Raw genomic sequence first — 144,179 nt, 5'->3', positions numbered from 1 at the left:
GATACTTTCTACAGCTCAGTTATGTAACAAAATATCTTCCTCTTACTATGCTGGATGTGATTGTGAGCAGTGCTGAGTTTCCAAAGAAGGCACCATTTCCTAGTGTCATGAACTTAAGTATAAACTTTATTTTTAATACACACATATGACTTTTCAATACACTGCTTATTGATGAAATGATTGGCAATACTATAAGTAGAAGCCAAAAAACTTTATACACTTTTTACTGGCTCTGCTGTAGAGCTGAATGCCATTTGCTCACAGAGGCATCATTTACTGTACTAGATGTGCTGGGCTGGTTCAAATATTTTACTCTCTCTCTGGGAACACTGAGATAGTATGAGTTAATACCATCTTACCTGACCTAATAACATTTCAACTAATTCTTAATAAGATACAAAGTTTGTTATAAAAGATATTTTCTTCAGCTCATTTATTTGAAAATCAGTTCTTTCCTCACAAAAAGTCTGCTGGATTGGATTATAAGCAGTTCAGCACAAAATTAATTTGCTGGAGAGAAGAAAAAGGTGTAATTTTATAGGTTTTGACCTGAACATAAACTTTGTTTGCACCTGTTGTTAATGGATAAATTGCAAGCAGATGAGTGAATTGTCGAGATTTTAACATGAAGGGTTTTGTGAAATCTGTACTGACAATATACTGTGCCAGGCGTAAATGTCTAAACTCAGTTCATCCTGAAACATCTGGTCTTTTAACATTGAATTGAATTTCATTCTTGAAGAACTACATTTCATTGCATTCAATTATCTGAACATCCTATTTATTGGTATCGATAATATGTTATCTCTCTTCTTGACAACGGATCCTGTGGTTTACTGGAGATAAATAAAGAAAAAACAGGAAACCCCCCCAAAAAAACATCCAGAACTGAATTAGCTTAAAGATGTGTCCCGCTTCACATTTCTCTACAAAGAGCAATAGCAAAACATATGAACGCAACAAAATAAAAAATTCAAGGTTGTCTGAGGTAGAGAATAATGCTGGTCTCTCTAAAGTCACACAACAAAAAACCTTGAATGAAAACTCTCTCATTGCAAGTGAAGTTGCTAAACTCATTAAACCAACTATTGAGATGACATTAGCATCTACACTAGACAACAACACTAATTGTTGGAAAATGTCAGGAAAGCATCAATAATTTATCAGAAAAACTTACCTCACAGGATAAACAGATGCACCTTCAAGAAGTTTTGCATCAAGGAAAAGCAACAGAAACACTTGCAAAAGCACTCTGCCAAAATGCATTTTAAGTCTATGGGAGTACATTGTGTTTAACATTAGCTGTAACTTTTGGGAAAGTTGTCAGGGCAGCAAATCCAATATGCCATTAGAATTAGCTTCCAACACTTCACCTTCAAAAAGTTTTGCATCAAGGAAAAGCAACAGAAACACTTGCAAAAGCACTCTGCCAAAATGCATTTTAAGTCTATGGGAGTGCATTGTGTTTAACATTAGCTGTAACTTTTGCGAAAGTTGTCAGGGCTGCAAATCCAATATGCCATTAGAATTAGCTTCCAACACTACACCTTCAACAAGTTTTGCATCAAGGAAAAGCAACAGAAACACTTGCAAAAGCACTCTGCCAAAATGCATTTTAAGTCTATGGGAGTGCATTGTGTTTAACATTAGCTGTAACTTTTGCGAAAGTTGTCAGGGCTGAAAATCCAATATGCCATTAGAATTAGCTTCCAACACTACACCTTCAGCAAGTTTTTCATCAATAAAAAACAACGGGAACACTTGCAAAAACACTGTGCCAAAATGCATTGAAAGTCTATGGAAGTGCCTTCTGGTTAACATTAACTGTAACTTTTTGAAAAGTTGTCAGGGCTGCAAATCCAATATGTCATTAGCATTAGCTTCCAACACTACACCTTTAACAAGTTTTGCATCAAGGAAAAGCAACAGAAACATTGCAAAAGCACTCTGCCAAAATGCATTTTAAGTGCATTGTGTTTAACATTAGCTGTAACTTTTGCGAAAGTTGTCAGGGCTGAAAATCCAATATGCCATTAGAATTAGCTTCCAACACTACACCTTCAGCAAGTTTTTCATCAATAAAAAACAATGGGAACACTTGCAAAAACACTGTGCAAAAATGCATTGAAAGTCTATGGAAGTGCCTTCTGGTTAACATTAGCTGTAACTTTTTGAAAAGTTGTCAGGGCTGCAAATCCAATATGTCATTAGCATTAGCTTCCAACACTACGCCTTCAACAAGTTTTGCATCAAGGAAAAGCAACAGAAACATTTGCAAAAGCACTCTGCCAAAATGCATTTTAAGTCTATGGGAGTACATTGTGTTTAACATTAGTTGTAACTTTTGGGAAAGTTGTCAGAGCAGCAAATCCAATATGCCATTAGAATTAGCTTCCAACACTTCACCTTCAAAAAGTTTTGCATCAAGAAAAAGCAACAGAAACACTTGCAAAAGCACTCTGCCAAAATGCATTTTAAGTCTATGGAAGTGCCTTCTGGTTAACATTAGCTGTAACTTTTTGAAAAGTTGTCAGGGCTGCAAATCCAATATGTCATTAGCATTAGCTTCCAACACTACACCTTCAACAAGTTTTGCATCAAGGAAAAGTAACAGAAACACTTGCAAAAGCACTCTGCCAAAATGCATTTTAAGTCTATGGGAGTACATTGTGTTTAACATTAGTTGTAACTTTTGGGAAAGTTGTCAGGGCAGCAAATCCAATATGCCATTAGAATTAGCTTCCAACACTTCACCTTCAAAAAGTTTTGCATCAAGGAAAAGCAACAGAAACACTTGCAAAAGCACTCTGCCAAAATGCATTTTAAGTCTATGGGAGTGCATTGTGTTTAACATTAGCTGTAACTTTTGCGAAAGTTGTCAGGGCTGAAAATCCAATATGCCATTAGAATTAGCTTCCAACACTACACCTTCAGCAAGTTTTTCATCAATAAAAAACAACGGGAACACTTGCAAAAACACTGTGCAAAAATGCATTGAAAGTCTATGGAAGTGCCTTCTGGTTAACATTAGCTGTAACTTTTTGAAAAGTTGTCAGGGCTGCAAATCCAATATGTCATTAGCATTAGCTTCCAACACTACACCTTCAACAAGTTTTGCATCAAGGAAAAGCAGCAGAAACACTTGCAAAAGCACTCTGCCAAAATGCATTTTAAGTCTATGGGAGTACATTGTGTTTAACATTATTTGTAACTTTTGGGAAAGTTGTCAGGGCAGCAAATCCAATATGCCATTAGAATTAGCTTCCAACACTTCACCTTCAAAAAGTTTTGCATCAAGGAAAAGCAACAGAAACACTTGCAAAAGCACTCTGCCAAAATGCATTTTAAGTCTATGGGAGTGCATTGTGTTTAACATTAGCTGTAACTTTTGCGAAAGTTGTCAGGGCTGAAAATCCAATATGCCATTAGAATTAGCTTCCAACACTACACCTTCAGCAAGTTTTTCATCAATAAAAAACAACGGGAACACTTGCAAAAACACTGTGCAAAAATGCATTGAAAGTCTATGGAAGTGCCTTCTGGTTAACATTAGCTGTAACTTTTTGAAAAGTTGTCAGGGCTGCAAATCCAATATGTCATTAGCATTAGCTTCCAACACTACACCTTCAACAAGTTTTGCATCAAGGAAAAGCAACAGAAACACTTGCAAAAGCACTCTGCCAAAATGCATTTTAAGTCTATGGGAGTACATTGTGTTTAACATTAGTTGTAACTTTTGGGAAAGTTGTCAGGGCAGCAAATCCAATATGCCATTAGAATTAGCTTCCAACACTTCACCTTCAAAAAGTTTTGCATCAAGGAAAAGCAACAGAAACACTTGCAAAAGCACTCTGCCATAATGCACTGTAAGTCTATGGGAGTACATTGTGTTTAACATTAGTTGTAACTTTTTGGAAAGTTGCCAGGGCTGCAAATCCAATATGCCATTAGAATTAGCTTCCAACACTTCACCTTCAAAAAGTTTTGCATCAAGGAAAAGCAACAGAAACACTTGCAAAAGCACTCTGCCAAAATGCATTTTAAGTCTATGGGAGTGCATTGTGTTTAACATTAGCTGTAACTATTGCAAAAGTTGTCAGGGCTGAAAATCCAATATGCCATTAGAATTAGCTTATAACACTACACCTTCAGCAAGTTTTTCATCAATAAAAAACAACGGGAACACTTGCAAAAACACTGTGCCAAAATGCATTGAAAGTCTATGGAAGTGCCTTCTGGTTAACATTAGCTGTAACTTTTTGAAAAGTTGTACAGGGCTGCAAATCCAATATGATCATTCATCATTAGCCTTCCAACACTTACACCTTATAACAAGTTTCATCAAGCGAAAAGCAACAGAAACACTGCAACAAGCACTCTGCAAATGCATTTTTAAGTCTACGGGAGTACATTCGTGATTTAAAATTAGTTGTAACTTTTGGGAAAGTTGTCACAGGTGAGAAATCCAAATACTGCACATTAGAATTAGCTTTCCAACACTTCACCTTCAAAAGTTTTGACATCAAGGAAAAGCAACAGAAACTTGAAAACGCATTCTTGCGCAAAATGGCATTTAATCTATGGAGTACATTGTGTTTAACATTAGCTGTAAGCTTTTGGGGAAGTGTCCAGGGCTGCAAAATCCAATATGCATTAGAATTATCTTATAAATTAAATCAAAAGTTTGCATCAAGGGAAAAGCACAGAAACACTTGAAAAAGCATCTGCCAAAATGTCATTTTTAAAGTCTATGGGAGTGATTGTGTTTAACATTTAGCTGTAACTTTTGCGAAAGTTGTCACTGCTGAAAATCCAATATAGCATTAATAGATTAGCTTCCAACACACACAATTCAGCGCAGCAAGTTCTTTTCATCAATAAAAACAACGGGAACATTGCAAAACACTGTGCAAAAATGCATTGAAAGTCTATGGAAAGGCCTTCTGGTTAAATTAGCTGTACTTTTCGAAAAGTTGTCAGAGCTGCTCAATACCATAATGTCATTTAGACATTAGCTTCCACACACACCTTCAACAAGTTTGCATCAAAGGAAAAGCACAGAAACACTTGGGAAAGCATCCTGCAAAATGCATTTTAAGTCTATGGGAGTAACATTGTGTTTAAACCTTCGTTTGTACACTTTGAGGAGAGTGTCCAGGCTGCAAATCCACATATGCATTCAGAATTAGCTTCACACTTCACCTTCAAACAGTTCTTGCATCAAGCGAAAAGCACAGAAACACTTGCAAAGCACTCTGGCCAAAATGCATTTTAAGTCTCATGGGAGTCATTGTGTTTTAACATTAGCTGTAACTCTTGCCGAAAGTCTTGTCAGGAACTGAAAATAATATGCATTAGAATTAGCTTCAAACTACGCCTTCGCAAGTTTTTTCAATATAAAAAACAACGGGAACACTCTGGCAAAAAACTGTGCAAACTGGCATTGACGTCTATGGAAGTGCCTTCTGGTTAACATTAGCTGTAACTTCTTTGAAAAGTCTGTCAGGGCTGCAAAATGCAATTGTATTCGCATTAGCTTTCCAACACTACACTTCAACAAGTTTTGCATCAAGGAAAGCAAAGCAAACACTTGCCAAAAGCACCTCTGCCAAACTGCATTTTAAGTGGCACTTGTGTTTTAACATTAGCTGTAACTTTTGGCGAAAGTTTGTAGAGCTGAAAATCCAATATGCATTAGAAATTAGCTTCCAACACTACACCTTAGCAATTTTTTCATCCATAAAAAACAACGGTGAACCTTATTAACACACTGTGCAAAAATGCATTCGAAGTTAGTGAAAGTGCCTTTGGTTAACATTAGCTAGTAACTTTTTGAAAGTAGCTAGGACGCTGCAAATCCAAATATGCATTAGAATTACTTATAAACTTCACTCAAAAGTTTTGCATCAAGAAAAGCAACGAAAACCTTGAAAAAGGCACTCTGCCAAAATGCATATTTAAGTCTCTATGCGTTGTGTTAACAATAGCTGTAACTTTTGGCGAAGTTTTTGTCACTGCTGAAACTCAATATGCCATTAGAATTAGCTTCCAACATACACATTCAGCAAGTTTTATCATCAAATAAAAAACCAACGGGAACACTTGAAAACACTAAGTGGTCAAAAATGCCATATGAAAACAGTCTATGGAAGTGCCTTCTGGTTAACACTATGCTGTAAACTTTTTGAAAGTTATGTCAGGGTGCAATCCAATATGTCATTACGAATTAAGTTCAACACTACACCTTCACAAGTTTTTGGCATGCAAGGAAGCAACAAAACACTTGGAAAAGCACTCTGCGCCAAATGATTTAAGTCTAATGGGAGTAACATTGTGTTTAACATTAGCTTGTAATATTTGGGAAAGTGTCAGAGGCTGGCAAATTCCAATATGCCCCCATTAGAATTAGCTTCCACACTTACCTTCAAAAAGTTTGGCATCAGGAAAAGCAAACAGAACATTGCCAAAAGCACTCTGCCAAAAGCATTTTAAAGTCTATGGGAGATGCCATTGTGTTGAACATTAAGCCTGTACTTTTGGCGAAGTTCGTCAGGACTGAAAATCCAATATGCCATTAAGAATTAGCTTCCAACACTACGCCTTTCAGCAAGTTTTTCATTTTTCAAATAAAAAACGGCGCAAAACTTGCAAAACACTGTGCAAAAATGAAAATTGAACGTCTATGGAAGTGCTTTCTGGTTAACATTAAAGCTGTACTTACCTTGAAAGTTGTACAGGCCGCTCGCAAATCCAATATGTCATTACGCATTCAGCTTCCAACACTAACACCTTCACAAAGTTTTGCACAACCAGGAAAGCAACAGAACACTTGCAAAGCACTTCTACGCCAAAATGGCATTTTAAGTCCTAAATGGGAGTATCATTGTGTTTACATTAAGTTGATAACTATTTGGGAAGTTTTGTCAGGGCAAGCAAATCAATATGCCATTAGAATTAGCTTCAACACTTTCCACCTTCAAAAAGGGTCTTTTTGCATCAAGCGAAAAGCAACAGAAACACATTGCAAAGCATTCTGACCAATAATGCTTTTAAGTCTCATGGGAGTACATTGGTGTTTGAACATTCAGCTGTCCTATTTGGGGAAAGTGTCCAGGGCTCAGCCAAATCCAATTCATTAGATATTATCTTATAAAACTTCAACTCAAAAAGTTTTGCATCAAGAAAAGCAACAGACAACACTCTGAAAAAAGCACTCTGCAAAATCATTTTAAGTTATGGGAGTGCAATCTGTGTTTAACAATTAGCTTAACTTTTGCGAACAGTTGATTCAGGACTGAAAATCCAATACTGCATTAAGAATAAGCTTCCAACACTACGCCTTCAGCAAGTTTTTTCATCAATAAAAAACAACGGGAACACTTGCAAAACACTGTGCAAAAATGCATTGAAAGTCTATGGAAGTGCCTTCTGGTTAACATTAGCTGCTAACTTTTTGAAAAGTTGTCAGGAGGTGCAACATCCAATATGTCATTAGAACTTAGCTTCCACATACAACTTCACAAGTTTTGCATCAAGGAACAGCGCAAGCAGAAACACTTAGGAAAAAGCATCTGCCAAAATGCATTTTAGGTCTATGGGAGTACATTGTGTTTACATTAGTTGTAACTTGGGAAAGTGTCAGGGCTGCAAACTCCAATATGCATTGAAATTAGCTTCAAATTCTACCTATCAAGCAAAAGTTTTGGCTATCAAGGAAAGCAACAGAAAACACTTTGCCAAAGCACTCTGCAAAATCGCATTTTTTTAATCTATGGGAGTCGCATTGTGTTAACATTAGCATGTAACTTTTGACGAAAGTTTCAGGACTGAAATCCAATATGCCATTGAGAATTGTTCCAAACTACGCCTTCAGCAAGTTTTTTCAATCAAATAGAAAAAAACGGGACACTTGCAAAAACACTGTGCAAAAATGTCATTGAAAGTTCATTTTGCTTATGAGAAGTGCCTAATCCCTCAGGTTAATTCATTAAGTCTGTAACATTTATTGATAACCTTGATCATGCAGGGTTGGGAACGCTACTTCTAGTCCAAATCGCCGATCATGTTCAATTAGACATTAGCTTCTGGACATTATTCAGCCTGCAGTACGAACAACTTTTCTGCAACCTTAGGCTTAACACGAAGTTATATTGGGTCTCAATACAACGCAAGAAAAAGCACAGAACACTTTGCCAACAAAGCACTCGATTGCCAACAACTTAATTGGCATTTTTTAAAAAAAGTGCACTTGTTGTTAACACCATATGGAGAATCATCACCTCGACAAACTCCTCACTCCTTTTGCAGCAAAGTTTGGTCACAGGCCCGCTGAACAAGGTTTTCAAACGCCCCAAAATATGCCCAAGGCTTATAAAATTCTTCAGATTGCGCCGCTACATCTGGATTGGCAAGCCTCTCCCCTCACAAGGAGCCCCCCCCCCAAAATCAAGGCCAAACTTTTTCCAAAAAAGTTACAGCGTATTGTATAACACCACGTAAACAGAAAAAAGGCCGCAGTGCACTCAGCTCTCCATAAGACTTCACATTGCAGATTCATGGAACCCCAAGTAGTTTATTTACAAAAGATGCTTCATTTTCCCCAAGTTCGTTTTTTAATTGAAAGCAAAACTGCTGGGAAAATGGCTGTAGTTGTTGGAAGCCTAATTCTAATAATTATACATTTGGATTTTCCAGGTCCCTGAAGACAACTTCAGCAACTAGAATCCAACATAAGTTTACAGCAAGTTCACTGCATCTTTAATGACATTTCTAGCAACAGAAGTGGACTTTATGCAGTTAAATACTACGTATGCCTTATTCCTTCTGTACTTTCCTTTGATGGCCTAACGCACCATACTTCGTTTTGCAAGGTGTAAAAAATGTATGCGCCACCCGAAAGGTCTATATTTCGATCTGAAATATTGGATTGCAGGACCCTTTGTATTTTTACTTTCAACACATCATAGACAATTTCATATTTTTTATTATACAAAAAAAGATATACGCTAAAATGTTTACTACTACAAAGCAAGGGGGCACTCATTGAACACAACATACTTCCAAGACCTTCAATGCAAAAATATTTTGCAATACAAAAAACAGTGGTATAGAAACATATAGGCAAAGTAGTTCATACGGTCCGTGCAGCAATCCCAATACCATTAGAATTAGCTTTCAACACATTCACCTTCAAAAAAGTTTTGCTATCAAGGAAAAGAAAACAGAACAACTTGCAAAGCACTCTGCCATAATGCACTGTAAGTCTATGGAGTGCATTCTGCTAATTAACATTAGCTGTAACTTTTTGAAAGTTTTTCAGGGCTGCAGAAACCAAATAATGTCATTAGAATTAGCTTCCAACCACTTCACCTTCAAAAAAGTTTTGCATCAAGGAAAAGCAACAGAAAAACACTGCCAAAAGCACTCGGCCCAAAATGCATTTTTAAGGCTATGGGAGTGCATTGTGTTTAACATTAGCTGAGACTTTTACGAAAGCTTGTCAGGGCTCAATAAATCCAATATTGCCTATTAGAATTAGCTTCCAAACATACACCTTCAGCAAGTTATTCAATAACAAACAACGGAACACTGCAAAACACTGTGGCAAAAAAATGCATGTAAGTCTATGGGAATGCATTTCTGTTTAAACATTAGCTGTAACTTTTTGAAAGTTGCCAGCGCTTGCAAATCCAATATGTCATTAGCAATTAGCTTCCAACACTACACCTTCAACAAGTTTGCAATCAAGGAAAACAACAGAAACAGTGCAAAAGCACTATGCCAAAATGCATTTTAAAGTCTATGGGAGTCAGTGTGTTTTAACATTAGCTGTTAAACTTTTGGGAAAGTTGTCCAGGGCAGCAAATCCCAATAGCCATTAGAATTAAGCTTCGAACACTTCACCTTCGAAAAGTTTTGCATCAAGGAAAAGAAACAGAAACACTTGCCAAAAAGCACTCTGCGCATAATGCCACTGTAAGTCTATGGGAGTTGCATTTGATTAACATTTAGCTGTAACTTTTTGGAAAAAGTGTCAGGGCTGCAAAACCAATATGTCATTAGAATTAGCTTCCAACAACTTCACCTTCAAAAAAAGTTTTGCATCAAGGAAAAGCAACAGAAAACACTTGCAAAAAGCACTCTGCCAAAATGCATTTTAAGGCTATAGGGAAGTGCATTGTGTTTAACATTAGCTGTAAACTTTTACGAAAGTTGTCAGGCTGCAAATCCAATATGCCATAGAATTAGCTTCCAACACTACACCTCAGCAAGTTTTTTCATCAATAGACAAACGGGAACACTTGCAAAAACACTGTGTGCAAAAATGCATTGTAAGTCTATGAGAATGCATTCTGGTTAACATTAGCTGTAACTTTTTTGGAAAGTTGCCAGGGCTGCAAATCCCAATATGCCATTAGAATTAGCTTCAACACTATCAACCTTCAAAAGTTTGCATCAAGGAAACCAACAGAAACATTGCAAAAAGCACTTTCTGCCATAATGCACTGTAAGGTCTATGGGAATGCATTCTGGTTAACATTAGCTGTAACTTTTGGAAAAGTTGCCAAGGGCTGCAAATCCAATATGCCATTAGAATTAGCTTCCAACACTTCACCTTCAAATGTTTTGCATCAAGGAAAAGCACAGAAACACTTTGCAAAAGCATCTCTGCCAAATGCAGTTTTAAAGTCTATGGTGTGCATCATGATGTTTTAACAATAGCTGTAACTTTTACGAAAGTTGTCAGGGCTGCAAATCCAATATGCCATTTAGAAATATAGCTTCCAACACTACACCTTCAGCAAGTTTTTCATAAATAACAAACAACGGAACACTTGCAAAAACACTGTGCAAAAATGCATTGTAAGTCTAAGGAAGCATTCTATGTAAATCTCTTTTTTAAGTTTCAATAACAAAAAAGAGTATCAGAAGATGAACAGGAACAAAGATGAAAAAAGAAAGAAAAGTTTCCAAGACCTTAGCAAGATAAATTTTTGCATCAACCAATCCAGTTTTAACAGGATATTACATAAGCCGTTGTGTTACATGACAGATATGTTAAATTGTAAGTTATGACTCATTAGTTGAACAAGATGTTTTTTAATATTATCCCTAGAAATAAATAACAATATTGCTATACCATTCATTTAATTTCTTTCCATATAAGAAATCCAGGAGTTCCAATTTTTCAGGTGTTTTGGCAAAACCATTATTTTTTATATGCTATAGCCTCTTCAGCATGTCTTATCTCTCAATTAGTTTTTACCCACTCTGTTAAGAGGGGAGGCTCTTTAGATTTCCATTGACGAGGAATTAATGACTTAGCAGAAACTAGAATATATTTGATAGTTGGTATGTGGATTAATCTTTTTAATATTTATTATCATATAAGAGTAAAACTGCGGAAGGATGTAACCTTAAAAATTTGGGTATATTTTGTCAATAATAGATTAATTGCCTGCCAATAAGGTTTTTAAATTTTGCATCCATACCAAATATGTTCATAGGTACCCTTTTCCTCTTTAACATCTCCAACAGAGATCTTCTGTCCATATATGCTTTTTAATTTTAACTGGGGTTAAGTACCATCTTGCCAAAAGTTTATAAGCTTGATTCATATGATGCTGTTAGAGGTAAATGTTTTGTATGTGATTAATGCAAATCTTTTCCCATTCATCCGTCGAAAGGTTAAAGTTTAATTCCTCTTCCCACTTATGGGCACAATGGAGGTTTTGGGTCTCCATTTGAGATCAGACTTCTATAGAAAAATGAAATTGGTCTTTTTATATGAATATTTTCAAAAAAATGCGTTCAAACCAAGATAGATTGTTGCTTATAGAATTAATATCAAATGTTCCGATATATTCCGTTATGGATTTGTATAAACCCTGCTTTTCCTTGTTATTGCTTTCCATAATGAGAAGTAAGAATTTTTCTAATGGTATAATCTTTTTATCTTTCTATAAAGTCATTAAGTCTGAATAATTTAGGTTGGCACTCCCCCTTCTGGGGAAATCCGGTATTACTTAAATTGATCTGAGCTGATAATTCTCTGGAATGGGTGTTAATATAGAGGGATAAACACAAAGTTCATATTCACTTTAATTCTATGAAACTTTTTTAATGTAGGGTGGGCTGTTACCTCTGCTTTGGTCATAAAAGGAAATTTCTTTTCATCTTTCCAGATCAAAGAATCTAATCTGAGAATCTCTTCTCCTTTTTCTGCATCAATAAAGGATTTGGAGGAGTCACTGTTTGCCATGTATTACTCTAGAAAGTTGCATAGCAAAATAATAAGTTTTCAAAACATGGTAAGCCAATTCCCCCCTTTCCTTTGGTTTAATTAATGTATTGTTAGGCTATTCTGGGTACCGAATCTTTCCAGATAAATTTGGACAATTTTGATTTTACGATATTGAAAAATCTCAAAGGGACTTCAATAGGCATATTCTGAAATATATGTATAATTTAGGAAGGAATATCATTTTTACTATGTTGACTCTTCCTAACCAAGAGACACATACATTGTTAAAACTCACAATGTCCTTATCTATTGTTTCTATAGCAGGAATGTAATTCAATTTATACAGCAATTTTTCGTTATGGGTGAGATGGATCCCCAGATATTTTATTGATACCTTAGCCCACTTAAAGGGAAAATTGTTTTTTAATTGAGTAATTGTTTGTTCTGAAAGGAGATGTTTAATATTCTGATTTGTTGTAATTTAATTTGAAGTTGGTATGGGAAATGCATTCTGGTTAACATTAGCTGTAACTTTTTGGAAAGTTCCAGGGCTGCAAATCCATATGCCATTAGATTAGCTTCCAACACTTCACCTTCAAAAAGTTTTGCATCAAGGAAAAGCAACAGAAACACTTGCAAAAGCACTCTGCCATAATGCACTGTAAGTCTATGGGAGTGCATTGTGTTTAACATTAGCTGTAACTTTACGAAAGTTGTCAGGGCTGCAAATCCAATATGCCATTAGAATTAGCTTCCAACACTACACTTCAGCAAGTTTTTCATTAATAACAAACAACAGGGAAACACTTGCAAAAACCACTGTGCAAAAATGCATTGTAAGTCTATGGGGAATGCATTCTGGTTAACATTAGCTGTAACTTTTTGGAAAGTTGCCAGGGCTGCAAATCCAATATGCCATTAGAATTAGCTTCCAACACTTCACCTCAACAAAGTTTGCATCAAGAAAAGCAACAGAAAACACTTGCAAACAACACTCTGGCCAAAATGCATTTTAAGGCTATGGGAGTGCATTGTGGTTTAACCATTAGCTGTAAACTTTTACGGAAAGTTGTCAGGGCTGCAAATCCAATATGCCATTAGAATTAGCTTCCAACACTACACCTCAGCAAGTTTTTCATCAATAACAAACAACGGGAACACTTGCAAAAACACTGTGCAAAAGAATGCATTGTAAGTCTATGGGGAATGCATTCTGGTTAACATTAGCTGTAACTTTTTGGAAAGTTGCCAGGGCCTGCAAATCCAATATGCCATTAGATTAGCTTCCAACACTTCACCTTCAAAAAGTTTTGCATCAAGGAAAAGCAACAGAAACACTTGCAAAAGCACTCTGCCAAAATGCATTTAAGTCTATGGAGTGCATTGTGTTTAACATTAGCTGTAACTTTTACGAAAGTTGTCAGGGCTGCAAATCCAATATGCCATTAGAATTAGCTTCCAACACTACACCTTCAGCAAGTTTTTCATCAATAACAAACAACGGGAACACTTGCAAAAACACTGTGCAAAAATGCATTGTAAGTCTATGGGAATGCATTCTGGTTAACATTAGCTGTAACTTTTTGGAAAGTTGCCAGGGCTGCAAATCCAATATGCCATTAGAATTAGCTTCCAACACTTCACCTTCAAAAAGTTTTGCATCAAGGAAAAGCAACAGAAACACTTGCAAAAGCACTCTGCCATAATGCACTGTAAGTCTATGGGAGTGCATTCTGGTTAACATTAGCTGTAACTTTTTGAAAAGTTGTCAGGGCTGCAAAACCAATATGTCATTAGAATTAGCTTCCAACACTTCACCTTCAAAAAGTTTTGCATCAAGGAAAAGCAACAGAAACACTTGCAAAAGCACTCTGCCAAAATGCATTTTAAGTCTATGGGAGTGCATTGTGTTTAACATTAGCTGTAACTTTTGCGAAAGTTGTCAGGGCTGCAAATCCAATATGCCATTAGAATTAGCTTCCAACACTACACCTTCAGCAAGTTTTTCATCAATAAAAAACAACGGGAACACTTGCAAAAACACTGTGCAAAAATGCATTGTAAGTCTATGGGAATGCATTCTGGTTAACATTAGCTGTAACTTTTTGGAAAGTTGCCAGGGCTGCAAATCCAATATGCATTAGAATTAGCTTCCAACACTTCACCTTCAACAAGTTTTGCATCAAGGAAAAGCAACAGAAACATTGCAAAAGCACTCTGCCAAAATGCATTTTAAGTCTATGGGAGTGCAGTGTGTGTTTAATATTAGCTGTAACTTTTGGGAAAGTTGTCAGGGCAGCAAATCCAATATGCCATTAGAATTAGCTTCGAACACTTCACCTTCAAAAAGTTTTGCATCAGGAAAAGAAACAGAAACACTTGCAAAAGCACTCTGCCATAATGCATTTTAAGTCTATTGGGAGTGCATTGTGTTTAACATTAGCTGTAACTTTTACGAAAGTTGTCAGGGCTGCAAATCCAATATGCCATTAGAATTAGCTTCCAACACTACACCTTCAGCAAGTTTTCATCAATAACAAACAACGGGAACACTTGCAAAAACACTGTGCAAAAATGCATTGTAAGTCTATGGGATGCATTCTGGTTAACATTAGCTGTAACTTTTTGGAAAGTTGCCAGACCTGCAAATCCAATATGCCATTAGAATTAGCTTCCAACAACTTCACCTTCAAAAAGTTTTGCATCAAGGAAAAGCACAGAAACACTTGCAAAAGCACTTCTGCCATAATGCACTGTAAGTCTATGGAGTGCATTCTGGTTAACATTAGCTGTAACTTTTTGAAAAGTTGTCAGGGCTGCAAAACCAATATGTCATTAGAATTAGCTTCCAACACTTCACCTTCAAAAGTTTTGCATCAAGGAAAAGCAACAGAAACACTTGCAAAAGCACTCTGCCAAAATGCATTTTAAGTCTATGGGAGTGCATTGTGTTTAACATTAGCTGTAACTTTTTGAAAAGTTGTCAGGGCTGCAAATCCAATATGCCATTAGAATAGCTTCCAACACTACACCTTCAGCAAGTTTTTCATCAATAACAAACAACGGGAACACTTGCAAAAACACTGTGCCAAAAATGCATTGTAAGTCTATGGGAATGCATTCTGGTTAACATTAGCTGTAACTTTTTGGAAAGTTGCCAGGGCTGCAAATCCAATATGCCATTAGAATTAGCTTCCAACACTTCACCTTCAAAAAGTTTTGCATCAAGGAAAAGCAACAGAAACACTTGCAAAAGCACTCTGCCATAATGCACTGTTAAGTCTATGGGAGTGCATTCTGGTTACATTAGCTGTAACTTTTTGAAAAGTTGTCAGGGGCTTGCAAATCCAATATGCCATTAGGAATTAGCTTCCAACACTACACCTTCAGCAAGTTTTTCATCAATAACAAACAACGGGATCCACTTGCAAAAACTACTGTGCAAAAAATGCATATGGTAAGTCTATGGAGTGCATTCTGGTTAACATTAGCTGTAACTTTTTGGAAGTTGGCCAGGGCTGCAAATCCACAGCTAATGGCATCTAGAGATTAGCTTCCAACACTTCACCTCAAAATGTTTTGATCAAGGAAAGCAACAGAAACCACTTGCCATAAAGCACTCTGGCCATAATGCACTGTAAGTCGTCATGGAAGTGCATTTTGTGTTAATCATTAGCTGTAACTTTTGGAAAGTGCCAGGGGCTGCAAATCCAGTATGTCATTAGAATAAGCTTCCCAACACTTCACCTTCCAAAAAGTTTTGGATCAAAGGATAAAAGGCATAGGAAACACTTGCCAAAAGCACTTCTGCCAAAATGCATTTTACAGGCTATTGGGAGTGCATTGTGTTTAACATTAGCTGTAACTTTTACGAAAGTTGTCAGGGCTGCAAATCCAATATGCCATTAGATTAGCTTCCAACACTACACCTTCAGCAAAGTTTTTCATCAATAACAAAACAACGGGCAACACTTGCAAAAACACTGTGCAAAAATGCATTGCTAAGTCTCATGGAATGCATTCTGGTTAACATTAGCTGTAACTTTGGGAAAGGTTTGCCAGGGCTGCAAATCCAATATGCCATTAGAATTAGCTTCCAACACTTCACCCTTCAAAAAGTTTTGCCATCAAGGAAAGCAACAGAAACACTTGCCAAAAGCACTCTGCCATAATGCACTGTAAGTCTATGGGAGCTGCATTGCTGGTTTACATTAGCTGTAACTTTTGCGAAAGTTGTCAGGGCTGCAAATCCAATATGCCATTAGAATTAGCTTCCAACACTACACCTTCAGCAAGTTTTTCATCAATAACAAAACAACGGAACACTTGCAAAAACACTGTGCAAAAATGCATTGTAAGTCTATGGGAATGCATTCTGGTTAACATTAGCTGTAACTTTTTGGAAAGTTGCCAGGGCTGCAAATCCAATATGCATTAGAATTAGCTTCCAACACTACACCTTCAAAAGTTTTGCATCAAGGAAAAGCAACAGAAACACTTGCAAAAGCACTCTGCCAAAATGCATTTTAAGTCTATGGGAGTGCATTGTGTTTAACATTAGCTGTAACTTTGGAAAGTTGTCAGGGCTGCAAATCCAATATGCCATTAGAATTAGCTTCAACACTTCACCTTCAAAAAGTTTTGCATCAAGGAAAAAACAGAAACACTTGCAAAAGCACTCTGCCAAATGCATGTAAGTCTATGGGAGTGCATTCTGGTTAACATTAGCTGTAACTTTTGAAAAGTTGTCAGGGCTGCAAATCCAATATGCATTAGAATTAGCTTCCAACACTTCACCTTCAAAAAGTTTTGCATCAAGGAAAAGCAACAGAAACACTTGCAAAAAGCACTCTGCCAAAATGCATTTTAAGTCTATGGGAGTGCATTGTGTTTAACATTAGCTGTAACTTTTCGAAAGTTGTCAGGGCTGCAAATCCAATATGCCATTAGAATTAGCTTCCAACACTACACCTTCAGCAAGTTTTTCATCAATAACAAACAACGGGAACACTTGCAAAAACACTGTGCAAAAATGCATTGTAAGTCTATGGGAATGCATTCTGGTTAACATTAGCTGTAACTTTTTGGAAAGTTGCCAGGGCTGCAAATCCAATATGCATTAGAATTAGCTTCCAACACTACACCTTCAAAAGTTTTGCATCAAGGAAAAGCAACAGAAACACTTTGCAAAAGCACTCTGCAAAAATGCATTTTAAGTCTATGGGAGTGCATTGTGTTTAACATTAGCTGTAACTTTTGGAAAGTTGTCAGGGCTGCAAATCCAATATGCCATTAGAATTAGCTTCCAACACTTCACCTTCAAAAAAGTTTTGCATCAAGGAAAAAAAACAGAAACACTTGCAAAAGCACTCTGCCAAAATGCACTGTAAGTCTATGGAGTGCATGTGTTTAACATTAGCTGTAACTTTTGGAAAGTTGTCAGGGCTGCAAATCCAATATGCCATTAGAATTAGCTTCCAACACTTCACCTTCAAAAAGTTTTGCATCAAGGAAAAGCAACAGAAACACTTGCAAAAGCACTCTGCCATAATGCATTTTAAGTCTATGGGAGTGCATTGTGTTTAACATTAGCTGTAACTTTTACGAAAGTTGTCAGGGCTGCAAATCCAATATGCCATTAGAATTAGCTTCCAACACTACACCTTCAGCAAGTTTTTCATCAATAACAAACAACGGGAACACTTGCAAAAACACTGTGCAAAAATGCATTGTAAGTCTATGGGAATGCATTCTGGTTAACATTAGCTGTAACTTTTTGGAAAGTTGCCAGGGCTGCAAATCCAATATGCCATTAGAATTAGCTTCCAACACTTCACCTTCAAAAAGTTTTGCATCAAGGAAAAGCAACAGAAACACTTGCAAAAGCACTCTGCCATAATGCACTGTAAGTCTATGGGAGTGCATTCTGGTTAACATTAGCTGTAACTTTTTGAAAAGTTGTCAGGGCTGCAAATCCAATATGTCATTAGAATTAGCTTCCAACACTTCACCTTCAAAAAGTTTTGCATCAAGGAAAAGCAACAGAAACACTTGCAAAGCACTCTGCCAAAATGCATTTTAAGTCTATGGAGTGCATTGTGTTTAACATTAGCTGTAACTTTTGGAAAGTTGTCAGGGCTGCAAATCCAATATGCCATTAGAATTAGCTTCCAACACTACACCTTCAGCAAGTTTTTCATCAATAACAAACAACGGGAACACTTGCAAAAACACTGTGCAAAAATGCATTGTAAGTCTATGGGAATGCATTCTGGTTAACATTAGCTGTAACTTTTTGGAAAGTTGCCAGGGCTGCAAATCCAATATGCCATTAGAATTAGCTTCCAACACTTCACCTTCAAAAGTTTTGCATCAAGGAAAAGCAACAGAAACACTTGCAAAAGCACTCTGCCAAAATGCATTTTAAGTCTATGGGAGTGCATGTGTTTAACATTAGCTGTAACTTTTGGGAAAGTTGTCAGGGCTGCAAATCCAATATGCCATTAGAATTAGCTTCCAACACTTCACCTTCAAAGTTTTTCATCAAGGAAAAAAACAGAAACACTTGCAAAAGCACTCTGCCATAATGCATGTAAGTCTATGGGAGTGCATTCTGTTAACATTAGCTGTAACTTTTGAAAAGTTGTCAGGGCTGCAAAATCCAATATGTCATTAGAATTAGCTTCCAACACTTCACCTTCAAAAAGTTTTGCATCAAGGAAAAGCAACAGAAACACTTGCAAAAGCACTCTGCCAAAATGCATTTTAAGTCTATGGGAGTGCATTGTGTTTAACATTAGCTGTAACTTTTTGAAAGTTGTCAGGGCTGCAAATCCAATATGCCATTAGAATTAGCTTCCAACACTACACCTTCAGCAAGTTTTTCATCAATAACAAACAACGGAACACTTGCAAAAACACTGTGCAAAAATGCATTGTAAGTCTATGGGAATGCATTCTGGTTAACATTAGCTGTAACTTTTTGAAAGTTGCCAGGGCTGCAAATCCAATATGCCATTAGAATTAGCTTCCAACACTTCACCTTCAAAAAGTTTTGCATCAAGGAAAAGCAACAGAAAACACTTGCAAAAGCACTCTGCCAAATGCACTGTAAGTCTATGGGAGTGCATTTGTTAACATTAGCTGTAACTTTTTGGAAAGTTGTCAGGGCTGCAAATCCAATATGCCATTAGAATTAGCTTCCAACACTTCACCTTCAGCAAGTTTTTCATCAAGGAAAAGCAACGAACACTTGCAAAAACTCTGCCAAAATGCATGTAAGTCTATGGGAGTGCATTCTGGTTAACATTAGCTGTAACTTTTTGAAAGTTGTCAGGGCTGCAAATCCAATATGCCATTAGAATTAGCTTCCAACACTACACCTTCAGCAAGTTTTTCATCAATAACAAACAACGGAACACTTGCAAAAACACTGTGCAAAAATGCATTGTAAGTCTATGGGAATGCATTCTGGTTAACATTAGCTGTAACTTTTGGAAAGTTGCCAGGGCTGCAAATCCAATATGCCATTAGAATTAGCTTCCAACACTTCACCTTCAAAAAGTTTTGCATCAAGGAAAAGCAACAGAAACACTTGCAAAAGCACTCTGCCAAAATGCATTTTAAGTCTATGGGAGTGCATTGTGTTTAACATTAGCTGTAACTTTTTGAAAAGTTGTCAGGGCTGCAAATCCAATATGCCATTAGAATTAGCTTCCAACACTACACCTTCAAAAAGTTTTGCATCAAGGAAAAAGCAACAGAAACACTTGCAAAAGCACTCTGCCAAAATGCATTGTAAGTCTATGGGAATGCATTCTGTTAACATTAGCTGTAACTTTTTGGAAAGTTGTCAGGGCTGCAAATCCAATATGCATTAGAATTAGCTTCCAACACTTCACCTTCAAAAAGTTTTGCATCAAGGAAAAGCAACAGAAACACTTGCAAAAGCACTCTGCCAAAATGCATTTTAAGTATGGGAGTGCATTGTGTTTAACATTAGCTGTAACTTTTTGAAAGTTGTCAGGGCTGCAAATCCAATATGCCATTAGAATTAGCTTCCAACACTACACTTCAGCAAGTTTTTCATCAATAAAAAACAACGGAACACTTGCAAAAACACTGTGCAAAAATGCATTGTAAGTCTATGGGATGCATTCTGGTTAACATTAGCTGTAACTTTTTGAAAAGTTGCCAGGGCTGCAAATCCAATATGCATTAGAATTAGCTTCCAACACTTCACCTTCAAAAGTTTTTGCATCAAGGAAAAGCAACAGAAACACTTGCAAAAGCACTCTGCCATAATGCACTGTAAGTCTATGGGAGTGCATTCTGGTTAACATTAGCTGTAACTTTTTGAAAAGTTGTCAGGGCTGCAAATCCAATATGCCATTAGAATTAGCTTCCAACACTCACCTTCAAAAGTTTTTCATCAAGGAAAAGCAACAGAAACACTTGCAAAAGCACTCTGCCAAAATGCATTGTAAGTCTATGGGAGTGCATTCTGGTTAACATTAGCTGTAACTTTTTGGAAAGTTTCCAGGGCTGCAAATCCAATATGCCATTAGAATTAGCTTCCAACACTCACCTTCAAAAGTTTTGCATCAAGGAAAAGCAACAGAAACACTTGCAAAAGCACTCTGCCAAAATGCATTTTAAGTCTATGGGAGTGCATTGTGTTTAACATTAGCTGTAACTTTTGGAAAAGTTGTCAGGGCTGCAAATCCAAATATGCCATTAGAATTAGCTTCCAACACTACACCTTCAGCAAGTTTTTCATCAATAACAAACAACGGAACACTTGCAAAAACACTGTGCAAAATGCATTGTAAGTCTATGGGAATGCATTCTGGTTACATTTAGCTGTAACTTTTTGGAAAGTTGTCAGGGCTGCAAATCCAATATGCCATTAGAATTAGCTTCCAACACTTCACCTTCAAAAAGTTTTGCATCAAGGAAAAGCAACAGAAACACTTGCAAAGCACTCTGCCATAATGCACTGTAAGTCTATGGAATGGGGGCGTGTCTGGACACAGAGCTGAATGGCTGCCTTGAGCCTGGTACTCTCTGGCCTAAAACAACTGATTATAGCAACCCAAAGCACTCTTGAGAAGCCCAGCTGAGCTGAAACTGTGTGCGAACATCAGAAGAACTGCATGGATGTACAGGAAAGTAGCTATGGGAAGAAAAAAACCTTACTAGCCCTAAGAAGCTGTCGGATTACTATGAGAAGAAGGACAAGATGGCGCCCGCAAAAAACAACGAGGAGGCCATGAAGGGCTCACCAATTTCATACCCCTCTACCACAGAAGAAACACGTACTCCCCTCTATTATTCCACCCATATCACCGTTCTGACCTGGGGAACAAGAGGAGGATAGTGACGAGGACCAAGCTGACACCTCGAGACCCCGCAGTCCTCTGAAGCCTAACCTCAATTAACCGGAGGGATTCTCCAGGAGCCAGGGTAAGGACCGGCTTCACAAGCCTCAATCCCAGCACCCCCACTAGCTGCCCTCCAGGACCCTCTGGTGGATTTCCAGCCACAGAGCAAGCTATGTCCCAGCAATTCTTTAAGCAGTTCATGATATCTTTTAAGACTGATCATGCAGAACAGCATGGGTGAGATCAGAGCGGACATGAAACTGCTTGCAGGACATATGTCGCAGTTTGCCCACAAGGAAACTAATCACAGAGTCTCTAAGTTAGAGAAAAAGGATTGCTGAGATGTCTGTAGCGCATAATGAACTGATTGATGCACATGGGGAACTGCTGGAGGAAGTAAAATGGATGATGGAGAAGATTTATAGATGGGGAAGACCGGAATAGAAGGAACAATGTAAAGATAAGAGGGGTTCCTGAGTCAGACTCAACAAATTCTCTGAAGGGGTATGTGGTAGACATGCTTAAAGCCACCTTGCCCAACATTCCAGAGAGTGAGCTCATAGTGGACAGGGCACATAGACTCCCAAAGCCTCCACACATACATGAAAACCTACCCAGAGATGTGATAGTGAGAATCCACTTTTTTCATGTGAAAGAGGTGTTCCTAGCCTCTACCAGGAACAGGGAAGAAGCTGCCAGATCCCTTGGAAAGCTGACCCTTTATTTCAGACTTATCACAGGCAACGCTGCAAGCCAGAAGGGAGTTCAGCAGGTTCTGCTATACTGCGTTACAAAGGGATCCAGTACTCGTGAGGATTCCCACAAAAATGATCATCAAAGACCAAGGGGTGACCCACATTGTGAAATCGGTGAAGGAGGGTTTGACTTGCTGAAAAAGTGGAAAATACCCCTGTTCCTACCTAAAGAAGGAAGACAGGTGAAACCATCACCCACCGGCACCATCATCTAAGCAGACACCAATGGATGTCACCCAGGATCAATCTGAAGATGGGAAGTCAGCAGAAGCTTCTTCAGGACCTTGAATCAGCATTGCAGTGTCTTGCCACAAATTTTTTTCTTTTTTTTCCCACACCAGACTTTTTCCCCTCAGGTATTCCATCTTCCATCCCCCCCTGAGGAGAACTGTCCTGGATTAAGTCCACACCGAGTGGACCTGACTGTTAGGTCATACTACATTAACTTGACTGGTTCTAATTTGTTTTTCTGTAATTTTTTTTTATTATTCTTTTTTTTTTTTCTCTTTTTCTTCCTTTTTTGTATCACAGTGACAGTGACACCATGAGTGGCCATTGCTGTCACTAATTTTTCTATTATCAACATAATAATGTTGAACTTTTTGAACTTCATAGGTTTAAGCGTTTTCCCAGCATTGTCCCAGGTGTTTTTCTCTTTTTCCTATGCAGGTACATGGAAAAAAGAACATTCAATCAAAGACTCCAAAAATTTGTAAGTTTAAAGTTTGATATCCACAAGGTCAATATAACTGTTCTAGAATTGATTGTTGAGCAACCGTTTAGTTGTTATGGCACAGGAGATTAAAGTGTTATCCCTAAATGTGAGAGGGCTGAATTCCCATAGGAAACGGACTCCTACAAAAAATAGCTAAAAGAGGAGTCAGTTGATATACTTTGTATACAAGAAACCCACTTAAATGAGTTGGGAGCAAAAAAAATTAAACTGTACCAATATTCACAAATATTTCATTCTCATCTTCAAAAAAAGAAAAAAATCTGGAGTATGTATTGCAGTAAAAGACTCATTAGGACTAAAATGAACAATTCATACTCTTTAAAGATGGTAGAATGGTGTCATCACAGGCAATGGTTAAATTCTCAGGACATTACTATTGCTAATATTTATGCACCTAACAACACATCAAGTAAGATTATCTAAACAAAAATACTAAAACAAAAAATCAGCAAAAATCACAAAAGGCCAACTTATTTATTAACAGGTGACCTTAATAGCGGTTGCTGATTCTCAGATTGATTGCACAACACAGTCGTAGGAGAGCATCAGCAATAATACAACCAACCTTTAATCAAATCAGATACTATTTGATGTGTGGAGGTTGCCTTCATCCTATGGAAAGACAATATACCTTTCATTCTTGCCATAACAACAAGTCCTTTACAAGGATTGATTACTGCTTGGTAGACAGGTTCTCTCTTCCTCTAATCTCAAACATTGAAATTGGCCCTAGAATATGGTCAGATCACTTCCTTATCATTCAAAATCCAACTCCAAAATTCTTTCCAACCTTATAGAAATTGGAAAATGAACAAATATATTCTCCATTCTGAACACTCCTCCCCCAAATATAAAATCAGAACTTAAAGAATACTTTAAATTCAATGATAATAAAGAGGTTTCTAGGGACGACCCTTTGAAATGCGCACAAGCCTTCATGACGAGGTATTTTAATCAAACATAGTGCATACAAAAGAAAAATATAGAGAAAAGACGGCATCTTTTATATAAACGCAAATTAAATCTCTAGAATCTATATTTTTAATAAGAAAAAATTCGAATTAGTTTTGCGCAACCTTAGAGGAAACTCCGTCCAAACAATTGGACAACATAGCGTATACCACCAGTATGATAGAGGTGGACAAACATATTTAAAAGAGAACTGTGGTATTGCCAATCCATCGAAAAAAAACATAAGCAGGGCAAAGCATAGGCCCGAAAAATTAAGGGGAAAAGGAATTAACCAACGAATCCTCCCTATATAAGATATTTAGTATCATCCCCATGCAGAAACCAAAACAATGGCTATGGGTAAACACTCAAAGGCACGACTTTTTGGTTATTTTCTGCCGTTTCTTGTTCTTTTTGCTTCAGGTACTGTTATTCGTGTCAGGGTCCTCAGGCATTGTTAATGAGGTGAGAGTGGCTCGTTAGGAGTGTGATTGGGCGCCACTTATCGGCTGTATGAATCCCTAATAATAACTTAGGTTATACTGACCCATACTAGGCAGCACATGGTCCCCTATTTCTGCCACCAATTGGTGAACCTTGGAGAAGATCCCGGTAGAGTTATTGCTCTGACACTGACCTGTAAGGAGAATTGAATGGATGTAGCCCCTCAGTCCAACAGTTGGTGTCTATATAGCAGTGTTAGTGCAGATATGCAAGCAGCATACAGAGAGTCGCCTTATCATAAGATCGGCAGGGAACTTTGCGGTGTACCAAGCAGGAGAAATCGAGAACCCGTGCATAGAATCCTTCGAAAAGAATCACGCATCCAGGGTTGAGTGGCTTTATAAATACTACTTACCGAGAATTTACTGATATCTTATCTATAACCTCTTGTTGACGCTCAACTGACGACTAAATTATGGGGTTTACAGCTGAAGTAGCACCGCTTGAGCTGTCGTATTCCCCAAATTAGTAATCTCTATGTCAAGTAAGCGGCTACATCCATATCCCCAATTCCCAAGAAGCGAAGGATCCTACAGACCTAGCAGTTACAGACGATATCTCTGTTAATGATACGGCAGACGGGCTGCAGACTATTGCTAGGGTCATTGCAAATAGATTTGCAACCCTGCGCTGATCTACGACAACTGATACATCATAACGTCTGATCAGGTGGGGTTTGTTAAAGGAAGAACAAACGAGTTGATGTACAAGGAGGTCTTGCTTTGTTGCACAGCTAAACTTAATGGTCAGACGGCCCACTCTCTCTCGTCTCCTTAGACGCAGAAAGGGTTTGATCAGAGTTCAATTGGTCATAACGCTGTCTAGTGTTGAAAAAATATTGGGTTAACAGATTAGCTTTCAAGTACGAAAGCCATTCTAGTTCATACATCAAAACAACCACTGCCCGCAAGGGAGTTATCCTCGCTCTGTGGGTCATATCTCTCCCCTTCTGAGCATCCCAAAAATGAACCCGCCAAGGTTGCTCTCTTTTCCCCGACTAATTTTTAATAAATACCTTGAACTCTATTGCCCACAAAATTAAGAACAACCCTTTTTCATGTGGTTTACCCCTTACATTCAAATACAAATTAGGTCTATATGCAGATGACATCTTGGTTATTCTGCAAAAAACCTTATATCACTCAAATATAATCAAGAACTTGACACAATTTTCCAAAGTGTCCTATTACAAATTATCATAGTAAAACAGTAAATTCTCCTTGCATATATCAAAAACTATATAAACAGTCTGAAAAACTCCTGCCATATTCCTCGGACATAATAAATCAATAAATAAATTAGTATCCTATCACCCCCACAATGTGCCCTCAAGTCTCTATAAGCGAAAGACTATGACCTACGTTGTAATTTCAAGATTAAACGTCCCATTTAGATGCCTTAGCTACAATTAATAATTTTCCGGTTAGGTAGATCCGCAGCTTTAAGATGATGATACTTCCACACTCTTATATTATTTAGAAAACGCACTGTCAAGTCTATGGGAGTGCATTCCTGTTAACATTCAGCTGTAACTTTTGAAAAGTTTGTCAGGGTGGGCTGCCCAATCCAATATTGTCATTAGAATTAGCTTCACCTACACCTTCAACAAGTTTTTGCCATCAGGAAAAGCAAACAGAAACATTTGCAAAAAGCACTCTGGCCAAAATCGCATTTAAGTACATATGGAGTGCAGTGTGTTTAAATTACTGTAAACTTTTGGGAAAGTTTCAGGGCAGCAAATCAATATGCCATTAGAAATTAGCTTCCAACACTGTTAACCTTCAAAAGAGTGCATCAAGGAAAAGCAACAGAAACACTTGCAAAAGTACTGCTGCCAAAATGCATTTTTAAGTCTATGGGAAGTTGCATTGTGTTTAACAAGTTAGCTTGTAACTTTTTGCGAAAAGTTGTCAGGGCGTGCAAATCAATATGACATCCATTAGATTCTCAACACTAGACACCTTCAGCAAGTTTTTCAAATCAATAACAAACAAGCGGAACACTTGCCAAACAAACTGTGCAAAATGCATTGTAAAAAGTTCCTATGGGAATGCATTCTGGTTACATATGAGCTGCTAACTTTTTGGAAAGTGCCAGGGCTGCAAATCCAATAGCCATTAGAATTAGCTTCCACACTTCACCTTCAAAAGTTTTGCATAGGAAAAGCAACAGAAACACTTGCAAAGCACTCTGCCATAATGCACTGTAAGTCCTATGGAGTGGGGGGGGCGTGTCTTACACTGAGCTGAATGGCTGCCTGAGCCTGCACTCTCTGCCTACGACAATGAATTATTACGCAACTCAAAGGCACCCTGAGAAGCCCAGTCTGGAGCTGAAACTGTGTGCGAACATCCAGATAACTGCATGGATTACAGGAAAGTAACACACTATGGGCAGAAAAAACCTACTAAGCCAGAAGCTGTCGATTACTCTGAGGAAGAAGGACAAGATGGCGCCCAGCTTAAACACAACAACGAGACGGCCATGAGGGCTTCACCAATTTTCATACCCCTCTACAGCAGAAGAACGGTACTCCCACTCTTTATTCGCACCCATATCACCATTCTGAACCTGTTGGAACAAGAGGAGATAGCGTGACGAGGACCAAGCTGACACTCGAGATTCCCGCAGTCCTCTGAAAGCCAACCTCAATCAACCGGAGGGATTCCCAGGAGAAACCAGGGTAAGGCTAGACCGGGCTTCACAAGCACTCATCCCAACACCCCACTAGCTGCCTCCAGGAATCCCCTGGTGGATTTCGCAGCCACAGCATGCAAGCTATGTCCCCAGCAATCCTTAGCAGTTCATGATATCTTTTAAGATGATCATGACAGAAAGCATGGGTGAGATTCAGAGCGAGAACAATGAAACTAGCTTGCAAAGACATTTAGATGGCAGTTTGCCCAAGAACTGGATCAAGACCAGCGTATCCTTCGGTATCGCAGAGTCTCTAAGTTAGAGAAAAAGGATTGCTGAGATGTCTGTAGCGATAATGAACTGATTGTTACACCTTGTGGAACTGCTGGAGGAAGTACAAATGGATGATGGGAAGATTTATAGATGGGGAAGACCGCAATAGAAGGAACAATGTAAAGATAAGAGGGGTTCCTGAGTCAGTCTCAACAAATTCTCTGAAGGGGTATGTGGTGGACTGCTTAAAGCCACCTTGCCCAATCATTCCAGATAGTGAGCTCATAGTGGAGCAGGGCACAGTAGACTCCCAAAGCCTCCACACATACATGAAAACCTACCCAGAGATGTGATAGTGAGAATCCACTTTTTTCATGGTGAAAAGAGGTGTTTTTCCTAGCCTCTACTCAGGAACGGGAAGAAGACTGCCAGATACCTTGGAAAGCTGACCCTTTATTCAGACTTATCACAGGCAACGCTGCCAAGCCAAAGGGAGTTCAGCAGGTTCTGCTACACTACGTTAAAAAGTGGATCCAGTACTCGTGGGGATTGTCCCACAAAAATGATCATCAAAGACCAAGGGGTGACCCACATTGTAAATCGGGTGAGGAGGGTTTGACTTTGCTGAAAAAGTGGAAATCCGCGCCTGTTCCTTACTAAAGAGGAAGACAAGGATGAAACCTATCACCCACCGCACATCTATTAAGCAACACCAATGGATGTCACCCATCAGGATCAATCTGAAGATGGGAAGTCAGCAGAAGCTTCTTCAGGACACTTGAAGTCAGCATTGCAGTGTCTTCGCCACTCAATTTTTTTTTTTTTTTCCCACCCACCAGACTTTCCTCACCAGGCTATTCATCTTCCATCCTCCCCCTGAGGAGAACTGTTCTGGATTAAGTCACACCGGTGGACCTGACTGTTTGGTCTAACTACATTAAACTTGACTGGTTCTAATTTGTTTTTCTGTAATTTTTTTTTATTATTCTTTTTTTTTTTTCTTCCTCTTTTTCTTCCTTTTTTGTATCACGAGTGACAGTGACACCAATGAGTGGCCATTGCTGTCACTAATTTTTTCTATATCAACATAATAATGTGAACTTTTTGAGACTTCATAGGTTTAAGCGTTTTCCCAGCATTGTCCCGGTGGTTTTTCCGTCTTTTTCCTATGCAGGTACATGGAAAAAAGAACATTCAATCAAAGACTCCTAAAAATTGTGGGTAACGTTTTAAAGTTTGATAGCCAACAAGGTCAATATAACTGTTGTAGAATTGATTGTTGAGTCACCGTTTAGTGGTTATGTGCACAGGAGATTAAAGTGTTATCCCTAAATGTGATGAGGGCTGAATTCCCAACGGAAACGGCTACTCCTACAAAAGGATCTAGCTAAAAGAGGAGTCATTTGATGATTATCTTTGTATACAAGACCTCACTTAAGATGAGTTGGGAAGCAAAAAATTTAAACTGACAATATCAGAAATATTCTCATTCTCTATACTTCAAAACAAAGAAAAAAATCTGGAGTATGTCTTGCAGTAAAAGACTCATTAGGACTAAATGGTGAACAACCTTCATTTACTCTTTGAAAAGAGTGGTAGAATGGTGTCGATCACAGGCAAGGTAAAATTCTCAGGACATATACTCATTGCTAATATTTATGCACCTAACAACACATCAGAGTAATATTATCTAAACAAAAAACTAAAACAAAAAATTAGCACAATCACAAAAGGCCAACTTATTTATTAACAGGATGACCTTAATGTGCGGTTGCTGATGTTCAAGATTGATTGCACAACCAGTCGTAGGAGAGCATCAGCCAATAATACAACCTAACCTTAATCGATCAGAATATTTGATGTGTGGAGGTTGGCCTTCATCCTATGAAAGACAATATATGAGCCTTCTTCATTCTGCCATAACACAAGTCCTTTACAAGGATTGATTACTGCTTGTAGACAGGTTCTCTCTTCACGGTCTAATGCTCAAACATTGAAAATGGCCCTAGAATATGGTCAACACTTTTCCTTATCATTCAAAATCGCCAACTGCAAAATTCTTCCAACCATAGAAATTGGATAAACTGAACCAAATATACTTCTCCATTCTGAACACTCCTCCCCCAAATATAAAATCAGAACATAAAGAATAACTTTAAAGTCGAATGATAATTAAAGATGGTTTGCTAGGGACGACCCTTTGAAATGCGGCACAAGCCTTCATGACGAGGGTATTTTATTATAAACATAGTGCATAACAAAAGAAAAATTAGAGAAAAGACGGCATCTTTTATATAAACGCAAATTAAATCTCTAGAATCTATATTTTTAATAAGAAAAAATTCGAATTAGTTTTGCGCAACCTTAGAGGAAACTCCGTCCAAACAATTGGACAACATAGCGTATACCACCAGTATGATAGAGGTGGACAAACATATTTAAAAGAGAACTGTGGTATTGCCAATCCATCGAAAAAAAACATAAGCAGGGCAAAGCATAGGCCCGAAAAATTAAGGGGAAAAGGAATTAACCAACGAATCCTCCCTATATAAGATATTTAGTATCATCCCCATGCAGAAACCAAAACAATGGCTATGGGTAAACACTCAAAGGCACGACTTTTTGGTTATTTTCTGCCGTTTCTTGTTCTTTTTGCTTCAGGTACTGTTATTCGTGTCAGGGTCCTCAGGCATTGTTAATGAGGTGAGAGTGGCTCGTTAGGAGTGTGATTGGGCGCCACTTATCGGCTGTATGAATCCCTAATAATAACTTAGGTTATACTGACCCATACTAGGCAGCACATGGTCCCCTATTTCTGCCACCAATTGGTGAACCTTGGAGAAGATCCCGGTAGAGTTATTGCTCTGACACTGACCTGTAAGGAGAATTGAATGGATGTAGCCCCTCAGTCCAACAGTTGGTGTCTATATAGCAGTGTTAGTGCAGATATGCAAGCAGCATACAGAGAGTCGCCTTATCATAAGATCGGCAGGGAACTTTGCGGTGTACCAAGCAGGAGAAATCGAGAACCCGTGCATAGAATCCTTCGAAAAGAATCACGCATCCAGGGTTGAGTGGCTTTATAAATACTACTTACCGAGAATTTACTGATATCTTATCTATAACCTCTTGTTGACGCTCAACTGACGACTAAATTATGGGGTTTACAGCTGAAGTAGCACCGCTTGAGCTGTCGTATTCCCCAAATTAGTAATCTCTATGTCAAGTAAGCGGCTACATCCATATCCCCAATTCCCAAGAAGCGAAGGATCCTACAGACCTAGCAGTTACAGACGATATCTCTGTTAATGATACGGCAGACGGGCTGCAGACTATTGCTAGGGTCATTGCAAATAGATTTGCAACCCTGCGCTGATCTACGACAACTGATACATCATAACGTCTGATCAGGTGGGGTTTGTTAAAGGAAGAACAAACGAGTTGATGTACAAGGAGGTCTTGCTTTGTTGCACAGCTAAACTTAATGGTCAGACGGCCCACTCTCTCTCGTCTCCTTAGACGCAGAAAGGGTTTGATCAGAGTTCAATTGGTCATAACGCTGTCTAGTGTTGAAAAAATATTGGGTTAACAGATTAGCTTTCAAGTACGAAAGCCATTCTAGTTCATACATCAAAACAACCACTGCCCGCAAGGGAGTTATCCTCGCTCTGTGGGTCATATCTCTCCCCTTCTGAGCATCCCAAAAATGAACCCGCCAAGGTTGCTCTCTTTTCCCCGACTAATTTTTAATAAATACCTTGAACTCTATTGCCCACAAAATTAAGAACAACCCTTTTTCATGTGGTTTACCCCTTACATTCAAATACAAATTAGGTCTATATGCAGATGACATCTTGGTTATTCTGCAAAAAACCTTATATCACTCAAATATAATCAAGAACTTGACACAATTTTCCAAAGTGTCCTATTACAAATTATCATAGTAAAACAGTAAATTCTCCTTGCATATATCAAAAACTATATAAACAGTCTGAAAAACTCCTGCCATATTCCTCGGACATAATAAATCAATAAATAAATTAGTATCCTATCACCCCCACAATGTGCCCTCAAGTCTCTATAAGCGAAAGACTATGACCTACGTTGTAATTTCAAGATTAAACGTCCCATTTAGATGCCTTAGCTACAATTAATAATTTTCCGGTTAGGTAGATCCGCAGCTTTAAGATGATGATACTTCCACACTCTTATATTATTTAGAAAACCCACTGTAAGTCTATGGAAGTGCCTTCTGGTTAACATTAGCTGTAACTTTTTGAAAGTTGTCAGGGCTGCAATCCAATATGTCATTAGATTAGCTTCCAACACTACACCTTCAACAAGTTTTTGCATCAAGGAAAAGCAACAGAAAAACTTGCAAAAAGCACTCTGCCAAAATGCATTTTAAGTCTATGGGAGTGCATTGTGTTTAACATTAGCTGTAACTTTTGGAAAGTTGTCAGGGCTGCAAATCCAATATGCCATTAGAATTAGCTTCCAACACTTCACCTTCAAAAAGTTTTTGCATCAAGGAAAAGCAACAGAAACACTTGCAAAAGCACTCTGCCATAAATGCATGTAAGTCTATGGAAGTGCCTTCTGGTTAACATTTGCTGTAACTTTTGAAAAGTTGTCAGGGCTGCAATTCCAATATGTCATTAGCATTAGCTTCCAACACTACACCTTCAACAAGTTTTGCATCAAGGAAAGCAACAGAAACAATTGCAAAAGCACTCTGCCAAAATGCATTTTTTAGTCTATGGGAGTGCATTGTGTTTAACATTAGCTGTAACTTTTGTGAAAGTTGTCAGGCTGAAATCCAATATGCATTGAATTAGCTTCCAACACTACACCTTCAGCAAGTTTTTCATCAATAAAAAACACAACGGGAACACTTGCAAAAAACACTGTGCCAAAATGCATTGAAAGTCTATGGAAGTGCCTTCTGGTTAACATTAGCTGTAACTTTTTGAAAAGTTGCAGGGCTGCAAATCCAATATGGCAGAAAGAATTCGGCTCCAACACCCACCTACAGTCAGGATAAAGGTGCTCAATGCTGGACCGGCACCCTCTCCCAAGGTCAAATTAGAATACACTGGCACAGCACGGGTTCAAACAGGGAAATCCCTTGTGTCTTTTATTTGCAGAAAAGTTTCGGGGTAGTACCCCTTAAGCATAAAAATTGTGAACAGTGAGCAAACATTTAACAAACCCACAGCAACGTGATTGGTTATACCAATAAAAAGAATTAACAAAGTCCAAACCTTCGCCACTACTGGTGCAATATAATAATAAATTAAAAAATTACATATTTAATTGGAAAATCATTCGTATACAAATTGTTATAAATATTAAATAGTGGCAGAAGTAGGTGAACTCATTAAAAGTTATTTTAAAAAATTTTTTAGATAAAAAGTGTTATCCCAAGCGAGCAATTTAAGTCAAAACCCACAATCAATGGTGATAAAAAACTATTTTCAAAATATTTATCATATCAACGGTTAAAAAGTTAACCCAATCAGAGGTGAAAAATGTCCAGCAGCCAAAGAGCCAAATATTGTAAGAAAGGAAACATTGTTACACACATTATTAACAATCTAGCCATTTACAAAAAACATTGTATTGTATCAAAATAAAATGCTTATCCAATGCAGTAAATGTATCAACTAAAGCTAGATGTCTTATCTTAACCCTACAGGAAAGGAAAGTGGATAAGAAAGTCTATCCCTGTACGGAAATCGAGAGGCTGGAAGGCTTGATTATCTAAGAAAAAGCGGGACAGGGAATTAATACAAAGATCACAAATAACATGTCATATTAAAATCCTTCGTTCAAAACCCTTAGGATGCCTAGATTGAAGCAGCCATATCCAATAGCATTCACGCTGCTAAAGAGCCGCTTTTTGATGCCACCTTTTTTTAATATTTGCCAACGGCAGGCTGTGAAACTCTATGTCCATGATAAAAAAATTGTTTTTGCCAACAGTGTCTCCTTTTATATTTCTCAACCTTACTCTAGGGTTTAGATCCGTGTTAGTGTCGGGACCAGAGGGTTTGTAGTTGCGTATAATAGACTTATGCTCGTTGATTACTTTTATAGCTCTAACCTGTCTGGCACGTACACTAGCCCACAAGGGCACTTAATGGAATATATTACCGTCTTTAAGTTCACGTAAAGAACCCTTTAGTTATGTGTTTTGTACCATGTTGTGGATGTAACACATTAGACCTGGAATTATTCCATTGCAAAAGTTTCTGCAGGGGAAAGTGCATTTTGTTTAGATAATTTCGCTAGTTGTTTCCATGTTGGTGCCTTTAGGTTTTAAACAACTCTTGTATAGATCTACCCCTTCTATAAAGCAAGACTGGGGGTTGTTTAAACAAGTGGTCCCATTTGGGGTCTGACTGTAAAAATGCCCCATGTTTTAAAATCGTTTTCGAATGGCCTTAATTGGGTATCAAAAGTTGTTACAAGGGATACGCTGGGTACTGGTAGTATTTTTTGTTTTTTCCTAAGGGTATCCTCCCTTGAGAGTACCCCAATCTCCTCACGAATGTTATTAATTCAGTTTCATTATATCCCCTTCTGCACAAATTTTTGAACCATTTTTTCAGATTCCTGAAATAAAGGGCCATCAGAAGAGGTAATGGTTTAACACGGAGCAAATTGACTCTTTGGGAGAGTAAGCCTTGGTGAAAACTTGTAGCTTTTAAACAGATGTTTGCGGTCAGTAGGTTTGTTATAGCACAGATGTCGTAAACGAAGACCCTGCACCTGTATAAAAACATCAAGGAAATGTAATGTGTTAGTGCAGTTTCAAGGGTAAATTTAATGGTGGGGTGGACATACTATTTTAGGTTCAAAAAATGCTCATGTCCATTGACCTGTCCAAAAAAAAAAGTGTCGGTCCACCTATAGCTCTGAAATAAGGACAAAAGGCAGGGTTTTGAGAATGTACTCTTGCTCAAAGTGATCCAATAAATTAAGCATACGCAGAGGGCCATGTTGGATTGGCAAACCCTGTAGTGAAAAAATTCACCAGAAAACGAAAAATAATTTTTGGTTAAAACCATGTAAGTTACAAAGAAAATTAACTTGAAGTCCGCAAGGTTACAACACTAAGTACCTATACACTCAATGCCTTCAAGTGGGTGGATGGATGTGACGTCTCATAAATAAAATTCACCTGTTGGTAGTGACAACTGTTCAAAAAATCCATTGTATCCAGGAGACTGGTTTCCATGGAATACATGTCAATGTAAATGGCCATGGTTGCCATATGGAACACACGTTCTATGGGTCACCAGGCGGGTTATCCCAAATTTTTTGTGAATCTTTGGGAGTAAAGTACATATAAGCTGTAACTTTTGCGAAAGTTGTCAGGGCTGAAAATCCAATATGCCATTAGAATTAGCTTCCAACACTACACCTTCAGCAAGTTTTTCATCAATAAAAAACAACGGGAACACTTGCAAAAACACTGTGCAAAAATGCATTGAAAGTCTATGGAAGTGCCTTCTGGTTAACATTAGCTGTAACTTTTTGAAAAGTTGCCAGGGCTGCAAATCCAATATGCCATTAGAATTAGCTTCCAACACTTCACCTTCAAAAAGTTTTGCATCAAGGAAAAGCAACAGAAACACTTGCAAAAGCACTCTGCCAAAATGCATTTTAAGTCTATGGGAGTGCATTGTGTTTAACATTAGCTGTAACTTTTGCGAAAGTTGTCAGGGCTGAAAATCCAATATGCCATTAGAATTAGCTTCCAACACTACACCTTCAGCAAGTTTTTCATCAATAAAAAACAACGGGAACACTTGCAAAAACACTGTGCAAAAATGCATTGAAAGTCTATGGAAGTGCCTTCTGGTTAACATTAGCTGTAACTTTTTGAAAAGTTGTCAGGGCTGCAAATCCAATATGTCATTAGCATTAGCTTCCAACACTACACCTTCAACAAGTTTTGCATCAAGGAAAAGCAACAGAAACACTTGCAAAAGCACTCTGCCAAAATGCATTTTAAGTCTATGGGAGTGCATTGTGTTTAACATTAGCTGTAACTTTTGGGAAAGTTGCCAGGGCTGCAAATCCAATATGCCATTAGAATTAGCTTCCAACACTACACCTTCAGCAAGTTTTTCATCAATAAAAACAACGGGAACACTTGCAAAAACACTGTGCAAAATGCATTGAAAGTCTATGGAAGTGCCTTCTGGTTAACATTAGCTGTAACTTTTTGAAAAGTTGCCAGGGCTGCAAATCCAATATGTCATTAGAATTAGCTTCCAACACTACACCTTCAACAAGTTTTGCATCAAGGAAAAGCAACAGAAACACTTGCAAAAGCACTCTGCCAAAATGCATTTTAAGTCTATGGGAGTGCATTGTGTTTAACATTAGCTGTAACTTTTGCGAAAGTTGTCAGGGCTGCAAATCCAATATGCCATTAGAATTAGCTTCCAACACTACACCTTCAGCAAGTTTTTCATCAATAAAAAACAACGGGAACACTTGCAAAAACACTGTGCAAAAATGCATTGAAAGTCTATGGAAGTGCCTTCTGGTTAACATTAGCTGTAACTTTTGAAAGTTGTCAGGGCTGCAATCCAATATGTCATTAGCATTAGCTTCCAACACTACACCTTCAACAAGTTTTGCATCAAGGAAAAGCAACAGAAACACTTGCAAAAGCACTCTGCCAAAATGCATTTTAAGTCTATGGGAGTGCATTGTGTTTAACATTAGCTGTAACTTTTGCGAAAGTTGTCAGGGCTGAAAATCCAATATGCCATTAGAATTAGCTTCCAACACTACACCTTCAGCAAGTTTTTCATCAATAAAAAACAACGGGAACACTTGCAAAAACACTGTGCAAAAATGCATTGAAAGTCTATGGAAGTGCCTTCTGGTTAACATTAGCTGTAACTTTTTGAAAAGTTGCCAGGGCTGCAAATCCAATATGCCATTAGAATTAGCTTCCAACACTTCACCTTCAAAAAGTTTTGCATCAAGGAAAAGCAACAGAAACACTTGCAAAAGCACTCTGCCAAAATGCATTTTAAGTCTATGGGAGTACATTGTGTTTAACATTAGCTGTAACTTTTGGGAAAGTTGTCAGGGCTGCAAATCCAATATGCCATTAGAATTAGCTTCCAACACTTCACCTTCAAAAAGTTTTGCATCAAGGAAAAGCAACAGAAACACTTGCAAAAGCACTCTGCCAAAATGCATTTTAAGTCTATGGGAGTGCATTGTGTTTAACATTAGCTGTAACTTTTGCGAAAGTTGTCAGGGCTGAAAATCCAATATGCCATTAGAATTAGCTTCCAACACTACACCTTCAGCAAGTTTTTCATCAATAAAAAACAACGGGAACACTTGCAAAAACACTGTGCAAAAATGCATTGAAAGTCTATGGGAATGCATTCTGGTTAACATTAGCTGTAACTTTTTGGAAAGTTGCCAGGGCTGCAAATCCAATATGCCATTAGAATTAGCTTCCAACACTTCACCTTCAAAAAGTTTTGCATCAAGGAAAAGCAACAGAAACACTTGCAAAAGCACTCTGCCATAATGCACTGTAAGTCTATGGAAGTGCCTTCTGGTTAACATTAGCTGTAACTTTTTGAAAAGTTGTCAGGGCTGCAAATCCAATATGTCATTAGCATTAGCTTCCAACACTACACCTTCAACAAGTTTTGCATCAAGGAAAAGCAACAGAAACACTTGCAAAAGCACTCTGCCAAAATGCATTTTAAGTCTATGGGAGTGCATTGTGTTTAACATTAGCTGTAACTTTTGCGAAAGTTGTCAGGGCTGAAAATCCAATATGCCATTAGAATTAGCTTCCAACACTACACCTTCAGCAAGTTTTTCATCAATAAAAAACAACGGGAACACTTGCAAAAACACTGTGCAAAAATGCATTGAAAGTCTATGGAAGTGCCTTCTGGTTAACATTAGCTGTAACTTTTTGAAAAGTTGCCAGGGCTGCAAATCCAATATGCCATTAGAATTAGCTTCCAACACTTCACCTTCAAAAAGTTTTGCATCAAGGAAAAGCAACAGAAACACTTGCAAAAGCACTCTGCCAAAATGCATTTTAAGTCTATGGGAGTGCATTGTGTTTAACATTAGCTGTAACTTTTGCGAAAGTTGTCAGGGCTGAAAATCCAATATGCCATTAGAATTAGCTTCCAACACTACACCTTCAGCAAGTTTTTCATCAATAAAAAACAACGGGAACACTTGCAAAAACACTGTGCAAAAATGCATTGAAAGTCTATGGAAGTGCCTTCTGGTTAACATTAGCTGTAACTTTTTGAAAAGTTGCCAGGGCTGCAAATCCAATATGCCATTAGAATTAGCTTCCAACACTTCACCTTCAAAAAGTTTTGCATCAAGGAAAAGCAACAGAAACACTTGCAAAAGCACTCTGCCAAAATGCATTTTAAGTCTATGGGAGTACATTGTGTTTAACATTAGTTGTAACTTTTGGGAAAGTTGTCAGGGCAGCAAATCCAATATGCCATTAGAATTAGCTTCCAACACTTCACCTTCAAAAAGTTTTGCATCAAGGAAAAGCAACAGAAACACTTGCAAAAGCACTCTGCCAAAATGCATTTTAAGTCTATGGGAGTGCATTGTGTTTAACATTAGCTGTAACTTTTGGGAAAGTTGTCAGGGCTGCAAATCCAATATGCCATTAGAATTAGCTTCCAACACTACACCTTCAGCAAGTTTTTCATCAATAAAAAACAACGGGAACACTTGCAAAAACACTGTGCAAAAATGCATTGAAAGTCTATGGAAGTGCCTTCTGGTTAACATTAGCTGTAACTTTTTGAAAAGTTGTCAGGGCTGCAAATCCAATATGTCATTAGCATTAGCTTCCAACACTACACCTTCAACAAGTTTTGCATCAAGGAAAAGCAACAGAAACACTTGCAAAAGCACTCTGCCAAAATGCATTTTAAGTCTATGGGAGTGCATTGTGTTTAACATTAGCTGTAACTTTTGCGAAAGTTGTCAGGGCTGAAAATCCAATATGCCATTAGAATTAGCTTCCAACACTACACCTTCAGCAAGTTTTCATCAATAAAAACAACGGGAACACTTGCAAAAACACTGTGCAAAAATGCATTGAAAGTCTATGGAAGTGCCTTCTGGTTAACATTAGCTGTAACTTTTTGAAAAGTTGCCAGGGCTGCAAATCCAATATGCCATTAGAATTAGCTTCCAACACTTCACCTTCAACAAGTTTTGCATCAAGGAAAAGCAACAGAAACACTTGCAAAAGCACTCTGCCAAAATGCATTTTAAGTCTATGGGAGTGCATTGTGTTTAACATTAGCTGTAACTTTTGCGAAAGTTGTCAGGGCTGCAAATCCAATATGCCATTAGAATTAGCTTCCAACACTACACCTTCAGCAAGTTTTTCATCAATAAAAAACAACGGGAACACTTGCAAAAACACTGTGCAAAAATGCATTGAAAGTCTATGGAAGTGCCTTCTGGTTAACATTAGCTGTAACTTTTTGAAAAGTTGTCAGGGCTGCAAATCCAATATGCCATTAGCATTAGCTTCCAACACTACACCTTCAACAAGTTTTGCATCAAGGAAAAGCAACAGAAACACTTGCAAAAGCACTCTGCCAAAATGCATTTTAAGTCTATGGGAGTGCATTGTGTTTAACATTAGCTGTAACTTTTGCGAAAGTTGTCAGGGCTGAAAATCCAATATGCCATTAGAATTAGCTTCCAACACTACACCTTCAGCAAGTTTTTCATCAATAAAAAACAACGGGAACACTTGCAAAAACACTGTGCAAAAATGCATTGAAAGTCTATGGAAGTGCCTTCTGGTTAACATTAGCTGTAACTTTTTGAAAAGTTGCCAGGGCTGCAAATCCAATATGCCATTAGAATTAGCTTCCAACACTTCACCTTCAAAAAGTTTTGCATCAAGGAAAAGCAACAGAAACACTTGCAAAAGCACTCTGCCAAAATGCATTTTAAGTCTATGGGAGTACATTGTGTTTAACATTAGTTGTAACTTTTGGGAAAGTTGTCAGGGCTGCAAATCCAATATGCCATTAGAATTAGCTTCCAACACTTCACCTTCAAAAAGTTTTGCATCAAGGAAAAGCAACAGAAACACTTGCAAAAGCACTCTGCCATAATGCACTGTAAGTCTATGGAAGTGCCTTCTGGTTAACATTAGCTGTAACTTTTTGAAAAGTTGTCAGGGCTGCAAATCCAATATGTCATTAGAATTAGCTTCCAACACTACACCTTCAACAAGTTTTGCATCAAGGAAAAGCAACAGAAACCCTTGCAAAAGCACTCTGCCAAAATGCATTTTAAGTCTATGGGAGTACATTGTGTTTAACATTAGCTGTAACTTTTGGGAAAGTGTCCAGGGCTGCAAATCCAATATGCCATTAGAATTAGCTTCCAACACTTCACCTTCAAAAAGTTTTGCATCAAGGAAAAGCAACAGAAACACTTGCAAAAGCACTCTGCCATAATGCACTGTAAGTCTATGGAAGTGCCTTCTGGTTAACATTAGCTGTAACTTTCTGAAAAGTTGTCAGGGCTGCAATTCCAATATGTCATTAGCATTAGCTTCCAACACTACACCTTCAACAAGTTTTGCATCAAGGAAAAGCAACAGAAACACTTGCAAAAGCACTCTGCCAAAATGCATTTTAGTCTATGGGAGTGCATTGTGTTTAACATTAGCTGTAACTTTTGCGAAAGTTGTCAGGGCTGAAAATCCAATATGCCATTAGAATTAGCTTCCAACACTACACCTTCAGCAAGTTTTTCATCAATAAAAAACAACGGGAACACTTGCAAAAACACTGTGCAAAAATGCATTGAAAGTCTATGGAAGTGCCTTCTGGTTAACATTAGCTGTAACTTTTTGAAAAGTTGCCAGGGCTGCAAATCCAATATGCCATTAGAATTAGCTTCCAACACTTCACCTTCAAAAAGTTTTGCATCAAGGAAAAGCAACAGAAACACTTGCAAAAGCACTCTGCCAAAATGCATTTTAAGTCTATGGGAGTGCATTGTGTTTAACATTAGCTGTAACTTTTGCGAAAGTTGTCAGGGCTGCAAATCCAATATGCCATTAGAATTAGCTTCCAACACTACACCTTCAGCAAGTTTTTCATCAATAAAAAACAACGGGAACACTTGCAAAAACACTGTGCAAAAATGCATTGAAAGTCTATGGAAGTGCCTTCTGGTTAACATTAGCTGTAACTTTTTGAAAAGTTGTCAGGGCTGCAAATCCAATATGTCATTAGCATTAGCTTCCAACACTACACCTTCAACAAGTTTTGCATCAAGGAAAAGCAACAGAAACACTTGCAAAAGCACTCTGCCAAAATGCATTTTAAGTCTATGGGAGTGCATTGTGTTTAACATTAGCTGTAACTTTTGCGAAAGTTGTCAGGGCTGAAAATCCAATATGCCATTAGAATTAGCTTCCAACACTACACCTTCAGCAAGTTTTTCATCAATAAAAAACAACGGGAACACTTGCAAAAACACTGTGCAAAAATGCATTGAAAGTCTATGGAAGTGCCTTCTGGTTAACATTAGCTGTAACTTTTTGAAAAGTTGTCAGGGCTGCAAATCCAATATGTCATTAGCATTAGCTTCCAACACTACACCTTCAACAAGTTTTGCATCAAGGAAAAGCAACAGAAACACTTGCAAAAGCACTCTGCCAAAATGCATTTTAAGTCTATGGGAGTGCATTGTGTTTAACATTAGCTGTAACTTTTGCGAAAGTTGTCAGGGCTGAAAATCCAATATGCCATTAGAATTAGCTTCCAACACTACACCTTCAGCAAGTTTTTCATCAATAAAAAACAACGGGAACACTTGCAAAAACACTGTGCAAAAATGCATTGAAAGTCTATGGAAGTGCCTTCTGGTTAACATTAGCTGTAACTTTTTGAAAAGTTGCCAGGGCTGCAAATCCAATATGCCATTAGAATTAGCTTCCAACACTTCACCTTCAAAAAGTTTTGCATCAAGGAAAAGCAACAGAAACACTTGCAAAAGCACTCTGCCAAAATGCATTTTAAGTCTATGGGAGTGCATTGTGTTTAACATTAGCTGTAACTTTTGGGAAAGTTGTCAGGGCTGCAAATCCAATATGCCATTAGAATTAGCTTCCAACACTTCACCTTCAAAAAGTTTTGCATCAAGGAAAAGCAACAGAAACACTTGCAAAAGCACTCTGCCAAAATGCATTTTAAGTCTATGGGAGTGCATTGTGTTTAACATTAGCTGTAACTTTTGCGAAAGTTGTCAGGGCTGCAAATCCAATATGCCATTAGAATTAGCTTCCAACACTACACCTTCAGCAAGTTTTTCATCAATAAAAAACAACGGGAACACTTGCAAAAACACTGTGCAAAAATGCATTGAAGTCTATGGGAATGCATTCTGGTTAACATTAGCTGTAACTTTTTGGAAAGTTGCCAGGGCTGCAAATCCAATATGCCATTAGAATTAGCTTCCAACACTTCACCTTCAAAAAGTTTTGCATCAAGGAAAAGCAACAGAAACACTTGCAAAAGCACTCTGCCATAATGCACTGTAAGTCTATGGAAGTGCATTCTGGTTAACATTAGCTGTAACTTTTGAAAAGTTGTCAGGGCTGCAAATCCAATATGTCATTAGAATTAGCTTCCAACACTACACCTTCAACAAGTTTTGCATCAAGGAAAAGCAACAGAAACACTTGCAAAAGCACTCTGCCAAAATGCATTTTAAGTCTATGGGAGTGCATTGTGTTTAACATTAGCTGTAACTTTTGCGAAAGTTGTCAGGGCTGAAAATCCAATATGCCATTAGAATTAGCTTCCAACACTACACCTTCAGCAAGTTTTTCATCAATAAAAAACAACGGGAACACTTGCAAAAACACTGTGCAAAAATGCATTGAAAGTCTATGGAAGTGCCTTCTGGTTAACATTAGCTGTAACTTTTTGAAAAGTTGCCAGGGCTGCAAATCCAATATGCCATTAGAATTAGCTTCCAACACTTCACCTTCAAAAAGTTTTGCATCAAGGAAAAGCAACAGAAACACTTGCAAAAGCACTCTGCCAAAATGCATTTAAGTCTATGGGAGTACATTGTGTTTAACATTAGTTGTAACTTTTGGAAAGTTGTCAGGGCAGCAAATCCAATATGCCATTAGAATTAGCTTCCAACACTTCACCTTCAAAAAGTTTTGCATCAAGGAAAAGCAACAGAAACACTTGCAAAAGCACTCTGCCAAAATGCATTTTAAGTCTATGGGAGTGCATTGTGTTTAACATTAGCTGTAACTTTTGGGAAAGTTGTCAGGGCTGCAAATCCAATATGCCATTAGAATTAGCTTCCAACACTACACCTTCAGCAAGTTTTTCATCAATAAAAAACAACGGGAACACTTGCAAAAACACTGTGCAAAAATGCATTGAAAGTCTATGGAAGTGCCTTCTGGTTAACATTAGCTGTAACTTTTTGGAAAGTTGCCAGGGCTGCAAATCCAATATGCCATTAGAATTAGCTTCCAACACTACACCTTCAACAAGTTTTGCATCAAGGAAAAGCAACAGAAACACTTGCAAAAGCACTCTGCCAAAATGCATTTTAAGTCTATGGGAGTGCATTGTGTTTAACATTAGCTGTAACTTTTGCGAAAGTTGTCAGGGCTGAAAATCCAATATGCCATTAGAATTAGCTTCCAACACTACACCTTCAGCAAGTTTTTCATCAATAAAAAACAACGGGAACACTTGCAAAAACACTGTGCAAAAATGCATTGAAAGTCTATGGAAGTGCCTTCTGGTTAACATTAGCTGTAACTTTTTGAAAAGTTGCCAGGGCTGCAAATCCAATATGCCATTAGAATTAGCTTCCAACACTTCACCTTCAAAAGTTTTGCATCAAGGAAAAGCAACAGAAACACTTGCAAAAGCACTCTGCCAAAATGCATTTTAAGTCTATGGGAGTACATTGTGTTTAACATTAGTTGTAACTTTTGGGAAAGTTGTCAGAGCAGCAAATCCAATATGCCATTAGAATTAGCTTCCAACACTTCACCTTCAAAAAGTTTTGCATCAAGGAAAAGCAACAGAAACACTTGCAAAAGCACTCTGCCAAAATGCATTTTAAGTCTATGGGAGTGCATTGTGTTTAACATTAGCTGTAACTTTTGCGAAAGTTGTCAGGGCTGCAAATCCAATATGCCATTAGAATTAGCTTCCAACACTACACCTTCAGCAAGTTTTTCATCAATAAAAACAACGGGAACACTTGCAAAAACACTGTGCAAAAATGCATTGAAAGTCTATGGAAGTGCCTTCTGGTTAACATTAGCTGTAACTTTTTGAAAAGTTGCCAGGGCTGCAAATCCAATATGCCATTAGAATTAGCTTCCAACACTTCACCTTCAAAAGTTTTGCATCAAGGAAAAGCAACAGAAACACTTGCAAAAGCACTCTGCCAAAATGCATTTTAAGTCTATGGGAGTGCATTGTGTTTAACATTAGCTGTAACTTTTGGAAAGTTGTCAGGGCTGCAAATCCAATATGCCATTAGAATTAGCTTCCAACACTACACCTTCAGCAAGTTTTTCATCAATAAAAAACAACGGGAACACTTGCAAAAACACTGTGCAAAATGCATTGAAAGTCTATGGAAGTGCCTTCTGGTTAACATTAGCTGTAACTTTTTGAAAAGTTGTCAGGGCTGCAAATCCAATATGTCATTAGCATTAGCTTCCAACACTACACCTTCAACAAGTTTTGCATCAAGGAAAAGCAACAGAAACACTTGCAAAAGCACTCTGCCAAAATGCATTTTAAGTCTATGGGAGTGCATTGTGTTTAACATTAGCTGTAACTTTTGCGAAAGTTGTCAGGGCTGAAAATCCAATATGCCATTAGAATTAGCTTCCAACACTACACCTTCAGCAAGTTTTTCATCAATAAAAAACAACGGGAACACTTGCAAAAACACTGTGCAAAAATGCATTGAAAGTCTATGGAAGTGCCTTCTGGTTAACATTAGCTGTAACTTTTTGGAAAGTTGCCAGGGCTGCAAATCCAATATGCCATTAGAATTAGCTTCCAACACTTCACCTTCAAAAAGTTTTGCATCAAGGAAAAGCAACAGAAACACTTGCAAAAGCACTCTGCCAAAATGCATTTTAAGTCTATGGGAGTGCATTGTGTTTAACATTAGCTGTAACTTTTGGGAAAGTTGTCAGGGCTGCAAATCCAATATGCCATTAGAATTAGCTTCCAACACTTCACCTTCAACAAGTTTTGCATCAAGGAAAAGCAACAGGAACACTTGCAAAAGCACTCTGCCAAAATGCATTGTAAGTCTATGGAAGTGCATTCTGGTTAACATTAGCTGTAACTTTTGGAAAGTTGTCAGGGCTGCAAATCCAATATGCCATTAGAATTAGCTTCCAACACTACACCTTCAACAAGTTTTGCATCAAGGAAAAGCAACAGAAACACTTGCAAAAGCACTCTGCCAAAATGCATTTTAAGTCTATGGGAGTGCATTGTGTTTAACATTAGCTGTAACTTTTGGAAAGTTGTCCAGGGCTGCAAATCCAATATGCCATTAGAATTAGCTTCCAACACTACACCTTCAACAAGTTTTGCATCAAGGAAAAGCAACAGGAACACTTGCAAAAGCACTCTGCCAAAATGCATTGTAAGTCTATGGAAGTGCCTTCTGGTTAACATTAGCTGTAACTTTTTGAAAAGTTGTCAGGGCTGCAAATCCAATATGTCATTAGCATTAGCTTCCAACACTACACCTTCAACAAGTTTTGCATCAAGGAAAAGCAACAGAAACACTTGCAAAAGCACTCTGCCAAAATGCATTTTAAGTCTATGGGAGTGCATTGTGTTTAACATTAGCTGTAACTTTTGCGAAAGTTGTCAGGGCTGAAAATCCAATATGCCATTAGAATTAGCTTCCAACACTACACCTTCAGCAAGTTTTTCATCAATAAAAAACAACGGGAACACTTGCAAAAACACTGTGCAAAAATGCATTGAAAGTCTATGGAAGTGCCTTCTGGTTAACATTAGCTGTAACTTTTTGAAAAGTTGCCAGGGCTGCAAATCCAATATGCCATTAGAATTAGCTTCCAACACTTCACCTTCAAAAAGTTTTGCATCAAGGAAAAGCAACAGAAACACTTGCAAAAGCACTCTGCCAAAATGCATTTTAAGTCTATGGGAGTACATTGTGTTTAACATTAGTTGTAACTTTTGGGAAAGTTGTCAGAGCAGCAAATCCAATATGCCATTAGAATTAGCTTCCAACACTTCACCTTCAAAAAGTTTTGCATCAAGGAAAAGCAACAGAAACACTTGCAAAAGCACTCTGCCAAAATGCATTTTAAGTCTATGGGAGTGCATTGTGTTTAACATTAGCTGTAACTTTTGCGAAAGTTGTCAGGGCTGAAATCCAATATGCCATTAGAATTAGCTTCCAACACTACACCTTCAGCAAGTTTTTCATCAATAAAAAACAACGGGAACACTTGCAAAAACACTGTGCAAAAATGCATTGAAAGTCTATGGGAATGCATTCTGGTTAACATTAGCTGTAACTTTTTGGAAAGTTGCCAGGGCTGCAAATCCAATATGCCATTAGAATTAGCTTCCAACACTTCACCTTCAAAAAGTTTTGCATCAAGGAAAAGCAACAGAAACACTTGCAAAAGCACTCTGCCATAATGCACTGTAAGTCTATGGAAGTGCCTTCTGGTTAACATTAGCTGTAACTTTTGGAAAAGTTGTCAGGGCTGCAAATCCAATATGTCATTAGAATTAGCTTCCAACACTACACCTTCAACAAGTTTTGCATCAAGGAAAAGCAACAGAAACACTTGCAAAAGCACTCTGCCAAAATGCATTTTAAGTCTATGGGAGTGCATTGTGTTTAACATTAGCTGTAACTTTTGCGAAAGTTGTCAGGGCTGAAAATCCAATATGCCATTAGAATTAGCTTCCAACACTACACCTTCAGCAAGTTTTTCATCAATAAAAAACAACGGGAACACTTGCAAAAACACTGTGCAAAAATGCATTGAAAGTCTATGGAAGTGCCTTCTGGTTAACATTAGCTGTAACTTTTTGAAAAGTTGCCAGGGCTGCAAATCCAATATGCCATTAGAATTAGCTTCCAACACTTCACCTTCAAAAAGTTTTGCATCAAGGAAAAGCAACAGAAACACTTGCAAAAGCACTCTGCCAAAATGCATTTTAAGTCTATGGGAGTACATTGTGTTTAACATTAGTTGTAACTTTTGGGAAAGTTGTCAGAGCAGCAAATCCAATATGCCATTAGAATTAGCTTCCAACACTTCACCTTCAAAAAGTTTTGCATCAAGGAAAAGCAACAGAAACACTTGCAAAAGCACTCTGCCAAAATGCATTTTAAGTCTATGGGAGTGCATTGTGTTTAACATTAGCTGTAACTTTTGGAAAGTTGTCAGGGCTGCAAATCCAATATGCCATTAGAATTAGCTTCCAACACTTCACCTTCAAAAGTTTTGCATCAAGGAAAAGCAACAGGAACACTTGCAAAAGCACTCTGCCAAAATGCATTGTAAGTCTATGGGAGTGCATTCTGGTTAACATTAGCTGTAACTTTTTGAAAAGTTGTCAGGGCTGCAAATCCAATATGCCATTAGAATTAGCTTCCAACACTACACCTTCAGCAAGTTTTCATCAAGAAAACAACGGAACACTTGCAAAAACACTGTGCAAAATGCATTGTAAGTCTATGGGAATGCATTCTGGTTAACATTAGCTGTAACTTTTGGGAAAGTTGCCAGGGCTGCAAATCCAATATGCCATTAGAATTAGCTTCCAACACTTCACCTTCAAAAAGTTTTGCATCAAGGAAAAGCAACAGAAACACTTGCAAAAGCACTCTGCCATAATGCACTGTAAGTCTATGGAAGTGCCTTCTGGTTAACATTAGCTGTAACTTTCTGAAAAGTTGTCAGGGCTGCAATTCCAATATGTCATTAGCATTAGCTTCCAACACTACACCTTCAACAAGTTTTGCATCAAGGAAAAGCAACAGAAACACTTGCAAAAGCACTCTGCCAAAATGCATTTTAAGTCTATGGGAGTGCATTGTGTTTAACATTAGCTGTAACTTTTGCGAAAGTTGTCAGGGCTGAAAATCCAATATGCCATTAGAATTAGCTTCCAACACTACACCTTCAGCAAGTTTTTCATCAATAAAAAACAACGGGAACACTTGCAAAAACACTGTGCAAAAATGCATTGAAAGTCTATGGAAGTGCCTTCTGGTTAACATTAGCTGTAACTTTTTGAAAAGTTGCCAGGGCTGCAAATCCAATATGCCATTAGAATTAGCTTCCAACACTTCACCTTCAAAAGTTTTGCATCAAGGAAAAGCAACAGAAACACTTGCAAAAGCACTCTGCCAAAATGCATTTTAAGTCTATGGGAGTGCATTGTGTTTAACATTAGCTGTAACTTTTGCGAAAGTTGTCAGGGCTGAAAATCCAATATGCCATTAGAATTAGCTTCCAACACTACACCTTCAGCAAGTTTTTCATCAATAAAAACAACGGGAACACTTGCAAAAACACTGTGCAAAAATGCATTGAAAGTCTATGGAAGTGCCTTCTGGTTAACATTAGCTGTAACTTTTTGAAAAGTTGTCAGGGCTGCAAATCCAATATGCCATTAGAATTAGCTTCCAACACTTCACCTTCAAAAAGTTTTGCATCAAGGAAAAGCAACAGAAACACTTGCAAAAGCACTCTGCCAAAATGCATTTTAAGTCTATGGGAGTGCATTGTGTTTAACATTAGCTGTAACTTTTGGGAAAGTTGTCAGGGCTGCAAATCCAATATGCCATTAGAATTAGCTTCCAACACTACACCTTCAGCAAGTTTTTCATCAATAAAAACAACGGGAACACTTGCAAAAACACTGTGCAAAATGCATTGAAGTCTATGGAAGTGCCTTCTGGTTAACATTAGCTGTAACTTTTTGGAAAGTTGTCAGGGCTGCAAATCCAATATGCCATTAGAATTAGCTTCCAACACTTCACCTTCAAAAAGTTTTGCATCAAGGAAAAGCAACAGAAACACTTGCAAAAGCACTCTGCCAAAATGCATTTTAAGTCTATGGGAGTGCATTGTGTTTAACATTAGTTGTAACTTTTTGGAAAGTTGTCAGGGCTGCAAATCCAATATGCCATTAGAATTAGCTTCCAACACTTCACCTTCAAAAAGTTTTGCATCAAGGAAAAGCAACAGAAACACTTGCAAAAGCACTCTGCCAAAATGCATTTTAAGTCTATGGGAGTGCATTGTGTTTAACATTAGCTGTAACTTTTGCGAAAGTTGTCAGGGCTGAAAATCCAATATGCCATTAGAATTAGCTTCCAACACTACACCTTCAGCAAGTTTTTCATCAATAAAAAACAACGGGAACACTTGCAAAAACACTGTGCAAAAATGCATTGAAAGTCTATGGAAGTGCCTTCTGGTTAACATTAGCTGTAACTTTTTGAAAAGTTGCCAGGGCTGCAAATCCAATATGCCATTAGAATTAGCTTCCAACACTTCACCTTCAAAAAGTTTTGCATCAAGGAAAAGCAACAGAAACACTTGCAAAAGCACTCTGCCAAAATGCATTTTAAGTCTATGGGAGTGCATTGTGTTTAACATTAGCTGTAACTTTTGCGAAAGTTGTCAGGGCTGAAAATCCAATATGCCATTAGAATTAGCTTCCAACACTACACCTTCAGCAAGTTTTTCATCAATAAAAAACAACGGGAACACTTGCAAAAACACTGTGCAAAAATGCATTGTAAGTCTATGGGAAGTGCATTCTGGTTAACATTAGCTGTAACTTTTTGGAAAAGTTGTCAGGGCTGCAAATCCAATATGCCATTAGAATTAGCTTCCAACACTTCACCTTCAACAAGTTTTGCATCAAGGAAAAGCAACAGAAACACTTGCAAAAGCACTCTGCCAAAATGCATTTTAAGTCTATGGGAGTGCATTGTGTTTAACATTAGCTGTAACTTTTGCGAAAGTTGTCAGGGCTGAAAATCCAATATGCCATTAGAATTAGCTTCCAACACTACACCTTCAGCAAGTTTTTCATCAATAAAAAACAACGGGAACACTTGCAAAAACACTGTGCAAAAATGCATTGAAAGTCTATGGAAGTGCCTTCTGGTTAACATTAGCTGTAACTTTTTGAAAAGTTGCCAGGGCTGCAAATCCAATATGCCATTAGAATTAGCTTCCAACACTTCACCTTCAAAAAGTTTTGCATCAAGGAAAAGCAACAGAAACACTTGCAAAAGCACTCTGCCAAAATGCATTTTAAGTCTATGGGAGTGCATTGTGTTTAACATTAGCTGTAACTTTTGGGAAAGTTGTCAGGGCTGCAAATCCAATATGCCATTAGAATTAGCTTCCAACACTTCACCTTCAACAAGTTTTGCATCAAGGAAAAGCAACAGAAACACTTGCAAAAGCACTCTGCCAAAATGCATTGTAAGTCTATGGGAAGTGCATTCTGGTTAACATTAGCTGTAACTTTTGGAAAGTTGTCAGGGCTGCAAATCCAATATGCCATTAGAATTAGCTTCCAACACTACACCTTCAACAAGTTTTGCATCAAGGAAAAGCAACAGAAACACTTGCAAAAGCACTCTGCCAAAATGCATTTTAAGTCTATGGGAGTGCATTGTGTTTAACATTAGCTGTAACTTTTGCGAAAGTTGTCAGGGCTGCAAATCCAATATGCCATTAGAATTAGCTTCCAACACTACACCTTCAGCAAGTTTTTCATCAATAAAAACAACGGGAACACTTGCAAAAACACTGTGCAAAATGCATTGTAAGTCTATGGGAAGTGCATTCTGGTTAACATTAGCTGTAACTTTTTGGAAAGTTGTCAGGGCTGCAAATCCAATATGCCATTAGAATTAGCTTCCAACACTTCACCTTCAAAAAGTTTTGCATCAAGGAAAAGCAACAGAAACACTTGCAAAAGCACTCTGCCAAAATGCATTTTAAGTCTATGGGAGTGCATTGTGTTTAACATTAGCTGTAACTTTTGCGAAAGTTGTCAGGGCTGCAAATCCAATATGCCATTAGAATTAGCTTCCAACACTACACCTTCAGCAAGTTTTTCATCAATAAAAAACAACGGGAACACTTGCAAAAACACTGTGCAAAAATGCATTGAAAGTCTATGGGAAGTGCATTCTGGTTAACATTAGCTGTAACTTTTTGGAAAGTTGCCAGGGCTGCAAATCCAATATGCCATTAGAATTAGCTTCCAACACTTCACCTTCAAAAAGTTTTGCATCAAGGAAAAGCAACAGAAACACTTGCAAAAGCACTCTGCCAAAATGCATTTTAAGTCTATGGGAGTGCATTGTGTTTAACATTAGCTGTAACTTTTGCGAAAGTTGTCAGGGCTGCAAATCCAATATGCCATTAGAATTAGCTTCCAACACTACACCTTCAGCAAGTTTTTCATCAATAAAAACAACGGGAACACTTGCAAAAACACTGTGCCAAAATGCATTGTAAGTCTATGGAAGTGCATTCTGGTTAACATTAGCTGTAACTTTTTGAAAAGTTGTCAGGGCTGCAAATCCAATATGCCATTAGAATTAGCTTCCAACACTACACCTTCAACAAGTTTTGCATCAAGGAAAAGCAACAGAAACACTTGCAAAAGCACTCTGCCAAAATGCATTTTAAGTCTATGGGAGTGCATTGTGTTTAACATTAGCTGTAACTTTTGGAAAGTTGTCAGGGCTGCAAATCCAATATGCCATTAGAATTAGCTTCCAACACTACACCTTCAACAAGTTTTTGCATCAAGGAAAAGCAACAGAAACACTTGCAAAAGCACTCTGCCAAAATGCATTTAAGTCTATGGGAGTGCATTCTGTTTAACATTAGCTGTAACTTTTTGGAAAGTTGTCAGGGCTGCAAATCCAATATGCCATTAGAATTAGCTTCCAACACTACACCTTCAGCAAGTTTTTCATCAATAAAAAACAACGGAACACTTGCAAAAACACTGTGCAAAATGCATTGTAAGTCTATGGGAAGTGCATTCTGGTTAACATTAGCTGTAACTTTTGAAAAGTTGTCAGGGCTGCAAATCCAATATGTCATTAGAATTAGCTTCCAACACTACACCTTCAACAAGTTTTGCATCAAGGAAAAGCAACAGAAACACTTGCAAAAGCACTCTGCCAAAATGCATTTTAAGTCTATGGGAGTGCATTGTGTTTAACATTAGCTGTAACTTTTGGAAAGTTGTCAGGGCTGCAAATCCAATATGCCATTAGAATTAGCTTCCAACACTACACCTTCAGCAAGTTTTTCATCAATAACAAACAACGGGAACACTTGCAAAACACTGTGCAAAAATGCATTGTAAGTCTATGGGAGTGCATTCTGGTTTAACATTAGCTGTAACTTTTGGAAAGTTGTCAGGGCTGCAAATCCAATATGCCATTAGAATTAGCTTCCAACACTACACCTTCAACAAGTTTTGCATCAAGGAAAAGCAACAGAAACACTTGCAAAAGCACTCTGCCATAATGCACTGTAAGTCTATGGGAGTGCATTCTGGTTAACATTAGCTGTAACTTTTTGAAAAGTTGTCAGGGCTGCAAATCCAATATGTCATTAGAATTAGCTTCCAACACTACACCTTCAACAAGTTTTGCATCAAGGAAAAGCAACAGAAACACTTGCAAAAGCACTCTGCCAAAATGCATTTTAAGTCTATGGGAGTGCATTGTGTTTAACATTAGCTGTAACTTTTGCGAAAGTTGTCAGGGCTGAAAATCCAATATGCCATTAGAATTAGCTTCCAACACTACACCTTCAGCAAGTTTTTCATCAATAAAAACAACGGGAACACTTGCAAAAACACTGTGCAAAAATGCATTGAAAGTCTATGGAAGTGCATTCTGGTTAACATTAGCTGTAACTTTTTGGAAAGTTGCCAGGGCTGCAAATCCAATATGCCATTAGAATTAGCTTCCAACACTACACCTTCAACAAGTTTTGCATCAAGGAAAAGCAACAGAAACACTTGCAAAAGCACTCTGCCAAAATGCATTTTAAGTCTATGGGAGTGCATTGTGTTTAACATTAGCTGTAACTTTTGGGAAAGTTGTCAGGGCTGCAAATCCAATATGCCATTAGAATTAGCTTCCAACACTTCACCTTCAAAAAGTTTTGCATCAAGGAAAAGCAACAGAAACACTTGCAAAAGCACTCTGCCAAAATGCATTTAAGTCTATGGGAGTGCATTGTGTTTAACATTAGCTGTAACTTTTGCGAAAGTTGTCAGGGCTGCAAATCCAATATGCCATTAGAATTAGCTTCCAACACTACACCTTCAGCAAGTTTTTCATCAATAACAAACAACGGGAACACTTGCAAAAACACTGTGCAAAAATGCATTGTAAGTCTATGGAAGTGCATTCTGGTTAACATTAGCTGTAACTTTTTGAAAAGTTGTCAGGGCTGCAAATCCAATATGTCATTAGAATTAGCTTCCAACACTACACCTTCAACAAGTTTTGCATCAAGGAAAAGCAACAGAAACACTTGCAAAAGCACTCTGCCAAAATGCATTTTAAGTCTATGGGAGTGCATTGTGTTTAACATTAGCTGTAACTTTTGGGAAAGTTGTCAGGGCTGAAAATCCAATATGCCATTAGAATTAGCTTCCAACACTACACCTTCAGCAAGTTTTTCATCAATAACAAACAACAGGAACACTTGCAAAAGCACTGTGCAAAAATGCACTGTAAGTCTATGGGAGTGCATTCTGGTTAACATTAGCTGTAACTTTTTGGAAAGTTGTCAGGGCTGCAAATCCAATATGCCATTAGAATTAGCTTCCAACACTTCACCTTTAAAAAGTTTTGCATCAAGGAAAAGCTACAGAAACACTTGCACAAGCACTCTGCCAAAATGCATTTAAGTCTATGGGAGTGCATTGTGTTTAACATTAGCTGTAACTTTTGGGAAAGTTGTCAGGGCTGCAAATCCAATATGCCATTAGAATTAGCTTCCAACACTACACCTTCAGCAAGTTTTTCATCAATAAAAAACAACGGGAACACTTGCAAAAACACTGTGCAAAATGCATTGTAAGTCTATGGAAGTGCATTCTGGTTAACATTAGCTGTAACTTTTTGAAAAGTTGTCAGGGCTGCAAATCCAATATGTCATTAGAATTAGCTTCCAACACTACACCTTCAACAAGTTTTGCATCAAGGAAAAGCAACAGAAACACTTGCAAAAGCACTCTGCCAAAATGCATTTTAAGTCTATGGGAGTGCATTGTGTTTAACATTAGCTGTAACTTTTGCGAAAGTTGTCAGGGCTGCAAATCCAATATGCCATTAGAATTAGCTTCCAACACTACACCTTCAGCAAGTTTTTCATCAATAACAAACAACGGGAACACTTGCAAAAACACTGTGCAAAAATGCATTGTAAGTCTATGGGAATGCATTCTGGTTAACATTAGCTGTAACTTTTTGGAAAGTTGCCAGGGCTGCAAATCCAATATGCCATTAGAATTAGCTTCCAACACTTCACCTTCAAAAAGTTTTGCATCAAGGAAAAGCAACAGAAACACTTGCAAAAGCACTCTGCCATAATGCACTGTAAGTCTATGGGAGTGCATTCTGGTTAACATTAGCTGTAACTTTTTGAAAAGTTGTCAGGGCTGCAAATCCAATATGTCATTAGAATTAGCTTCCAACACTACACCTTTAAAAAGTTTTGCATCAAGGAAAAGCTACAGAAACACCTGCACAAGCACTCTGCCATAATGCACTGTAAGTCTATGGGAGTGCATTGTGTTTAAAATTAGCTGTAACTTTTGGGAAAGTTGTCAGGGCTGCAAATCCAATATTTCATTAGAATTAGATTCCAACACTACACCTTCAACAAGTTTTGCATCAAGGAAAAGCAACAGAAACACTTGCAAAAGCACTCTGCCATAATGCACTGTAAGTATATGGGAGGGCATTCTGGTTAACATTAGCTGTAACTTTTTGAAAAGTTGTCAGGGCTGCAAATCCAATATGTCATTAGAATTAGCTTCCAACACTACACCTTCAACAAGTTTTGCATCAAGGAAAAGCAACAGAAACACTTGCAAAAGCACTCTGCCAAAATGCATTTTAAGTCTATGGGAGTACATTGTGTTTAACATTAGCTGTAACTTTTGGGAAAGTTGTCAGGGCTGCAAATCCAATATTGCATTAGAATTAGATTCCAACACTACACCCTCAAAAAGTTTTGCATCAAGGAAAAGCAACAGAAACACTTGCAAAAGCACTCTGCCATAATGCCCTGTAAGTCTATGGGAGTGCATTCTGGTTAACATTAGCTGTAACTTTTTGAAAAGTTGTCAGGGCTGCAAATCCAATATGCCATTAGAATTAGCTTCCAACACTACACCTTCAGCAAGTTTTTCATCAATAACAAACAACGGGAACACTTGCAAAAACACTGTGCAAAAATGCATTGTAAGTCTATGGGAATGCATTCTGGTTAACATTAGCTGTAACTTTTTGGAAAGTTGCCAGGGCTGCAAATCCAATATGCCATTAGAATTAGCTTCCAACACTTCACCTTCAAAAAGTTTTGCATCAAGGAAAAGCAACAGAAACACTTGCAAAAGCACTCTGCCATAATGCACTGTAAGTCTATGGGAGTGCATTCTGGTTAACATTAGCTGTAACTTTTTGAAAAGTTGTCAGGGCTGCAAATCCAATATGTCATTAGAATTAGCTTCCAACACTACACCTTCAACAAGTTTTGCATCAAGGAAAAGCAACAGAAACACTTGCAAAAGCACTCTGCCAAAATGCATTTTAAGTCTATGGGAGTACATTGTGTTTAACATTAGCTGTAACTTTTGGGAAAGTTGTCAGGGCAGCAAATCCAATATGCCATTAGAATTAGCTTCCAACACTTCACCTTCAAAAAGTTTTGCATCAAGGAAAAGCAACAGAAACACTTGCAAAAGCACTCTGCCAAAATGCATTTTAAGTCTATGGGAGTGCATTGTGTTTAACATTAGCTGTAACTTTTGCGAAAGTTGTCAGGGCTGCAAATCCAATATACCATTAGAATTAACTTACAACACTACACTTTCAGCAAGTTTTTCATCAATAAAAAACAACGGTAACACTTGCAAAAACACTGTGCAAAAATGCATTGTAAGTCTAAATGAGTGCATTGTGTTTAACATTAGCTGTAACTTTTGGGAAAGTTGTCAGGGCTGCAAATCCAATATGCCATTAGAATTAGCTTCCAACACTACACCTTCAGCAAGTTTTTCAACAATAACAAACAAGAGGAACACTTGCAAAAGCACTGTGCAAAAATGCATTGTAAGTCTAAGGGAATGCATTCTGGTTAACATTAGCTGTAACTTTTTGGAAAGTTGCCAGGGCTGCAAATCCAATATGCCATTAGAATTAGCTTCCAACACTTCACCTTCAAAAAGTTTTGCATCAAGGAAAAGCAACAGAAACACTTGCAAAAGCACTCTGCCATAATGCACTGTAAGTTTATGGGAGTGCATTCTGGTTAACATTAGATGTAACTTTTTGGAACATTGCCAGGGCTGCAAATCCAATATGCCATTAGAATTAGCTCAACAAGTTTTGCATCAAGGAAAAGCAACAGAAACACTTGCAAAAGCGCTCTGCCAAAATGCTTTTTAAGTCTATGGGAGTGCATTGTGTTTAACATTAGCTGTAACTTTTGGGAAAGTTGTCAGGGCTGCAAATCCAAAATGGCATTAGAATTAGCTTCCAACACTACACCTTCAGCAAGTTTTTTAACAATAACAAACAACAGGAACACTTGCAAAAGCACTGTGCAAAACTGCCTTTTAAATCTATGGGAATGCATTCTGGTTGACATTAGCTGTAACTTTTGGGAAAGTTGTCAGGGCTGCAAATCCAATATGCCATTAGAATTAGCTTCACACACTTCACCTTCAAAAAGTTTTGCATCAAGGAAAAGCAACAGAAACACTTGCAAAAGAACTCTGCCATAATGCACTGTAAGTCTATGGGAGTGCATTTTGGTTAACATTTGCTGTAACTTTTTGGAAAGTTGTCAGGGCTGCAAATCCAATATGGCATTAGAATTAGCTTCCAACACTACACCTTCAACAAGTTTTGCATCAAGGAAAAGCAACAGAAACACTTGCAAAAGCACTCTGCAAAATGCATTTTAAGTCTATGGGAGTGCATTGTGTTTAACATTAGCTGTAACTTTTGGGAAAGTTGTCAGGGCTGCAAATCCAATATGCCATTAGAATTAGCTTCCAACACTACACCTTCAGCAAGTTTTTCATCAATAACAAACAACAGGAACACTTGCAAAAGCACTGTGCAAAACTGCCTTTTAAATCTATGGGAATGCATTCTGGTTGACATTAGCTGTAACTTTTGGGAAAGTTGTCAGGGCTGCAAATCCAATATGCCATTAGAATTAGCTTCCAACACTACACCTTCAGCAAGTTTTTCATTAATAAAAACAGGAACACTTGGAAGAGCACTGTACAAAAAAGCATTGTAAGTCTATGGGAATGGGGGCGTGGTCTGGACACAGAGCTGAATGGCTGCCTGAGCCTGTAGCTCTCTGCCTAAAACACTGATTATAGCGACCCAAAGCACTCTGAGAAGCCCCAGTCTGAGCTGAAACTGTGTGCGAACATCCAGAGAACAGCATGGATTACAGGAAAGTAAGCTATGGGAAGAAAAAAACCCTTACTAGCCTAAGAAGCTGTCGGATTACTATGAGGAAGAAGGACAAGATGGCGCCCGCAAATAACAACGAGGAGGCCATGAGGGCTCACCATTTCATACCCCTCTACCACAGAAGAACACGTACTCCCCTCTATATTCCACCCCATATCACCGTTCTGACCCTGGGGAACAAGAGGAGGATAGTGACGAGGACCAAGCTGACACCTCGAGACCCCGCAGTCCTCTGAAGCCTAATACTCAATTAGACCGGAGGGATTCTCCAGGAGCCCAGGAAGGACCGGCTTCACAAGCCTCAATCCCAGCACCCCCACTAGCTGCCCTCCAGGACCCTCTGGTGGATTTCCCAGCCACAGAGCAAGCTATGTCCCAGCAATTCTTTAAGCAGTTCATGATATCTTTTAAGACTGTCATGCAGAACAGCATGGGTGAGATCAGAGCGGACATGAAACTGCTTGCAGGACATATGTCGCAGTTTGCACAAGAAACTAATCACAGAGTCTCTAAGTTAGAGAAAAGGATTGCTGAGATGTCTGTAGCGCATAATGAACTGATTGATGCACATGGGGAACTGCTGGAGGAAGTAAAATGGATGAAGGAGAAGATTATAGATGGGGAAGACCGGAATAGAAGGAACAATGTAAAGATAAGAGGGGTTCCTGAATCAGACTCAACAAATTCTCTGAAGGGGTATGTGGTAGACATGCTTAAAGCCACCTTGCCCAACATTCCAGAGAGTGAGCTCATAGTGGACAGGTCACATAGACTCCCAAAGCCTCCACACATACATGAAAACCTACCCAGAGATGTGATAGTGAGAATCCACTTTTTTCATGTGATAGAGGTGTTCCTAGCCTCTACCAGGAACAGGGAAGAAGCTGCCAGATCCCTTTGGAAAGCTGACCCTTTATTCAGACTTATCACAGGCAACGCTGCAAGCCAGAAGGGAGTTCAGACAGGTATCTGCTATACTGCGTTACAAAGGGATCCAGTACTTGTGAGGATTCCCCACAAAAATGATCATCAAAGACCAAGGGGTGACCCACATTGTGAAATCGGTGAAGGAGGGTATTGACTTGCTGAAAAAGTGGAAAATACCCCTGTTCCTACCTAAAGAAGGAAGACAGGTGAAACCATCACCACCGGCACCATCATCTAAGCAGACACCAATTGATGTCACCCAGGATCAATCTGAAGATGGGAAGTCAGCAGAAGCTTCTTCAGGACCTTGAATCAGCATTGCAGTGTCTTGCCACAAATTTTTTCTTTTTTTCCCCAACAGACTTTTCCCCTCAAGGTATGTCATCTTCCATCCCCCCCTGAGGAGAACTGTCCTGGATTAAGTCCACACCAGTGGACCCTGACTGTTAGGTCATACTACATTAACCTTGACTGGTTCTAAATTTGTTTTTCTGTAATTTTTTTATTATTCTTTTTTTTTTTTCTCTTTTTCTTCCTTTTTTGTATCACAGTGACAGTGACACGATGAGTGCCATTGCTGTCACTAATTTTTCTATTATCATCATAATAATGTTGAACTTTTTGAACTTCATAGGTTTAAGCGTTTTCCCAGCATTGTCCCAGGTGTTTTCTTCTTTTTTCCTATGCAGGTACATGGAAAAAAGACATTCAATCAAAGACTCCAAAAATTGTGTAAGTTTAAAGTCTAATATCCACAAGGTCAATATAACTGTTCTAGAATTGATTGTTGAGCAACCGTTTAGTTGTTATGGCACAGGAGATTAAAGTGTTATCCCTAAATGTGAGAGGGCTGAATTCCCATAGGAAACGGAACCTCCTACAAAAATTAGCTAAAGAGGAGTCAGTTGATATACTTTGTATACAAGAAACCCACTTAAATGAGTTGGGAGCAAAAAAATTTAAACTGTACCAATATTCACAAATATTTCATTCTCATCTTCAAAAAAAGAAAAAATCTGGAGTATGTATTGCAGTAAAAGACTCATTAGGACTAATAGTGGAAAACATTCATACTCTTAAAGATGGTAGAATGGTGGTCATCACAGGCAAGGTAAATTCTCAGGACATTACTATTGCTAATATTTATTCACCTAATACACATCAAGTAAGTTATCTAAACAAAAAACTAAACAAAATCAGCAAAATCACAAAAGGCCACTTATTTATTACAGGTGACCTTAATGCGGTTGCTGATTCTCAGATTGATTGCACAACCAGTCGTAAGAGAGCATCAGCAATAATACAACCAACTTTAATCAAATCAGAACTATTTGATGTGTGGAGGTGCCTTCATCCTATGGAAAGACAATATACCTTTCATTCTGCCATACACAAGTCCTTTACAAGGATTGATTACTGCTTGGTAGACAGGTTCTCCTTACCTCTAATCTCAAACATTGAAATTGGCCCTAGAATATGGTCAGATCATTCTCCCTTATCATTCAAAATCCAACTCCAAATTTCTTCCCAACCTTAAAGAAATTGGAAAATGAACAAATATATTCTCCATTCCCCCAAATTAAATCAGAACTTAAAGAATACTTTAAATTCAATGATAATAAAGAGGTTTCTAGGATGACCCTTTGGAATGCGCACAAGGCCTTCATGAGAGGTATTTTTATCAAACACAGTGCCATACAAAAGAAAAAATATAGAGAAAAAACTGATCTTTTATTAAACAAAATTAAATCTCTAGAATCTGATATTTTTAATAAGAAAAAAGTAGAATTAGTTCCAACCTTAGAGGAAACCCGTCAAAAATTGTCAGACTGCCTATACCACCAGTATGATAAGTGGCAAACTATTTTAGAAGAAACTTGGTATTACGAAAAAAAATCAGGCAGGCAAAGCCATGGCCTGAAAAATTAAGTGGAAAAGGATATACCAGAGAATAATTAAAATCAATCATCCCAAAACAAAAAAATATAGTACACCATCCTCAGGACATTGTTAATGCTTTGGCCACTTATTATGAATCCCTATATAACTTAGAATCTGACCCAAACACACATGTCCCATCACCAATTAAAATAGACAGGTATTTAGAGAATGTGGATCTACCCTCTCTTTCTGAGTTTGAGCAAAAGCATACGGAGTGCCTTTCTACCAACAGGAAGTCGAAACCGCAATAAGGTCCTTGAAAAGAGATAAGGCACCAGGGGTTGATGGCTTTATAAATGACTATTATAAGAAATTTACTGATACATTATCTAAACCTCTCACTGATATGTTTAATGAAGTAGCAACCCTTGGTGTCTTTCCCAAAGAATCCTTGTCAGCCATCATATCCACAATTCCCAAGGAAGGAATGAATCCTACAGACCCTAGCAGTTACAGACCAATATCTCTGTTAAATACGGACATCAAGATATATGCTAGGGTCATTGCAAATAGATTGGCACCCTTGATACCACAACTGATACACCCTGATCAGATGGGGTTTGTTAAAGGAAGAACAACGAGTGATGGTACAAGGAAGGTTCTTGCTTTGTTGCACAAGCTTAAACTATGTCAGACGCCCACTCTCTTTGTCTCCTTAGACGCAGAAAAGGCATTTGACAGAGTCAATTGGTCATACCTGTCTAAAGTGTTGAAAAAATTTGGGTTAACAGGATTTCTTCATAAAGCCATTCTAGCCTTATACAAACAACCATCCGCAAGAGTATCCTCCTCTGGGTCATTATCCTCTCCCTTTGACATCAAAAATGGAACCCGCCAAGGTTGCCCCCTTTCCTCACAAATTTTTATATTATCCCTTGAACCTCTTGCCCAAAAAATTAGAGACAACCCTTTAATTCATGGAATACCCTTAAAACATTCAAATACAAAATTAGGTCTATATGCAGATGACATATTGTTATATCTGCAAAAACCCTTTATATCACTGCCAAATTTGAATAAAGAACTTGACCAATTTTCAAAAGTGTCCTATTACAAATTAAATCATAGTAAAACAGTAATTCTCCCTTGCCATATATCAAAAACTACTATAAACATTCTGAAAAACTCCTGCCAATATTCCTGGACAAATAAATCAATAAAATATTTAGGTATCCCCCACATTCTCAGGAGGCTTGGGAATCCCCAATATCTCTTTATATCACAAGGCGTCTCTTCTTGAAAACATAATTAGACTTTAGGCTTTAGGCCATAAAAAATGGGTAGATATCGAGGTATCTTATTTAGCGGGATATAGAATGGCAGAACTGTTATGGATACCACTCAAGGCTAGGCCGCCCCTTCTTGGCAAACTTCAGACCACAGACCTTCTCTTGAAATGTTGGGATAGACTCCACAAACGCTATAGCTTTGGGGAGTTTCCGTCTACTCTTACACCAATATCTGCAATTAAATTGCTGATCCCAGATATACATCTGTCCGAGTTCATTACTAAGGGCATCACATCACTAGGGGACCTTTACTTTGCTAACACACAGAGACATTTTGCTGACCTCCAAAGAAAATATCTATTATCGGACAATGCGAAATTCCCACTGATGCAAATTAACCTACTGCAGTCACATCTCCAAAGCCCTAAAACCATCAGAAGATCTACACTCATGGAACTTCTCTGTAGAGAGAGTGTGTATGGAAAAGGAGTGTTGTCCGACTGTTATAAGCTACTCCTGCAGAAGGATCCTGAGCTTAAACTCCTTTACCAAATGAGATGGGAACAGGACTTCAATGTCCATCTCACCCCTCAACAATGGGACAGAGTATTTTTGGCATCCCAGGGTGCCACGAGGTGCACTAATCATATAGAGATAAATAAAAAAGTGTTGTTCAGATGGCACCTTACTCCTGTGAAGATTCACAATATTAACCCTAACTATAGCGACAAATGTTGGAGAGGTTGCGATGCCCCTGGATACCTATATCATATGTGGTGGGAGTGCCCTCAAGTATTGTTGTTCTGGAAATCGATATTTACATTCCTACAAGCTGAGCTACACTGGACTTTACCTTTTGAGCCTCAAATAGCCTTGCTTAATGCCTTCCCTTCTTTTGTGAGACCGCCACAACGGAAGTTACTATTCCAAATATTTACTGCTGCTGCCACAATCATTTTGAGAAAATGGAAACTGAACACTACCTATTCTCTTCAGGAGCTATTCACTCTAATTTCCACTCATGAACAAATGGAGGAGATGGCATCCACTAACGAAAACAAGAGAGAGGCCCACGACGACATTTGGTCACTTTGGCAGCTCTTTAGGTCGAATACCCAAACCGCACAACTTGCCTTGAATCAGACCCATTCTATATCCCAATCCCAATTTGGTGCAACAGATGTGTCACATTAAAGGGGGGAACACCCCTTCGACCTACATATAATATTTCCTGGATCATTAAAAGAGCATAACAGTTGACCTTTTTTTTTTTCCTTTCCTCTGTTTTCTTTTATATGTTTATATGCTTATTCCTTACTGTGATCTCACTATAACCAGAATAATGATACATGTCTCTGTTGTAATTTGCACTTTTCAATTTTATTGAACTCGGAGAATTGTGTACCAGTTAAACAGCTTTTTTTTTTATTATCGCTGTCTGTGCAATTCAATAAAGCATTTCTCTGGTTAAAAAAAAAATATTTAGGTATCCATATCACCCCCACAATTGCCCAACTCTATAAGGAAAACTATGACCCATGGTTAATCAAATTAAAGTCCCATTTAGATGCCTTAGCTAAATTAGAATTTTCCTGGTTAGGTAGATCCGCAGCTTTTAAGATGATGATACTTCCACAACTCTCATATTTATTTATAAACCTCCCAATTAAAGTCCTCCAAACATTCTTTATCAAATTACAAAGAATGCTTAATAAATTTATACTGATGAACAAACATTCTAGATTTTCAAATAAAGTTTTGTCCCTCCCTGTCTCCAACCTTGGCCTTGGCGTTTCAGATATCGAAAAATATTACCAAGCAACAATACTTGAACAATCTAGATCAGTCTGGACTAATGATACTACTAAACAGTGGATAAATATAGAAGAAGAACAATTACCATTTGGAACATACAAATCATTTCTAGAATCCAGACTGGTCTGGAAAGTCCAACAAAATACAAAAAATCCTATCTCAGCCAATATGTTAAGGATTTGGAAGGAGATGATAAAACTATATAAGAAAGATATATTAGCTATAGAGATCTCCACATCACTAACAACATTAAACTCTGTGATTAAAAACATAGAATTAGATTTAGAGCATTTAATAACATGCGGCATTATAAATGTTGAAGATTTGTTGGTAGGCTCTGAGATTAAACAATTCGACGAATTGGTCTCAGCTTACGATATCCCTACAACAGATAAACTTACTTACCTGAAAATTCACAGATTCTTAACTAAACACCCCCTTACTCCTTTAGTCTTCCCACCAAAAATTAAAAAACTACTCCAACCAGAAAAAACAAACTTAAAACGCATACCTACCTTTTATAAATCCCTATTAGAATTTAAAGATGAAACACCCAGATGGCAGCTAAGTAAGTGGCAGGAGCTCCTTCAGCTTGACATTGATCAGGAAGAATGGGAAATAGCCTATAAATCCTTAAGAAAGACATCACACTGTGTCACCCATCAGGAAAATTTTTATTAAATGTGTTTGGCAGTGGTATATGAGTCCAGAAAAAATCACTAAATTTGATCCTAAAGCATCTCCCCTTTGTTGGAGAAATTGCAACCAAACGGAATCCCTTTTACACATATTCTGGAGTTGTCATAAACTCCAGAATATGTGGATAGATATCAATAACTTTCTTAAAAAACTACCAGTCTGATTGGATACAATCCCCCCTGGTATGGTACTATTTCACCTAGGAACAATGGACTTACCCCCTCAGGAGAGGCTAATAATGAACCACATATTTATCACTACCAGAAACCTGATAGCAAGTAATTGGAAATCTCTGATTATACCCAAAATTGATGAGATACTCAAGAGTAGAATCAAACTTATTAGCAGAAAAATCATGGGCTATCAGATGTGGCACTTTACAATCATTCCTGAGAAGGGCGAGCCTATGGCCTACTATTTATACTGAATCCACGCTTTTGGAGTTCTACAGCCCTTGAGATGTATATATATATATCTTTATATAAATGTTAAGAAATTTAAGCCTCCTCACTTTAGGGTAAAAGATGATCTATGGCCTTGTTGGATATTATTCCTGATCAGCCTATAAAGAACAACTTACTCTAATAGACACCTTGGGACCTAACAAAGCAACTTAGTTTAGAATGAGTTTAGTATAGTTTAGTTTAGTTCAGTTTAGTTTAGATACTAATAGATAAGATAGGATTAATTGCAACACCCTGATAGTACTTCTATAAATAGGGTTTAAAGCTATAGAATAATATATACCTCAGTACCCAACACTTACTTGAACATGTATCATGGTACAAAACCGAGTTATAAAGATCCATTCCCTGGAATCTGTGTAGGGTGATTTAATCCCCCATTTCCCAGGTTAAGTGGAACCTCACAGCAACACCTACAATAATGAACATGATGCAACAAGGTAACAACTTAAATAAAATAAAGAGTGGTTGAGGTATGAGTTATTTATATTAATGACTTTATTGAATGTACAATTTCAACATATTCTATCAAATGGTTCATGAGCAATTGTTTCTAGTAAACATGTGTACTGTATCCTTCTGCACTTGATCAAAGATCCAAAGTCTCTGGGATCTATGTGGGGTGAATTCATTCCTCCATTTTCCAGGTAACTAGGTTCAACTTGTTTATAGCATTTGACAGCTGGTGCAATAGATATTGATATTTGAATAATCAATTAGCTTGAAGAAACATTATACATGGAAACTACTACACAATATTCTGAATCAGTCTTCAACAAACTTAGATAGATTTAACAACTTTGTATCTACCAATATCTTAAAAACATGTAATCTTGTGTTATTACATGAGTTGAGGGAATTACACGAATAAATCCGCTTGAATTGCCTTACTGACCACCACATTTAAAGGCAACTGAAATATACTTGAATATTGGCTATAGATATGAATATAATATAACATAACACATCTATTTGTTAAGATAGGCTGTTACATGGAAACGGTATAATATATGTTATTATGTAAATATTAACATTGTTGTTATAGATCATATGATTCATGTTTATTTTTTCTATTTATGTTTTATGTAAAAAGAGAACATTACTGTAAAATGTCATTAATATGACTATGTATACTTGAAAATACTTAATAAAAAATTTACTGAAACCGTAAGTCTCTGGGAATGCATTCTGGTTAACATTAGCTGTAACTTTTTGGAACGTTGTCAGGGCTGCAAATCCAATATGCCATTAGAATTAGCTTCCAACACTACACCTTCAAAAAGTTTTGGATCAAGGAAAAGCAACAGAAACACTTGCAAAAGCACTCTGCCATAATGCACTGTACGTCTATGGGAGTGCATTCTGGTTAACATTAGCTATAACTTTTTGGAAAAATGTCAGGGCTGCAAATCCAATATGGCATTAGAATTAGCTTCCATCACTACACCTTCAGCAAGTTTTTCATCAATAACAAACAACAGGAACACTTGCAAAAGCACTGTGCAAAAATGCATTGTAAGTCTATGGGGTGCATTCTGGTTAACATTAGCTGTAACTTTTTGGAAAGTTGTCAGGGCTGCAAATCCAACATTGCATTAGAATTAGCTTCCAACACTTCACCTTCAACAAGTTTTGCATCAAGGAAAAGCAACAGAAACACTTGCAAACGCACTCTGACAAAATTTATTGTAAGTCTATGGGAGTGCATTCTGTTTAACATTAGCTGTAACTTTTGAGAAAGTTGCCAGGGCTGCAAATCCAATATGCCATTAGAATTACCTTCAAACACTACACTTTCAACAAGTTTTTCATCAAGGAAAAGCAACCGCAACACTTGCAAAATCACTCTGCCAAAATGCATTGTATGTCTATGGGAGTGCATTTTGGTTAACATTAGCTGTAACTTTTTGGAAAGTTGTCAGGACTGCAAATCCAATATGGCATTTGAATTCGCTTCCAACACTACACCTTCAGCAAGTTTTGCATCAAGGAAAAGCAACCGCAACACTTGCAAAATCACTGTGCAAAAATGCATTGTAAGTCTATGGGAATGCATTCTGGTTAACATTATCTGTAACGTTTTCGAAAGTTGTCAGGGCTGCAAATCCAATATGGCATTAGAATTTGCTTCCAATACTACACCTTCAACAAATTTTTCATCAATAATAAACAACAGGAACACTTGCAAAAGCACTCTGCAAAATGCATTGTAAGTCTATGGGAAAGCATTCTGGTTAATATTAGCTGTTACTTTTTGGAAAGTTGTCAGGGCTGCAAATCCAATATGCTATTAGAATTAGCTTCCAACACAACACCTCCAACTAATTTTTCATCAATAACAAACAACAGGAACACTTGCAAAAGCACTGCACAAAAATGCATTGTATGTATATGGGAGTGCAGTTTGGTTAACATTAGCTGTAACTTTTTGAAAAGTTGTCAGGGCTGCAAATCCAATATGGCATTAGAATTTGCTTCCAACACTACACCTTCAACAAATTTTTCATCAATAACAAACAACAGGAACACTTGCAAAAGCACTGTGCAAAAATGCATTGTAAGTCGATGGGAATGCATTCTGGTTAACATTAGCTGTAACTTTTTGGAAAGTTGTCAGGGCTGCAAATCCAATATGGAATTAGAATTTGCTTCGTACACTACACCTTCAACAAGTTTTGCATCAAGGAAAAGCAACAGAAACACTTGCAAAAGCACTCTGCCATAATGCATTGTAACGTCTATGGGAGTGCATTTTGGTTAACATTAGCTGTAACTTTTTGGAAAGTTGTCAGGGCTGCAAATCCAATATGGCATTAGAATTTGCTTCCAACACTACACCTTCAACACATTTTTCATCAATAACAAACAACAGGAACACTTGCAAAAGCACTGTGCAAAAATGCATTGTAAGTCGATGGGAATGCATTCTGGTTAACATTAGCTGTAACTTTTTGGAAAGTTGTCAGGGCTGCAAATCCAATATGCCATTAGAATTAGCTTCCAACACTACACCTTCAAAAAGTTTTGCATCAAGGAAAAGCAACAGAAACACTTGCAAAAGCACTCTGCCTTAATGCAATGTAAGTCTATGGGAGTGCATTCTGGTTAACATTAGCTGTAACTTTTTGGAAAGTTGCCAGGGCTGCAAATCCAATATGGCATTAGAATTAGCTTCACAAAATACACCTTCAACAAGTTTTGCATCAAGGAAAAGCAACAGAAACACTTGCAAAAACACTCTGCCAAAATGCATTTTAAGTCTATGGGAGTGCATTTTGGTTAACATTAGCTGCAACTTTTTGGAAAAATGTCAGGGATGCAAATCCAATATGGCATTAGAATTTGCTTCCAATACTACATCTTCAACAAGTTTTGCATTAAGGAAAAGCAACAGAAACACTTGCAAAAGCACTTTGCCAAAATGCATTTTAAGTCTATGGGAGTGCATTCTGCAAAAATGCATTGTATGTCTATGGGAGTGCATTAGAATTTGCTTCTAATACTACATCTTCAACAAGTTTTGCATCAAGGAAAATCGACAGAAACACTTGCAAAAGCACTCTGCCAAAATGCATTTTAAGTCTATGGGAGTGCATTCTGCAAAAATGCATTGTATGTCTATGGGAGTGCATTTTGGGTAACATTAGCTGTACCTTTTGGGAAAGTTGTCAGGGCTGCAAATCCAATATGGCATTAGAATTTGCTTCCAACACTACAACTTCAACAAGTTTTTCATCAATAACAAACAACAGGAACACTTGCAAAAGCACTGTGCAAAGTAAGTCTATGGGAATGCATTCTGGTTAACATTAGCTGTAACTTTTTGGAAAGTTGTCAGGGCTGCAAATCAAATATGGCATTAGAATTTGCTTCCAACACAACACCTTCAACAAGTTTTTCATCAATAACAAACAACAGGAACACTTGCAAAAGCATTGTGCAAAAATGCATTGTATTTATTAAGTTTTCAATTATCAAAAAAAGTATCAGGGGTACAGAAGATAAAAAAGGGGGTTGATACAAAAAAAAAGACAAAAAGAAAGAAAAAGTTTTCCACACCTACAAGAAAATGTTTTTCAACAATATTTAACAGGATATTACATAAGCCATTGTGTTACATGACAGATATGTAAATTGTAAGTTACTTATATAGTTGAACAAGATGTTTTTATTATCGAAGAAATAAATAACAATATTGATATACATTCATTTATTTCTTTCCATATAAGAAATCCAGGTGTTCCAATTTTTCAGGTGTTTGTGCAAAACATCATTTTTATATGCTATAACCTCTTCAGCATGTCTTATCTCCTCAATTAGTTTTACCCACTCTGTTAAGAGGGGAGGCTCTTTAGATTTCCATTTATGGGGAATCAATGACTTAGCAGAAACTAGAATATATTTGATAGTTGGTATGTTGATAATCTTTTTAATATTATTGTCATATAAGTGTAAAACTGCGGAAGGATGTAACCTTAAAAGATTGGGATATATTTTGTCAATAATAGATTGTATAGCCTCCCAATAAGGTTTTAAAATGTTGCATCCATACCAAATATGTTCATTGGTACCCTTTTCCTCTTTGCATCTCCAACAGAGATCTTCTGTGCCATATATGCTTTTTAATTTGACTGGGGTTAAGTACCATCTTGCCAAAAGTTTATAAGATGATTCATATGATGCTGTAGAGGTAAATGTTTTGTATGCATTGATGCAAATCTTTTCCCATTCATCCGTCGAGAGGTTAAAGTTTAATTCCTCTTCCCACATATGGGCAAATGGAGGTTTTGCGTCTCCATTTGAGATCAGACTTCTATAGAAAAATAGAATTGTTGCTTATAGAATTAATACCAAATGTTCTTATATATTCCGTTATGGATTTGTATAACCCTTTTATTCTTGTTATTGTTTCCAAATAGAACTAAGAATTTTTCTAATGGTATAATCTTATTATCTTCTATAAAGTCATTTAGTCTGAATGATTTATGTTGGCACTCCCCCTTCTGGGGAAATGAGGTATTACTTATGTTTATCTGAGCTGATAAATTCTCTGGAATGGGTGTTACTATAGAGCAGGGGTCAGCAACCTTTACTATCAAAAGAGCCATTTTGCCCCCTCTTCCACTAAAGAAAAATAGTCTGGAGCCTCAAAACATAACACAGCTTATAAACGTAAAAGTTTTAACCTTTTTTAATCTTAACTTTTACAACAACAGAATACAACAAACAGAAGTGCAGTGTGTATGTGTAGGCCTATTTTGAAATAAATGAAACACTGAATTACCCCTATTAAATGATAGTGTTCTCATCCAGGCCCGGACTGGTAGTCTGTCCGTTTGGGCAAATTCCCGAGAGGCTGCTCTACCCTGCAGTCAAGTGGGCCGCGCGGTGGCACCCTGGTATTGCAGGGTCACCGGATGCCTTTTTCACGCCACTGTTGCTTTCCTCATTCCCAACCCAGTTTATACTGCCAGCCCAGGACCTGTTATCCAGTCTCCGGTGCAGACCAGCTTCCGGCCACAAGATGCCTCAAAATGCACAAGCGGTCAGCCCTCTAGGAGGCAGCATCTGAATGAACATAGCTGAGTCCGTGTGGAGATCATGGAGATAACGCGAAGCAGCAGCCATCAGACTGCATAGAAATATTCCTTTCCTTACTATGGGACCCTGTCTTAAAAGTCAATCAGCACAAAATTATATATGTGCCGCCCATTGGGCTTTTATAGCTCTTTATATATATTTTGATAGCCCAATTATATTACTGTTACTTAGTTACTTCATTCAGAGCCTCTAGCTTTAAATTTGCTAGCCAATACTTCACTACCACTGATTCAAGGGAGTCATGTGATCATAGGGCAGCCGTTATTTCCCTTCACAGTGGCAGCCATTCATACCTGTTCAGCTTAGGGTGAGAAGGTATTCTGTTTTTACCTCGAGGATACAGTTTTCTTTTTGGATTACAATTGCTTGCAACAATTCTACAATTAAAGCCAAGGAATTAAAGCTCATCTAATGCTGTGTTCTTGTGAGTAAGCTACTGTCAAATGTAAGTTCATCCATTCCTACAATTTACTGGAGGCAGAATAGTAAAAACAGATCCTTGCACCCTTTGCTAGTGAAGACAAAGGCTTGCACCCTGTACTAGTAAAGATAGCAAGATTGAGACTTGTTTCTTGTTATACAACAAGCCTGCTCACAGGATTGAATCAAGAATTGCTTAAGTCTGCTTATGCTTTGCTAACGTGGGACTGTTAAAAATCAAATGCCTGTGTCTGTTGACAGCTGTTGCCAGCCTGCTATTTAATCTTGCTAAACTGAACTGTGGTTAACTGGATCTTTTCATCCCTACAATATCTTCAGAGACAGATATAATTTCTCTACTTGTCATAAATCCGTGGATTTCATTATCTATAGAAGTTTATATTGTTTTGACTTTTCAAAGCTTAAGGATTACAGTTTATTTGCTCTTATTGAGAGGATCAAGTTACAAACTTATACTGGACTCTTTTTGCCTGCAAGGTGGTAATAATTTTCATCACACCCAGCTTTCTGTCAAATATATATAATGTCTTTACAAGGATTTGAATGTTCAAGTAATGCAAATATTCAAGAAATGGCATCTGCAAAAGAATTAAATCAAATGTCTGTTATGCCAAAGCGTGCAACCAAACCTTCCCAAAAGGTGATAGAAAACTATGAGACCGAAAAAGATCTTATTTTAGGGAAGCTGGATGATATTTGGAAGAAGAATGTTCATTGTATGTCACTTTTTAATGCCAATTCTGATAATTCCAGTGAGCTGAATGATGTTCTAAAACGTTTAAGAAATGCCTTTGACTGTTTTCAAACACTGTCTGAGAGATATCTTGCATTTTTAAACAGATCAGGTATTAAAGGTTTATCTGAGGAGAAGAATAGAATTTATCTCATTAAAGAGCAACGGTGTAACACTGTTCTTGAGGTAATAATGAAGATTGAACATAGGATTGCGGATTTACATGAAGTTAGATCACATAGGAGTGTATCTTCAAAACACACATCCAGGTCCTCTAAATCTTCCAGATCCGCCTATTTACACCATTCCACAGTCAGTGACAGGCTTATTAAAGCACGTGCAGATGCGGAAGTAGCAAAATTATTATCAAAGTTCTCTGTAAAAGAGGCTATGCTTAAAGCTTCTCAAACACAAATGCAAGCAGAAAGAGATGAGGCTGCAGCTTTAGCAAGGCTGAGGGTGTATGAGGAGGCTGTAAAAGGACAAAGTGGGGAGGAACCAATAAGTATTGCTGCTTCACTTGCCTCAGAGGACCCACTGAAGCGTACTAGAGACTATCTTGCAAGTCTCAGCAGTAGGCAAGCAGTAGACAATGCCTCAGAGGAGCATGAATTTACACATAAAGTTCAGGAGCAGTCCCAACAAGAAGCATACATTTTGTCCAGTAACAAAGGTCAAATTACTGAGGATACAAATATTAATGCTAGAAGCCTCTACAGTGCTCAATCCATGCAGCTACAGATGGGTGCACTACAACAGGTTGGCATCACAAGTTTGGATACACCGCATGACACAAAGGCCTTTTCCCTGGGACAAACACTTCTAAGTGATATGGCTCCCTCGCAGAGACAAGCGAGAACAACACTCATTGAACCTCCTCCAGGACTGAACACCTTTGCACCTCCATACATTCCTGCAACCTCAAGTGTAACAAATACAGATACCAGGCTAGAACACGCTCCTCAGATCATTAAGACGGAAAGGTCAGAGATGTCTGAATTTGCCAAGTATATGATCCGACGTGAGCTTATAAGCTCTGGTCTTACAAACTTTGATGATTATCCTGAAAACTACAGATCTTGGAAGTCAACTTTCAAAACAACAATAGAGGATTTGGGAATCACTGCAAAAGAAGAACTTGACCTACTGGTAAAATGGTTAGGCTCAGAGTCTTCTAAACATGTTGTTCAGATCAGAAGAGTGCATGTGCACAATTCTACAGCAGCCCTCAGTGCTGCTTGGGAAATTTTAGAGCAGACATATGGCAGCTCAGAAGTTATAGAAAATGCCCTGTTCAAGAGAATACAGGATTTCCCAAAAATCTCCAACAGGGAAAATCTTAAATTTCAAGAACTGAGTTATCTTCTTCAGGAATTACAACTTGCTAAAGAAGACCCTTGCTTACCAGGCCTCAGTTATCTTGATACTGCACATGGAGTTAATCCAGTGGTTGAGAAACTGCCTTTCAACCTTCAAGATAAGTGGACATTTTTAGGTTCAAAATACAAACAGGAGCACCATGTCTCCTTTCCACCTTTCTCTTACTTCTGTAAGTTCATCAAGGATATAGCCAGAGCCAAGAATGACCCAAGCTTCATATACACTGACTCAAGAGTACCTACGTCTCCTTCTTCTAAGTCACAGAAGCCAGATTCCAGGTACAAAGAGAAAACTGGGCCAGTATTTGTTCAGAAAACAGATGTTATTCAAAGAGAAAAGGTTGAGAATCCAGACAGACAATGTCCTCTTCATAAAAAACCTCATGCTCTTAAGAAGTGTAGAGGATTCAGGGACAAAACCCTCAAGGAACGCAAAGAGCTTCTTCAAAAATATGGCATTTGCTACAGGTGCTGTGCATCAACAGAACACTTTGCTAAAGAGTGTAAGGCTGTCATCAAATGTTCAGAGTGTGAAAGTATTAAGCATGTTTCTGCCCTTCATCCAGAGCCTCTCAGTCCTTCGTCTGGGCAACAGATAACCCCTGCAGCAGAGAATGGCGGGGAGGACGCAGTGTTAACCACTACATCTCCCATGGTTTCTTCTACATGCACACAAGTTTGTGGAGATCGCCTTCATAGCAAGTCATGTGCCAAAATATGTCTTGTTAATGTGCATCCTAAAGGGCATCCTGAGAAAACTGTGAGAATGTACGCTATCTTGGATGATCAAAGCAATCGATCACTAGCTAGATCTGAATTCTTTGAACTGTTCAATATTAATGGGAACACTGAACCCTACACACTTGGAACATGTGCTGGTGTAACAGAATCAATCGGAAGAAGAGCAAATGGCTTCATAATAGCATCACTTTACAACACTTTGAAGTTACCACTGCCAACTTTGATAGAGTGTAATCAATTACCAAACAATAGAGATGAGATTCCAACACGTGAAGCTGCAAGTCTTCATCCCCACCTGATGCACATAGCTGACCAGATACCAGCAGTATACAAAAATGCAAACATACTACTTCTTCTGGGCAGAGACATCTTGCGGGTCCACAAGGTTCGTCAGTATTGCAATGGTCCTGGAAATGCCCCTTATGCCCAGAGACTCGATCTTGGATGGGTGATAGTTGGAAAAGTGTGCATTAGTAAGGTACACCCACCAGATAGAATCAGTACATGGAAGACTAACGTGCTAGAGAATGGTCGCACTTCTTTTTTCAAGCCATGTAAAAATCATTATTATGTGAAGGAAAAACCTAAAACTGGCTTTGAGTCATCCCTCTTCACTCAGGAACAGTTAATGTCCTCAACGTATTTCGATGACCAGCTTGAAAACACAATATTCCAAGTTACAGTGGATGACAACAAACCAGCTCCATCTATCGAAGATAAAGAGTTTATTAAGATAATGGACAAAGAATTCTTTAGAGATGATTCTAACAGCTGGGTAGCTCCTCTACCATTCCGTGTCCCAAGACAAAGGTTGCCAAACAATCGAGAACAAGCACTCTTGAGATTTGTTTCACTACAACGTTCCCTGAAGAAAAATCCAGAGATGAGAGAACATTTTGTGAATTTTATGAAAAAGATCTTTGACAATAATCATGCAGAATTAGCTCCACCCTTGAAAGAAGATGAAGAATGCTGGTATCTTCCATCTTTTGGCGTCTACCATCCACGAAAACCAGGTCAAATCAGAGTAGTGTTTGACTCAAGTGCACAATATCAAGGTGTTTCCTTAAACAGCGTCTTGCTCACTGGACCTAACCTAAACAACAACCTAATAGGCGTTTTGCTAAGATTTAGAAAGGAACCTATCGCCATAACAGTGGATATCCAGCAAATGTTTCATTGCTTCATTGTTCGTGAAGACAGCAGAAATTATCTCCGATTTTTATGGTACCGTAACAATGACATTTATGATGAGGTTGTGGAGTATCGTATGCGGGTGCATGTATTTGGTAATAGTCCATCTCCTGCAGTTGCCATTTATGGTCTGAAAAGGACAGCACAAGAGGGTGAAAAGGAGTATGGAATGGATGCCCGTCAGTTTATAGAAAGAGACTTTTATGTGGATGATGGGCTTAAATCTTTGCCAACCACTGAGGAAGCAACTGACTTACTCAAAAGGTCACAAAATATGCTGTCTGAAGCTAATCTCAGGCTTCACAAAATTGCTTCAAACAGTTCAACAGTAATGCAAGCCTTTGATTCTGATGACCATGCTACAGATCTGAGGGACTTAGATTTGGGTGTCGACATACCTCCTATACAGAGAAGCCTTGGGCTATACTGGGATCTAAAAGAAGACACCTTTATCTTTCAAGTGGTTATCAATGACAAAGCCTTTACCAGACGTGGAGTCTTGTCTGTAGTGAACAGTATATATGACCCACTGGGATTCCTTGCTCCTGTAAGTATACAAGGGAAGCTACTTCTTCGGAAGTTTACCACTGAAACAAAAGGATGGGATGATCCTCTCCCACCTGAAGAACTACGAAGATGGGAAACATGGAAATATTCTTTAGGTATACTCAAACAAATTAAAATCCCACGCTGCTATGTACCACTTTCACTTAAGCCTGAATTAAAGAAAGAAATTCATATATTCTCGGATGCCTCTACAGAAGTAATAGCAACAGTGGCTTACCTGAAAATTCTTGACTGCAACGGGCAAGGACATTTAGGTTTTTTGTTTGGTAAAGCTAAATTGGCACCGAAATCTGGACATACCATTCCTAGACTTGAATTGTGTGCAGCAGTTTTAGCTGTGGAAGTAGCAGACATCATTCTGAGTGAACTAGACCTCAAAGCTGATGCGGTTGAATTTTACACAGACAGCAAAGTAGTGCTGGGATATATCCATAATGAAATCAGACGGTTCTACGTGTATGTTAGCAATAGAGTGGAACGTATAAGGAACTCTACTAAACCAGAACAATGGCATTATGTTCCTTCTAATCTCAACCCTGCAGATCAGGCCACAAGGTCAATTCCAGCAGCTATCCTTATAGAAAGCTCATGGCTAAAGGGACCTGAATTTTTGATACATCAAAAGGAAGCTCCCTCCAAGAGAATTTATAGTGTTATTGATCCAGATGCAGATTTAGAAGTGCGTCCAGAAGTTAACGCACTTATAACCAAAACTACTAAAAGCAAAGGCCTGACTTCTCATCGGTTTGAGCGGTTTTCAAAATGGACTGTTCTTGTGCGTGCTATAGCCCGATTAATCCACATTGCTTGTCATTTCCATAATAAAATTAAGGTACAACATGATTGCAATGGCTGACATTTATGCAAAAGTTTACTTACGGTGGAAGAACTCTCTAAAGCAGAAGAAGTAATAATCCGGTGTGTACAACAAGAAATGTTCTCAAATGAGATCAAATGCATCTTGAACAACTCTGCAATTCCGAAAGACAGCTCAATAAAAAATTTTAATCCAGTAATTGATCAGCATAACCTTTTAAGAGTTGGTGGGCGTATAAATAAAGCAAACATAGGTGTAAGGGAACAAACTCCATTAATAATCCCTGGACGCCACTATCTTGCTACCTTACTCATTCGACATTATCATGAACAAGTTGAACATCAAGGTAGACACTTCACTGAAGGAGCAGTAAGAGCTGCAGGATTTTGGGTCACTGGAGCTAAGAGACATATTGGAACCATTATACGAAAATGTATAAAATGTCAAAGACTCAGGGGTAAATACCAAACACAACAAATGGCAAATTTACCATCTGACAGATTAAACACTGAGCCTCCATTTTCTAATGTTGGTCTTGATGTCCAAAGTCCATGGTCAATTACTACCCGACGAACACGAGGCGGCCAAGCCAACAACAAAAGATGGGCTGTATTATTTACTTGCATGAGCATAAGAGCTGTACATATTGAAGTAATTGAATCAATGGATACATCAAGTTTCATCAATGCCTTTCGTAGATTTGTCTCAATAAGAGGGCCTGTAAAACAACTGCGCTCTGACCGTGGAACCAACTTTATTGGAGCATGTAAAGAGCTGCAAATTGACACACACCTTTTCAACAAATATATAACTGAGAATGGCTGCACATGGATATTTAATCCACCTCATTCTTCTCATATGGGTGGATCATGGGAAAGAATGATTGGCATTGCACGTCGCATTTTAGATTCAATGTTGCTGGATGTCAATGCTACACGACTTACTCATGAAGTCTTGACTACCTTCTTGGCAGAAGTAGCAGCTATAATAAATTCAAGACCTTTAACCCCTATTTCATCAGACCCAGAATGTGCACAAATCCTAACACCAGCAATTATTCTTACACAAAAGATGGCAACACTCCCGACCCTATTTGGAGACTTTGACTCAGACAATCTTTACAGAAAACAATGGAAACGTGTTCAGCATCTTGCCGATTATTTTTGGAACAGATGGAGGAAGGAATACCTCTCTACTTTACAAGACCGCAGGAAATGGCAGAAAGACCAACCAAATTTAAATATAGGAGATCTAGTTCTTCTAAAAGACGAGCAAAGTCATCGCAATGAATGGCCAATGGGACTAATAAACAATGTATTTCCCAGTGATGATAAAAAGGTACGCAAGGTTGAAGTAAAGACTGTTAAAAACGGAACGGCAAAGACACTCACCAGACCTATCACAGAAGTAATACTTTTGCTGCCCAATAAGGACAACTCAAGGTCAACTCATGGGAATATCAAAGAAGGCATGAATGACAAGGGATAGTGACTGTTTATCAAGTATTTCCTTTATGGATTGTTGTTGCATGTTCTCTCTTTTTTTTTTTTTTTCTTTCCCTTTCAGGCTCCTGTGGAAGATGCAGAATTGAACTATTGTTTGTTTTATTGGTTCTTAGATGTACATACATATTTATGTTGATATATCTAAAAGTTTAATTAGATATATAATTTTTTAATAATAGTGGTATCTACAGATACCAAGCGGGGAGTGTGCCGCCCATTGGGCTTTTATAGCTCTTTATATATATTTTGATAGCCCAATTATATTACTGTTACTTAGTTACTTCATTCAGAGCCTCTAGCTTTAAATTTGCTAGCCAATACTTCACTACCACTGATTCAAGGGAGTCATGTGATCATAGGGCAGCCGTTATTTCCCTTCACAGTGGCAGCCATTCATACCTGTTCAGCTTAGGGTGAGAAGGTATTCTGTTTTTACCTCGAGGATACAGTTTTCTTTTTGGATTACAATTGCTTGCAACAATTCTACAATTAAAGCCAAGGAATTAAAGCTCATCTAATGCTGTGTTCTTGTGAGTAAGCTACTGTCAAATGTAAGTTCATCCATTCCTACAATTTACTGGAGGCAGAATAATATAACTTACATTGTGCAGACTGAGGAGGGGGAGCGGGTTTACATCGGCAGTCTGGCGAAGGATCGCACTTAAACATGACGTGACTCATGCATCTGCACGTCTGTGATTTATGGGAGCTGGGCCTTTGTAATTGTGTTTTTTATAAATAAAGTACCATGACTGCATATCTGAACAGGGGTCGTAGTAGAGAGTGTGGATACTTTTATTTCCTTCAGCAGAAATTCAGTTATCCGTATCAATGTGACACAACAGATGCGTCCTCAAGAATATAAGTAAGACCAGATAACTTTTTATATATTTTATAAACAAAAACTCATGTCTGTTATTTAATGAAGACACACTTATAATTTAGCAAACTTCATCTAAACCTACTGTAAATGATAAGGATATTAGAAGTCACTGAGGGGTTGTTCTGTGACCATATAAAGGCACAAGGCTGCAGGCTGAGTTATACAGGGAACTCTTGAGTATCACTCATGTATTATAAGGGATAATGTACCCCCTACTGTAAATGATAAGGATATTAGAAGTCATTGAGGGGTTGTTTTGTGACCATATAAAGGCACAAGGCTGCAAGCTGAGTTATAAGGGAACATGCACCCCCTACTGTAAATGATCAGGATATCTATATATACATATATAAAATATGCGTGTCTATAAGTAAAACACCAGAATGCATTTATGTGTGGGCTGCCTTGATTTTTTTTTGCCGGGGCTGCTTTTTACTCCCAGTCTGGCCCTGTTCTCATCTGTTTAATGTGACTTCTGTTTCTGAAGCTCCATGGTGATCTTCCCTCTCTTGTCTTGAGTGTGTGGCCGCGGTTCAGAGTTTGGGAGTTTGTTGTTGGTTCTTAGCATGCTTTTTCATGTTCGCAGGTTTCAAATGCAGGTTGTTAGGTGCTCACAGGGAGAGAAGATTCACAGAGGTCTCAGACTATGCTGCCATTCAGTGCTGACGACAAGCCACGCCCCCTATAGGAATGCATTCTGGTTAACATTAGCTGTAACTTTTGGGAAAGTTGTCAGGGCTGCAAATTCAAAATGGCATTACACTACACCTTCAACAAGTTTTGCACCAAGGAAAAGCAACAGGAACACTTGCAAAAGCACTCAGCCAAAATGCATTGTAAGTCTATGGGAATGCATTCTGGTTAACATTAGCTGTAACATTTGGGAAAGTTGTCATTGATAAAAAAACTTGTTGAAGGTGTAGTGTTGGAAGCTAATTGTAATGCCATTTTGAATTTGCAGCCCTGACAACTTTCCCAAAAGTTACAGCTAATGTTAACCAGAATGCTTCCCATAGACTTACAATGCATTTTGGCAGAGTGTTTTTGCAAGTGTTCCTGTTTCTTTTCCTTGATGCAAAACTTGTTGAAGGTGTATTGTTGGAAGCTAATTATAATGCCATTTTGAATTTGCAGCCCTGACAACTTTTCCAAAAGTTACAGCTAATGTTAACCAGAATGCATTCCCATAGACCTACAATGCATTTTGACAGAGTGCTTTTGCAAGTGTTTCTGTTGCTTTTCCTTGATGCAAAACTTGTTGAAGTTGTAGTGTTGGAAGCTAATTCTAATGCCATATTGGATTTGCAGCCCTGACAACTTTCCCAAAAGTTACAGCTAATGTTAACCAGAATGCATTCCCATAGACCTACAATGCATTTTGACAGAGTGCTTTTGCAAGTGTTCCTGTTGCTTTTCCTTGATGCAAAACTTGTTGAAGGTATAGTGTTGGAAGTTAATTCTAATGCCATTTTGAATTTGCAGCCCTGACAACTTTTCCAAAAGTTACAGCTAATGTTAAACAGAATGCTTGGCTGCTAATAAGCCAAACAGTAAAACTCACCTGTCTGTAGCCTAAAAATGTAAATAATACAATGAGACAATCAATTGCGGATAAATGAAAGGCCACAGCTTTTATTAAATTTTATTTTGAACCATAACAAAAACACATTATGCCTACTATTGCCATAGCAACAGGCACGAAATAACATAAACAAAACAAGAGTCTCCAGCTGTTCGAATCCAAGCCGTGGGCCCCAGATCCTCTCAGCTTTAACTCACCAAATTAATTTTGCTTTTACTGACAGTGCAAACATATCTCCAACATATAAAAGCTGTGACAATGGAACAATGAAAATTGCATGTTTATATAATTTCTTTTTTTTGGGGGGAGGGAAGGGTGGGAGCTGCAAGTTTTACAGGTGCTTTCACCTCTGTGTGCTGCGCTCTGAGAGGATACTGTATTTTCCCGCCTTGGCTTCAAAACTCTCTTCAGCTCACCGTCCAGCCCGCCAATCAGACCATGATCTTGCTGCGGCTCTTGGCTGTCGCTCCTGGGACGTCTATACAGCCGCTTGCGGCTTCATGAGTGTGTGAATGCGTTAAGCTAACTGTTAGCTTACCACGGTCGCACACTCAAGAAGCCGCTAGCAGGTGCAAGGGCTATATAGACGACATGACAGGCAAAGCCACAAGACCGAGCCTCAGCAAGCAGGATGAGCCGCATGAGGCTCCGGAGCCGCGGGTTGCCTACCCCTGCTATAGAGGGATAAACACAAAGTTCATATTCACTATTAATTCTATGAAACGTTTTTAATGTAGGGTGGGCTGTTACCTCTGCTTTGGTCATAAAAGGAATTTTCTTTTCCTCTTTCCAGATCAAAGAATCTAATCTGAGAATCTCTTCTCCTTTTTCTGCATCAATAAAGGATTTGGAGGAGTCACTGTTGTGCCATGTTAATACTCTAGAAAGTTGCATAGCAAAATAATACTTTTTCAAACATGGTAAGCCAATTCCCCCCTTTTCCTTTGGTTTAATTAATGTATTGTAGGCTATTCTGGGTACCGAATCTTTCCAAATAAATTTTGACAATTTTGATTTTATGATATTGAAAAATCTCAAAGGGACTTCAATAGGCATATTCTGAAATATATGTAATAACTTAGGAAGGAATATAATTTTTACTATGTTGACTCTTCCTAACCAAGAGACACATATGTTTCTATAGCAGGAATGTAATTCAATTTATACAGCAATTTTTCGTTATGGGTGAGATGGATCCCCAGATATTTTATTGATACCTTAGCCCACTTAAAGGGGAAAATTGTTTTTTAATTGAGTAATTGTTTGTTCTGAAAGGGAGATGTTTAATATTTCTGATTTGTTGTAATTTAATCTGAAGTTGGATAGAGACTCAAAACAATTGATTAGATTCATTAAATTAGGTATAGATAAATGTGGCTTAGTGATATAAAATAGGAAATCGTCTGAAAGGCAGATACTTTATAATGAGAGTTTGCTATTTTAATCCCTGTTATATCTATGTTTTGCCTAATTGCAAGTAGCAAAGATTCAATAGTTAGAATAAACAACAAGGGGGACAAAGGACAGCCCTGTCTCGTCCCATTGCTGATAGGGACTTTATCTGATAACGTGCCATTAATTCTTATTCTAGCATTGGGACATTTATATAGGTACATTATTTTATTTATTATACCTGTACTGAATCCTATCTGTTCAATAAATAACCATTCTACTCTATCGAAGGCTTTTTCAGCTTTCATAGATATTATTAGGGCCTCCTCGTTTTTCTTTTTCATATACTTTATTATGTTTACAGCTCTAATTGTATTATTTTTCCCTTTTCTGCCATGTACAAAACCCACTTGGTCAAAATGGATTAGGTCAGGTAAGTGTACACTAATTCTATTGGCAAGTAATTTTGCAAATAATTTTTGATCTATGTTAATAAGGGAAATTGGCCTATAACTAGCACATTCAGTAGGATCTTTTCCTGGTTTGTGTATAACTGTAATGTGGGCTTCTTGGGATTGTTCTGGAATTTGAGAGTGTCTATTCTGTGAGTTAAATAACTCCAGCAATATAGGGACTAAGATTTTATCAAAGATTTTATAATAGCTTGCCGAGAATCCATCTGGGCCTGGGCTTTTGCCCAGGGGAAGATTCTTTATTGCTTTTTGCAGTTCCTCCTCATTAAAAGGTTTGTCTAATTCTTCGGCTATACTCTTATCTAAGGAAGGTATTTTAATTTGGGATAGAAATTGGTTAATTAGTTTTTTCTTTATTTCTCTGTGAGAATTATTAGCATATTGTTTGTTTAAATTATATAGCCTGGTATAATAATCTTGAAAACATTTTGCTATATCTGTAGTTGTATGTACCATTTGTTGCTTATCATTTTTCATTTTTAAAAGGTAAGATTTTATAAATTGAGATTTCAACTTGTTTGCTAGATATTTGCCACATTTATTACTATTTTCATATAGGTATTGTTTAATCCTTGTGTAGGCTTTGTTGGAGATTGTATCTAGAAGTATTTTTAAATCTTTTCTTTTCTCTTTTAACTCTTTAAAGACCTTATCTGATAAGCATTTTTTATGTAGGGATTCTAAATTATGTATATCTTTCAATAATGAGTTTATTTTCTTCTCCCTTTCTTTTTTAGCAAAGGAGCCCAAAGAAATCAACAAACCTCTTATCGTGCACTTATGTGCTTCCCATCTGTCATGTAAAGAAGTATCATTTACATTATTTTCTAAGAAGAATTGTTTGAGTCTCTTGGTGATTTTTTCTTTAAAGGGTTCTTTGCTAATCAGATTGTCATTTATTTTCCAGTTAAAATGAGGTTTCAGCAAATTGGGAAGTTTAAATATCAAGTTCACTGGGCAATGGTCAGATAAAAGAGAATTTTCTATTGACACACTTTTACCTAGTTCTAGGAATCTGTGTTCCAGAAAAATATAATCTATTCTTGAATAGCTTTTATGAGCACAGGAATAGTGTGTATAGTCTCTCTCATCTGCATGTAAAGCTCTCCAAGTATCAGCAAATAAGTTGTCATGTAAAAGTTGATTAATACCTTTGATCAGTGAACATGGTAAATTTGACTTTTTGGATGAAGTGTCCATTAAGGGGTCAAGTGGGATGTTAAAGTCACCTTCCAAAATTACTATCCCTTCTTGAAAGGATTTAAGCTTTAATAGAATACTCTTCAATATTTAAGGTTGCATAATACTTTTTCGCAATAAAGTGATATCAAGTTGTCAGTATCTCTGTCATATTGAAAATGAAAAAAATCAAAGAATATTTTAGGTGTGGAATTTAGAACTATGTACAAGGATATTACCAATAAAAAATAGGTTTTGTCCCGTAGGGACATTTCTCTTTAAAAGTTATAGAGGTATAAGATAGGCAAAAGTGCTATCTTAATGGGGGAAATGGAAGGTCAAACCGATACAGATAATACAAAACTAGTATTAATTAAGTAAATCTTAAACCAAATCACACTCTTACCCTGTGAGCTTCTCATCTAAGTATATAAACATTCAGATATAATGTCTAACCTGCAAGACACAAAATTTTTGATTAACATATTAAACACAATTTAAAGATTTATGAAGAGGAGGTGCATTGTGCCCAAATAAGGAAATAAGGTTGTTAAGAGTTCTCTTCAAGTGTCATTATTTATGGCAAAGGTCAAGTCTTTTTCTCCTCTGGGATCAGGTGTAGAGGCCATCTTCTTAGTTTGCTTCAATGGAGTTATCCAAAATTCCGGTAATTTTTCCAATGAGAAGTCAGGCGTTGTGATGATATCCCATCCTGGGAGAGGTGGTTTTCAATGTCCAGCTTTTTGCAGAATTCCCCAGTGTCCTTAGGAGATTTCAGTACCATCCATTGTCCCTCCTTTCTCACCGCTATGTTAAAAGGGAATCCCCACTTGAATTGTAGGCCTTTTTCCTTTATAGCATCTGTGAGAGGTTTAAGATTTCTTCTTTTGCTGAGGGTTTCCACGAGATGTCTTGGAAAATTATTATTTTTCTATCTTTGTATGTGATGTTGTTTATTTCTATTGCTTTAGAGATGATTTCCTCCTTGTATTGTGTTTAAGTAATTTCTCCTGTGCTTTTTCTATAGTGTCCGTTCTCACTGCTATGTTTACTATGTCTTTCCTTATATCTCTCATTTCATCAGTTAACACAACAGATAAGTCCCGCAGCATGCTTTTGATTTCAGCTTTAGATGGTAAGCATTTTAAATATGAGCAAATATCTTCCTCACTTTCGGAGTCAGAGTGCTCAGTATCACATTCAGTAAAAATAGGCATATCAGTCTGCTGATTTCTCCCTCTTGCAGCTTTGCCAAACGAGCTTTCACTGACTATGTCAGTGTTTTTAGCAGACTCACGTTTTTTTGCGGCCGCCATCTTGGATCCCCTCGTGTCTCTATCAACAGGATCAAACAACTTGTCTGGATCAGGTAATTCCCTAGCGATTTTGCTAGGTCTGGGTTTGGGAGTTTGTTGTTGGTTCTTAGCATGCTTTTTCATGTTCGCAGGTTTCAAATGCAGGTTGTTAGGTGCTCACAGGGAGAGAAGATTCACAGAGGTCTCAGACTATGCTGCCATTCAGTGCTGACGACAAGCCACGCCCCCTATAGGAATGCATTCTGGTTAACATTAGCTGTAACTTTTGGGAAAGTTGTCAGGGCTGCAAATTCAAAATGGCATTACACTACACCTTCAACAAGTTTTGCACCAAGGAAAAGCAACAGGAACACTTGCAAAAGCACTCAGCCAAAATGCATTGTAAGTCTATGGGAATGCATTCTGGTTAACATTAGCTGTAACATTTGGGAAAGTTGTCATTGATAAAAAAACTTGTTGAAGGTGTAGTGTTGGAAGCTAATTGTAATGCCATTTTGAATTTGCAGCCCTGACAACTTTCCCAAAAGTTACAGCTAATGTTAACCAGAATGCTTCCCATAGACTTACAATGCATTTTGGCAGAGTGTTTTTGCAAGTGTTCCTGTTTCTTTTCCTTGATGCAAAACTTGTTGAAGGTGTATTGTTGGAAGCTAATTATAATGCCATTTTGAATTTGCAGCCCTGACAACTTTTCCAAAAGTTACAGCTAATGTTAACCAGAATGCATTCCCATAGACCTACAATGCATTTTGACAGAGTGCTTTTGCAAGTGTTTCTGTTGCTTTTCCTTGATGCAAAACTTGTTGAAGTTGTAGTGTTGGAAGCTAATTCTAATGCCATATTGGATTTGCAGCCCTGACAACTTTCCCAAAAGTTACAGCTAATGTTAACCAGAATGCATTCCCATAGACCTACAATGCATTTTGACAGAGTGCTTTTGCAAGTGTTCCTGTTGCTTTTCCTTGATGCAAAACTTGTTGAAGGTATAGTGTTGGAAGTTAATTCTAATGCCATTTTGAATTTGCAGCCCTGACAACTTTTCCAAAAGTTACAGCTAATGTTAAACAGAATGCTTGGCTGCTAATAAGCCAAACAGTAAAACTCACCTGTCTGTAGCCTAAAAATGTAAATAATACAATGAGACAATCAATTGCGGATAAATGAAAGGCCACAGCTTTTATTAAATTTTATTTTGAACCATAACAAAAACACATTATGCCTACTATTGCCATAGCAACAGGCACGAAATAACATAAACAAAACAAGAGTCTCCAGCTGTTCGAATCCAAGCCGTGGGCCCCAGATCCTCTCAGCTTTAACTCACCAAATTAATTTTGCTTTTACTGACAGTGCAAACATATCTCCAACATATAAAAGCTGTGACAATGGAACAATGAAAATTGCATGTTTATATAATTTCTTTTTTTTGGGGGGAGGGAAGGGTGGGAGCTGCAAGTTTTACAGGTGCTTTCACCTCTGTGTGCTGCGCTCTGAGAGGATACTGTATTTTCCCGCCTTGGCTTCAAAACTCTCTTCAGCTCACCGTCCAGCCCGCCAATCAGTGTGGGCTGCTACACCTGGTGGTCCAGCAGCCATGGCTCATCAGCGACACACTAGGTGACACTGCTGGCATTCTTGGCTGTTAATAAACCAAACAGTAAAACTCACCTGTCTGTAGCCTAAAAATATAAATAATACAATGAGACAATCAATTGCGGATAAATGAAAGGCCACATCTTTTATTAAATTTTATTTTGAACCATAACAAAAAGACATTATGCCTACTGTTGCCATAGCAACAGGCACAAAATAATATAAACAAAACAAGAGTCTGCAGCTGTTCGAATCCAAGCCGTGGGCTCCAGATCCGTTCAGCTTTAACTCACCAAATTAATTTTGCTTTTACTGACAGTGCAAACATATCTCCACCAAAAATCCAGATAAACCTAGCTGGATTTACGCCCCAGCACTGCCAGAGCTTTTTCAATTCGTATGTAAGGGCCCGAAGGCGCAGTTGGAGTGCGGACCAAGGAGGAGGCAGGTAGCAAACCAAAGTTCGTGGTAACAGAAGGATGAGACAAGAGAATAGTCGAAGTCCAGGCAAAAGTTCAATCCAGGCAGCGAAGGGTCAATCCGAAATAACAGGCAAAGTTGGTACACAGGAATCAATCAATAATAAACACACCAAGGAATACACGAAGTTAAACCCAAACTTGGGCAATGTCTGTAGTGTCCAGAAGGCTTTATATAGGCCAGGTTTGGCGCCAAAGTTTGGGCACAATGGCGTCATGACGCTGACGCTGGCGTCCTGACGCTGGCGTTCTGACGCTGACGCACGTTCTGACGCCGGCGACCATTCCGTCGCCGGCGACCAATCGGCAGGCGGGAAGATGCTGGCGTCATAGTGCTGCGACCAGCCGGATCCACATGGTGGGGCCAGGAGTCGCCATCTTGGACGCCGTCGCCATCTTGGACGCTGTCGCCATTTTGGAAGTGGGTAGAGACCTCCATTTCCATTACAGTACCCCCTTCCTTAGGGGGGGCCTCAGGACCGCCATGACTAGGACTGGATGGAAACTGTTTGTGAAATCTTCGGATAAGAAGCGGAGCATGGACATCAGAATCTCTCACCCAGGAGCACTCCTCAGGACCGAACCCCTTCCACTCTATCAGGTACTGCAACACACCCCTGGAAATCCGGGAATCCAGGATTCTCTTGACTTCAAACTCCGGGTGACCATCGACAAGAACAGGAGTGGGAGAGGATGAAGCGGAAGAAGAAGAAGGTATTGCAGGCTTGAGAAGAAACACATGGAAGACATTAGGAACCCGCATCTCTGGGGGAAGCTGAAAACGAACCGCCACAGGATTAATAATCTCGACAATTGGAAAAGGACCGATGAACTTGGGACCGAGTTTGGGAGTAGGTACTTTGAGACGAATGTTTTGTATAGATAACCAGACTTTGTCACCAAGATTGTATTGAGGGGAAGAAATTCTTCTCTTATCGGCAAATTTCTTTTGGGAAAGAGAACTCTTTTCCAGATTGGCTTTGGTGGCGAGCCAGATAGCGAGCATGTGAGCGGCTTGATCATTGGCAGCAGGAACGTTTGTGAGAAGGAGATCTTGAGGGAATGCTAGAGGATTCTGCCTGTACACACAAAAGAATGGGGACCTCTCGGAGGAAGCATGCATAGCGTTGTTATGAGCAAATTCAGCCCAAGGGAGTGGATCTGCCCAGTCATCCTGACACAAAGACAAATGGCAACGAAGAAATTGCTCTAATGCTTGGTTGACTCTCTCTGCAGCTCCATTGGATTGAGGGTGTTAGGCAGAGGAAAACTGGAGAGAAATGTGAAGTGCTTTACATAAGGATCTCCAAAATTTGGAAACGAATTGGGAACCTCTGTCGGATACAACTTCAGCCGGAAATCCATGAAGGCGAAAGATATGCTGAATAAACAATTTAGAAAGTTCTTGAGCAGTAGGCAACTTGTGCAGAGGAATGAAGTGGGCCATCTTGCTGAACCTGTCGATCACGACCCAGATGACCATATGCCCATATGCCCAAGGGAGACAGGTAAATCCACAATGAAATCCATCGCCAAATGAGTCCAAGGTCGGGAAGGAATGGGTAAAGGCAGAAGTAGTCCCTTAGGAGGGGAGTGACCAGACTTAGAGGTAGCACAAGTGGAGCAGGAAAAAACAAAGTTCTTAACATCTTTCCGGAGTGAAGGCCACCACACCAGGCGAGACAGAAGTTCGGTTGTCTTCTTAATTCCAGGATGGCCGGCCTGTTTGGAGTTATGGGACTGAGACAGGATGGAGTGGCGAAGTTCTGGAACGACGAATGCGACTCCCAAAGGAGTATCGTCAGGAGCAGAAGATTGTGCAGATAGCAACTGGGAAGCCATGGTGGGAAATAAAGCAGCAATGATTTTGGTAGGAGGCACAATGGGTTCAGGATCCTCAGAACAAGTGTCTTCAGGAATGAAGCTTCTAGAGAGAGCGTCAGCCTTCTTGTTTCTGGAACCAGGGCGGAACGTGATAACAAAGTTGAACCTAGAGAAGAAGAGTGCCCACCTAGCTTGCCTGGGATTAAGGCGTTTGAGAGACTGGATGTATTCGAGGTTTTTGTGGTCAGTGAAGATAGACACGGGTACAGAGGAACCTTCCAACAGATGTCTCCACTCTTCTAGCGCTAATTTGACAGCCAACAGCTCACGGTTTCCCACGTCATAGTTCTGTTCAGGGGAAGAAAACTTTTTAGAAAAGAAAGCACAAGGATGCAATTTCCCATCATACGACTACACTTTGACCCAACAAGTCCCGGAAGATGTCGTTAACTAGCTCTTGAAAAACCGCAGGAGCGTTACAGAGTCCAAAAGGCATCATGAGGTACTCTTAGTGCCCATCACGAGTATTAAACGCGGTCTTCCATTCATCACCCTCTCTGATCCGGATGAGATTATAGGCCCCACGAAGATCTAGCTTAGTGAAAATGCTGGCACCCTTGAGCTGATCAAATAACTCGGATATGAGAGGTAGAGGGTAGCGGTTCTTTACCATGATTTTGTTCAAGCCATGGTAGTCGATGCAAGGTCATAGATGCCATCCTTCTTTTCAACAAAGAAGAACCCCGCACCAGCAGGAGAAGAAGATGGACGAATGAAGCCTCGTAGGAGATTTTCCTGGATGTACTCTTTCATCGCTGCAGTTTCAGATGGAGAGAGCGGATAAGTACGTCCTCGAGGAGGCATAGTGCCAGGAAGAAGTTCGACAGGGCAGTCGTACGACCGATGAGGAGGAAGAGTTTCTGCAGATTTTTTGTTGAAGACATCAGAGAAGTCTTGGTAAGCAGGAGGGATGGAGGGATTAGGAACCACAGAAGAAATCTTGACAAGGGGCTGAGCCGGAAGACAGTTCTGTTGACAAAAGAAGCTCCAGCAACAAATCTGAGTTGCGGACCAGTCAATGACAGGATTATGGATGCGCAACCAGGGAAGTCCTAGGACTACTGGAGTTGACAGGCAATCAATCAGCAGAAACGAAAGTCTTTCAGTATGCAAGGTGCCCACTTTGAAAGATAATTCTTGCGACGACTTGAAGATGAAGGCAGAAGAAACTGGCCGATCATCAATGGCTAGGACTCGGAGTGGTACAGCCAAGGTTTGTAGAGGAATGGAATGACATTCCGCAAATGCTTTGTCCAAGAAGTTCCCAGCTGCGCCGGAGTCAAGGAAGGCGTGAGTAGAAATGATCTTGGATGCAAGCTGGATCTGTACCGGAAGAAGAAAACGATGAGCAGAGGATTGGGGAAGATGATCAATTCCGCCCAGGTAAGTTTCCCCAAACTTACCTAGGCGTTGGCGTTTCCCGACTTCACTGGGAACTCATGGGCAAAGTGGGATTTGCCCCCGCAATATAAGCAAAGTCCTGCAGCCCTTCTCCGCAACTTTTCCTGTTCGGAAAGACGAGCACGTCCAATCTGCATAGGCTCTTCAGTGGGAGCGGGAGAAGAAACAGGAGCCGAGGAAGAAGATGCAGCAGTGCTGGCGAGAAAAGGTCTCTGAAAGCGAGGAGCCAGGGGGGGTTGAAACTTCCTTACTCGTTCTTTAACAGCTTGGTGCTCTCTTTGTTGAGTATCCACCTTGACACGCTCCGAGACATATTGATGGGGTAGCAGTGTGAACTGGATCTCACATTGGTTAATGAACCCTCTACAAGCCACAGAATCACCACTGAAGAGTGGAGGTGCCGGAATACGGGGTTCGGAGACATCAACCGGCGCCACAGGAATATAGCTTTAAAAGTGCATGCAAACGAAGTCCATTCGTGAGGCTAGGTGATAGCTCTATCCAAAGGCATCCACTCTAGTCACGTGGGTAAAGCCAGTACAGCAAATGAAGGCGCATAAGTCTGGTGCTGGTTCGGATAGAAAGGATTTTTTTGTATCGAACTGTTATATAAAAAACTTCTTTTATTAAATATTCTTTAAAAGCACACAAAAATCCAAAACTACTGGCTTCTGATGAAGTGACCGTTGTAGTCACGAAACGCGTTGAGCCATGCACTCCCCTGCTCTGCCCTTTTGGATTTTTGTGTGCTTTTAAAGAATATTTAATAAAAGAAGTTTTTTATATAACAGTTCGATACAAAAAAATCCTTTCTATCCGAACCAGCACCAGACTTATGCGCCTTCATTTACTGTACTCGCCACAGGAATAGTGGCCGAAGCAGAGGCAGGAACCTGGACCGTAGGTGTGAGGGCAGACAATTTCTCCAAAATGGCTTCAAGAGCTTGGCCAAAATGAGTCTGCCGGGCTTCATAGGCCTCCATGCGTGAGGCTATTCCACGGAAAGCTCTTCCGAAGTCAGGCTGAGCAGAGACCTCCTCAGAAGGGTCCATGGCCCAAGTATAATGTAAGGGCCCGAAGGCACAGTTGGAGTGCGGACCAAGGAGGAGGCAGGTAGCAAACCAAAGTTCGTGGTAACAGAAGGATGAGACAAGAGAATAGTCGAAGTCCAGGCAAAAGTTCAATCCAGGCAGCGAAGGGTCAATCCGAAATAACAGGCAAGGTTGGTACACAGGAATCAATCAATAATAAGCACACCCAGGAATACACAAAGTTAAACCTATACTTGGGCAATGTCTGTAGTGTCCAGAAGGCTTTATATAGGCCAGGTTTGGCGCCAAAGTTTGGGCGCAATGGCGTCATGACGCTGACGCTGGCGTCCTGACGCTGGCGTTCTGACGCACGTTCTGACGCCGGCGACCATTCCGTCGCTGGCGACCAATCAGCAGGCGGGAAGATGCTGCCGTCATAGTGCTGCGACCAGCCGGATCCACATGGTGGGGCCAGGAGTCGCCATCTTGGACGCCATCGCCATCTTGGACGCCGTCGCCCTCTTGAAAGTGGGTAGAGACCTCCATTTCCATTACAATCTAACCCTTTTGGGTTCAAATGTACTCCATCTTTTCTCAACAAGCATTTGTTATCTTTTTCAAGCTCCCTGTGTCTAATCGAAATACCTCCTATGCATTCAACAAATTTTGAGACTAAAACATTGAGTTTAATTGTACATTTGTCAATCGCCTTGTGGTTCCTGGCCCCCCTCCAAAATGATCTTGCTACTACTTCAGACCACACAACAATTAGGTCATTTATCCGGGCACAACATTTTGCAATGTCCTGTTTTATGTTGTTTATCAAGTCTACATTTTTCATTGTGCCAAGGTCGTTTCCTCCTGCGTGGATAACTAAAATTTTTGGGCCTGCTCCCATTCCCCTTAATTGTAATACTTCTGGCAATATTTGATTCCACTCTAAACCAGGTATACATCTCCAACGTATTCTCACTTCCTGTTCTGATAAGCCCAGCTGTCTCTTATATGTTCTTTCTGCTGCTCTCAATGCAGCCCACTTTACATACGAATGGCCAATAATCTAACAATACACCGGAGGAATACCTAAATTAAAAATAATCTGGTTATATACATTATGAACTTTTTGAACTAGTTAACAAATGTGGTCGTATGTAACTCTTAAAACGGTTAGAAGACCATCGCCCTAATCTCTTTATTCTGTCCTCGTGGAAACACAATTGGCTGGCTTCTGTTGCAGCCCCAATTCTGAAAGAATGAGTACAAAAAGACCGTGGGCATAAAGAAATTGCCTTCAAACAGGCTCTAAATATAACCAGAAATTGGTAACGGGAAACATAACTGCTGTCCTCGTGGATAAGAAATGGGCCCTGGTTGTTTTTTCTATATACAGGTATTGTGTTGTTAACTTTACTGGGCAACAATTTCCCCCAATTGCTGTTAGTAAAACATGTTTTCCCTTGACTTATCAGTTTTGGAGAAACGGATGTTTAAAGAAAACTGATTGGCCTAATATTTTTATGTCTCGGATGTTTAAAACCCCTTGTTTTGATCTGGAGGGTGACACTAATTCTCCAATTCTAAAGGCACCGAAAAATGCTAAAGAAAATGCTGTTTTGAATAATATCGTTTCATACTTGTCTCTGCATACATTTGGAACTACCTTCAATAGCTTGTTCAGTGTTTCAAAAGATAGTGGTGTTCTTTTATCAGGGACTGCAGTATTTATTTTCCACCCTTTTACTATTATTTTTATTAAAAATTCCTTTGTGACATCTTTCCAACTAAATATTTTAAACAAAAATGACAGAGCGGCCATGTTCTTCTGAACAGTAGAACCACAAATCCCTGTCTTTTTTAGTTTTAACAAATATGAAAATGTAGCTAGTATATGGCTTTGATGATATTTTAACCCTTTTTCTGCGTCTGTATTAGCAATCCACTCCGCCCATACTCTGCTGTAAACTTTTAAAGTGGTATGAGACAATGAATCAGCCATGAGCTCAATTAACTGTCGAAAACAATTCTCCATAAGCCAGAAGGTATTGATAAACCTTTTTCCTCTGTCTTCGGGACCAGGTGTTGAAATTTGTCTAGCTGTAACCGAGAAAGGGCATCAGCTATATTATTTTCTACTCCTGGTACATGCTTTGCCCGAAACCAAATATTAAATCTAAGGCATTGCAATATAAGTTCCCTCAGTACATTTAAAACTGGTACAGAAGTGTCTGTTTGCTTATTAACCACATTTACTACACTCTGGTTATCACACCAAAATGTAATACTTTTGTTCTGCCATCTATTTCCCCATAACATAACAGCTGCTAAGATTGGCAATAATTCTAATAATGTCAAGTTAGTACCTTTCCATTCTTGTGGCCAAGGTTCAGCAAACCATTGATCTTGATGAAAACCTCCCATACCTATGCTGCCTGAGGCGTCCGTGAAAAATTGTAATTCTGTATTAGATATATTAGCTTCCTGCCAGCAAGATTGGCCATTATATTTGACTAGGAAACGTTGCCAGATTCCTAAATCATCTCTTAAACCTTTATTGATCCTGACATAATGGTGTGGTTGTGAAATACCTTTTGTAGCCAGAGTAAATCTCCTGCAGAAAACTCTGCCCATAGGTATTACTCGACAGGCAAAAACTAATTGGCCAATTAAAGATTGCAACTGTTGTAAAGTAACCTTTTTGCAGTCTTAACCCTGCTGACTAATAATGATAGTGTTTCCATTTTGTCTTGTGGTAAACAAAATATTTATTGTTAGTGTCAATTTCTATTCCCAAGAAAATTAACCTGGTAGTGGGGCCTTCCGTTTTTTCATGAGCCACTGGTACTCCAAATTGTGACATGTTTAAAAGAAACATTTTTAAAAGGTGTGAGCAGATTTTGCTGGGCCTACAAATAAAAAATCATCTAGGTAGTGTAACATAGAATTACAACCAGCTTTTTGCTTTGTTGTCCATTCGAGGAAGGGCCGCCCCCTGAGATCGTAAGATTCACTGTGCACACATACAAACCACATGTAAGGTCACATGAGCCAATTAACAGAGTTCTGCCTTGTGCTTCCTCACTTCTTCCTGTTACAGTTAGTGTTGTAGTATTTCTGGTCAGGTGATCTCAGAGGCAGCACAGATAGAGTCACGAAATGGTGGTTCAAGGCAAGAGATGTAAAAGGGCAATATTTATGTAAATATATATTCCAGTTTGGTAAGATTCTTTAATATGTCATTCAATTTAATATAAACTATCTGTTGCTTAAGATTTCATTTTGGGGGTATAGTTTTCCTTTAAAACACTGGCTTAGGCGCTAAAACCGTGTATCCAATTATTAATGGTTCGTGGCATTTGTTTAATTTTATCATCTGCGTCACCTGTTCTGCGCATGGGTTTATCAACAGAATCCTTGTCTGGATGTAATAGGTTAAAACCATCTACAAATTCACCAGACCAATTTTTTTCTTTTGTACTATTATCCAGGTGAAGACCCGAAGGAGCAGCCTCACATAAAGGAGCAGTACTAAAGTAAGTTCTGCCCTCAGTTACATGAATTTGTATGGGCTGTTCTATATTTGGAAAAGACATAGGAGTAGCTGGTCTACTGAGTACAGGACCCTCTCCTGACAACCTTTCAGATACCAAATTAAGAATTCTGAGTATCTCAGCGTTTGAATCCTGAGTATGAGTAGTTCTATCCCCCCAGGGTCTAATTTGCCATGTAACAGAATGGGTGATTTGTGGCAGGTTAACCTGCTGACTGTGTGAAATAACATTGTCCCTGGTTGAGGCTGCAGGCGAAGTCTGTCGCCTCTGACTCCTGGCTGTACTTGTGTTTGGCTCAGGTGACCGTTCGGTGGACAAATCCAACCTGTCATCTGTCTGCTTTGTCCTGAAGTGGATGGAATGGGGTCCTGCTCCTGACGCTCTCCTTTAGAGGTACGGCGACGCTGGCGCTGTGGAGAACCCTTGGCTGCCGCGCTGTCTCTGTTGTGCCCCGCAGACATGTTGGAAGACTCTTGCCTTCCTTGTCGAGCGTATCTACTGCTTCTTGTGGCTCCCATGGGACTTGGGCTTAAGCGCTCCGGAGGCTGAGTTCTTCTGCTCCTCTTGGTAGGAGCGCTGTTTGTTCTTTATCGTTCAGTATTTGCTGGTGTGTCTGCCTCGGAAAGCAGCTGTGTTAGCCATTCACTGCCGTTTGTAGCAATAGCTTCTTTTACCTGAGACAGTAAACTCTCCATAATGCAGCGGTTCACGAGCTGCAAGTTTTACAGGTGCTTTAACCTCTGCTTGCTGCGCTCTAAGAGGATACTGTATTTTCCCGCCTTGGCTTCAAAACTCTCTTTAGCTCACCGTCCAGCCCACTAATCAGTGTTGACTGCTACACCTGTTGTTCCAGCAGCCATGGCTCATCAGCGATACATCAAGTGACACTGCTGGCATTCTTTCCAATAGACTTACAATGCATTTTGGCAGAGTGCTTTTGCAAGTGTTCCTGTTGCTTTTCTTCGATGCAAAACTTGTTGAAGGTGTAGTGTTGGAAGTTAATTCTAATGCCATTTTGAATTTGCAGCCCTGAAAATTTTTCCAAAAGTAACAGCTAATGTTAACCTTTCCCATTCCCAAAGACTTACAAAGCATTTTAGGCACAGTGCTTTTGCAAGTGTTCCTGATGCTTTTTCTTGATGCAAAACTTGTTGAAGGTGTAGTGTTGGAAGCTAATTCTAATGCCATATTGAATTTGCAGCCCTGACAACTTTCCCAACAGTTACAGCTAATGTTAACCAGAATGCATTCCCATAGACTTACAATGCATTTTGGCACAGTGCTTTTGCAAGTGTTCCTGTTGCTTTTCCTTGATGCAAAATGTGTTTAAGGTGTAGTGGTGGAAGATAATTCTAATGCCATTTTAAATTTGCAGCCCTGACAAATTTCCCAAAAGTTACAGCTAATGTTAACCAGAATGCACTCCCATAGACTTACAATTCATTTTTGCACAATGCTTTTGCAAGTGTTCCTGATGTTTGTTACCAATGAAAAACTTGTTGAAGGTGTAGTGTTGGAAGATAATTCAAATGCTATTTTGAATTTGCAGCCCTGACAACTTTCCCAAAAGTTACAGCTAATGTTAAACACAATGTACTCCCATAGACTTAAAATGCATTTTGGCAGAGTGCTTTTGCAAGTGTTTCTGTTGCTTTTCCTTGATGCAAAACTTGTTGAAGGTGTAGTGTTGGAAGCTAATTCTAATGCCATATAGGATTTGCAGCCCTGACAACTTTCCCAAAAGTTACAGCTAATGTTAACCAGAATGCATTCCCATAGACTTACAATGCATTTTGGCACAGTGCTTTTGCAAGTGTTCCTGTTGCTTTTACTTGATGCAAAACTTTTTGAAGGTGTAGTGTTGGAAGCTAATTCTAATGGCATATTGGATTTGCAGCCCTGACAACTTTCCCAAAAGTTACAGCTAATGTTAACCAGAATGCACTCCCATAGACTTACAAAACATTTTGGCAGAGTGCTTTTGCAAGTGTTCCTATTGCTTTTCCATGATGCAAAACTTGTTGAAGGTGTAGTGTTGGAAGCTAATTCTAATGCCATTTTGAATTTGCAGCCCTGACAACTTTACAAAAAGTTACAGCTAATGTTAACCAGAATGAATTCCCATAGACTTACAATGCATTTTGGCACAGTGCTTTTGCAAGTGTTCTTGTTGATTTTTCTTGATTCAAAACTTGTTGAAGGTGTAGTGTTGGAAGGTAATTATAATGCCAAATTGAATTTACAAACTTGCCAACTTTCTCAAAAGTTACAGCTAATGTTAACCTGAATGCTCTATCATAGACCTACATTGCATATTGGCACATTGATTATGCAAGTGTTCTTGTTGCTTCTCATTGATGAAAAACTTGTTGAAGGTGTCATGTTGGAAGCTAATTATAATGCTAAATTGAATTTACAAACCTGCCAACTTTCACAAAAGTTACAGCTAATATTAACCTGAATGCACTCCCTTACAGTGAGTATTATTGAAGGTGTAGTGTTGTAAGATAATTCTAACACCATATAGTATTTGTATCCCTGCCAACTTTCCCAAAAGTTACAGCTAATGTTAACCTAAATGCTTTCCAATAGACTTACATTGCATTTTGGCACAATGATTTTGCAAGTGTTCATGTTGCTTGTCATTGATGAAAAACTTTTAAAAGGTGTAGTGCTGGAAGCTAATTATAATGCCAAATTAAATTAACAACCCTGCCAACTTTCTCAAAAGTTACTGCTAATGTTAACCTAAATGCTCTCCCTTAGACTTACATTGCATATTGCACAGTGATTTTGCAAGTGTTCTTGTTGCTTCTCATTGTTGAAAAACTTGTTGAAGGTGTATTTTTGAAAGCTAATTCTAACACCATATAGTATTTGTATCCCTGCCAACTTTCCCAAAAGTTACAGCTAATGCTAACCTAAATGCTTTCAAATGGACTAACATTGCATTTTGGCACAATGATTTTGCAAGTGTTCATGTTGCTTATCATTGATGAAAAACTTGTAGAAGGTGCAGTGTTGGAAGGTAATTATAATGCCAAATTTAATTTACAAACCTGCCAACTTTCTCAAAAGTTACAGCTACTTTTAACCTAAATGCTCTTCTGTAGACCTACATTGCATTTTGGCAGAGTGATTTTGCAAGTGTTCTTTTTGCTTCTCATTGATGTAAAACTTGTTGAAGGAGTCATGTTGGAAGCTAATTATAATGCCAATTGAATTTACAAACCTGCCAACTTTCTCAAAAGTTACAGCTAATGTTAACCTAAATGGTCTCCTGTAGACTTACATTGCATTTTGGCACAGTGCTTTTGCAAGTGTTCCTGTTGCTTTTTCTTGATGCAAAACTTATTGAAGGTATAGTTTTGGAAGCTAAGTCTATTGGATTTGCAGCCTTGACAAATTTCCCAAAAGTTACAGCTAATGTTAACCTAAATACTCCAATAGACTTACATTGCATTTTATATATAATGCCAAATTGAATTTACAAACTTGCCAACTTTCTCAAAAGTTACAGCTATTGTTAACCTGAATGCTCTACCTTAGACTTACATTGTATATTGGTACAGTGATTTTGTAAGTGTTCTTGTTGCTTCTCATTGATGAAAAACGTGTTGAAGGTGTAGTGTTGTAAGCTAATTCTAACACCATATAGTATTTGTATCCCTGCCAAATTTCCCAAAAGTTACAGCAAATGTTAACCTAAATGCTTTCCCATAGACTTACATTGCATATTGGCAGAGTGATTTTGCAAGTGTTTTTGTTGCTTCTCATTGATGAAATACTTGTTGAAGGTGTAGTGTTGGCTGCTAATTCTAAGGCCATGTAGTATTTGTATCCTTGCCAACTTTAAAAAAGTAACAGCTAATGTTAACCTAAATGCTCTCCTTTTGACTTACATTGCATTGTGGCACAGTGATTTTGCAAGTGTTCATGTTGCTGATCATTGATGTAGAAAGTGTAGTGTTGGAAGCTAATTATAATGCCAAATTGAATTTACAAAATTTACAACTTTCTCAAAAGTTACGGTAATGTTAATCTAAATGCTCTCCTGTAGACTTACATTGCATTTTGGCACAGTGATTTTGCAAGTGTTCATGTTGCTTGTCATTGATGAAATACTTGTAGAAGGTTTAGTGCTGGAAGATATGTATAATGCCATATTGAATTTACAAACCTGCCGACTTTCTCAAAAGTTACAGCTAATGTTAAGCTAAATGCTCTCCCATAGACATATTGCATTTTGGCACAGTGATTTTGCAAGTGTTCTTGTTGCTTCTCATTGATGTAAAACTTGTTGTAGGTGTAGTGTTGCAAGCTAATTCTAACTCCATGTAGTATTTTTCTCCCTGGTAACTTTCCCAAAAGTTACAGCTAATGTTAACCTGAATGCCCTCCCACAGACTTACATTGCATTTTGGCACATTGATTTTGCATATCGTATATATATATATATCCCTGCCAAAAATCCCAAAAGTTACAGCCAATGTTAACCTAAATGCTCTACCATAGACTTACATTGCATTTTGGCACAGTGATTTTGCAAGTGTTCTTGTTTCTTCTCATTGATGAAAAACTTGTTAAAGGTGAAGAGTTGGAAGCTAATTCTTACGCCATATATTATTTGTATCTCTGCCAACATTCCATAAAGTTACAGCTTATGTTAACCAAAATGCTTTCCCATAGATTTACATTGCATATTGGCATTTTAATTTTGCAAGTGTTCTTGTTGCTTTTCATTGATGAATAACTTGTAGAAGGTATAGTGTTGGAAGTTGATTATAATCCCATATTGAATTTACAATCCTACCAACTTTCACAAAAATTACAGCTAATTTTAACCGAAATGCTCTCCCATAGACTTACCTTGCATTTTGGCACATTGATTTTGCAAGTGTTCCTGTTGCTTGTCATTGATGAAAAACTTGTAGAAGGTGTAGTGTTGGAAGTTGATTATAATGCCATATTGAATTTACAATCCTGCCAACGTTATTCAAAAGTTACAGCTAATGTTAACCTAAATGCTCTAACATAAACTTATATTGCATTTTGGCACAGTGATTTTGCAAGTGTTCTTGTTGCTTCTCATTGATGAAAAACTTGTTGAAGGTGTAGTGTTGGAATCGAATTCTAACCCCATATAGTATTTGTATCCCAGCCAAAAATCCCAAAAGTTACAGCTAATGTTAACCTAAATGCTCTACCATAGACTTATATTGCATTTTGGCACATTGATTTTTCAAATGTTCATGTTGCTTATCACTGATGAAAAACTTGTAGAAGGTGTAGTGTTGGAAGGTAATTATAATGCCATATAGAATTTACAAACCTGCCAACATTCTCAAAATGTTAACTTGTATGCTCTCCCATAGACTTACATTGCATATAGGCACCTTGATTTTGCAAGTGTTCTTGTTGCTTGTCATTGATAATAAAACTTATTGAAGGTGTAGTGTTGGAAGCTAATTCTAACGCCATATAGTATTTGTATCCCTGCCAACTTTCCCAAAAGTTACAGCTAATATTAACCTGAATGCACTCCCTTAGACTTACATTGCATTTTGGCACAGTGATTTTGCAAGTGTTCTTGTTGCTACTTATTGATAAAAAACTTGTAGAAGGTGTAGTGTTGGAAGCTATTTATAATGCCATATTGAATTTACAACCCTGCCAACCTTCTCAAAAGTTACAGCTAAAGTTACAGCTAATTTTACTACATTGCATTTTGGCACAGTGATTTTGCAAGTGTTCTTGTTGCTTCTCATTGATGAAATTTTTTTTGTAGGTGTAGTTGTGGAAGGTAATTCTAACACCATATAGAATTTGTCTCACTGGCATCTTTCTCAAAAGTTACAGCTAATGTTAACCTGAATGCACTCCAGTAGACTTACATTGCATTTTGGCACATTGATTTTGCAAGATTTCCTGTTGCTTGTCATTGATGAAAAACTTGTAGAAGGTGTAGTGTTGGAAGTTGATTATAATGCCATATTAAATTTACAATCCTGCCAACTTTCACAAAAGTTACAGCTAATGTTAACCGAAATGCTCTCCCATAGACTTACATTGCATTTTGGCAGATTGATTTTGCAAGTGTTCTTGTTGCTTCTCATTGATGAAAAACTTGTAGAAGGTGTAGTGTTGGAAGCTAATTCTAACGCCATATACTATTTGTATCCCTGCCAACTTTATTCAAAAGTTACAGCTAATGTTAACCTAAATGCTCTCCCTTAGGCTTATATTGCATTTTGGCACAGTGATTTTGCAAGTGTTCTTGTTGCTTCTCATTGATGAAAATCTTGTAGAAGGTGTAGTGTTGGAATCTAATTCTAACGCCATATACTATATATATATATATCCCTGCCAAAAATCCCAATGTAAGTCTCTACCATAGACTTACATTGCATTTTGGCACAGTGATTTTACAAGTGTTCTTGTTTCTTCTCATTGATGAAAAACTTGTTAAAGGTATAGAGTCGGAAGCTTATTCTTACGCCATATAGTAATTGTCAGGATAAGCCCAGGATCGATCCCTGGTTTCCTGGGTTCTGGACACGGCACCTTGCCAGATGAGCCACCAGGGGCTCTTGGGGCTCATCATGAACTCTTGTTGTTACTTATGTTATCTGCCTGTTCACAGTTTGTTCTTCTGTTCCTCCCTATTCTCCACCCACCTCGTTTACCCTCATGTGTTCCCCATTCCCAATTACCTGCCCTTTATTAACCCCGCCCTGAGCTTTGCTCAGGGCTGAGTCATAAATGTTTCTGTGCTGTTATATCCTGGATCCTGTGCCCTAAATGCTTTGGACTTTGATTACCTTGTTCCTGAAATCCTTGTTTCCTGTGTGAGTACCCCATTACCTCGTATCCCGTGGAACCCCTGTTTTGACTTTGGCCTGACCCTATCTTCACCTTGCCCTTCTTGCCTTTGTTTACCCTTTTGTTGCTATTAAATCATCGTTTCAACCCTGCCCATGCCTCCTACCATCTTTGTCTACACCCCAGGGCTTCCCCCATATCCGCTCCCCAGGGAGTGGCTCTCCTCGATCACCCTGGTTCCCAGTGGTGATCATTACAGTAATTGTGTCCCTGCCAACATTCCAAAAAGTTACAGCTTATGTTAACCAAAATGCTTTCCCATAGATTTACATTGCATATTGGCATTTTGATTTTGCAAGTGTTCTTGTTGCTTCTCATTGATGAAAAACTTGAAGGTGTAGTGTTTGAAGCTAATTCTAAAGCCATATTGTATTTGTATCCCTGTAAACTTTCTCAAACATTACAGCTAATGTGAACCTGAAAGCACTCCCATAGACTTACATTGCATTTTGGCATACTGATTTTGCAAGTGTTCATGTTACTTGTCATTGATGAAAAACTTGTAGAAGTTGGAAGCTAATTATAATGTCATATTGAACTTGCATCTCTGCCAAGTTTTTTATGTTAACCTAAATGCTCTCCCATACACTTACATTGCATTTTGGCACAGTGATTTTGCAAGTGTTCTTGTTGCTTCTCATTGATGAAAAATTTGTTGAAGGTGTAATGTTGCAAGCTAATTTTAACGCTATATAGTATTTGTATCCCTGCCAACTTTCCCAAAAGTTACAGCTATTGTTAACCTGAATGCTCTCCCATAGACTTACATTGCATATTGGCACAGTGATCTTGCAAGTGTTCTTGTTGCTTATCACTGATGAAAAGCTTGTTGAAGGAGTAGTGTTGGAATCTAATAATAATGCCATATTGTATTTGTATCCCTTCACTCTTTTCCAAAAATTACAGCTAATGTTAACCTAAATGCTCTCCCCTAGACTTACCATGCCTATAGGCAAAGGGATTTTGCAAGTTTTCTTGTTGCTTCTCATTGATGAAAAAATTGTTGAAGGTGTAGTGTTGGAAGCTAACTCTATCGACATACAGTATTTGTATCTCTGCCAACTTTCCCAAAAGTTACAGCTAATATTAACCTGAATGCACTCCCCTAGACTTACATTGCATTTCGCACAGTGATTTTGCAAGTGTTCCTGTTGCTTATCACTGATGGAAAACTTGTTGAAGATGTAGTGTTGGAAGCTATTTATAACGCCATATTGAATTTACAACCCTGCCAACTTTCTCAAAAGTTACAGCTAATGTTAACCTGAATTCACTCCCATACACTTGCATTGCATTATGGCACAGTGATTTTGCAAGTGTTCCTGTTGCTTATCACTGATGGAAAACTTGTTGAAGATGTAGTGTTGGAAGCTATTTATAACGCCATATTGAATTTACAACCCTGCCAACTTTCTCAAAAGTTACAGCTAATGTTAACCTGAATTCACTCCCATACACTTGCATTGCATTATGGCACAGTGATTTTGCAAGTGTTCTTGTTGCTTCTCATTGATGAAAAACTTTTTGAAGGTGTAGTGTTGGAGGCTACTTCTAATTCCATATAGTATTTATATCCCTGCCAACTTTCCAAAAAGTTACAGCTAATGTTAACCTATATGCTCTCCCTTAGACTTACATTGCATATTGGTATTGTGATTTTGCAAGTGTTTTTGTTGCTTCTCATTGATGAAAAACTTGTTGAATTTGTAGTGTTGTAAGCTAATTCTAATGCCATATAGTATTTTTATCCCTGCCAACTGTCCCAAAAGCTACAGGTAATGTCAAACTGAATGCACTCCCTATGGGCTTACATTGCATATTGGCACAGTGATTTTGCTAGTGTTCTTGTTGCTTCTAATTGATGAAATACTTTTTGAAGCTGTAGTTTTGGAATAATGTCATATAGAATTTACAATCCTACCAACTTTTTCAAAAGTTAGAGCTAATGTTAACCTGAATGCCCTCCCAGACACTCACATTAAAGGTGTAGTATTGAAAGCTTATTCTTACACCTTATACATAGTATTTGTATCCCTGCCAACTTTCCAAAAAGTTACAGCTAATGTTAACCTGAATGCATGGCTGCTAATAAACCAAACAGTAAAAACTCAATTTTTTCTTTTATTGACAGTGCACACATATCTCCAACATATAAAAGCTGTGACAATGGAACAATGAAAATGTATAATGTTTTTTTTTTTTTTTTTTTTATTTCATCAATTTTTTTATTTTTTTTTATTATTTAGGGAAGGGAGGGAGCTGCAAATTTTACAGGTGCTTTCACCTCTGCGTGCTGCGCTCTGAGAGGATACTGGTTTTCCCACCTTGGCTTCAAAACTCTTCAGCTCCCAGTCCAGTCCACCAATCAGTGTGGACTGCTACACCTGTTGGTCCAGCAGCCATGGCTCATCAGCAACACACCAGGTGACACTGCTGGCATTCTTGGCTGCTAATAAACCAAACAGTAAAAACTTACCTGTCTGTGGCCTAAAAATGTAAATAATACAACGAGACAATCAATTGTGGATAAATGAAAGGCCACAGCTTTTATTAAATTTTATTTTTGAACCATAACAAAAACACATTATGCCTACTGTTGCCATAGCAACAGGCACGAAATAACATAAACAAAACAAGAGTCTCCAGCTGTTCGAATCCAAGCCGTGGGCTCCAGATCCTCTCAGCTTTAACTCACCAAATTAATTTTTCTTTTACTGACAGTGCACACGTATCTCCACTGAAAATCCAGATAAACCTAGCTGGATTTATGCCCCAGCACTGCCAGAGCTTTTTCAATTCCAGTGTGAAAATCCATGTTCAGTATATCTAACCCTATTGTCTTCAAATGTACTCCATCATTTCTCAACAAGCATTTATCTTTTTCAAGCTCCCTGTGTCTAATCGAAATACCTCCTATGCGTTCAACAAATTTGGAGACTGAAATGTTGAGTTTAATTCTACATTTTTCAATCGCCTTGTGGTTCCTGGCCCCCCTCCTAAATGATCTTGCTACCACCTCAGACCACACAACAATTAGGCCATTTATCCGGGCACAACATTTTGCAATGTCCTGTTTTATGTTGTTTATCAGCCATGAGCTCAATTAATTGTTGAAAACGATTCTCCATAAGCCAGAAGGTATTGATAAACCTTTTTCCTCTGCCTTCGGGACCAGGTGTCGAAATTTGTCTAGCTGTAACCGAGAAAGGGCATCAGCTATATTTTTTTCCACTCCTGGTACATGCTTTGCCCTAAACCAAATATTAAATCGAAGGCATTGCAATATAAGTTCCCTCAGTACGTTTAGAACTGGTACAGAAGTGGCTGTTTGCTTATTAACCACATTCACTACACTCTGGTTATCACACCAAAATATAATACTTTTGTTCTGCAATCTTACCCCATAACAGCTGCTAAGATTGGCAATAATTTTTAACTAAGTCAGTACCTTTCCATTCTTGTGGCCAAGGTTCAGCAAACCATTGATCTTGATGAAAACCTCCCATACCTATGCTGCCTGAGGCGTCCGTGAAAAATTGTAATTCTGTATTAGATATATTAGCTTCCTGCCAGCAAGATTGGCCATTATATTCGACTAGGAAATGTTGCCAGATTCCTAAATCATCTCTTAAACCTTTATTGATCCTGACATAATGGTGTGATTGTGCAATACCTTTTGTAGCCAAAGTTAATCTCCTGCAGAAAATTTTGCCCATAGGTATTACTCGACAGGCAAAAACTAAATGACCAATTAAAGATTGCAACTGTTGCAAAGTAACCTTTTTTGCAGTCTTAACCCTGCTGACTAATAATGATAGTGTTTCCATTTTGTCTTGTGGTAAACAAAATATCATATTGTTAGTGTCAATTTCTATTCCCAAGAAAATTGACCTGGTAGTGGGGCCTTCCATTTTTTCATGAGCCACTGGTACTCCAAATTGTGACACAATTAAACATAAAAGGAACATTTTTAAAAGGTGTGAGCAGACTGCAGATTTTGCTGGGACTACAAATAAAAAAATCATCTAGGTAGTGTAACATAGAATTACAACCAGCTTTTTGCTTTGTTGTCCATTCGAGGAAGGTGCTAAAAACTTCAAAATAATAGCATGAAATTGAACATCCCATAGGGAGACACATATTCATAAAATACTCACCTTCGAAATAACACCCCAAAAAGATGGTAGTACTCGGGGTGTATAGGTAACAAACGAAAAGCAGATTCAATATCAGATTTCGCCATTAATGCACCTTTGCCAGCATTTCTCACCAGCCTAAAGCCTTATCGAAAGATGCATATTCCACCTTTGATTCCCCCTTATCAATACCATCATTTACAGATTCCCCCTTTGGGTAAGATAAATGATGAATAAGTCTGTATTTTCCAGGTTCCTTTTTTGGAACTAAACCCAAAGGGGAAATTCGCAAATTATGTACCGGAGGGGAAACAAAAGGACCGGCCATTCAACCTAATGATATTTCTTTTGTTTAATTTTTCCCTGACTATATTCGTGTTTTTATTAACAGATTTTAAGTTCTCAGACCATGTAGGAAAATCACTGGGTACAAATGGGATCCAAAAACCGTCACAAAAACCTCTCTCTATAATTAATGCTTCTCATTCATTGGGGTAAATTTTTAACCAAGGTAGCATCTTTTCCTTTTTTGCTGGTGTCCTCGGGTTTTGCAAGGGTGGTTCCCTGTTTTTGAGTAGCCAATTTTGCTTTTTTAAAGCAGCGTACGACTGGGTGTGCTCCCCCACAGAAGGTACATTCATGCTTGTATCTGCAGTTGCTGTACCATCTGCAATGACTTTCATTATACATCCAGCAGACTCCTTTTCTTGAAGTTGCTTCCGATGTACCACTTGTTGGAACACCGGCCCCACTCTGAAAGTTATGTTGTTGTCCATAACTTGGTCTGTTGGGTGTCATTAATAAAATCCATAGGCTCATATCTTGGCAATCCCATCTCATCTGAGCCCTAGCTGCCATTCGGCGTTGGAATTGCTCATCATATTTTAACCAACAAATACCACCATATGTTTTATATGCACCCCAAATCATTTCTAAATAACAAAATAGCGAAGCTCCTTTTTCTGGGAATTTTTCACTTAAAACACTGGCATAGGTGCTAAAACCGTGTATCCAATTATTAATGGTTCTTGGCATTTGTTTAATTTTATCATCAGCGTCACCTGTTCTGCGCATGGGTTTATCAACAGAATCCTTGTCTGGATGTAATAGGTTAAAAACATCTACAAATTCACCAGACCAATTTTTTTTCTTTTGTACTATTATCCAGGTGAAGACCCAAAGGAGCAGCCTCACATAAAGGAGCAGTACTAAAGTTAGTTCTGCCCTCAGTTAAATCAATTTGTATGGGCTGTTCTATATTGGAGAAGCTGGTCTACTGAGTACAGGACCCTCTCCTGACAACCTTTCAGATACCAAATTAAGGATTCTGAGTATCTCAGCGTTTGAATCCTGAGTATGAGTAGTTCTATCCCCCCATACCCCTGCTGCATTATACTCACCCCTACTTGTAGAGGGTCTCATTTGCGATGTAACAGAATGGGTGTTTTGTGGCAGGTTAACCTGCTGGATGGGTGAAATGGCATTGTCCCTGGTTGATACTGCAGACGAAGTCTGTCGCCTCTGACTCCTGGCTGTACTTGTGTTAGGCTCAGGTGACCGTTCCGTGCACAAATCCAACCTGTCAGTCGACTGTCTACTTTGTCCTGAAGTGGATGGAATGGGGTCCCGCTCCTGACGCTCTCTATTCGAGGTGCGGCGGCACTGGCGCTGTGGGGAAGCCTTGGCTGTTGCGCTGTCTCTGTTGCGCCCCGCAGACATGCTGGGAGATTCTCGTCGTCCTCGACTAGCATATCTACAGCTTCTTGTGGCTCCCGTGGGACTTGGGCTTAAGCGCTCTGGAGGCTGGGTTCTTCTGCTCCTCTTGGTAGGAGCACTGTTTTTACTTTTACCTGCAGTGTTTTCTGGTGTGTCTGCCTCTGAAAGCAGCTGTGTTAGCCATTCACTGCCGTTTGTAGCAATAGCTTCTTTTACCTGTGTCAGTAAACTCTCCATAATGTAGCAGTTCACGAGCTGCAAATTTTACAGGTGTTTTCACCTCTGCGTGCTGCGCTTTGAGAGGATACTGTATTTTCCCGCCTTGGCTTCAAAACTCTCTTCAGCTCACAGTCCAGCCCACCAATCAGTGTTGACTGCTACACCTGTTGGTCCAGCAGCCATGGCTCATCAGCGACACACCAGGTGACACTGCTGGCACTCTTTCCCATAGACTTACATTGCATTTTGGAACAGTGATTTTGCAAGTTTTCTTGTTGCTTGTCAGTAATGAAAAACTTGAAGAAGGTGAAGTGTTGGAAGCTGTTTATAATGCCATATTGAATTTACAATCCTGCCAACTTTCTCAAAAGTTACAGCTAATGTTAACCTGAATGCACTCCCATAGACTTACATTGCATACTTTCACAGTGATTTTGCAAGTGTTCTTATTGCTTCTCGTTGATGAAAAACTTGTTGAAGGTGTAGTGTTGGAAGCTAATTCTAACGCCATATAGTATTTGTATCCCTGCCATCTTTATTCAAAAGTTACAGCTAATGTTTTCCAAGACTGACCCAGTCTAATTAGGAAATGCCAAAGATGAGCAGCTGCACAACAAATTCAAGCTTTAACTGCCTCACCAGACACAAACTTTTTAGTTCAAGGGTTACTCAGACATGCAAAATAATGTCAGTGAAGCAGTACGGCACAAATGGGTTTCTAAAGGGGCCTAACTTAAACAGGGCACATTATTGCCCCAAATGGAAAACCAATCCTTCCTACTACACTATTTTGCTATGCTGCAATTTTGAGTCATGGGCAAAGCCATGTCTCAACAGGAGGGATGGTAAATAACTCATTTTAGAATTTAGATCTGCATGGATTTTATCAAACGCAATAGATGTAAGAACAAGTAATATTTCCTTGTAATTATAGATGCCTTTTTCAGATCATCAAGGAAGAGGCAGACCAAAGTTTGGCGGAACACGTCCAGAATGTTAAATAAACAGGAGCTTACTCCAAATTCTCTTCCAGATGCAGGAGAGCTCATCCCAATAAAACTTGTGAAGCCTGGAGACTACGTGTGGGTAAAGGTAATGAAAAGGAAGAATTGGGTGACTCCACAGTGGGAAGGGCCTTATCAAGTAAAATCAGTGTCCTGGGTACACGCCAGTAATCTAGTAAAAGAACTAGGGAAAGTGGCTAGGGAACCCAACTTGTCCTTTGGATACAGTCTGACTACAAATGGGGTTCTCTACACTAGGGAGGGGGTCGTCTCAATGTCAGTGAAGGACCATGGGACTCTTTGGGAGCAGAAGTAGGGAAAGAGTAGAACAATATGATGCCTGGACACCATTCTCAAGGTGGCGTTGTGCAGGCATGGTAGCACTAATAATGTTTTTCATCTTAATCCCATGTCTTTTCTTCCCCTTATATCATAATGCCACCAGCCACAATAATACACCTGCTGGGGAGCATCCCTCATTCCCAAGAAATAGAAACCTGTAGACATTACCATTTTTTAAAATTTCTTTATTTTCAATTTTCTAACAGGGGTACAAAACAAAAAAAGGGGAAATAATAAAGGGTGATGTGGTTACCCTTACATATATCTACGCATATACTTTATATGTTACATATATCTGAACATATAATTCATGTAGTGCATAATCATCTCATTGCACCTTTAAATTGTCATTTATTCTCTCCTTAGAAAATCCTTCAAATATCTGTGCCAGGGTGACCATATTTTCCAGTATTTCTTACTGTTATTATAAAATATGTGGGTTAGCTCCTCTAGTAAACTTATTTCTCTTACAGCTCTCCTCATAAGTCGGAGGTTGTTCAGACTTCCAATTTCTCGGAATTAGCGATTTTGCCGTCTGAATCAAGTGAAAGGTAAGGGGGTCTTCTAGCATAGTTTGCTTTTCTTTGTTTATATTAAACAAAATCTACTATCCCCCCTCTGAATTCTTATCCCTGTAATAATGTATACACTTTCTAATATCTGTTTCCAGAAGACATCCAGTTGTGGACACATTACCCATATATGTAAATGATTCCCAACCCATTCTTTACATCTCCAACATCTGTCCGATATTTGTGGGAACATTTTATTAATTTTACTAGGGGTGTAGTGCCACTTAGTTATCAATTTATACATAGCTTCTTGTGTTTTTGAGACCATTGTCATCTTATTGTTATACTTGAGTATCTTGACCCACTCTTGTTCTGTAACTATTACTCCCAATTCCTTCTCCCATTCTCGGCTAAGCAGGGAAAAATTATGTTCTTCTCGAGTTGTTAAGATATTATAGATTTTTGATAGAGGTTTCTCAATCTCCCTTTCCATCACCAAAAGCTGTTCCCATTGGGTAAGGGGTCTATCCCAATTGGACTTATCTAGCCTACTGATATAATGTGCTAATTGGTTATATCTCCACTGATCTCCCAAATGGAACCCCCACCGATCTTGTATTTCAAGAAGTGGGACCGTTTTTCCAGACCTAATTTCTCCCATTCTGGTCAGGTTTGAATCTTTTCTCTCCCACCTCTCAAAAGCTCCCTTTTCCATGCTAGGAGGAAAATTCCGATTACCTATTATTGGCTGTAGTATGTATGGTGTCTCTGTCAACTTAAGGACCTGTTTATTTTTGTGCCATATTTTAAGGGTCGGTGTAATCAATGTATGCGGGTCCTGTGCCAACTTCATCTTTCCTCCCCAATCCTCCCATAATGCACATTCTAATGGGTAATTTCCCCATCCCTGTTCTAACACACACCAATCCTTTTTTTTTCCACTCTTCCTTGTCCACCCTAAAATCCTCACCAAGTGTATCGCCACATAGTACATGTATGGGTCCGGTACTCTCAGTCCCCCCTTTTCTTTAGGGGCAGTTAGTAAGTTATATTTTAACCTCGGCTTCCTGCCATTCCATATAAATCTGGAAAACATAGATTTAATTGATATGAAAAAGGAATTTGGAATTTCCACCGGAAGTACCTGGAGTAGGTACAACGCTTTTGGCATTAGTACCATTTTTATAGCTTGGATTCTGCCAAACCAAGATATTTTAATATTTTTCCAGTTATCTATTGTATGTTGCAAGGTGTCTAATAAAGGTATAAAGTTGTCAGCATAGGCTCTATTTAAATCTCCACTCAGCTTCACTCCCAGGTATTTTATTGATGCCCTTGCCCATTTAAATGGGAAATTTTGTTTAATCTGTTGTATTGTTTTACCTTCTAAGTTAACATTTAGTATCTCTGATTTAGTGTAATTTATCTTAAAATTTGAAAGATCTCCAAAGGTTTTCAACAATTTCATTAAGTTTGGGAGTGTTATTAGAGGGTTAGATATATACATTAACAAGTCATCCGCAAATGCAGCACTTTTGTATTCATTGCCCTTTATATTTATCCCACTTATGTCCGGATTATTCCTTATATGTGATAGTAATATTTCCATAACTAGCAAAAATAAAGTTGGAGATAACGGGCATCCTTGTCTCGTCCCATTAAATATCTGAACACTTTGTGATAAAGTGCCATTAATTTTGATTTTCGCTGTTGGTGAGTCATACAAAGCCAGAATCCTCTCCTTCATTTTATTTTTATCCCAAAATTTGTTAGTGTCTTATCTAAGAAAGGCCATGAAATTCTATCAATTGCTTTTTCAGCATCCGTGGTTAACAGACAGATGGGGAATTGTAGTTTACGTGCATAGTGGATTATTGAAATTGTTTTAGCGATGTTGTCTTTTGCTTCTCTTCTAGGTACGAAACCAGTTTGGTCTTCGTGGATAATATACGGTAAGTACTTTTTAATTCTTTTCCCTAGTATGTTTGCATATATTTTCATGTCTATGTTTATTACGATATCGGTCTATAACTTGAGCATAAAATTGGATCTTTATCCATTTTAGGTATTATTGTAATCTGGGCTTCTTGTGCCTGATTATAAAATCCCTCTTTCTCTGATATACTGTTAAAATAAAGATATAATATCGGGGCTAGCTCAGCTTTAAATGTTTTATAGAATGTAGCTATGTATCCATCCGGTCCCGGGCTTTTTCCTAATTTCAGCTCATCTATCCCCTCTATTTCCTTTAATGTAATTGCTAACTCCATCTCTTGAGCTTGTTCTTCAGTTAATAGGTTCACTTTGGCCTCTTTTATAAACTGCTCCATTAATGCTTCCTTTTGTTCAGATGGTTTATCTTTTTGTATTTTATATAGCGCTTGATAGTAATCTTTAAAAGTTTCTGCTATTCCTATGGTGTCGTAGTGAATAACATTTTGGCCATTTTTAATTGCAGTAATGTTATTCTGACCTTGTATCTTTTTTAATATTCTCGCAAAATATTTATTTCCCTTATCCCCAAATTCATATGCGTTCTGTTTAGTTCTAAGTATTTTATGATCTAGTACTTTCTTGAGCTGGTCTCTCTTAATCTCCAATTTCTGAAAAGTTTTTATAGCTAACGTTTCTTTATGAGCCTGTTCTAATTGTGCAATATCAACCATTAAATTGTTAATTTCCTTTTCTCTTTTTTTTTCAGGCTTGTCCCCAAGGCAATTAATCTTCCCCTCAAAATGCACTTGAGTGTCTCCCATAATGTTCTTGGGGCTATATCTACCGTATCATTCTCCTTTATTATTTGTATTATCCATTCCCGTATCTTGTCCTTATTTTCCCTATTATGTAGTACGTATTCATTTAATCTCCAATTAAATTGTGCTTTACTCACCCCCGGAATTAAATATTTTACTAATACTGGTGCATGATCCGAAACTATTGTTGTGCCTATAGTTGCCTGCTGAAACAAATGTGCCCACTGTTGTGATACCATTATGTAGTCTATTCTTGAATAAATTTGGTATTGTTTAGAAAAATATGTGAAGTCTTTTTTTCTCCGGGTTCAGAGCCCTCCATATGTCAACCATGTGTATTTCTGCAAATTTTCTTTTAATATCTTTCAGATTCTTATATGACAAGTATGTTTTACCCGTGGATGAATCTATTAGTGGGTTTAAAGTTACATTAAAATCACCTCCAATTATTATTAAGCCTTCGCTATACAGTTCTAATACTTGTAAGAAGTGTTGAAAAAATTTATTTTGATTTGTATTCGGAACATAAATATTCGCTATTGTACAGTTCTGATTAGCTAGTTTACCCTTCACTATTACATATCGACCCTCTTTATCTATTTTATAGTCCACCGTGTCAAATGGCAAATCTTTATGAATTAAAGTCATTACCCCTGTTGCCTTCTTAGTTGGATTATTACTCAGAAATATTTGGGAGTATTCTTTGACCTTTAAACTAGGAACATGATCTTGTTTAAAGTGGGTCTCTTGTAGCAAAACTATTTGTGCTTTGCTTTTCCTACATTCATAAAACACTTTTGCTCTTTTAACTGGCTCGTTAATCCCATTTACATTAAACGATAATATATTACACTCCATTACTTAGTTTAAGTACATTTTCCCTTAATATCTTTCCATTAACCTTGAGTTTCAAACCTCTGTGGTATATATATGCGAATATCCCTTGTCTTACCCAATCTTTATGGTCACCCTTCACACAGACAATTAACTTAATACAGCAACAGCACCGAAAAAAAGCACAAACGATACACCGTATCACGGAGTACGAATTGCTCCGTAACCACATCAAAAACAAAAAAACAAAAGAGGAAAAAAATAACAGCCGTCTCCGCTTCTTCAGGTGTCCTCCCTGGATCTGAGAGATGTTTACTATGGCTCGAGTGGCTTTACCACTTTTTTGGGGGTATGGATATAAAGTTAGCAGCATGGATATTTGGTCTTGTGGGCAACTTTTAAGACCACCCAACCCTTAAATTTTCTTCCCAAATATGCTTATTCCCTTCATAAATATTGCTGTTATACCTTTTTTTTTTTTTTTTTTTTTTTTTCCTCCCCCGCCCTTACATTCAAATATTACCAAGTAGCAAACATTAAACTTTGGTTATGCAGAAGATTCATTTAGGCCAAAATAATATTTATACGTTCATAAAATCATTATTCCAATATTTCCTCATAACAGAAATTGAACTTTAGTTATGTAAGGCATTCATTTAGACCAACAAAACAATATTTATACGTTACCCTTCCAGGGGTTAATGTCATCTAATACGAATATCTGCTAACCAAAGTCCTCAAGGTCTCTTATTTAGCTTATAGTCCACCTTGCATCGTAGAGTCTTTAGTCTCCTTTGCTTTTCCTTTCTTCGTGTTGGTGTTTTTTGGGGCTCTACTTTCTGACCACTCTTGTTCTTGATCCATCAATAGATCCGCTTTAGTTCTGTATTCATCTGGCCAATCTGGTATCTCTATCGCTGGGAGGTGTAGTTTCTTTAGGAAATTTCCTAGATCTTTCTCAGAACGTAGTATTGCTGATATTCCGTCTTTATGCACAGAAAGTGAGAATGGAAATCCCCATCTGTAAAGTATCCTTTTCTCCCTCAGCAGGTCTATCACTGGCTTCAGCGCTTTCCTTTTTCTCAAGGTGGTTCTTGATAAATCCTGAAAAAAGGTCAAAGTATTATCTTCATATATTATGTTTTCTACTTCCTTAGCTTTTTGCAGGATCTCCTCTTTCACCGCAAAACTGTGTAATCGGCATAGTATGTCTCTCGGTGCCGCTGGGGAAACCATCTTTGGCTTCGTCAGCCGATGTGCTCTTTCTATCTGAATTTCCATCGTCTTCTTCACCTTTTCCTTGTTTAAAATATTATTAAATATTTGTTGTAGGAAGGTTTTTATATCTTCTTTTAATATGGTTTCAGGGACACCTCTAATTCTTATATTCTTCCTTCTGCTCCGATTCTCTTGGTCTTCCATCTGTCTCATTAAGTCTGAGATCAAATTTTCCTGGTGTTGTAATTTCCCATAAATAACCTTTTGGTTTTGCTGCAGGTTACTTGTTTGACGCTCCACTTCCTCCGTGCGTGTCACCATATCCGCAAACTCTTTTTTTTTAAGGCCCAGGATATCTTCCCTTATCGATGTAGTAACTTCCTGAAGCATTTCTTTAATTTCCGATTTTGAGGGTAGTTTGGCTAATTGGGCATAGAGAAGTGCGTTCTCTCCTTCCTCTCCCTCGCTTTCGGAATCCTCAGAGTCCCTTTCCGTCGCCTCCCTTCTTGCCCCTCTATTCAACGATTTCTTGGAAACATCATCTCTACCCGTGCTATTTCTCCGAAACATAGGTGCTATGTCTCGTGGGGTTGACTGTAAATTACGCAGTGAGGTATTCTCTTTTTCTTTATTTCTATCTTTTGTTTTCTCTTTTGTGCCGGTTTCGCTGACACCTTTTTGGGGTCTCCCCATATTTATCACTCAGCAGTAGTAGAATCAGCGGTATCTGGTTATAATTAGTCTCTATGAGATAAACAGTTTGCAGTGTCTGGTTAAAGTTAGCTTCTTTAGAGATAAGCAGGTATAAACAGTATATAGCTTAATATGTAGTACTGTACGTTAGGTCTGATCCCGAGGCCAGTATCTGCCGTATGTGTGGGAATTAACTGGACCTTCCATTTCTAGGCTCTTCTAAGCAATCGTCCCAGCACCTGTGCTGTAATCTAGGTTAAAGCACTATTGTGAAAGCCCAACTTTCGGAAGCTTCTGGCAGTATCCTGCCAGTCCCCCTTGGACGCGCTTCTCTCCACAGCTTGCTTTCTCTGGCCCCTTGTATCCCAAGCCCGGCTGCTTCCACCTCTCCACTCATGATTCCCTCCAAATGGCCCTCCAAGTGGCAAATATTCAGGATCTGTTGGTCCTGCTACTCCCTCCAGGCCGCCACAAGGTGTTTTCTGTTCCCAGCCGCCTTTTTATCTAATGGGGCCTCCTCACCTCTTCGCTCTTATCGAGCGTATGGCCGTCTGTCCCAGCCGCGAGTTTCTTCGTAGTCAGAAATTACTGGCACTGCCAGCCTCCTTTTGTGCCCGAAATATAGTTCTGACACAGAACGACACCACATTTAAAAACAATGGTTTTAGGACCACCGTAGTGTGCAGGCAGATATATGGTGATTATGTGGAGACATGAAATTGTGCCCCTTACTTCCAAGTCTCTGGAGTGGGAGCTGCTGTTTAGTACAACTGATATTGGCTTTCTGTGCTTTTCCCGTAACCTCTAATCCGCAGGTACCAAGATTTGAAATAATTCTGAAATGATCTGTATACATTGATGATATAGGAGTACCCCGAGGAGTTCCAGATGAATATAAGGCCAGAAATCAAATCACCGCTGGTTTTGAATCCTTCCTCGCCTGGTGGGCAACTGTAAACAAGAACGTCGATTGGATCCCAAGCCCGGCTGCTTCCACCTCTCCACTCGTGATTCCCTCCAAATGGCCCTCCAAGTGGCAAATATTCAGGATCTGTTGGTCCTGCTACTCCCTCCAGGCCGCCACAAGGTGTTTTCTGTTCCCAGCCGCCTTTTTATCTAATGGGGCCTCCTCACCTCTTCGCTCTTATCGAGCGTATGGCCGTCTGTCCCACTACAACCAACAGAGATTTGTCAACTTTACCTTTGATGGACTTTTTTTTGAAGGTGTAGCAAGTCAACTAGAAGCCACCTCCTTGGTTGCCTGGCAAAATCGTATGCTTCTTGCTGAAAAAGGTGGCGTATGCAAAATCTTTGGTAACATGCGTTGCACATTCAACCCAAATAACATATAACATGGCTCCTGATGGGAGTATCACTAAGGCCTTGGAAGGACTGACGATGCTATATATAATGAACTGGCGGAAAACTCTGGGGTGTCCAACCCTTTCACAGACTTTCTTCAGACTCGGTTCGGGAAATGGAGCAGACTTGTATCCAGTGTGTTAATTTCAACTGCCATACTTGCAGCTATTTTGGCAACCTGTGGGTGCTGTTGTATCCCTTGTATTTCGTGGCTTATTGCAACATAACATAACATTGATACTACCTTTACTAAAACCATGTATACTGCAGCCTCACTCCGCTCTTATGACTATGTGCAGAATTATGACACAGATATATGACTGTCACGATGGGCACCCAACACCAGAACAAACACCAGGCACCCTGGTCTCGGCTCGTGCTTCACCAGTAGTGTGACCGCCTTTGGGTCTCGGGAGGAGCCCTCGGCTTACTTGGATGCCACCTGGACTTAAACGAGAGGTGCAAGATGAGGGTTCTGGATAGACAGAGGGGCACGACTATAAAGCAAAGTCTTTGGACAGAAGATCATAATACAAGGCGTTAGGAAAAAGAGTAGTCAGATCAGGCCGGGTCGAGGCAGGCAGAGAAAAAACGTAGTCAGGCAGGCAAGGGTCAAACCAGGAAGTCAATCAGAGGGTTAATCAGAAGAGGTAGTCGGTAATCAGGCAGAGGTCAGGATCCAGAAGTCAGAATAGTCAAAATAGCCAGGCAGGGGTCAAACAGGAATCAAACAGGTTCAGGTTATAGCAACAAATAGCACAAGGCTCAGGAGCACCAGGAAACACAAATCTTTCACGGGCAATGATGTCTAGTAAAAATGTCCCTTTATAGCTTTAAATTTCGCGCCATTGCACGCTGACGTCATCACGCCAGCGAGCATGCGCGTACAAAACCCAGAAGTGTGCACGCAGCGTGCACTAGGAAGGAGCTGGCACCAGGGAAGAGAAGCGGAGCGGCGGGCGTCCCCGCCGAACCACTAGGCCACCAGGGTGAGTCTCAGTTACATTACCTCCCTCTCTAGGGGGGGGCACTGGACCCCCAGGCTTACCAGGAAATTTGGTGTGAAATTGCTTCCTGAGGCAGTCAGCTTTGATGTCTTCTACTGAGACCCAAGAGTTCTCCTCAGGACCAAAGCCCTTCCACTTAGTGAGATATTGAAGCTTACCTCGTACGAGGCGGGAATCAAGGAACTCTTAGATCTCAAATTCAGGCTGACCTTCAACCAATACTGGGGGAGGAACAGACAAAGGAGTGGCAGGTTTCAAGAGGGAGACATAAAAAGAATTAGAAATTTTAAAATTAGCAGGTAACTGAAGACGAACAGAGGATGGGTTAATTATTGCAGTGATGGGGTATGGACCTATGACCCTGGGACCCAGTTTGGGAGAGGGAACCTCCAAACATATTAAGATATGTTTGGTGGATAACCACACTGAGTCTCCTATCTTATACTTGGGTGCTTCCCTACGGGATTTATGAGCAGCTTTCTTTTGAGCAGAAGTAGCTGCAGCAAGCGAGTCATGCACCTGAGACCAAACCTTAGAAAATCGTTCTACAGAAGAGTTAGCAGTAGGTACAGAGGAACCAGAACCGGAAAAAGAAAAAGCTTTAGGATGTAACCCATTGACAATAAAGAAAGGGGACTCCCCAGAGGAAGAATGGGTAGCATTATTGTTTGCAAATTCTGCCCAGGGTAACAGTTCAGACCAGGAGGACTGATTATCAGACACATAACACCTGAGATACAGCTCAAGAGATTGGTTCACCCTTTCAGTTTGACCATTGGTTTGGGGGTGATACGCAGTGGAAAAAGATAACTCAATCCCTACTGAAGAACAGAATGCACGCCAAAAACTTCGAGACAAACTGAACCCCCCTGTCAGACAATATTTTCAGGAAAACCATGTAACTTAAAGATGTGAGTAATGAACAGATCAGCCAAGGTTTTAGCAGAAGGGAGGTGTGGAAGGGGAATAAAATGGCCCATCTTACTGAACCTATCCACCACCACCCAAATCACAGTCTTCCCTTGGGAAGGGGGCAAATCCACAATGAAGTCCATCGAAAGGTGGGACCAAGGTTTCTCTGGAATTGGTAAAGGAATTAGCAGACCCTGGGAAGAGTTATGAGATGATTTTGACATTTGGCAGATCGGACAGGAGTTAACAAAGGCCTTTGCATCCTGTTTGAAAGACCACCAGACATATCGGGATAACAGAGACACCGTCTTAGTAATGCCCGGATGCCCCGCCATTTTAGAGAGCGCATTCGCTTTAGTATCTTTGGAACCAGGCCTAAACGTTAGAGAAAAATTGAACCTGGTGAAAAACAGCGCCCATCTAGCCTGCCTAGGATTTAGTCGCTTGGCCGACTCAATGTACAGAAGATTCATAGGGATGCACTTTGTTGGTTGTCTGATGCCTTTGAGAAAGGACTACCCCTGCCCCAACTTCAAAAGCATCTACCTCTACTATAAAAGGAAGTGCAGTGTCGGGGTGTTGAAGAATGGGGGCAGAACTGAATTCCTTTTTTGAGGAAGTCAAAAACTTGTACAGCTTCAGGAGGCCAGATGCTGGGGTCAGCTCCCTTCTTAGTCAAATCAGTAATGGGGGCCACAATTAGGGAGATTTTTTTAATAAACTGACGCTGGTATGAGGATAATGGGTCTGAAGCCAAGGTAACCCCAAAATAAGAGGAGAAGATGCACCCTCAATGATATAAAGGGCTAACCTCTCACTGTGAAGATTATCAGTGCACATGGAAAGGGACACAGATTTTTTAGATACCAGGCCTGACCCTAAGGGTTTTTTATCAACTGCCAAAATCCTCATAGGAGGAATTAGAGGGGTTAAGGGAATACCAAATCTTGCCGCAAAGGTGGCATCCAGAAAATTCCCCTTCGCCCCTGAATCCACAAAAGCGGACACCTTGACAGAGCCCATAGGCCAGGTAAGTTTAACAGGTATCAAAATCCTAGAGGTAGACTGGGGAGAGGAAACTTCTGCACCCAAATGGAGCTCCCCTTCTCCATTTAGGCTTGGAAGTTTCCCGGCCTCTTAGGACATAAATTCAGAAAATTACCCTTTTCCGCACAGTAAATGCAAAGACCAAGGGAACGCCTGCGGGCTTTTTCCTCAGGGGTTAGATGGGATATGCCCAATTGCATGGGTTCCTCCTGAGGTTGAACCATGGAAGGGTTAGGAGACTTAACATTGGACACCACATTAGAAAAGTTATACTTAACATTGGTAAACCCAGAATGCAAAGAAGAACCCCTTTCACCCCTTCTTTCCCTCTGCCTTCTATCTACCTGGATGGCAAGTGACATGAGATCATCCAGGTTGGAAGATAAAGGGTAATTTACCAAGCTATCTTTGACAGAATCAGACAGCCCAATACAGAACTGGCTGCGAAGCACCATGTCGTTCCACCCAATTTCCACTGCCCACCGGTGGAACTCGGTGCAATACACCTCTGCATCCCGTTTCCCCTGGCGCAATTTACGAATCGCAGAGTCGGCAGAAGATGCACAATCCGGGTCATCATATAGTACAGCCATGGTTTTAAAGAATGAATCAAGGGAAAAACGGGCAGGATCTGAGAGGGGCAATCTGAGAGCCCAAATTTGGGGATCACCCTGTAATAGGGTTATTACGAACCTCACTTTTTCTTCGCCAGTAGCGAAAGAGTGGGGGAAAAAGCTGAGGTATAATTAACATGCCTCTTGGAACACGTAAAATTTGGACCTGTCCCCATTGAATTTGTCGGGGAACACAATCTTGGGTTCATGGGTTTTGGATACATTACCCAACAAAGCAGGAGAACCCACAGGAGTGGCCACAGGAGGGGTGACTACTGGAGCTGGAGACTGAACAGAAGCATCCAGTCGACGGGTCAAATTGTGGAAACCTTGCATCAGGTAGTCTTGCCTCTGCTCATGTTCTTCCAGGCGCTGTAACAGTGTGGTAAGTAGCGCTTCAGTGGTGGAAGGAGCAGCGGCAGCAGCAGCGCGACCTTCTTCGTCCATCTTGGGCCCGTGATAATGTCACGGTCGGCACCCAACACCAGAACAAACACCAGGCACCCTGGTCTCGGCTCGTGCTTCACCAGTAGTGTGACCGCCTTTGGGCCTCGGGAGGAGTCCTCGGCTTACTTGGATGCCACCTGGACTTAAACGAGAGGTGCAAGATGAGGTCAGAGGCAGAGGTCAGTATCCAGAAGTCAGAATAGTCAAAATAGCCAGGCAGGGGTCAAAACAGGAATCAAACAGGTTCAGGATATAGCAACAAATAGCACAAGGCTCAGGAGCACCAGGAAATACAATCCTATCACGGGCAATGATGTCTAGTAAAAATGTCCCTTTATACCTTTAAATTTCGCGCCATTGCGTGCTGACGTCATCACGCCAGTGCGCATGCTAGGAAGGAGCTGGCACCAGGGAAGAGGAGCGGCACGGCACGTCCCCGCCACACCACTAGACCACCAGGGTGAGTCTCTGTTACAATGACGCGAAGGATGAAAAGCTATGCTAGTCCTAATCACTGATGTTTTTCTGTCACACATAATGCATTCACAAGTATAAAAAGGGTGGAAATGTAAGGAAATTCTAGAGTTAATACTTGAAACACATGATATGTGAAATGTAGCTTCTTTTAACAATAACATGTCCTTGTGATAATTGTAGCTTCTTTTACAATAACAAGTCCTTGTGATAATTTGAAACAGTGCATGTACGCAGCTAACTGTTCCCTGAATAAATGACATGAACGTGGGGCCAGATCAGCTACAGTAAGATTGCAACATTTTACAGCATCTATAAAATGTCAAATACTTCCGGTATTTGACATTTTATAGATGCTGTAAACAACCAGCAGCTTACTTCTGTATTGCTTGTCTCCTCGCAGCGAGAATAAAACTTATCACATTCCACTGAACCCTGAATGTCCTTGGCAGATTTTTCTAACATCAGCTGATGTTCTGCCCCTGACAGCAATCATACGAAAGTTATGTCCGACCAAAGCTAGTGACAGTCTCCCTAGTGCAGAGATATTATCGGCAGCCGACAGAAATCTTTTAACCTGTCTGATCAACCCAGTGTCGGACTGGGGGTCCTGGGCCCACTGGGACTGTTACCTCGGGGGCCCCCACACAGTGTCAGACTGGGAAACAAAGGCCCCACACAAAGATCTTAGACCAGGGGCCCACTCTCAGTACTGTTATTCTTCCTCTCCTCACTCAACCTCTATTCTCCTAGTCTCTTTTCTTTACATATTATTAGCTATTAATCCATCTATTTATCCTCTTTGTTCTCACAGAAATTGGTAATGGCCATGAAATAGGCCAAATGTTTAGAAGCAGGAGGGCCCACTGACACCTTGGGCCACCGGGAGTTTTCCTGGTATCCCAGTGGGCCAGTCCGACACTGGATCAACCAAACAACCGATCTCCGCCGGAAGAAAAATGTCAGGACTCTCCACTCCACACACGGGCCCGAAAATCGTACGAATCAAAAGCCATCGCCACCACCACCAGTGGAAAACAGGTTAGATGAGATAGTTGGCAAAGAAAGGGAAAATGGGGGAGGAGATTTGGCTGGGGGTACTGTTAAGGATAGGGAGTACCACATGTCATTAGTTCAATATGATACCAGTATTAAATGTATGTTTGCAAATGCAAGAAGTCTGACTGGTAAAATGGGAGAGCTGGAGGTGCTGGAGGGAAAATATGATGTGATTGGTGTGGCCGAAACATGGCTAAATGAGTCGCATGGCTGGGCAGTTAATATCAATGGCTATACTTTGTTTCGGAGGGACAGAGGCAATAGAAAAGGAGGAGGGGTATGTCTGTTTGTTAGGCAGGATTTAAAACTTTTATAAAGGAGGAGGTTATGTTAGAAAATGAGGGGGCAGAAGTCTTATGGGTGGAGTTCTTCACCAATTGTAAAGAGTCCAGAAAATTAATTGTAGGCGTATGCTATAGACCCCCTATTGTAAGTGAGGAGGAGGAAGTGATGCAAATAGAATAGGCTTCTAGTTTGTGTAAAGTAATGATAATGGAGGATTTTAATTACCCAAATATTGACTTTAGCAACAGTACTGCCAGATCAGTTAATGGTAACAAGTTTATAAACTTGTTGCATGACAATTTTATGGCACAGGTTGTTGAGGAGCCTACCAGAAAAAATGCTATTCTGGATCTAGTGATCTCAAATGATCCAGAACTTATACCAAATGTGCAAGTCATTGAACCCCATGGGTAATAGTGACCATAATGTTACATAATTTAATGTCTGGTGCAAAAAACAAATATATACTGGGGCAACAAAAACCATGAATTTTGGAAAAGCTCATTTTAGTGCCTTGAGGGCTGCCCTACAGAGTATTGATTGGGGCATTCAATGTTCAGCTAAAAACATAGAACAGAAATGGTTGTCATTTAAAAGGATATTAAATCATTTATTCCCTTAAGGAGTAAATGTAGAAGCTCTAAGAATCACCCTATGTGGCTTAATACAGAAGCAAAGAAGTTAATAGGAAAGAACAGAAAGGCATTTAAAAACTACAAATCTGTTGAGACAGAAGCTGCATTTAATGAATATAAACACTGTAATGCATGTTGTAAATCAGCAATCCGGAAGGCAAAGAAAGGAAATGAAGAGTTAATTGCAGTGGAAGTGAAAACTGACCTTAAAATGTCTTTTTAAATATATTAATAGTAAAAAAATGCAGGTTGAGAGTGTTGCTCCATTAAATAATGGTACCAATATGGTTGTAATAGATACAGAAAAGGCAAATGTGCTAAATCAGTTATTTTCTTCAGTGTATACAATAGAGGAGTCTGAGTTCCCAGGCTCACTTTATAGCTGCACTAATGTCTCAGCTCAATCTAGTCAGTGGCTGACTCAGGATATGATTCATAAAGCTTTAATAAAAAATAATGTAAAAAAGGCTCCATGGCCTGATGGCATACACCCCCGGGTTCTAAGAGAGCTTAGTTCAGTTTTAGACCGGCCCCTAATTCTCGCTTTCATCTGGTATGGTGCCTATGGATTGGAGAAAAGCTGATGTTATTCCAATATTTAAAAAGGGATTACGATCTCAACCTGGCAGTTATAGGCCAGTAAGTTTGACGTCTGTGGTGGGCAAATTATTTGAAAGGCTTGTTAAGGGATCACATTCAAAATTTCTTCCTAGTGAATGGCATTATGAGCAGCAATCAGCATGGCTTTATGAAGGATAGGTCATGTCAGACAAATTTGATTGCTTTTTATGATGAGGTAAGTAACATGCTGGACAGTGGGGGGGTAGTAGATGTGATCTATTTGGATTTTGCCAAAGCATTTGATACAGTGCCCCACAAATGACTGATTTCTATACTAAGGTCTGTTGGGCTTAATGAAGTTGTTTGCACATGGATAGGAAACTGGCTACAGGATCGGGTACAGAGGGTGGTTGTTAATGGTACATTCTCTACTTGGAGTAAGGTTCTCAGTGGGGTCCCTCAGGGCTCGGTATTGGGTCCACTTTTATTTAACTTGTTCATTAATGACTTAGGGGAGGGTGTTGTAACTAATTTATCAGTGTTTGCAGATGACACAAAACTATCCAGCCCAATTAATTCCATCCAGGATGTGGCATCCTTGCAATGCGATCTTGACAAACTGGCAATCTGGGCAGCTAAGTGGCAAATGAGATTCAAAGTTGATAAATGTAAAGTCATGCACCTGGGATGTAAAAATATCCAAGCCAGTTATACCCTTAATGGGACGCACTAGGCAAATCCATTATGGAAAAGGACCTTGGAGTCCTTGTAGATTATAAACTTAGCTGTTGCAGGCAATGCTAGTTAGCAGCATCAAGGGCAAATAAGGCCTTGAGCGTTATTAAAAGGGGCATAGAGTCACGGGAGGAGGGGGTCATTCTTCCACTGTATAGAGCACTTGTAAGGCCCCATCTAGAATATGCCGTACAGTTTTGGTCTCCATCAATCAAACAGGACATTATTGTATTAGAGAGGGTACAGAGAAGTAAGCTGGTAAAAGGTATGGAAAATCTTAGCTATGAGGAAAGACTGGACAAATTGGGGATGTTCAAGCTGGAGAAGAGGCTCTTAAGGGGAGATATGATAACTATGTATAAATATATAAGGGGATCATATAACAATCTCTCTAATGCTTTATTTACCAGTAGGTCTTTCCAGCTGACATGAGGTCACCCATTCCGATTAGAAGAAAAGAGGTTCCGCCTAAATATTCGGAAGGGGTTTTTTTACAATGAGAGCTGTGAAGATGTGGAATTCTCTCCCTGAATCAGTTGTACAGGCTGATATATATATATTAGATAGATTTAAAAAGGGGTTGGATTGTTTTTTAGCAAGTGAGGGAATACAGGGTTATGGAAGATAGCTCATAGTACAAATTGATCCAGGGACTAGTCCGATTGCCATTTTGGAGTCAGGAAGGAATTTTTCCCCCTCTGAGGCAAATTGGAGAGGCTTCAAATGGGGTTTTTTTTGCCTTCCTCTGGATCAACTAGTAGTTAGGCAGATTAAAAAACTAAAAGATTGAACTTGATGGACGTGTGTGTTTTTTCAACCTTACATACTATGTTAGTTTTGTTATCCTCTTCCCTTTCATATTCAACCTTTACTCTTTCTTTTTTTATTCAAGAGACTGGCATGATGTCTAATGATGTACGGACAACCAATATCAAGGGTTTAGACAAATGTACACACTTTAGCAAAAGTATAAATTACAAATGGTACTTAAATGTGTTACTATAAATGCAAGGGGTCTAAACACCCCTCACAAAAGATTATTAATGCTAGCTGAATGTAGAAAGCAGCATGCTGACCTAATTTGGGTCCAAGAAACACACTTTAGAACAAAAGACGAAAATAAACATTACAAGATGATAGTGGCTGCAACCTCGGCATCCAAAAAAAGAGGTGTAGCTATCAAAGCAAAAAAAACCTTACACATAACCTTAGAACATTTGGCTGACCCCAAGGGCAGATGTTTAGTTGCCATTTGTAATATCAATCAACAGTTATATACCTTAGTAAACCTGTATTCCCCAAACACTGAACAAAACCTATTCTTGAAGCAAGTACTAGAGCAAGTACAGCACCTTAAGCAAGGCAGTCATAATTGGGGGAGCCTTCAATAATATACTCGATCCAAAGATGGATAGAACTCCCCAGGTAGAGACATTACCTAAACAATACAGTAGAACAGTTCGGAAATAATCCCTAAAGTTCACTAAACAACCTGTATGATACAATACAACCTGTATGATATTTGGAGAGTGCAAAACCCGACACTAAAGGATTTTACTATTACTCAGCCAAACACAAGTCGCACACAAGAATAGACTTATTTTTGACCCACCTGCAAACGCTACAACTGACCTCACAGTGTACAATCAGGAATACCACTTGGACAGACTACTCACTAGTAGAATTTTTACTCCAGGAAAAGTATCAGTCTACTACAAGACCTCAGCGGAGGCTCAACAATGCTCTTCTATTAAACAAGAATATACATAAACAGCTAGAGACAACCAGAATAGATTTTTTTTCCTTAAATGACAATGCAGACACCGCAGATCCAAATCTCTGGTGTGACCATAAAGCAGCGATTAGAGGCCAAGTGATCAGTATAGCTTCACATAAAGCAAAGCTGACAAGGAAAAAACAAGAACAGTTGCTAATGAGACTTAATAACCTAGAGAAACAAAAATGCCACCCCTTCACCCAATATAGAGTAACTTATCCTACGTAGATGCCAAACTCAGCTCACAAAGCTTAAACATATGACCTATGTCATGGGGAACAGGGCCTCAGCTATCCTAAAAAAAAACAACTTGTCCAACAAACCCTCCAACATAGAATTGGGAAAATATGAACTGCCTCACAAGAACTCAAGATTAACCCTAAAGACATAGCAGATAAGTTTGCGAAAATTTATAGCAACTTATATAACCTTAAGGATAACCCCTCCACAGCTCTGCCCTTAGGAAAGGATATAAGTACATTCTTAGAACAGCTACAGTTAACAACCCTATCCAGCATGGCATTGTCCACTCTAACTAGCCCAATATCGATAGAAGAAGTCGTGGATGTGATAAGAACCATGCCAAAAAACAAAGCACCGGGCCCTGATGGATATACAAACATGTACTATGAAACTTTTAGTAACATACTATCCCCTTACCTTACAAGAGCCCTAACTGCAGCAACCACTCAAGGGAAGTTCCCCCAAGACATGTTGAAAGCATATATTTTGACAATTCCTAAACCATGCAAAGATGACACACAGGGGCATATTTATCAAGGGTCGAATTTCGATTTGAAAAAACGTCGAAATTTGAATTCAAAAAGACCAACTGAAATGAAGTCGAAGTTTTTTTTTGGTGGAATTAGGTCAGTTTTCGATCAAATAGGTCCGTATTTGGCCGAATTAGAATCGGATGAATTGATGGAATAGCGCATTTGATCGAATTTGATTTTTCACAATCCACCAATTGACTCCAAAGGAACAGCTACTTGGGATCAAAAATACCAGCAAACAATATGCATCTCTATACAACAGAATTATGGTCAAATACTGAAAGACACCCAAACAACACTTCAAAAGTGGGAAACTACTTACATATCCTGGCTAGGCAGAATCAATGCTGTGAAAATGCTGATCATACCAAAAATTCTGTATAAATTCAGAACACTGCCTATTCCGTTATACGATCGTAATGAATATTACTAGCTTTCACATGGAACAAAAAAAAACAGAGAATACCGCAAGAAATCTTGTATGCTACTAAAAGGAAAGCCAGACTATCTACAAAAATATTACAAGGCCACAATTCTAGACCAAATGGCAGATTGGCACCTACCCACTGGAACTAAGAAATGGGTAGACACGGAATGTTGGATCTATAAGTCCCACTTCGGTTACACAGCCATTGCACATATGGACTATGGGCAAACATACCGAAAAAAAGAAAGAAAACTAACACTATTTGAGAGTGATTCAAAAGAACTTTATTGGACATTCTTGTACTGAATTTCTTTAATTGGAATTTGAATTTCCAAGGGGGAGGGGTACTTACTTTACTATGTCACTTCCTGTATAGCACCTTTGAATTGCTAATCCACTAAATTGTTTCACACTTGACAATGAGCCTCACAGGGCTCAAAACATGTTGTGTTGACAATAAAACACGGAAGTTTGAGCAGTTAATCTTGCAGCATTGCCTTTTTCTTGTGAACTACACTTTTTGGGATATTGGTGCTGTTGCACCCACGAAGGTGCAAACAAGAATTCGGCTAACCATTGTCCTGCTATTTGGTTTGAAAGTAACAGTCAAACGTATTTATCTGGATTATTTTCCACCTGACTGTTCACCCAAACTACAAAACTGTAAAGTGATGTCAGAAGACACTTCCCCCAAATTACCCAGCACTGGAGTTTTGTCTATAATAATGATGAAATCAACAGAATCCTTGCAGAGTTAAATACAGATACTCCGCTGTTTGAAGAGAAACCCATGCATGGTAACCTGGCAAAAGAGAAACACACATAAATCTACATGTGAATACCTTACATAGTTACATAGTTAAATTGGGTTGAAAAAAGACAAAGTCCATCAAGTTCAACCCCTCCAAATGAAAACCCAGCATCCATACACACACCCCTCCCTACATTTACATAAATTCTATATACCCATACCTATACCATCTATAGAGCTTAGTATCACAATAGCCTTTGATATTATGTCTGTCCAAGCCATTCTTAAAGGCATTACCTGAATCAGCAATCACATCACCCGACATTCCACATCCACAACCTCATTGTCCTGACCGTGCGGAACGTTGCTTCAAATGAAAGTTTTTTTCTTCTAGTCTAAAGGGGTAGCCTCTGGTACGGTGATCCACTTTATGGGTAAAACGTTCCCCTGCTATTTGTCTATAATGTCCCCTAATGTACTTGTAAAGTGTAATCATGTCCCCTCGCAAGCGCCTTTTTTCCAGAGAAAAAAAACCCAATCTTGACAGTCTTCCCTCATTATTTAAGTTTTCCATCCCTCTAACCAATTATGTTGCACGTCTCTGCACATCTCCAGCTCATTTATATCCCTCTTAAGGACTGAAGTCTAAAACTGCACTGCATACTCCAGGTGAGGCCTCACCAGGGACCTATAAAGAGGCATAATTATGTTTTCATCCCTTGAGTTGATGCCCTTTTTTATGCAAGACAGAACTTTATTCTTTAGTAGCCACAGAATGACTGCCCAGAATTAGACAATTTGTTATCTACAAAAACCTCTAGATCCTTCTCATTTAAGGAAACTCCCAACACACTGGCATTTAGTGTATAACTTGCATTTATATTATTTTTGCATTTATCAATATTAAACCTCATTTTCCAGTTTGCTGCCCAGTTTTCCAACTTAGACAAATCACTCTGCAAAGTGGCAGCATCCTGCATGGAACCTATAGTTCTGCACAATTTTTCATCTGCAAAAATAGAAACAGTACTTTCAATGCCCACCTCCAGGTCATTAATAAACAAATTGAAAAGCAAGGGACCTAGTACAGAGCCCTGCAGTACTCCACTAACAACAATTACTTAGTGGAGAAATATATGTTAAGTTAGTATTATTCTGTTTTCCTTGTAACAGAGGGACCTCCTTAGCTGGTAAACTGTATTCCCCCCTCACTCCTCCCCCATGACCCCTTACTAATCCCACTGCCCCGTCTACCCCAGCTTCCCCATAATTCTTTATCTCACCCACCCCCCCTTGTCTAGTTTCAACACTCCTCCAACCTCTTAGCCATTCTTTCCCCTAGCACCGTGGACCCCCTTCCATTGAGGTGCAAACTGTCACGACTGTATAAGATGTACCCCAAGGAAAAATCAGCCCAGTGCCCTAGGAACCCAAACCCTTCCTTCCTACACCAAGACTTGAAGACTACTGAAAATTATGGTGGGCTTAATAGGGAGTGGGAACTCGCTTGTTTCTGCAACTAGTGTATTCTTTAGTGTGCATATACTTTTATAATAAACTAGTGTATTCTTTTTTTTTTTAAATTTGAATTTTTTATTGATTTTCAGAAAAATATTAAAACGGTCCAGCGAAGACTGGGGAAAAGGAAAAGAGAGAGAGAAGAGCGATGAAGACAGAGAGGTAAGTAACAGTGGGAGGGGGGGAGGGGGGAGGGGATTTTGGGAGGGGGGGGGTTTGATGTGCATCCTGCAGTGAGGGGTTCAGAAGTAGTCCAGCACTAATGACCAAGCTGTGCTCTGGCCTTTAGAGGTTGGGAAGTCCATACCATCAGGGGTATTCTGGTATAAGACAATGCTGTTTCCATTTTGTCCACAGCTCGTGTGCCTTCAGATTTTTGGCGATTTGCACAGGGGTTGTAGCAGCGTACTTTTCATATAAGAGATTGGTGTCTATTAGGCGGATTGTAGTGTCTCTATCGGGTATTTCCGTAGATTTCCAGTGCCTTGGTATCAAGAGGCGAGCTGCAGTGAGTACATGGAAGGTCAGTTTCCTTGTTTCAGGAACAAGATCTTGTAGTCCCAGGTTTAAGAGTGCTAAGGCTGGTGATAGGCGTATCGGTACCTTGAGTATGTCTGAGAGCAAGTCATTAATCATTTGCCAGAAGGGCACTATTTTGTGGCACGACCACCAAATATGTAGCATGGTGCCTTTCGCAGTATTGCATCTCCAACATTGGTCTGACACAGTGGGGAACATTTGATGTAGTGTTGAGGGTGTCCTGTACCACCTGAAGAGTATTTTTTTTTGATTTTCGATATGATTGGTGCACTTGGTATATTTAGCGGCAATATTGGCTAATTGGGACCATTTGGGTAGCGGAAGCATTATGTCTAGGTCTTGTTCCCATTTTTGGATATGTATCGGTTTTGTGGGCCCAATATCCGGCATGATGGCCCGATAAACGTTAGATAGTCCTTTCTTTTTTCCAACACTATTGAAGCATATGCGCTCAAAGGGTGTTTGAGGTCTGGATAGGCGATTTATATGTGGCCCTAGGAAGTGTCGGATACGTAAGTATTTATAGAAATCCTGTTTAGGGAGGTTAAACTCAGTTTGAAGTGTCTCATAGAGTTTTAAGTCATTATTGGAAAATAGCTGTGCTATGTTTGTGAGTCCTAGTGCTTCCCAATTAGCTAGGGAGAGGTCAGGAATTTCCATCTCTAATATCTTGATAGTAGAGTTTTTTGAGGGGAATATATGAATGTATTCGTGTTTCTTCAACAAATTCCAGATTTTCAAAGCTGTCAGTGTAGTGTGGAATAAAGAGGCTTGGTCAATCTTGAGCGAGGGAGACTTGGACCACATTAGTTGCTGTAGCGTGAGTGGATGAGCCTGGTCTTGTTCTATCTCCAGCCATTGCTTGTTGTCGCTTGGTAGGTTCCATAGGGTAAGTTGCTCTAGTATTGTAGCTTTGTAGTAATAGTCAATACTGGGTACCCCAAACCCTCCTGATTTTTGGTGGAGTTGCATTATACTGCGTTTGAGTCTGGGCTTCTTGCCACCCCAGATGAACAAGTCTATAATTTTTTGCGATTGTATAAGAAAAGTTCGTGGTACAGTGATTGGGAGGGTCCGGAATAGGTATAGGAATTTGGGCAATAACATCATCTTGATTGCTGCTATTCGTCCCAGCCAAGAGATATAAGAGGAACTCCATTTTTCCAGTTGGGTTTGGGAATCTCTCAATAGTTTTGGAAAGTTGCTGCTGTAGGTCTTCGCTACTGTATTACCTAGTTCTATACCTAGATACGAAATAGTGTCTTTTCTCCATTGAAACGGGTAAAGATGTTGTAGTTCAGTCTTAATATCTGTTGCGGTATTTAGTAGGAGGGCTTGTGTTTTACTGACGTTGAGCTTGTAGTAGGACACCTGGCTGTAAGATTTTAGCACCTGGGTAAGTTTTGATAGGGATAAAGTCGGGTTCGTAAGGGTTAGCATAATATCGTCCGCAAAAAGCGCTACTTTATGTTCTGACTGAGAAGAGGATATACCCGTGATGTCGGTCTCGTCCCTTATCGTTTTCGCCAATGGCTCCAGAATTAGGTTAAAAATGAGTGGGGAGAGTGGGCAACCTTGTCTCGTGCCGTTAGTGATGTGGAAGGGTTGAGAGAGAAATCCCATGTTGGTGACTTGTGCTGTCGGTGTGGAGTACAATGCTAGAATTGATTGTAGGATCTGACCACGAAAACCAAAGGCCTGCAGGGTATTTTCCATATATCTCCAGTGGACTCTATCAAACGCCTTTTCGGCATCCAGGGCTAGTAAAAGTGCCGGAGTTTTTTGGCGTGTAGTTTTTTCAACTAAGGAAACAAGTTTTCTAGTATTGTCCGCCCCATGTCTCCCCACAGTGAAGCCAGATTGGTCTTTATGAATGATGCTCGGCAGAATTTCTCTAAGTCTATTCGCCAACACTTTCGCATACAGTTTGATATCTCCATTCAACAATGATATTGGTCGGAAATTAGGGCAGTGATTCGGAGTCTTGCCCGGTTTGGGGATAGTCGTTATTGTAGCCTGTATCATTTCATCTGGTATGTTACCATGTTGACAGAAGTGGTTAAAGAGTTGCGTTAGTTGAGGGATTAGGATGTGACTGAAGGTTTTATAGTAGATAGATAGGCCGTCCGGGCCTGGGGCTTTCCCTGTTGGGGTGGTCTCGATCGCCACCTGGATTTCCTTGGGCAGGATAGGGGCATTCAATACGGCTAATTGCGGAGGTGATATTTGTGGGAGGTTGGCTCGGTCCAGAAAATCAGTAATAGCTTGTTGTACTGGTTGTGGAGTTGACACGTCATGGCGTAGATTATATAGAGATGCATAATATTCTGCAAACGTATCTGCTATCTTCTTGGGATTGGTGATTTTTCCACCACCTTTGTCTATCAGATGATCTATGGCTTGTTGCCTCTGTTTCTGTTTGAGAAGGTTCGCAAGCAATTTTGAGGCTTTATTGCCTTTTGTGTAATGGGTGAGGCGTAACCTTTGAAGGTGGTAATGCATTTTAGTCAAATCGATCTCACACAATTGTGCCCTAACCGCCCTGAGTTGTTGAGTGGTTTGCTTGTTGGGTTGCGCCTTATTTTGTGTTTCCAGATCCAGTAGCAATTTCGTTAGTTCTTGCTTTTTCTGTTCCCTCTGTTTTTTAATGATTGAACCAAATTTTATGAGATGTCCTCTAAGAACTGGTTTATGTGCACACCAAACTATAGGCGTCGGGACCTCACCAGTGGCATTGAGGGCAAAGTATTCCTGTAGTGTGCGAGAACAGTGTTGAGTGATATCTGTGTTGAGCAGCAGTGATTCATTTAATCTCCAGTGCGTAGTGAATGGTATGGCTTCATTGAAGTTACTGGTCATAGTTACAGGTGCGTGGTCAGTCCACGACATCAGCCCAATTCGTATATCAGTAACAGCTTGAAGGGTGTCTTTGTCTGTAAATATGTAATCTAATCTAGCATATCTTGCATGTGAATGAGAATAATGGGTATAGTCTCTGTCTGTTGGATGCGAAGATCTCCAGACATCAAATAGATTATGTTTATGTAAGAGATTCTTTAAATTTAGGGCATGGGCGAGCATTTCCCTTCTAGGCTGGTGGATGTTTGCCGAGTTGGTGTCCATGGCATGAGCTAAAGGAATATTGAAGTCGCCCCCTATTACGACTCTGCCTTGTTTCAATCTATTCAGGGTTCGAAAGAAGGTACGGTAAAAGTAGGACTGTTTTGTATTCGGGGCATAGGCCGATGCTACTGTATAGATTTGATCATGTAGTTCGATCACTGCGATGATGTATCTACCCTGTGGATCTGCTTGTTGTTTGAGTATTCGGGGTGCGACAGAGGAATGAAACCAGATCGCAACTCCTCTCTTCTTCACGGGGCTGTTTGCATAAAATTGTAGTGGGTAGTCCTTGCAACTTAATCTGTTAGGTTGGTTTCTAGCGATGTGGGTTTCTTGGAGGCACAGTATGGATGGTTTTGTTTGTTTAGCCCAGAGTAGTAAGTGGGATCTTTTGTTCGGGCTATTTAGCCCATTAACATTTAATGTGGTAACAGTAACTGCCATTGTGGTGTTGAATGTGTGCAGTGTCGGTTGATGGTACTCACTGTTAGGCGGTTGGTGAAGCAGGGCTCTTGTGGCCAGCAGCAGGGTATGTGGTTTTCCGCAGTAGGGCTGCTTGTAGTGATCTGTAGCACACTCCAAGTGGGGGTCATCAAACCTCGGGTAGGGTTGGGAGAGGTAGGGGAGGAAAGAGCAGAAAAGTTAGGAAAAGAGAAGAGCATCAGTAACAGTAATTGAAAAGCATCAATACAAACAAACTTAAGTACAGCAATACTATAAATAGTATCAAAGAGGGTGGCTTCTAGGCGGTGGTCCGTGCCACAAGATGATGTTCGTGTCGCCAGGGTGGAAACGTGCAATGTCGTGCACTTTGAAGCCATAGTCGGGGGGGGAGATCCAGTTAACAGTGGGAGTTCCTGTGTACGGGGAAACCAAAAAAGGAAAAAATAACAATAGAGTCATGTTTAACTGAGCGTTGTCAGGCGTGGAGCATGTTGCCTCACTCGGGGTCTTGATAATGTCTAAATTGGCATATATCTTCAGGTATTATCAGTGCCATCCACTTGATCCTGGCTGGGGGTTTCCTGGCAGGGTGATGGTCTGTGGTGTGCCCTACTGGGTACTTGCCAGTCCTGCGGGATCTTAGGTTGTTTAGTGGTTGGTCGTGACATCTTGTCTTGAGTCGGCAGAAGATTCCATTGCTGCAATAGTCGGGCCCCATGTTGTGGCGTGTCCATAATATAAGGAGTGTCATTGTAAACGACCCTGATCTTCACCGGGAACAGCCATCTGTAGGGCAGCTGTGCCTCTCTCAGCACTGTGGTGATTGGAAGAAATTCTTTACGTTTTTTCATCGTGTGGGCTGAGAGGTCTGGATAGCATTGAAGCATGTTGTATTTCTCAGGTATTCCCTGCTTGTCCCTAAAGGCCTTTAGAGTGAGTTCTTTAACGTGGAAAAAATGCAGTCGCAAAATCACCTCTCTGGGTGCATTAGGGGGAGCATTTTTGTTTTTAGGGAGTCGGTGAGCTCTGTCTATTAGTAGGAGCTCGGGACTCATGTCTGGAAACAGTTCTTGGAACATGCTGTTGAGATATAAATGCAGGTCAGCCATCAGTACCTGTTCAGAGACTCCCCTCAGTCTGATGTTGTTCCTCCTGTTTCTGTCCTCCAAATCAGCGACTTTGTTGTGCAGCTGGGAGAGTTCCCGCTCGAGCACTGCATTGGAATCTATCAGTTCATTGTGGGAGCTCACTAACTCCGCCATTTTCCCTTCCAGATGGTCAGTCCGGTCCCCTATCTGCACCACCTCCTTATGGAGCTCTGCAATGGCGCCCTTGAAGTCTGCCTGGAGATCTGACCTTAGCGAGGTAAGTAGACCCTTTAGTATAGGCAGGGTTATGGCTTGTGGGGATAGCGTGTCTGCGTGTGCTTGTGATACTGCACTTGCCTCTGGAGCTGCGCGTGTGGGGCTGTTACTGCCAGAGTCGGCGCCATCTTGGAGGGAGTGACACGCATCAGGTTGCGGTCCGGATTTCGGGTAAAAGGCCGTCATTTTTTGCGGTGACGGGCGCTTTCTTAACTTCCCCATGTTGTCCGGTAGCTTATGGACGGGTCGCTGACCTTTCTGCCGTCTTTCAGGGTGCTCCAGCCTATTTAATAGAAGTTTCCCCGTGCGGAGCTCTTCACTGCGCGTCTGGCTGCATCAGCGGTTAACTCCGCCCCCCACTAGTGTATTCTTTAGTGTGCATATACTTTTATTATATATATATATATATATATATATATATATATATATTATATATATATATATATATATATATATATATATATATATATATATATATATATATATATATATATAGATATATATATATATATATATATATAGAAGTCCAGTGGTTACACGCACACCGATGTTAATATGAACATTTTTTTTTATTAGAAAATCATTAAATATGCATTGCATATTTAATGATTTTCTAATAAAAAAATGTTCATATTAACATCGGTGTGCGTGTAACCACTGGACTTCTGGATTTCACGATCTGTACACAGCACCTGAGTTTGGATTTTTAACGACGAGTGCGGACCTTAATGGTGGATATATATATATATATATATATATATATATATATATATATATATATATATATATATAAATATATATATATATATTTTATATTTGGGATCGTACTGTGCAAGTTTTACTTGATATATATGTAATATTTATTGCACGCTATCAGTTGAAAATAACCCCTATAAGAATATGCCAGATAGCTTAAATTTGCTACATTGAGATAATGAAATTTTGTAAGCATTATGTAACTATCAACAAACATTGTATACTAAACTCTTTTATACAGTAGCAATTTGAAACACTCCATAACTGTGCAGGATTCCCTCATTGTATGTTGCAATGGGTGTATGTAATTCACAATGTATTTTTGGTGCTAATTTATCTATGTATAAATCCTGTTCGGGGTTAATGTTTTTATGGGCGTGGTTGTTTGGTGAGGTGCTATATTAACTGGTGTGGGGGTTAGCATACCTTATGCTTCTGAGGAAGTGGCGAGACGCCACGAAACGCGTCAAGCGTAGGAGTACATGTCACTGCTATCGATGCACTAAGACAGCTGGGTCATGCCCAGCCCCACCCAATAATTTGTCTATCCGATCAACCACATGCCGAACCCTGGCACCAGGTAGACAGCAAACTGTTCGGTTGTAGCGACCCAGCTAGCTGCCTCAACATCCTGCTGCTTTTCTGTTCCCCCCAAACTATCTGACCCCGCTAGGTCCTGCTCAGTGAGCAAACGACTCCTTTCAAGATTGTCAATCGACCGTAGTGTTGCAATTTGTTGCTCTAGTGCTCTAACGCGAGCCTCCAAAGTTGCAATAACTTGGCAGAATATATTAAAATAAGACGCATCCCTAGAGGTTTACATTTAGACATCAAACCTAACCTTTGTGCAGAGGATACATTTCTACAACAGAAGTGGTTAAAAATTTGCAACAAATGTAGCAAAGATCTTATGGTACTAACTGTCAAAAGACTTACCATTAAGCGACAAGAGACCATTAAGCTACAGGTATTAAAGAGAGGAAGCGCGATAAATTTGAGCATGATGTTAAAGACTATAGAGAAGACAGAGAGTATACATGGAGGGAGAAGCGAAAATGGCAGCGTTCCCAACAGCAACAATGGACTGGATTGCCCTACCCCCTCAGCGGCAGCAGAGAGGAAACCTGCGCACTACAGTGGACCTTACCGGAAGAACTTTGGATGGTACACTGAGGAGGAAGCAGAATACCCCATACAGCACCGCGACCAGCAGTGAGGAATCGCTCGTAGCAATACAAGCGTCTTCAAGCTCCTCTGTGTCCTCTTCTTTTTTAGAGCAGCGCAGTACGGCACATGATGACAACCGGAAAAAGAACAGCAAAGGAACTACAACTGGAAGAGAACAATATCCCAAATGTAACCGCAAACAGACCAGGAAAAAAGCTTTGTAATTAATATTTCTTCCCACAAACTATCGGCTTCTGAACTAAGTGTGCTTAATAAAGGCCTGAACTTTATTCCCTCTTATAATCTAGAGCATGTCCATTAGAAAATTGATTTTCAGAAGTTTTTGAGAGACTTGAAGTTAAAAGCTTATTTTTCTGTATTGAAATCTAATGAGCACACTAATAGACCTGATCCTATGTGTAAATTTAAGAAACTTTGTACCAGACTTTACTAATGAGTCTCTATTGACCTTCGAGAATGTAGATAACCATGAAGTTAAAAAGCTTTGGGAAATGCAAAAAATCAAACAGCCCCGGGCAAACCTCTCCTTTACAGAAAGAGAGAAAGAGAGAGAAACAATAAATCTATCATTATACGTAAGGCAGACAAAGGGGGAGCTACTGTGGTAATGGATAAAACGAAATATATTGTTGAAGCCTCTAACCAATTGACAACACTGGGCCACTATGAAAAAATTGATAACGATCCTACACAGACCATTAAAAAAAATATTGATCTAATAGTTATACAAGCATGGGAAAATGGTACTATACCAACACATGTGAAAGAGTTCTTAACCACGGATTTCCCACGTAATGTACCCGCTTCCTAGAATCCACAAATGCCTTATTAATCCACAGGCAGACCAATTGTTTCAGGTATTGGGTCAGTATTAGAACCCCTTTCAAAATTTGTAGACCACTTCTTACAACCTTTAACTGTGGAAATACCAGTCTGTTTGAAGGATACCACCGACCTGTTAGCAAAAATGAATGCCTTAGAGACAATAGACCCTGATGTTAAACTTGTAAGTAAGATATATTGGTTTGGAAGGTAGCACCATCCATTGGTAGAGATTTGAAACAAAATGGTGGTGTGCAAGGTCAATAATAATAATTAATAGCACGGAAAAAAGAAGAAAAAGTATGACCCATATGGTTGCACCTTCCCACCCTCATTAGCTGAGTTCCCAAAGCGAAAAAGTAAAACGTAACTTTTATTGATCACATCCTAAAATTAATATGAAACGAAATGAACATAAGGTGTATATTAAAACCAAGGTTAGGTGAGGAAGCTGAAATAGACTCGTGGTCAGCAGCTTATAAACAGTGTTTGAAAGTGGGAATAGTGTGGGTTTTTAAACACCAATAATAGCAATTGACCCACACCTGTCCCCACGGTATTGGAATGCTGGCGGCCCACTGTGTGTATATGGAGCAGGTGGAGTACAGGGTAAGGTTGGTACTGAATGTAAGAGCCAGAAATGATTTATGGGCCCAAGTCACGCACCACACATCTGATTGGGGCAGTCTGTAATCCCTTAAATGCTATTGGGGACGAGTGTCGTGAGCAATAGTCTATGTGAAGACAGAGGAAATCCTCGTGCTTTAACTCACACAACGTCCTTAAGAGCTAATACGATTTCTAGCTGGAAGGCGAGCAGATCTGCCAAATTACATGGACTGTCGGCTATATTATTCCGCCAGAATTAGCTACACATGAATGCTTGGCGTGCGGATTAGACAGTTGCCTGCTTTCCCCGTTTGATACGCCTGTCAGCGTCGGAGAGGGAAGAGCAGGTCTCTGTATCAGACTTAACTGCCGGCTTAACCCCGCACCGCCCTTCCTTAGTGATTCTATTAGACTGCTAGACAGAAGGTGCCCAACACACGGAGCGCTATGAGCCGTGTTAGCGTACCCGTTCAGCCCAAACCACCCTTCCACCCTTCCGTTTTAGCCACCAGTTTTCCAGTGCACCGTCCCTGCCTAACAATTAAAAAAGAAATTCAAGGAGCGCCTGATGCGCGTTTCGCTTGCTGAGCTGCAAGCTTTGTCAAAGGCTAATTTTTGGCGCTGAAACAGTGCAGGTTTAAATAGGGAGGTGAATACCTCCCAAAATTTGAATTAGCCAATCATGACACAAGAGGTGGAGCTATACATTACACAATGCATCAGCCCAATACCTCCACAGGGCAAACTGTAGTTAGTGTCAATGGCAACAATAGTACAAGTATATTAAGATAGAAAAGTAGCATACTGTGGAATCTTGAAGTTGTTTTAGCAACATTTGTGGAGAGAGCTGAACATATGTTACAAAAAGCAACATTACATAGGGAAAAGTCCCCTCATTGTGATACAATTGTAATTAGAAATTAAATATATATGGAGATGCAGGTGTAAGCATAACATGGCATTGACACTAACTACAGTTTGCCCTGTGGAGGTATTTGGCTGATGCATTGTGTAATGTATAGCTCCACCTCTTGTGTCATGATTGGCTAATTCAAATTTTGGGAGGTATTCACCTCCCTATTTAAACCTGCACTGTTTCAGCGCCAAAAATTAGCCTTTGACAAAGCTTGCAGCTCAGCAAGCGAAACGCGCGTCAGGCGCTCCTTGAATTTCTTTTTTAATTGTTAGGCAGGGACGGTGCACTGGAAAACTGGTGGCTAAAACGGAAGGGTGGAAGGGTGGTTTGGGCTGAACGGGTACGCTAACACGGCTCATAGCGCTCCGTGTGTTGGGCACCTTCTGTCTAGCAGTCTAATAGAATCACTAAGGAAGGGCGGTGCGGGGTTAAGCCGGCAGTTAAGTCTGATACAGAGACCTGCTCTTCCCTCGCCGACGCTGACAGGCGTATCGAACGGGGAAAGCAGGCAACTGTCTAATCTGCACGCCAAGCATTCATGTGTAGCTAATTCTGGCGGAATAATATAGCCAACAGTCCATGTAATTTGGCAGATCTGCTCGCCTTCCAGCTAGAAATCGTATTAGCTCTTAAGGACGTTGTGTGAGTTAAAGCACGAGGATTTCATCTGTCTTCACATAGACTATTGCTCACGACACTCGTCCCCAATAGCATTTAAGGGATTACAGACTGCCCCAATCAGATGTGTGGTGCGTGACTTGGGCCCATAAATCATTTCTGGCTCTTACATTCAGTACCAACCTTACCCTGTACTCCACCCGCTCCATATACACACAGTGGGCCGCCAGCATTCCAATACCGTGGGGACAGGTGTGGGTAAATTGCCATTATTGGTGTTTAAAAACCCACACTATTCCCACTTTCAAACACTGTTTATAAGCTGCTGACCACGAGTCTATTTCAGCTTCCTCACCTAACCTTGGTTTTAATATACACCTTATGTTCATTTCGTTTCATATTAATTTTAGGATGTGATCAATAAAAGTTACGTTTTACTTTTTTTTTAAGGTGCAACCATATGGGTCATACTTTTTCTTCTTTTTTCCGTGCTATTAAACTTGTAAGTATCGACATACAAAGTCTATATACCTCTATCCCACAAGATGAGGATATACGGGTCATAGAAGAAGTTCTTTTAGAAACTAACCTATCACCACAATTGATATACTTTATCCTTTATTGCCTAACAATAGTATTACAAAAAAATTATTTCAGATTTTCAGGTGATTATTATTGGCAACGTCAGGGTACATAAATGGGTGCTGCAGTCACACCTGCATTTACTAACCTATTAATTTACCATCTTGAAAAGAGATTGTTCCGAGAGAGTGTTTTTAAACAGCACATTGTTCAGTACTTCCGTTATGTGGATGATATCCTAATTTTGTGGAAGGGTTCTTTAAACACCTTTGTAAAAATGGTTGAAGAAGCCAAAAAAAGGCCCATTATAGCATTAAATTTACATCTGACGTAGGGGGACATACACATTTCTGGGATGTGCAGCTTACAATCATAGAAGGTCAGATTGTAAAAGTACAGGCAGGAATAATGTATTACATGCTACTAGCTTTCACCCCCTAATGTAATAAAAGCCATCCCCAGAGGCCAGTTCTTAAGGGCCTGTATAATCTTATCTGACGAAGATAGTTACGATAGAGCCACCAAGACCCTAAAAGAAAGGTTTTTAGACAGAGGGGTATAATCGTAAGTCCATCAACAAATGTATGGAAGATACCGGTAAGATTGATAGGAAAGAACTGTTAGGGGCCCATTTACTGTTTTTTTTGGCTACTTTGACCATCGAATGGGCTACTTAGACCTTCGACTTCGAATAGAACGATTCGAACTAAAAATCGTTCGACTATTCGACCATTCGATAGTAGAAGTACTGTCTCTTTAAAAAAAACTTCGACCCCCTAGTTCGCCACCTAAAACCTACCGGTCTAAGAAAAATTGTTCGAATCGAACGATTCGAAGTATTCAAACGATTTTACATTCGATCGAACGAATTTCGGTAAATCCTTCGACTTCAAAATTCGAAGTCGAAGGATTTCAATTCGGCAGTCGAATATGGAGGATTAATTAACCCTTGATATTCGACCATAAGTAAATTTGCCCCGTAATATATAAAACTAAAAAAAGGAAAAAATTGCTATCTTTTGTATCCACTTACAGTACACACAGTTATGCTATAGAGAAAGTATTAGCCTATTATTCAGCAGGATAAAACACTAGGAAAATGTTTTTCTAGTACCCCTATTTTTAGCAACAAAAGGGGAAGTTGTCTAAGGGATATGCTGTGCCCATTCGAAATTGACCCTCCAAGATATGACATATAAAAATGAATCGGGAAACCCAAGAAGGGAACTTTCCCATATTTTGAACTGTGTCTGTTGCACATCGGTCATTAAGGCCGACACGATCAATCACCCCTTGTATGGGGATACAACTAAACCACTTGTGACATTTGTAATGTAGTATATCTGCTAAAATGCCCATGTGGAATGGCGTACAGTATGTGGGGCAGACTGTTAGAGAAGTAAAAACACGTGTTAAAGAACATAGGGGTTACATTCAGAATTTTCAGAGAAGTACCTACACAGATACAGCGGTAGCAAGACATTTTTCTGCTATGAACCATAACTTAAACCAATTAAAGTGGTTAGTTTTGGAAGTCGTAAAAAAAAACCCAAAGGGAGGTGACATGAAAATTGCTAAAAAAAAATGTATTGGACCAGGAAATAAAATACAGTAAACCCAAAAGGATTAAATGAATCATGGAGCGTGAAAAGCTTTTTGTAATTTGTTTCCCAATTTGAGACTTTACCATGATCTGACTTATTTTTCATATTTTGACCACTTGCCTTAGTCAAGCTCTATGAGATCTTTCAGAATACTACTATTGGTAAAGTATGGGAAAGTTACTAATATGTTTAATGTAGATTTATAAACCATGTGTACTCTATGTCAAGTTAAACTACTAGAATATTTGGACAGAAAGAGCAGGTTGGCCTTAAATGGCATATGTTTTTATTTTCACGGCATATTGTATTCCTTATGCTTTTTGGAATCCACAAGAGACTGTTGTTGAAAGCAAACACACACTATTTGAGAGTGATTCAAAAGAACTTTATTGGACATTCTTGTACTGAATTTCTTTAATTGGAATTTGAATTTCCAAGGGGGAGGGGTACTTACCTTACTATTTCACTTCCTGTATAGCACTTTAAAATGCAAATTGTAATGGTCGGCACCCAACACCAGAACAAACACCAAGCACTCTGGTCTCGGCTCGTGCTTCGCCAGTAGTGTGATCACCTTTGGGCCTCGGGAGGAGCCCTCGGCTTACTTGGATGCCACCTGGACTTAAACGAGAGGTGCAAGATGAGAGTTCTGGATAGGCAGAGGGGCACGACTGTAGAGCAAAGTCATTGGACAGAAGGTCGTAGTACAAGGCGTGAGGCAATAGAGTAGTCAGATCAGGCTGGGTCGAGACAGGCAGAAAATCAGAGTAACAATTCAGGCCGGATCTGGGCAGGCAGCGTTCAAAGCGAGGTCAGGCAGGCAAGGGTCAAAACCGGGAGATCAATCAGAAGGGATGAGGCAGAATCAGAGTCAAATAACAGGCAAGGGTCAGGTTCCAGAGTAGCAAAACAGCCAGGCAGGGTCAAACACAGGAATCAACAGACAAGAAGCTAAATAGCACAAAGTACAATGCACCAGGAACAAAACCTATCACGGGCAACAAGATATTAACGAATACCCCTTTAAATATTTGAATTTGGCGACATTGCGCGCTGACGTCAGCACTCCTGCGCCTTTAAATGGCGAGAATGCGCGCGGCGCGCGCACTAGGAAGGAAGCCGGCAGGAGGAGCGGCGCGGCGGGAATCCCCGCCACACCCCTAGACCGCCAGGGTAAGAGTTCCTGACACAAATACACTTTTGTGTCAGGGGCACATTTACTTAGCTCGAGTGAAGGATTAGAAGGAAAAATACTTTGAATTTCAATTCGTCCATCGAATTGGCTACTTCGACCTTTCGACTACGACTTCGAATCGAATGATTCGAACTGAAAATCGTTCGACCATTCGATAGTCGAAGTACTGTCTCTTTAAAAAAAACTTCGACCACCTACTTCGCCACCTAAAACCTACCGAGCAGGTCCCCATAGGCTTTCTGGCCAATTTGGGATCAAAGGAAAATCGTTTGATCGATGGATTAAAATCCTTCAAATCGTCCGATTTTTCCTTTGATCGTTCGATCCAGGAAATGCGGTAAATCCTTCGACTTCGATAGGATTTTACTTCGAAGCTCAAATATCGAGGGTTAATTAACCCTCGATATTCGACCGATAGTAAATGTGCCCCTTAGTTTCACACTTGACAAAGAGCCTCACAGGGCTCAAAACATTTTGTGTTGGCAATAAAACACTGAAGTTTGACCAGTTAATCCTGCAGCATTGCTTTTTTCTTGTGAACTACACTTTTGAACTACACCGAACAAAAGACAATATGCCTCAATCCATCCAAGCAACCTTACGGACCTGGTAAACAACTAAAGCTAACTGCAATCTTACTAACCCTCCACCCTCACTTATGCCGAATTAGCATCCTGGAGGAAGTGATTCCAGATCTGAGTATAACCCAATGGCAAAGAATGGGCATAAAAAAGCTAGGAGAGTTGTACAATCAGGAGGGCCTGAGCACCTTCTCCAATTTACAAACAAAGTACAAGCTGCCAGGCGCACAGCTATAAACGTATATAAGATTAAGACATTATCTCCACACAAATAAATGGAACGGAGTACACCAACCAACATTATCTGAGATCAAATGCTGGGCACACATGGAGAGAAAGAAGGGAACAAAGATCATATATATAAAAAATGGCAGAAGGAGTTACAAATTCCACTGACTACAGTTATTCTTACAAACATCCAAATATTCACGAGCACTTAACCACCACAAGTTAACGGTCAAAATTATGTACAGATGGTACATGACGCCAGAAAGAATACACAAGGCTTTCCACTCCACATCCAATCAATGTTGGGGATGCCAAAAAGAAGAGGGTACCCATCTACATTTAGTGGACTATATGTACCCTTCTGCATATATGGGGACTTGCCCAACTGCAAAGGTCTATTGGGGTTATGTTAACCTTTTTTTAAGGGATACCATAGACCAATGGTTTATCCTCCAACCTGCATTAGCCCTATTAGGATATGATACAGAACAAAGAAACAAAAAAACAAAACGAGAAATTATACAACTTTGTTAGCAAGCAGAAGCTTGATAGCAAGGAACTGGAAAAAGGCCACTCTCCTGACCTATAAGGAAATAAAGGCCGAAATATAACAGATACAGCTATACAAGCACAGATATTCCCAGCTCACCCTTGGACGGTAATTGATAAGTATGGAAATCTAAGCACCGACTTACCTTAATATAGTTGAAGCCAGTACTCC

The sequence above is a fragment of the Xenopus laevis genome, chromosome 1L, assembly GCF_017654675.1.
Source record: "Xenopus laevis strain J_2021 chromosome 1L, Xenopus_laevis_v10.1, whole genome shotgun sequence".
Classification (NCBI taxonomy): Eukaryota; Metazoa; Chordata; class Amphibia; order Anura; family Pipidae; genus Xenopus; species Xenopus laevis.
The sequence above is the reverse complement of the archived record's forward strand: the minus strand, read 5'-3'. Positions refer to the sequence as shown.